Raw genomic sequence first — 144,179 nt, forward strand, 5'->3', positions numbered from 1 at the left:
TAAGGAAAAATCAAATTTTAAGAGCTGCCCTCGTCACAGACTAAAAGCACCTACAGTAAACAAAAAATTCTGGTAGTAGTGAACGAATATGTTATATTTTCATTGAAAGCTGAAATTGACCAACTGAGATCAGAAACAGCGCTTCTTTTCCCACTGGAGTAATTAACAGTTGAAACAACTTGACTAAGTAAGTATTAGTTTTCTGTGTTACTAGGTCAAAAGAAGTTTGATGTGTTTCTAAAACGATATAGTTCAACTCAATCAGAAGTTATGAACATTATTGGAAAATTACCTAGTTAAACTCTGTTGCACATCTTTGCAAAAGAGAAATCAACATCAAATTAATTGTGCTGGCATTCGGGGCTCTGAATCAGCTTCTATGTTTAAATTGACTTTTTCTGTTTGATTTAGCTCAGAATAATGTTCGCATTCCAGAAGTTGAGAATATTGCAATCTAATAAACAGATACTCGCATTTACAAGGTTTCTGCTTTATTATTTAGGAAAAAAAATCTATCCAACTAGCCAAGAACTATAACGACAAGTCTTTAGTTTAAGAGGTACAAGTACCTCTTAAATACCAGGTTGAACTTGATTCTAATTTTCCAGATCAAACTTAAACATAATTTTAAGAGGAAAAAAAAATAAAGATTAATACATGAAATTCAGCTCTGTGTTAGCAATTGAAGTTTAATATCATATGCATGAAATAAACTTTAGTTCATACCATATGGTGACATTTTTCAAGACTGAAATTGACAAAATAAGAAATCTGAGAATATTATGTCTTTAGTATTTTATATATATATATATTATTTTTTTTCATATAATTTTTATCATCTATACCATGTAATTTATCAGTGGGAGCAAGAAATTTTAAATGTGCAGTTTTATTGGCTGAAATCTAAGTTCACCTGAAAAAATACAGCAACAACCTTTGCTGTTATTTATAAACATATGAGATCTAGACATGTATTAATGAGAAGTTATTATAAAAACAATAATAATAAAAATAACTATGGAAACACCCATTATTTCTTCATAAAATCAATTGTATTCATATATTATTTTGAAAATAGCATACAGACTGTAAAATCCAGTTGTCAACTGTAAATAATCAAACTATATTATTTCTATATCACAAAGCAATTCAGTTAATGACAGTAATATAAGGTGTAACAGGAATATTATAGTTTTATTTGTACATACAGTTGTATATTTGTATATATAGTTGTATTTGCTGTGATACAATTCCAGATTGTCTAACTTCAATATTTTTAGTTTAGTTTTGTTTCTATCTGGAATTTTCACTTCAGCGCTAGGGAAACATTCTGTTAGAATTTGATTTGTTAAATTAGGTGGTGCTACTTGTACTTTTGTTTTCAATATTGTGTTAGTAATAATCCTGCTGCAATAATTTCCTTTGCTAGCTACTGACAACAATAGGTGTGTTCAACTGGATATGCACAAAACTGTTATCTCAGTGGCATCCGATTTCTGTCCTAAACGGCCAAACCAATGGCAGCCAGCAGTCCTGCATAATTTGAAGTTTTCCTATTGGCATGAGAGGAGGACCAGTCAGAGGATATTTTCTCAAAATAGGTTTGTCATTGACCACAAGTCAATGAGAAATGCAGAAAGACTGAAGAAGCAGTATGTAGCTAGTGAATACAACTGGGTCCTGTTGCTCTATGGCAGACCAGTTGAGTTTGAAGAATGGCTGTCATTAAGGAGTCTGTCTTTTGCAAAATATTTTGGTTAAAAGACAGTTGCTGTGAAAGCAGATTGAAGAAGAGGGACGCAGAAAGTAGAATTAAGGTAAGGACAAGTTGTTTTTATTTGTTTGTTTGTTTTCTAATGACTAGCTAGGCATCATCTGTGGTGCTCAAGATGCTAACTGTTTATGGTAACTTAAGTACATTCTGAAAGATTATTAAAGAACTTTTTTTTTTTTTTTTGGTGGATTAAAGATTTTCCATCCAACAAGTATTTTTTTTTTTTATTCACATCACTACATACATTCAGCACAAACCTTTGTGCTATTTTAACTTGACAGCAGTTAGAAAGACTTCTCCATAGTATATATAAAAGGACAGTGAAAAACTGAGAGTGAAAAATTCATTTTGAAAAGAAAAACAAAATAAAACAAAACAGTCCTACATAGAAATGTAGGACTGTGAATCTTCTGCCCCAAGATAATTGGAATTTTTATTTGCATAAGATATTAGGATAATTATGGAGGTTATAAAAGAAGAACACTATTGGAGAAAGGAAATGAGTCTTTTTGTTTGATTAGAGACAGAAGAAGAATGAGTGGGAGAGAGCTGATTTCTGTAATTTAAAATATAAACAAAATTTCAAGAACATCATTATGGTTAACATTGAAGGAGAAATTGCTAGAGGCTTAAACAGACTGTTTTTATTAAATTACAGTAGGCAGGAACTGGCCTACATTGTAGAAAATAATGTCGAAAATAATTAGCAATTACACTGTGACTTTATAAAATTATTTTCCTACTCGTGAAAAACAAATTTAGCTGAAGGTGAAAGACTTTCTCTGCCATTTGTTCTTATGGTTATACCTTACTGATGATTTTGTAAAAGTAAGGTTATGGTTAGACAAATAATTACATGACATATATGTATACATCTATATTGCTTTTGATTAATTTTACATAATGAAAAAAACTTTTTATTTAATGTTCATCAAATTAATGTCTAGAAAATGTTAAAACAGGCAGCTCTGACTTTTAATGTTCATGGTGTAGTATACTGTAGAGTCACCAAAGTTTCCTTTTTCGTATATACTGAGGCATGCCTCTGTTCAGCACAGTAGGGGCAAAGACTATGCCATTGCAGTTCTTGGTATTCCCAGAATATGTGCAGAATAAGTGTATAAAAACCTGTGTAAATGCTAATGTAGCAGCTTTCTTGTGGAACTCTGTTGTAAGGAAACTCAATAACTGACATATTTTCTGCTCTATTATTTATTTATTTATTTATTTATTTATTATTTCACTTGTGCATCATTGTTTAAGCTAGTGCAACAGTAAAAGACTGAGGCTGTTCCCAAATATCATAATGTAGCCAGTTTCTAGAAATCCAGATGCTGAGAATTTGCTCTGCCATGCAACTGCTTAAGAGAAATAGCTACAAAGCTCAGCTAAAATGAAAAATAAAGCAAGAATGACCATGTCATTCATTTTGACTTTCTACAAGTTATTGTTATTCTATGCAGTAGGGGACTGCCTTTCTGATGTCAGTTCCTTCTGACTTCATAAGTAAAAAACAATGGTTTGAAGCACAATAGGATTTTCTGTTTTAGACAATGACTGTCAGTCTCATTAGTATCCTGCTGATATGCTCAGGAGAAGGCAGAACCAAAAATACAAAAGAGAAGTCAGAGAATTCTTCAGGAAGATGGTCTATTCTCCCACGTGCCTGATGACAGGATGAGGGGGAATGGGCTCAAGTTGCGCCAGGGGAGGTTTAGGTTGGATATTAGGAAAAACTTCTTTACTGAAAGGGTTGTTAGGCATTGGAATGTGCTGCCCAGGGAAGTGGTTGAGTCACCATCCCTGGAGGTCTTTAAAAGACATTTAGATGTAGAGCTTAGTGATATGGTTTAGTGGAGGACTTGTTAGTGTTAGGCCAGAGGTTGGACTAGGTGATCTTGGAGGTCTCTTCCAACCTAGACGATTCTGTGATTCTGTGATTCTGTAATATTCCCAAGATTATACATTAAAAACAAAATGTTTTTTTTTTAATTTTTATTTATTTATTTATTTAATTATGTGGCAAAAGTTGTTAATATGCAAAGACTGCTGAAATGAAGTAAGTGATCTTAATCTACTGATTCATTCACCTGGATTGAACACCACAGACAGTGGTTTCAGAATAGAGTTCTTCCTAGCAGCCTAGTCACATGATGTAGTTTAGAAAACTATTTTTTTCTTTGAAACGATCCCTGTTAGATGATAGATTCATTACTATTCTCACTTACTTTTTCCAACATTTCATTGACCTCCTTGCCAAGAATCACTCCTTTACTAAAAGCTGAAAATTCTTGTACTTCCACTATGCTAACTGCCAAGCAGTTTTTTTTTTGTTGTTTTTTTTTTTTTTTAAATCTAACATTCAGCAGAGCTAAAGAATCTCCCCTTTGAAGTGCTTTGTCTTTAAATATGTATAGGAAACAATGAAATCTCCCTTCTGTCTTCTGCTTTGAGTAAGCTGAGATCTGTAGTGCGTGTTTCCAATCTGTGGATTAGTTTTATGTATGTCCTTTGAACTCTCTCTACTTCTAAATATGTTTTTGATAACTTAAATATTGAAATAGTAAAAAAATAAAATAAATGTATAGTTGCTAACTGAAATAAGACTGCCTCTTATGAAGTGATGTTTTCCTTTTAACTGAGTTTTTTGGTAGATCTTCAACTACCACTTTTTAAAGCAACAACCAATTCTTCAGGAAAATAAAATTGTATCTTTATTCTTTCATTTTGTTTATTTCCTGTGAGTCTTTTTTTTTCTTTTTTTTTTTTTTTTTTTTGTGTGTGTCTACTTCATCATTTAGAGATTTCTTAACAAAGTATTGTGTTGTCTCAAAAGCAAGATCATTTTTGCCTTTCTTAAAAGCTTTTTTTCTCCAAAGAAATCTACTTTCCATATGTGAATATTGATATGAAAAGTTTTTTTTTTTTTCAGAAGTTTTAAGCAGTACCAAGATCTTACATTGTATTCAATTTTATACATTTAATCTTCAATTCTCTTCTTCCTCACAAAACTTTTACTATATGTTGTTAAATGCAATTGAATTTTAAAAACACAACAAATCACCCAGCTACTGAAACTCATTTGTGGCTCTGTATCCTTAAACAGTATGTCTGAAAGCCCATCATTATGCTTTTGTATATTTTTCAGACTATTTAATACTTTTTGTATATGTGTGAGTTACTTGCTACAAGCTGCTCAATGTTTTGATAGGCATGATGATCTTAGGTGATTTAAACAAGCCAGCAAAGGGAAGCCAGACAAATGTTTGTTTCTGTTACAAAGGAATTTATTATTTCTTAAAATTGGACCTGAAATTATACAACCTTATTTTGAATGTTTTAAAAGGAAGTGAGCTATTTTCAAAGAAAATTTTATTTTATATATATAGCAATGGTATATATATATATATATATATATATATATATCATATATATGTGTTCTTTGGCCATGTTCTTGCAGTCCTTGGACATAAAGCATTTTTTTGCTTTATGATTCCAATAACTATTTTTTTTTTTTTTTGAGATTTTGAATTTATTTGTTTACTTTTGGGAGAACCAACACAATGTTCCCAGCCTTAACTTTACTTATGAGCTATCTTCGTTAGAGGAAAATATATTATGCAGGATGAAACAGCACAAGAGATGAGGGGCTGTTGCTACTCCACATCCCCGGGTCCATTAGCAAGGCAGAAGATGTATTTTCAGAAGATGCATGCTCACAGAGCACATGTATATGCTACTTATATACATATATGGCTGGCCTCAGAAATGGCAGACAGACACTCAGAGAACTCACTTGAACACAGAATGAATGGCCTCATCCAGCTACACTCTCTGGCTGAGTAGGATGGAAGTCCACCAGCATGACACGTGCATTTGTACATACGTGCAAAGTGCATCCCTCCAGGAGCTGGGCTTAGACACTCAATCTGCCCAGTAGCTGGCCCTGGATCCCAGTCTCCACAGTTGCTGGCACAAGGACATACAAACTTCTGAGACCATGGGCCCACTCTGATTGCTTGTACTGACCATCACACACACACAGGATGGGCCAAGACTTTCCTGTTCCCAGCAGCTGACACCCTATCCCTTTAGGGACACTAGCATTCTCACACCCAGAGTTCACTGAGACTCCCCCTGGTCCCTTAGCCAACTCCACTATACTTTTTAGCCCTAAGAGATACACAGACACTCTCACAACCGTTGGTGGCCCTTACAGATACATTCACCCTCTTGCTCTGAAGCTACCTAATTTCTGGCTAATCAGGCTTGATCATTGCTATTGACCACCAACTCACTCCTGCACTTGCTTGAGTTGCTAGCACTCAAGGACTCAAGGGTCCTCCAACGTGTGGTGTAACTCCAGTTGCTGCACTCACACCACCACACATACATGTGCACACAAAATAGAGAGCCCCTCACTCAGGAAGGATTTAGAAAGAAATTTAACAAGAAGACAGGACAGGTTGCGCTGATCAGACACAGGACATGGCCAGACAAGTGTACTGACCAGACCACTATTTACATATGAACAGCCCTTTTAATTTTCTTACCCTTCTATTTTCCCACTCTTGTGCTTCTCCTAAATCATCTAAACCCCTCCCCTTTCCCACCTTTTGTTCCTCCCCTAAACACCCCAGAATAAGTCCTGCTTTCTTGAACTGCTTTACTTCTGCACCCTATAGTATGTCCCACCCCAATGCATCAACCCCTTTAGTCCAAAAGGTGATCTAGAGAGTTGCTCTGGATGACTCATCATGATGGGTATAATCCATGAACATTGGGGCAGGGGTCTGCTGGGGCAGCCCTGGGAAGGACCCAGATAAGGTCTTCCTTCTTCAGGAGTTCTTCACTTGTGTTTCTGCCTAACGTTGTGCGTCCCTCTACTCCTCTGGGCTTGTGCAGATGAGTCCTTCTGGAAATTGCATTGAATAATCCTACTGTTAAAAGAAATCTACCCAGACTGGATTTGCACTCCTGACCTGTTAAGAACATAAATAACTAACTGGCATCATGAGATGGAACACATGAGAGTTATGTAGCAAAACAGCGTTGACTTCTTGTTCCATTTTTATTCTTAGCTTTTATACCTTTGGACAACATTCAAATCAGTTTCTTAAACATTTCCATAGCCCCCTTCTGAAAATGACCCCAAACCTTTCTTCATGTGGCCTTCCAGTTTTAGGAATAATAAACGATATAACCTATTTGCTATAGTAATGAAATTCAATTAGTCTTCCAGTACTGACTTCAGTCTACCTTACCTGTCCGATTTTTCATCAGTTGCTTTGTCTTTCCTTAGATTGATTTCTAGTCCTTGTTCTTTCTTTCTGAGATTAGGGCTGTCATTTTTAAGAATATATAATATAATATAATATAATATAATATAATGAGAAGAGAAGAGAAGAGAAGAGAAGAGAAGAGAAGAGAAGAGAAGAGAAGAGAAGAGAAGAGAAGAGAAAAGAGAAGAGAAGAGAAGAGAAGAGAAGAGAAGAAGAGAAGAGAAGGGAAGAGAAGAGAAAAGAGAAGAGAAGAGAAGAGAAGAGAAGAGAAGAAGAGAAGAGAAGAGAAGAGAAGAGAAGAGAAGAGAAGAGAAGAGTTGGAAGGGACCTAGAATGATCATCAAGTCCAGCTGTCTGGTCACCTCAGGACTAAGCAAAAGTTAAAAGATATGATTAAGGGCATTATCCAAATGCCTCTTGAACGCTGACAAGCAAGTGGGATCAACCACCTCAGCTGGTGGTTGATCTCACCTCACCTGTTCCAGTGTTTGACCACGTGATAAATTTTTTTCTTGATATCTAGTCTGAACATCCCCTGGTGCAGCTTTGTGCTGTTCCCACAGGTTCTATCATTACCAGAGAGAAGAGGTTGGCACCTCCCTCTCCATTTCCCTTCCTCAGGAAGTTATAGAGAGCCAAGAGGTCGTATCTTAGCTTTCTTTTCTCCAAACTAGACAGACCAATTGTGCCCAGCCTCTCCTTATGCCTTCCAGCCCTTTTACCAGCTCTGCTGCCCTCCTCTGGACGCTTTCAAGTATCCTTTTTATACTGTGGAGCCAATAACTGTATATAATATTTAAGGTGAGGCAGTACTAATACTAAATGTAGTGGGAGAATCACCTCTTTCGACTGTCTGGCTATGCTGTTTTTAAGGTCCTGATATAAAATGCTTTCTTCTATGCTGACCTTCAACTGTTGTATTCACTATGAGAGATTCAGGGGAAATAACATTACTACTAGGTTAAATTTACTTGAACACTATTTTTGTCGATCTATTCAATAAACCACACAAAGGCTTCCAGTAATTGTGTGAATTTAGTCTTATACTATGCAACCTAATGTATGAGCAGTGAAGGTTGAATTTGGTCATCTCTCTTGATTAACCATTTAGTGTTTAATCTCCATCATTGTTAACAACTGTATCTTATTTCATGGATTATCTTGACTCCTTATGTGTTTGATAAATTTTGCTTACTCAGAGGAAAAGACTTAGTATTATACAAAATGGTCTTTGGATTTTCATGGGGAGTATCTGCACAGATGGACTGAGTTCTTTGTTGGAAATGCCGTGACACACTTACATACTTTTAAATCAGTTACAAATCACAGAATTGTAGGGGTTGGAAAGGTCCTCAAGAGATCATCGGGTCCAAACCCCCGCCAAAGCAGGTTCCCTAGAGCAGATTGCCCAGGTAGGTGTCCAGATGGGCCTTGCATATCTTCAGAGAAGGAGACTCCAAAACCTCCCTGGGCAGCCTGTTCCAGTGCTCCGTCACCCTCACCGTGAAGAAGTTCTTTTGCATGTTGGTGCAGAACTTCCTGTGCTGCATTTTGTGGCCATTGCCCCTTGTCCTATCCCCACAAACCACTGAAAAGAGGTTGGCCAAATCCCACTGTCTCCGACACTGAAGATATTTGTAAACATTAATAAGATCCCCTCTCAGTCTTCTTTTCTCAAGGCTGAAGAGACCCAGGTCTCTTAGCCTTTCCTCATAGGGAAGATGCACCAGGCCCCGTATCATCTTTGTTGCCCTCCACTAGACCCTTTCCAGAAGATCCCTGTCTTTTTTGTACCGGGGAGCCCAGAACTTGGACACAGTACTCCAGGACAGCCTCGGACACCCTGACAGAAGGGGGCCTCAGCGGCACTTCTGGGCGGGTGGCGGGGGAACGATGGTGGTGGTGGTGGAGGTGGCGTCGTCGTCATCGCTGTAGTCCTAGAGCAGCGCGGGACAGAGCGGAGCGGGGCGGGTGCCAGCTCTGGCTGCGGGCCGGCACCATGAGCACCTTGGCCACTGGAATTCTCTCTCTTCTGGATGAAGGAGGAGTTTGCTCTTCACAAGCTGAATGTTGTTGTCTGGGCTTGACTTCTGGGCAGAAATCTCCGAGTCAGTGGATAAAATTGAGGTCTCTATGAAGATGAGGGCTTCCAGAGCTGGCAGTGTGCTGCTTTAGAATCACAGAATCACAGAATCGTCTAGGTTGGAAGAGATCTCCAAGATCACCTAGTCCAACCTCTGGCCTAACACTAACAAGTCCTCCACTAAACCATATCACTAAGCTCTACATCTAAATGTCTTTTAAAGACCTCCAGGGATGGTGACTCAACCACTTCCCTGGGCAGCCCATTCCAATGCCTAACAACCCTTTCAGTAAAGAAGCTTTTCCTAATATCCAACCTAAACCTCCCCTGGCGCAACTTTAGTTGCTTCCAAATAGTTTTACCATCTGTGAGCTTTTGAAGAATCACTGAACTATGCCCTGGGAGCAGGTGACCTCTTCAATGTCAATGACATCTCGGAATATGTGGAGATATCATTGCAAAATGTATCTACCACTATACAAAAAAGTGTGTAGAGAACGCGGAGCTGCTGGAAGGGGAGAAGAAACCTGTTGATGAAAGGCTAGAAGGGATAGTGAACAAAATGTTCCAGCGATGCTTGGATGACCACACGTACAAGCAGGTTATTGGCATTGCACTAGAGACACCCAGGCTGGACATCTCTGAGAAAACAATTGAATGATGTTCCTGGGAGGCTAGCCTACAGCTTGAAGCTCTGCAAATATAACAGTGAATCCACTGAATGGTTTAATATAACACCAGCTGTTTCTCTTATCTATTAGACAGAACTACTTAATGGAGCAACATCTGAAAATGACAAAATCAATCACAGAATCATAGAATCATCTGTTAGGAAAAAACTTTAAAGATCATGAAGTCCAACCATCAACCTGAGCCTCATCAATAACGTCCCATCAACACCGTTTTCATCATAAATCCAAAAGACAGCACCATACTAGCTAAAATGAAAAACAAAACAAAACAAAACAAACAAACATACAAACAATAAAACATATCCCAGTGAAAACCAGGACAGTATCCACCCCTTATTCCATACCATGTATGTAATACCCAGGTCCCACACTATCCAATATATCCTCATTAACCACCAGCCATTTATTAATACATAGTTATCATCCCTGTATGCTATGGACCACCCCTGAGAAATGTCCATAAAATGCCCAATGAGTTCATTTAGTCCATGACTTAGGTTCTATTATGATGGTCATTCAGGACAGGAGAAGCAGTGTATTACACGGAGTTATATGTCAAAGCCAGCTCAGGTAGGGTCACTGCTGCACTTGCACTTCTTGTTATGAGGCTCATCCTCCATTGGTTTGACTGGTTCTTGCTATAGGCCTTCCTAACACATGCAACTGAGATCACGTTACAACAATTTAAAGGTATATTCACCACAGTCTCCACCCCTACCCCCATTGAAGCAGGCTATAGGATTTAACACTGCCATGAACACCTCCCCTTACCCTTGGACCAGATAATGGCAAGGGGTTCCTGTCATAGTGCTCCCTATAACATGCAACTCAAATTATGGGTTACAACAATTTAAAGGTATATCCATTACAATCTCCAACTGTTGTCTTTCTATGACCAGACCATTGGGTTTAGCATTGCAATGAAGTTCTGTCCTCGCCCCCGCTCCTACCTGGGCTTCTCCATTGGCCACAATCCCTTTAAGGTGTACCTACTCCAGTATGGCTTTATTCATGGGCCACAGTCCTTTGAGAGGTCTACCTACTGTGTCATGGATTTATCCATGGCCACAGAGGGTTTGAGGTGTAACTTCTCTAGAGTGGACTTATTCATGGGACACAGTCTCTTCAGACATCTCTGTGGGGGCCCAGAGAGAGCCATCCTGGACGACCCACTCAGAGGCCTCTGATATTCAAAGTATCTTTGGGCTAAATTAAGGAGACATAACACCAAACGCTGGGTTGAAAAGTTTATTGACAGCAGAAGCTATTCTGGCAGAAACTGATTAAATCTTGTTGTTTACCACAGGAGCTATTTAACTTGTTATTCCAAAAGGGGTTAATGGGAGCTATTTAAGCCCCATTGTTTTACAAAGCGCTGAACAGCCTGTAACATACAATGAAAGAAAGAGAGGGATGGAAAGTTAGAAAGGCAAGGCAAGAGGAAAGGGGTTTCTGCTATAGTGCTTCCTATATCATGCAGCTCAAATCATGGGTTACAACAGTTTAAAGGCATATCCATTACAATCTCTACCCATATCCTTTTAAACCCAGGCCATAATTTTTAGCACTGCAATGAACTCCTCCCCTTGCCCTTGCTCCAGCATGGGCTTGTCCAATGACCACAGCATGTACACTGGCATGGCTTTATCCATGAACTACAGTTCCTTCAGTGGTCTATCTACTGTGTCATGCATTTATCCATGGCACCAGAAGCTTCAAGGTGTACCTGCTCTGGTGTGAGCTTATTCATGGGCCACAGTCTCTTCAGAGGAGTACCTGCTCATGCAAGGCCTTTTCCATTGGTCACAGTCCCTTCAGAGGAACTTCAAACAGCTGCTGTGTTATGGTCTTATCCATGGCCACAAATGCTTCAAGGTATTCTGGCAGGGCCTTATCCACTGTCACTGCAAAGTGTGTCTGCTGCAGCACAGACTTCTCCATGGCCATGGACACTTTGGGGTGTACATGCTCTCTGTCGTGCCTTAGCCCTGGCAAGCAGCTAAATGCCACAAAGCCACTTGCTCATTCTCCCAGGTGGGATGGGGGAGAGAATCAGAAAGGTAAAAATGCAAGAACTCATGGGTTGAGATAAAGAAGGTTTGCTAGGTAAAGCAAAAGCTGTGTGTCCAAGCAAATCAGAACAAGAAATTAAATCACTACTTCCCATTGGCAGACAGGTGTTCAGTGACTTCCAGGAAAACATCAACGCATCATACATAATGTTTTCTTGGGAAGAGAAATACCATCACTCTGAATATCTCCTCTCCCCTCCCCCTCCCACCCCCGCCTCCTTCTTTACCCCAGCTTTTATTGCCAAGAATGATATCATATAGTATGGAATATGGAATATCCCTTTGCTCAGTTTGGGTTAGCTGTCCTGGCTGTGTCTCCAAGCTACTTGTGCACCCCCAGCCTCCTCACTGGCAGGGTAGCATAAGAAATGGAAAAAATCTTGATTCTGGGTAAACACTGCTCTGCAACAACTGAAAATATCAGTGTGTTATCACCACTATTTTCATCAAAAATCCAAAACACACCATTGTGTGAGCCTCTACAAACAAATACATAAATAATAATAATAATAAAAACATTAACTCTGTTCCAGCCAAAACCAGGAAACTCTCACGTGGACTTGTGTAAGAGGCATGACCAGCAGGTCGAGGGAGGTGATTGTCCCTCTCTACTCTGCCCTTGTGAGGCCCCACCTGGAGTACTGCATCCAGGTCTGAGACCCCCAGCACAAGAAAGATGTGGACCTGTTGGAACAAGTCCAGAGGAGGGCTACAAAGATGATCAGAGGGCTGGAGAACCTCTCCTATGAAGAAAGGCTGAGAGAGCTGGGGCTGTTCAGCCTACAGAAGAGAAGTCTCTGGGGAGACCTCATTGAGGCCTTTCAATACTTAAAGGGGTCTTATAAAAAGGATTGAGAAGGACTCTTTACTCAGGTAGATAATGATAGGACAAGGGAGATTGGTCCTAAACTAAAAGAGGATAGATGTAGATTAGACATTAGGAAGAAATTCTTCACTGTAAGGGTAGAGAGGCACTAGAACAGGTTGCCAGGAAAAGTTGTGGCTGCCCCATCCCCGGAGGCATTCAAGGCCAGGTTGGATGGGGCCTTGGACAACCTGATTTGGTGGGTGGCATCCCTGCCTGTGGCAGGGGGGTTGGAGTTAGATGATCTTTAAGGTCCCTTCCAACCCAAAACATTCTATGATTCTATGACTTATCCACGGGTCTTCTGACTCAAGTTCTTCTGACTCAACTTCTGACTTATCACGGATCTTCTGACTCAAGTTCAGATCAGACTTCCAGCTTGTCCAGTACAGCAGCACTGGAATAGCATCTGATCTGCATCATCTTTTATCATGGATTGCGCCTAAATACCACAGTCAAGTCGCCCGATCACTGACAATTAAAGAAAAATAACCACAAATTCCAGTAGGGAAAGGCCATGATAATGATGCAGAAAGGATTTTTCTGGATTGGTAAGAAGACTATTGGCAAGTTTGTCATGACATGTCCTTAAAAAGACCATGACCAACTCTCCGTAGGGGATGATTCTCCTGTGAAGAGAGTACTCATCAGATATTGTGAGTTGTTGTTGAGAGAGATTGATTCTGTCTGGTAAAATATCTTAGTGCCATGCTTTATACCTGGTGGCACTTGAAATAATGAAACATCTGTCAGTGTTCTGGGGTGCAAAGTGATGAATGCCAAGTGATGTGCAGAAAATCCCAGTGATGGCTAGAGCTTTGCAAGACCCTGTGAGACAACAGACTAATTGTAAATTCTACAACATTCTGATATTTAAAGAAATTATTCCTCAGACAACAAAACCTGAATATTCTGTATATTTTATTTTTTTTTAGTAGCAGCAAGTATTCCTGGAAAAAAATATTTGTATGTTTCTATAGAATTTTCATTCACTTCTCCTGAAATCTGTTGAAAAAAAATAAGACTTTGTTGTAAAACTACATCTGCATAATAGCTACTGCAGCACAGGTTCTCTGGGAATGGACTAACTCTGACAAAAAGAAGACTCACACACCTCGACAGTACAGGTCAAACCATCCAATCTGAGAAAAGGAAAAGCATTTACATATAACATGGCTCTCATAGCAAGTCTAACATTTCTGCTTGGAAATATATATATTTTTTAATGTAATGAAATTATTAGGACTGCCCATCTTCATAGAGAATTACTAATTAGAAGGAAGGACAGATGCTATACAATTAAGTCACTATGGAGGAATGGCTTCTATAAGTAGACTGAGTAAAATTGAACAGTACCTGAGTTTGAGTTTCTAGGTTGTGAGTTCTGGAATACTGTGCTGAGGTATCTTCCTCAATGAAAGATAAGAAGAAAAAATGATGTTATTTCTACTTGTTTTCAATTGAGATTTCCATTTTACAGTACAATCTAGATTATTTTTGAGGTTAAAATCAACCAACCAACTGCTTCAATTTAGTTTTAATGGCACAAGTCCCTGACTGTTGAACTGAGTTATAACTAAAACCACCGTACACCTAACTTTGAATTTCTTAGATCTGAAGGAGTGATGTAAGTTTCTAGTAGCTTCTGACATGTTTAGTGTAAAATCAGTTTTAAGTAGCCAGAGTTGAAGTTATCATTTCAAAGAATGATACAAACAAGTTTATGAGTCATGTATATGTTAATAAAAATAGACATTCTTTAAAATTTATCCTATTATATTAGGAAGTAACTGTTAAAAATATCTTTTTTTTTTTTTTTCTCCCCTCCACAGATGACAAAATTAAAGTAAAATATACACATATTAATGAATTATGCATACCTCACTGTTCTTGTTTTTCCTGGACTTAATAGGAGTAAGCAGCTTACTTTTCTGAGACCTTGAAAATAGTTTTTAAGCGTTTCATCTGCTTAAGGATTAAGACGTCACTCAACACTCCCTGCCTCCCCCCCGCCGCCCCCCCCCCCCCCCCCCCAAGATTTATCTAGCCTTAGGTATTTTTCCTTTTAATTTACCATTTTGTTACATTGCCTCTTGACACTTCAGTGTCTGACAGTGCTTATTTTTTTCTTAAAGGAAAAGTTTCCACATTCTTTTCATTTTTTTGGCATCTGTTAATACCAGTAGGGAAGTCAGAAATATTGGTGATTTTCCAAGCATGTTGAGTGGAAATACCTTTCCTTTCCCTCTTGTCTGCAAAATTATATTAACTCCTAATGTCTGGACATTGATGTGTCTGTTGAAAGGGAAAAAAATAGTTGACTACAGAACAAATCTATGTATTTAATCCAATGAATTGCCTGACATGAAATCAATGGCAATGGCAGTATTTTCAGACAGTTTGGAAATTTTTACTTAGTTTTACATGGAATGAGTACAAGAAACTAATATGGATCTTCCTGGTGTTTTAAAAATGAATAACATCCATTGCATACATGTTTGATCAGGCTGAAATTGATCTTTTTTTTCCTGCTAGGTACATTCTTCTTTATGATTAGATGACAGCAGAGGCCAAAGATAAAATGAAGTTCATTGGTGTGGGTCAAACACATTTCATTTTCCATTTGATTATAAATTGACTTTTTAAAGTTGGATTTCATAATAAATCTTATGATTCCTGTCACTAGCAAGAGATAGAAAATAGGCTATTGAGTTTGAATTGTGTTTAAAAAAAGTTTATTTTATTTTTTTTTTTCCCACTTCTCCTTCATTGTGAGATTATTCCTTCCTCCTTTTTCCCTCTTCTTTCTTTGACTTTACTTAAGGAAAATATTGAATGTGACACCAGTGAGGTAAAGCCTAAAATTGTCAGCAGAATATCATGTGTAATCTTTGCAACAGCATAAGATTTACTGGGATTTTAAACTGTTATCCAAATCTGGGCCTCTGTATTTTTTACATTCAATGCTATTTTTTATTACTATTATTATTCGTTTTAAACCTAGGATATTCAAGCTGTTGTGTTGAAAGAAATAGAAAACGGGATGGTGAGAAACAAATTTTCACATATCATAGTTTTACAGTTTAAATGTAATAATATACTTGTACAAAAAGAGTTAACGGTTGTTTTCATCTTTATATGGATTTTATAAGTGGATGTGTTGTCTGACAACTTTGCCAGCAGATCTTGAACAGCATTTTAAAGAAGACAGATTTACATATACTGGATTTCCAAGATTTGTCTTTTAATATAAATATTTTTTCTATTTGCATACTTAAAGCTATTGAAGAACTAGAACTCTCAATGTATTGTACAACTAGTTGATGAAGTGATTTACAAGAAGTGCTGTCATTTTAAAAATACCTGTAGGTTAGGTTACATTACTACCTTAGGTGGAACAGTATAGCCAGTGTCTGCAGATTATGTATGGAGGAAACATTTTAAAATCTTGAATTTTTCATTTGAGCATTCTAATTAGCTATTAAATCCCACTTACTTTCTTTTTCTTTCTGATGTGATGACTGTGTTTTTAATTAAATACTCTGCACTTGGAAGACTGCCAGTTAATCATCAAGCAAAGTATTCTTGAGACTTTTGTTTTTTGATTTTCTTGATTCTTTTGCAGCTCCAAACTCTGCTATAAACCAGATGGAAAACATGAATAGTTAGCTTGAGTTTCCATTAACAAAGAATGTTCCCTTTAATCTCTCCTGTTGCTAGTTTTTGATTAATATTTTTGTTCCTCAAAAAAAAATAAAAAATCAGACATGGTGTTAACAGCTCTATATTACCCACATTTTTTTTTTCTAATGATAATCACGACATTTATTTCTTCTAGCTTAGACAGGGCCTCCTTTTTATTATATTTAAGTAGGATCAACAACATAAATAAGTTTCATGACTCTTTCTGTAACCTATTAACATAAAGACTTCATCGAAAATATTATCTCCTTTACCTCTTGCTGTGTAACAGGTTGGCTGTCTATCGTGTGGTTTCTGCAGTGGCTATGCGTACATTACCTTGTCTATCTCCATACTCATAGCTGTTACCTTCACCCTCTCTGTTAAGTCTCCAAGTTTAATGTTCTACCACACTCTCTAGATCACTTTCTGCTGTTAGCTTTAGCTTATCCACTTGTGAAGTGTGTTTTGCATATTATTTTTTGTCTTTCTGTTTATATTTGATCTCCCTGTCAATGCTTTACATGTTTCTTTAGTGTTGCTGATTATAGGCGGAATATGCAAAAGATGTGTCTTGCTCCTATGAGACCCTGCAGCTCCTGACAGGACCTCTTATTCACAGGCATTCTAGTGAATGTTAGTAAAACGTAACCACTCCAATCCAGTGTACCTCGAATAATATATGCAAAGGAGGCAACAGGAGTCTTTATCAATAACACTGAGAGGCTATAGTAGTACTAGGCTATAGAAGAACATTACTGGGGCATGTAAAATTTATATTTAGAGCAAAAGAAAAGTCTTTCTGTCAGGAGACACAGACATCACAGTTAAACAAGAGGTTAATTTTTGGAAGGATTGGAAGGATTTTTGTTTTGACAGTACAGAGAATATAAAGTGTTTTTTTTTTTTTTTTTTTTTTTTTTTTTCCCAAAGGATTTTATGAAGTTATGAGCAGAAGACTAAATCCTTATAAATATCAAGCAAAAATGGTTTGAGGGCAAGTGACAATTGCAGACTTCCTCTGTACAAAGTAAAGGAATTTGTTCTATTCTTGCTGTTGCTGCAAACATTTATCATGTATTTCAATTACTTTCAGAGGACTTCAAGAAGTTTGGCACTGTATCAAATATAATCACAATTTAACCACTTACAAGGCACTTTGGTTACAGATAATGAGTCCAGAAGTCAATTCGGGACTGGAAAATGATCACTTCCTTGCAAAATATATTCTAATGAATGCGATGAACATGGAATATTTTTAAAAAGAAGCTATGGACAAATTGTGTGCTGGGTTAAATTTTTTTCCATCTTGGCTTCCATCTGTGATAAGGAGGGAAATATTGAAGATCTTAAAGTTTCTTATTTTTGTGGATGTCACATTAAATGGGACTAATCAGAGTCCAATGTTTGCCTATATCAGAGCCCTGTTAAGGGTCTTTTCTAAGACAGTTTCACAACGTTGAACAAGTTTAATAAGGCAACAGATAGATTCATAATTGCCATTGATAAATACACTTTCTGCAATGGTGTTAATCTGTGATAATACTGCTAGCAAAATGCTATCCATGGCATTCCTCACCAAAAGGTGAAGGCACAGATTTTACCAAGAAGGTGGCCCTGTCTTGGTGGAGGAGGACTGCCTTTTCTAGGTTTCCAGTTTCTTCTTTCTCTCTGCCCTCCCCACTCGTCTTTTTTCCTCAATCTAACATTTTTTTAGTTATTTTTATTTTTTTTCCTAACAATAACTTTCTTCTTTTACACCATCTTAATACTCTTCTATATCCTAACCTTATCTGTTCCCTCCATGGGGTGACATTTAGTATGACTGGATGAAGAGTTTAGTATTATTGTCATATATGTTTAGCATGTACTTCATTAAGCTCATTATTATATTCAGGGGTGTATTTAATATTCAGTTAATATTCATCGGTATTTAATATTCTTTTTACAAATAATAAAGCAAAAGGTTTCACTCTGGGCACTGTAGCCTTCAAGATTCTGTTCTGCTGCCAAAACAGGGCTGCCCCACCAACACAAGACTCCCTCCTTCAACAACCTCTCATACCAAGCCTGCAGACATCCATCCACAAAATTTGTAAATGAGATAAACAAGAACAAGCTGCTCAACTCCCCTTTGCCCAAGACTGGTGTTTATCAGTGTCACTAACAAGTCTAACCGAGTACTTGTGAAATAATCAATCTGATGGTGTATTTCTTATCTGTATATAATAAGAATGCATACAATAAATGAATACCTAAACCAGACAAAATCTTGTATATATACTTCCATTCTGAGACCAAAGTGGTGTTTAAGAACAAGGTCACCTCTGCCATGAGCCTCACTGAAAAAACAGACCCAATAACTGCCATAAATCTGCTAGTACAACTACCAAAATAATCTATCAGGAAGCCAAGTAACACTATACAGAAATACTGTACAGAGATTGGCATTCATAAATTCTTATTTTTCTGACAAATATCCAAGAGAATGCAGAAGAGTAAAAGGTTATCTTCCCTTCCCAGTGGTGTTGTGGATTGTTAAATGAGTAATGAGTCATAAATGAGTACACTGCCATATACCACAATCTACATAACAATTTTTGAAACGAGTTCTGAGGACTAAGCTAGTTCTTTCTTAAGAAAATAGCATATTTTAACTGCAGTTCACAGCCAAGCTATTTTCTTAGAGACTATTTTTCTCATACCTCCTCCAGATAATTTTTTCTTTTGTCTAACCAAATTTTCCTCCAGGTTTTGGTCATGTCCCTCCAAGTTCAGTGAAGAAAGTCTCCATGGACTCATTTGCCACCACTGGCATAGAAATAAACTCCATAGTTTTATATTTTGAGATTTTTTTTTTTTTTAAGAGATGAGTAATAGTAATAAAACCGATCAACAGTCTTCATGGAGGAAAGTCTGGCCATGATAGTTGTAGGTACTGAAAATCAGGTGACATTTATTCACTTCTATATTGTATAGTGGACCATGACTGGTATTAATAACACTCAGTAGGGCCAGAATATGGTATGCCATAATTTATTGTCCTTTATCAATTTTTAATTGGCTGTTTTAATTGGCTTTAGATTCATGGGGGTAGATATTATGACACCAAAATCTGACATTTCTGGTTTTGCTCTAAGGACCAAACTGCTGGAGGAGTTCTACTGGAGAACTTTTTCTTTAGGGCTTCATGCTGAAAGGTACTGAATGCAAGTCAGATTTGCCTCTGCTAGTTGAAGAGGTAATAAATGCTACCTGGAGCAGGCACAGCTTAAACACTGGTGTCTTAGAGAGAACAGGTAGAGAGGAGGAGTGGGCCATAACATTTGTTGTGTTATCAAGAAAGGGCAGTGACTTAAAAAACAGCTAATTCTTTTTAATTTAATTTTTATTTTATTTTATTTTATTTTATTTTATTTTATTTTATTTTATTTTATTTTATTATTTTATTTACTTTGTAATTTTTTTCAGTCATTCACTTTATTGGCAAATTGTTAAGCAGCATCTTTTGGTATCCAGGCTTTTCTGTCTTCCAGACAGGCTGTTGAAAGTTGATTTTATTTATCTCAGCAGCCACGCGATGGCAGCAAAGTATGAAGGAACCCCACTTTCCTCCTCTATCATCAAGTGCTACAGCTTGCCATTTCAAGATTTTAGACTAACCAGAGGAGATCTACATATAAACTGCATCAAATCTGAGAACAATGATGTTAAGAACTGTATACTCAAAGAACAAAATCATGAGCTCTGTATATGTTTATCTGTGAATATTTCCTTGCCAACTTATCTATGAAACACATACTTGCTGTGTTTGACATCAGCTTGTTTTAGAAATGTCATATCAATGTAGAAAAGAAATGTAATATTTCTTTTATAGACTCAGATTTAGTTGTGGTTTACATAATCATCACTGTGAAATAATGATTAAATTCATATAATAAATAATAAATAATAAATAATGATTAAATTCAGTACTACTATCCATGTTAATCTTGATAAAATCCACAGTGTCATAAATTATCATTAATAATTATTATTAAAACATTATTTTATAAACATTAAAAATTGTCATTAATAATGATAATTTATTATCATTAATAATGCCAGCTGAGTAAAATGAGAAAAAAAACACTTTTTTGCAATTTAGTATGCAAAATCTGTTGAACAACATTTACATGTAAAATTTACATTTACATTTACATGTAAACTTTATCTTTAGACAAATTGCATATTTATGACCAATGAGGTATGGGAAAATAATTGTTTCTTATTGTATATTTGCACAATACTTACCCAACAGTGTTTTCCAGCCATGTATTTCCACTGAGTTGAAGGCCTTTTCTGTATCCTCACATTTGTAGACATTAGAGAAAAAATAAAAATAATAAAAAAAAAATGCTGGAACATCATAAGAAGTGTTTTATTTTCAGTATTTTGAACTTCATGAAGAAGCTTTTAGAAATCACAGAATCATAGAATCATTAAGGTTGGGAAAGACCTCAAAGATCATCTGGTCCAACCATCCCCCTAAGACCAATATCACCCACTAGACCATGTCTTATAGTAGTTACATTCCAAAACAATGAGCTTAATGTGAATTTGTGTGTCTGTCTTAAAAATTGAGGAAAATAAATTAAATGTTTATTTAAGTGAGTAGATGTTACCAAATGCTGTTATTTCTTATGTTTGAAACCAAACATAACACAATATTTTTACAAATATTGTAGGCAATATGCTTCTACAGTTTATATTTATAGGATTTTTCTGATTTTGATATTTTTGTAACATTTCCTAATATTCAAACCTATGCTTAATTCACAGCATAGAGTTTTAATTTTGCTGTCTGCAAAAATCCAAATTTTAAAAGTCTGTCTGTTAAATGGCACATTATTTTAGAGCTGGCTGATTTCCTTACTTTTATTTTGGGTAACAGTTATATTTTGGAAAAGTTTCAGTAAAATCAAAATTGGAAGAAAAGGTTTTCAGAAATATCTAAATGGAGTTGCATTATGGTTCATCTTCAAATTATGCAGAAAATTATGTCTAAGGAGACATAAGTTGTTTTACAAATTAATGCAAGGAGAATTTTGAATATGGAATTCTATTCAGAATTATTCATCTATCTTGTAAAAACAAACTGCAAAATATTCTCTTAATATTCTCTTGGAGAAAATTACAGAAAACATTCTTATTATTTCTAATTTCAATCTATTTTTAGTGCGAAAGGAACTGGAATAAATTTCAAGACATTTCAAATGATCTAAGGGATTTCTAAAGTTACTTACTTGTGAGACTGAGTATTAACTTGCTGTGAATTACAACAGGTTACACTGCCTTAATGGTTCTCAGAGATTAAACCACTGGTTCTCTGAGTAATTTTGACTCTTCTGTAATTTATTTGTTCAGCTAAGAGTAGTTTCTGGATATTGTGGAAAAATTTGGTCACATTTCTGGTTAATTGCTCTTGGAAAATGCTAAGTTAAATAATCAGCAGCAATCTGATAGGCTTGGTGATTGTAGTATTGTTTAGGGGTTTACTCATCAAGTATGCTACATGTATGAGAGAGTTACAAAGAGTCCCAGCTAAAGGTGATTAGTGGCATGACATTTCTGTAAAGGAGAAAAATGCATTTCCTTTCCCTGCTATGGCAACAGCGATTCAATCTCTGCAAGAGCAGAGTGTTTTATTTTATTTATTATTTTATTTTATTTTATTTTATTTTATTTTAATTTTATTTTATTATTTTATTTTATTTTATTTTACTTTATTTTATTTTATTATTTTATTTTATTTTATTTTAATTTTATTTTATTTATTTTTAATAAGAGATTTGGATCAGTGGACAAAATGTAAGGGTTGTGAAGTTTCTCTGAACAGATTAATACTTGTGAGAGAAGCCATCATCAGCACACTGGCTGTGAGAAAGCTTTTTGTATGAGTCCTTCTTCTGTTACTTCTTTTGGCTACATATTATTGGAAATGACTTAAAGGAAAAAGCTTATTTAGACATGGAATGGTGGTCACCCCATTTACTTATTGCCTCTTCTAAAGACTGTGCACATATAAACAGAGGTGTTGAGAGCAAATTTTCAGTAGCTTCAGGGAAAATTAGCCTTATAAGTGGAAAGTATTTTTCTAAACAGCAAAGTACCTTCAGTACTTCAGTGTCTTAAGCTCTAAGAGATATAAATCATGACAAAATGGAATTTTACCATATTCCTTCTAGTGAACAGAACAGCCCTATAGAAAGACCTGATAATTGCTGTATTCAAAAATGGATATTAATATACAAAGCAATCTGTGTAAAAATATTATTTGTGAATAATGTTTTGCCTGAATGAAGGGCAGAAGTTGCATTTAAGCTGATCACTTCAAAAGTAATTAGAGAAGTATAAAACCAGTACTTGCACTGTAGATCGGGAAAGAGAGAAATAATATCACCCAGGAACTATACCAAAATTTGTCTAACTTCAGTAGGATGCAATTTCAAAACAATTATGAAAGTAAGTTACTAAAGACATAAAAGAAACATGGGAAAAAAGGAAAAAAAATCAGCACAACTTTACTAGTTGCAAACTACTATATATGTGGTGAATAAATTTATTTCAGTTAAAATGTCTGATCATGTAGACAAACACCTGCTAAAAAAAGTTAAAATTAGACTTCTGTTTGGTGTTTCTTAATGTGTCCAGCATTCAGTGCCACATAAAAATAATTATTGAGGATGGGAAGTAATAAAATGGTAAGAAATGAACTATGTTGGCAGAAGTTAACAAGTGTTGGAAGTTGGCTTGGACACAGTCTGGGATGAGTTTACAGATAATGAACCTGAAGGAAGAGTTTTGCAAACAGCCTTGTTTAATTGTTTTGTTAACTCATCCTGATTAAACTGGCTACAGTAAATGGAGATAATTTGAATGACTTTGAGGATTGTTATAACAGAAATAGGTTAAAACAGGATAGCACAAATCCATATTCTTAGAGACTAGCAGTAAGGATATCTACTGTAAGCTTAGAGTCACAAGCAACTAATAAGAAAATAATCTGTGTGTTCAATGCAGATTATGGGTGAGACATACAGAGAAAAAAGCCAAGAAAAAGTGATTTAGGATAAGATAATTCTAACAGAAATTAGAAAGACTGTAATGCTACTATTCAAGGCTGCGCAAAAGCTGTAGGAAATACATGCCAGATGAAAGAGTGAAACGTCTATACTTATTAGAATGTTTAACAGCATGGAAAGATGATTGTAAAAGACTAGAGCAGACATTGTTGGTTTGTTTGGTCTGGCAAAACTGAGTTAGAAAGGGGGATATACTTGAGAGGATTAGGAAAAAACCTTTGTGGGACATACAACATAAAAGAAAGAGATTTAAGCTAAAGGATAGTGTTAACACAAGAAGAAATAGCAAACTGGCTACTAATACATTTATCTAACAAATATTTAAAAAAATTTGAATGCAAAGAAGTTGTAACCTCACTGTAAAGCAATTAGGCTAATTCCTCATTGGAGTGTCTGCTTTCAAGACGGAACTCGGTAAATTTATGAAGGGAATTCTATAGGGCAACAATTCCAAAGAATATTGGGCTATAAGAACTAGAAAGTTTTTTTTCTAGTATATGCTTAAAAGTCTGTCCAGGGAAAATGTAACACTTTCATCAGCATCTTATGTAATATATTTTCAGGTTCCAGGCTAATTCAGGTTAGTGACACATGAAGAAAATTGGCTGATTAAGATGCACACCCTAAGAATGTGTTATTGAAGTTTATGGATGTTTTCATTTTTACTTTTACTTTTCTACTTTACCCATCTTTATGTATACTTTTTCTGTTGGAACTGTAATGATTTTTGATATAAAACTGCCTTGTTTTCATATTAAGTTGATCACTTTTGTTAACTTCAGGAAACAACATGTATTTTTGTTGCCTCATAAGCTATATACAAGACTGTGTCAAAATAACATAGAGAAATAAATCATACCTTTAGTTACTTTGGTTCTTGACAAGTTGTAATTCAGACAAGCCATATTGTACAGAATGTCCTTGTTTGGTACTTTGATCAGCAGCCATTGTAAATGGAAAAGATAGCAATATCAAACAGTTTTGAAACAATTCATTTGGTATCCCATATATCATAACCAGATAGAAGAAAAAAAAATCTGGACTTTTTAGAAAGTTTCTCAAGGAAACTAAAATATTTAGTCTGTACTTGGGAAAGTAACTTTTTATTTTTAATATATGTAATTTTTGAATTATATGTGTGAAACCAATTAAATAACTGTAATTGTAATTTGCATAAGGTAATCTATATACCGGATTCAGCTTCATATATGTTGATGAAATAGAAGTTCATAGATTGATTAACACAGTAAACTTAGTACTCTCTTCAAGTTCTTCATGAGTTCTGCTTCACTGAAGGTATAATAATGACTTAAAATTTAGTTACTCTCCAATTTCCTGGAATAATTTTAGAGAAAACTGAGCTGCTTGCTATATTAATGGCTTCATAGAAATGTTGTAAATAGCAAAATCACAGAATGGTTGAAAATGGAAGAGACCCCTGGAGGTCATCTGCGCCTGGAAATGTTTTCCAGAATTACCTGCTCTACCACCTTCCCAAGGACAGAGGTGAGGTTGGCTCATCTGTAATTCCATGTGTAGTGGTTTTACCCAGCTAGGCGTCTGAGCTCCACCAAAACTGCTCTCTCACTTGCCCTCCTCAAAGGGAAAGAGGGAGAAAATATGTTGAAAAGGGCTCAAGGGTTGAGATAAGGACAGGAAGATCACTCAACAATAATCATCACGGGCAAAACAGACTCAGTATAGGGAGATTGATAAAATTTATTGCTTATTATTAAAAATCTAGAGCAGTGACAAACAAACAAAAACAAACAAACTAAAAAAAACCTTCCCCCATCCAACTTCTTCCACCTCCTCCCCCCTGAGTGGCACAGGGGAAAAAGGGAATGGGTGTTGTGGCCAGTCTGTAACACTATGATTCTATGATTCTATGATTTTGTCTCCACCACTCCTTCACAGTCGTTCTCTTCCCCTCCTCCAATGTTGGATCCCTCCCACAGGATACAGTCCTTCCTGAACTGATCCTTGCAGGGGCTTCCTACATGCAGCACCTCTTCAAGAACTGCTCCAAATATGGGTTCGTACCACTGGGTCCATCCATCAGGAGCACACTGCTCCAACCTGGGTCCCCCATGGGTGGCAGCTCCTGCCAGGTCACCTGCTCCTGCGTGGGCTCCTCTCCATGGGCTACAGGTCTGGCCTGGAATTTGCTCCGGCGGGGGTCCTCCATAGGCCGCAGGTCAGCGCAGGTCTACCTGCTCCACTGTGGTCTCCTCCACGGGCTGCAGCGTGGAACCCTGCTCCACCATGGTACATGGTGGGCTGCAGGGGGACAACCTGCTTCACCATAGTCCTCACCACAGGCTGCAGGGGACCTTCTGCTCTGGCACCTGGAGCTCCCCATCCTTCTTCACCGACCTTGGCGTCTGCAAGGCTGTTTCGCACTCCTTTCTATCTCCCAGCTGCTGTGTAGAAGCAGGTTTTTTTTTTTCTTTTCTTTCTTTCTTAAATATGCTCTCAGAGAGGTGTGAACAACTGGCCAGTAGCAGGTCCCTTTGGAGCCGGCTGAAACTTGCCCTCATCTAACATGGGGCAACTTCTGAATTCTTCTCATAGAAGCCACCCCTGAAGCCCCTTGATATCAAAACCTTGCCACATAAACCTGATACACCATGGGTCCTCTTTCTTGCCTTTCTTGATCGTAGGAGCAAAAGTGACTAGAAACAGTGGACATTGTAGGAAGTGTTGTCCCTTTCCAGTGCTGCTTTTAATGTAGAAATGAATTTCTAATTAAAAAAGACCTGATTCTAACAGACCATATTTACAAAAGTAGTTTAAATAATGATGTTAGGTAAAATTGTTATCACAGAATAATAGAATTGTTTGTGTTGGAAGGGAAGATGGACTAATTCCAACCCTCAAGATATAATCAGGGACACCTGCCACTAGACCACATTGCTCGTAGCCCCATCCAACCTGGCTAAGGAAAGTAAATGTCACTACTATCTTCAAGAAGGGCAAAATGAGAACTCAGGGAACTACAGACCAGCCAACCTCACCTCGGTTTCTGGGAAGGTGGTAGAGCAGGTAATCCTGGAAACTATTTCCAGGCACATGAAGGACAAGAAAATTGTCAGGAATAGTCACCATAGATTCACCAAGTCATGCTTGACCAACCTGATAAAATTCTAGGATGAAATGACTGACCTGGCAGTTGAAGGGAGAGCAGTGGATATTGTCTTACTGGACTTCAGAAAGGTCTTTGACACTGTCCCCCATATGGTCCTCAGAGAAAAGCTATTGAACTAAGGGCTGGGTGAGTAGATGGTGTGGTGGATTGAAAACTGGCTGAACGGTTGAACCCAGAAGGTAGTGATAAATGGTGTAAATTCTAGTTGGAGACCATTAAAAGACTATCACGAGGGTCAATCCTGGGTCCTGTCCTGTTTAACATCTTCATTAATGATCTGGACAATGGGCTAGTGCGTACCCTCAGTAAATTTACGGATGACACAATACTGGGGGGAAATAGCTGACATACCCAGAGGCTCATGCTGCCATCCAGAGGGACTGTGACAGGCTGGGGAAATGGGCTGACAGGAACCTTATGAACTTCAACAAGGGGAAGTGCAAAATCCTGCATCTGTGGAGGGTCAATCCCATTCACCAATATATGCTAGGGGTCACCTTTTCTGAAAAGGACCTGGGGATCCTGGTGGACACCAGGTTGAAAGTGAGCCAGAAATGTGCCTTTGTTGCAGAGAAGGCTAATGGTATCCTGGGCTGCATTATGCAAGGCATTGCTATCAGGTTGAGGGGGGTGGTCTTTCTCCTCCGCTCAGCCTTTGTGAGGCCACTCCTGGAGTACTGTTTCCAGTTCTGGGTTCCCCAGTACAAGAGACATATGGACATTCTGGACAGAGTTCAACTAAGAAAGATGATGAAGAGACTGGAGCATCTCTCCTATGACAAAAGGCTGAGAGAGATGGGACCATTCAGTCTCCAGAAGAAAAAACTTGGGGGGATTTTGTCAATGTATATACATACCTGAACTGAGGGTGCAAAGAAGACAGAAGAGGCTCTTTTGAGTGGTGCCCAGCAAGAGGACAAGAGGCAGTGGGCACAAAATGAAACACAGGAGGTTCCCCCTGAACATCTGGAAACATTTTTTCACTGTGAGAGTGATAGAGCACTGACATATGTGTCCAAAGATGTTGCTGAATCTCCCTCCCTGGAGATACAGTGAAACACTCTCTGGATATGGTCATGTGCAATTGACTCTAGGCAGAACTGCTTGAGCAGGGGGGCTGGACCAGATTACCTCCAGAGGTGTGGCGTAATGACAACACGGAGGCCAGGGTTCTTTAAGGATCCATAACTTCTACTTTACTGATGACAATAACTTCAACTCTCTTTTATTGAGGACAGGTTCCCTTCTTATACCATTAGCTCTACAGCAGTACTTTTCCACTAACTATTCATTGGTTAACAACTTTGCCCGGCAACAGCAAACACCCAGCTACTTCCATGTCTTAACGGCTTTAGAACAAGCAGTCCAAGACAGCAATTTGTCTCCTGAATCAGCCTTCTTTCTTCCTTCTAAACTCTTCACACTCCTCATGGTCTCATCGTGGAGTCTGATGTTATCACCAGCCATGGAGCTTGTTGAGTCCCATGGCCACACTCCCACACAGAAGTCCCTTCCAACCTCAACCATTCTGTGATTTTCTGATTCACGTTATTTATTTATTTATTTATTTATTTATTATTATTTTTAATTTTATTGGCAATAATTTTCTCTCGTGACTCACACTGATTTTCATCTGCTCTGTTTGCTTAATTGACAGAATTCCTTAAGATGATTTTCTTTTCTTTTTCACAGAATCATAGAACCATATAATCATATGGCTTGGGCTGGAAGGGACCAGAAGACCAACTGCATTCTGGGCTGCTTCAAAAGATGAGTGATCATCAGGTTGAGGGAGGTGACTGTCCCCCCTCTATTCTGCCCTTGTGAGGCCCTACTTGTGAGTACTGCATCCTGGTCTGGGGTCTCCAGAACATGAAGGATGTGGACCTGTTACAGTGGGTGCAGAGGAGGGCCATGAAGTTGATCAGAGGGCTGGAGCACCTTTGCTATGAAGAGAAGCTGAGAGAGCTGGTGCTGTTCAGCCTGAAAAAGAGAAAGCTTGGGGGTGACCTCATTGCAGCTTTTCAGTACTTGAAGGGGGTTTATAATAAAGATGGATATTTTTTTTTTTTTTTGTCTCCTCAGGCAGATAATGATAGGACAAGGGGTAATGGTTTTAAAATTTGTGGTGGTTTTAACTTGCTAAGCAGCTGAACTCCACCACAACTGCTGTCTCACTCAGGAGGGTGACACTGGAACAGGTTGTCCAGAGAAGCTCCAATCCCTGGAGGTGTTCAAGGCCAGGTTGGATGAGGTCCAGGGCAAGGTGATCTAGTGGGTGGTGTCCCAGACCATGGTAGAGGGTTTGGAACTAGATAATCTTTAAGGTCCCTTCCAAACCAAGCCTTTCTATGATTTTATGATTCTGTGCTCTATGTACAAGGTTCTTTATGTATGGGTGATTTCTATTTTGATAACAACATCTAGTTCTGTGTCCTATTTTTGCCCCCTCATTTTTGGCCAGTGTGTTTGTATTTAATATGTTTTTTTCTCTGCACCAAAGAGACCGATTTATGTCATCTTACTTGTTCCCCCACCAATCATGTCTAAGACCTCCATTTTATCTAGTTCTCAAAAGCTTTTATTGTTTTCAACAGTATATTTCATTTTATTTATTTATTTATTTATTTTTCAATCCAGGTGCTTCCAATTAAAAGGTGCTTTCAGATAACTTTCAGTTATCAGCTTTTACAGCGTTCACATTTTCCCTGCTGAAGACTTAATTATTTGGTCCTTAAATGAAACCTCCTTTCAATTGGTTGTTTAATCCTTGGCTCAAGTATTTTGTCCATAGAATTACATTTTCAATATGTTTTTTTCTCACTTGCTCACCTTCAGTTCCTTAACATTTAGCTGGCATTCTGTATCTGGCACTATATATACAATTCCTTTCCCTACATGCTATTTATGCATAGTTTCCAAGGCATACAGTTCTGCATCCATTCTTTTTCCTCCTGTGTTGCAAGCTCTTTTTCCCATCTCCAATTCCTTGCTTTTAATTGATAGGATAAAAGTAATTCCTTGGGTGTGTCTCTTTGTTCACATGTGGAATGGATGATACAGTCAGAGGCAATGACACACCAACTACGTTTGAGGGAAATGATAAATACATTGCTCTTAATCGTTTTAAAAATGGGGAGCTTTCTATGCAAGTGGAACATTAAAAAAAAAAAAAGCAACTATGTGACAGACAAAGCCCAGCTTTTCTGATCTAATTTTCTTCTTCCCAGTTCCATCCATGAAGTGTAAACGGTAAATAAATTATTCAACAGTATTCTATAGTAGAGTCCATATTTTACACCAAAAGCTTTTTTGAATGCTTACAGCATTTCACAAATCACATATTAATCCCATTATTTATAGGCTAAGCAATTCCACAGACCTGTGACAATCCTGATAAACTCTAACTCCCCATTCCTTCTGTTTAACCTTGAATGTTGTAAACATTTGATGATGTATTCAGTGATGTGACAGAATTGGACTGAGTCTTAGAGAGTGATCATAAAGCCCTTCCTGTAATAACTTTGGATCTTTCTCCTTTACTGGAATAGGGAACCTGAAAGGAGCTCAGAAATACTCAGTTCATATATATTAAACTGTAAGGATTCCCTCTGTTGATAACCTCACTGATTAATTTGAAATAAAGCTTTAGGCACAAAATGTCAATGTTATTTATTTATTTTTTCCAAGTGAAGGGGATGTTTTATGCACAAGCTCAAAAGCCAGTTCAGAAAAAGTGAAGTGCTTTTAACATTATTATGTATTCTTCATGTTAGTTCTTCTTATCTGTTCCAGCAAGCTATGCATTATAGGCTGTTATTTATAACCAAATCTTGCTGCATCCTGCTTTTAAATATGCTGACTGAGGGGTGGCCTTTATGCACTGTTGTCAGAGTTCTAATACACCAGGTTTTTATACCTCACCCTACCTTAAAACATCAAAGCATGACAGCTTGATGTGACATTTCTATAACTTCCCATGCTTGCAATACCCATTTCTTACTCAGGAGATAAAACGTAGAAAAAAAGACATAGGATATTGTTTTGTTCTTTTGTAGCTATTCACCTCATCCGTAAATTTTGAAACTACTGGCCACTGGGCTCAAATATAGAGGAGCTTATAGACACTGCAGCTGGTAAAGGAGAGACTTTCTTAAGAACCCTCACAAAAATGCAAGTCAATCCTAGACTTTATCATTGCAAGAAGCACTGTTGGCTCAGAGGTATTAGCTGACAAATCAAACAAAATGTGCGCTGCCTATTGTCCTGTCAAAAAGATTGATATTTTGGAGACCTGCAAGTACTTTAGAAGTGGAAAGGTAAGAAAGCATGAAGGAAGATGTGAGGTACTGATGAATACTGTAGTAGCTAAGACATAGGGGAAAGCTAAATCCTGTGTTTGAGATGTGTATTTTAAACGAGCTGGAATTAGTCACAACAAGTTGTGCAAGACATCCGTCTGTCAGTTTCTCCAGCAGTTTAAACTAATCCTCTCTCCTCTCCTCTCCTCTCCTCTCCTCTCCTCTCCTCTCCTCTCCTCTCCTCTCCTCTCCTCTCCTCTCCTCTCCTCTCCTCTCCTCTGCTCTCCTCTGTCAACATTCTTATAGCTTACTATACCCACATTAAACCCACAGTTACCTCCATCATATAAAATTTGATAACTATCCAAATCCAGTTGATTTTTGCCTATGTGTATGTGGTAAAAAATATAATGGTTTAAGGGAACTATATTTCCCTTAAGAATCAGAGAATCAGATCTTTGTGGACTCCCTCTCTCTCTCTCTCCTCCCCTCAAGAGAGCGAGCTGGTGGAACTGTGGAAAAAAATCCATATCTGATCACACCTTTTGGTGTTACAAAATCATCTTGCTAGCCATTGATTCTGTTTCAACATTTCTGTATCACTTTTGAGAAGGTCACAAACTTCCAAGTGAGACACTGTAATTGCATACACAAATCTTAATGCAGGATTTATATTTCAAAATACTTTGATTGGGGCTTTGGTTAAATTTATAACTTAGAAGTTTCTGAACAAACAGAAAGAAAAAGAATATGTTTAATTCGCTTGATTTCATAGCCATAGGTCCTTGCAAAATCTAAACCATCAAATTTCACATAACCCTTCAGTTAATCCCTACACTAAATAACCGTAACTGTCAAGTACATGCCAGTATCTTGAGTGGAATGCTCTCTTTCAGGTCTGTCTAGAATCATATATTTTTTTCTGTAATGATAAAGTAGTAATTACTTACTTGCATTTCCAAAACCTGCACAGAAGTATCGTATTTGACTGAATGAGCTGCACTTTTTTCCTTCTCATTTATCAAGCAGTAAAATCAAAGCTTTTTTTTTTTTTTTTTCCTCCTGTGGGTGTTTGTGTTATTATCCTGATTTCAAAATAGAACAAGCATATGGACTTGTTAATGTTAGTATGGTATTACTAAATTATAATCTGTTTGTGTTTAAAGGAGTCCTTCTCTATGGATTAGATACTTGCTAACCATGTATGTTGTATGAAGGCAGTGGTCAGAAAAATAATTTCAAAAAATGCTGTCAGCTTTTCAAACCACTTTATTTTGAGTTGGCTTTAGCTAAATTAAGTTTGTTATTTCTGTATCTTTCCTACTCCCTGCTTCTCCTAGGGAGAAAAGAGCAAATTTTCCAGTGAGCACATATAGCCAAGAACTGTAATTCCTCCCCCCCCCCCACCCCCCCCCCCCCCCACCCTTCGCCATTCCAAAGAAGATTTATTACAAAATTAATATACATTGAATTTTGGATATTATGGTGTATGGGCTTATTATTGAATATTTGTGATGTGTGGGCTTATCACTGATACACTAGGTACAAGAACGCAAGCCTGGAACAGGAGCCTAGTTCAATCCAAAGGATAAATCCATGCATCAGCATTGGTCATATCTTTCCTGAAGTATTTCACCAACTTTGTCTTACATTACATTCTGTTATATTTAACTAGCATGACAAAATCAAATGATTTACAATAATGAAGTTAATGAACCGGAACAGGTAGCAACAGGCAGCTTACAGGCTTCATGTTAAATCAGATCAAGCATAGACAAAAGAATGGATAGGTTCACCATCATGTGATTCCAAAATTATTTTGCCAGCATAAAAAAAATTTCATTAACTAAAAGGACTTTTTTTTTTTTTTTTTCCTACAAGATTAATTTGAGCTGGAAAAATCATAGGTTTGTTTTTCCTGTGCGCCTGAAAGATAGTGTATAATATGATCACAAACATACTTTTTTTCCCCATTTGTCTCAAAGCTAGTTACAAATGTTCTATACTTGAAAGTAAAATAGCAAAAGAGACAATAGTAGAAGCCATTGTTTATGAAGTGCAGGACTTGTTTTATTTAGAATACTGTTAAGAAGTATTTTCCCTCATGCAACATTCCTTAATTTTTACATATTTAAATTGTTTTGTCTATCCTAGAAAGAAACATACAATCTTAGAAACTGAAATAGATGTGAGGAACAGAGTTTGTCAAAAAAAAAAAAAAAAAGAAACAAAGAAGAAGCCAATGTGAATGAAATTTAAATTTAAATAATACTTTACAGATATTTGTATTAATATTAATCTTTATGAAAAATGTAAATTGACAGAATTTTGTAAGATAATGTATCAAATTTAGAGCTATGTCAGAAGGCAGGACTTTATCAGAAAATGGAGTATACAAATCTTCATACAATATACTGTACGAAGTATATTTTTAAACTGATATAGCTATTCTCATGATGATTACACTCGAGACCTTAAGCAATTATTAGTCTGCGGTACAATGAAATATTGTCATTTTGAGGTAAGAAAACCATTTTTAATAGCTAACTGCAGAGTGAAGCCCTACCATATTTTGGACTTGTGTTAGATACTGATTTGGAGCAAATGCCAAAAATGAGGCAATGGAAGGAACAGTAAGGATAGAGGATTCTATACTGAAGCTGGACACAGATAACATAACAGATTTTGTGAAATGCTATTGGAAGGGGATGCTTTGTGGAAAGAGGAATTTTTAGTTATCAGACTGTGGATCATGGAGAATAACAGACAACACTAATCGAACAGAGAATATGGCTTGAGAAAATAGTAATGCAGTTTCTTTGAGCATCCAAAAGACATTTGTACCAGAGAGCCTATAGGAAGAGGTAATAGAGAATCAAGAAAAGGCAGAAACTCTGTGAACTTCTTTTCCCTCCGTAAGAAATGAATAGTAATAGTGATGATAATAATAAAAAAATAAATAGTGCTGGAAAGAATCCCATATCTAACCATAAAAATATATAAAAATCTATAGAATGATCTGGTTAGCACAGGCTACACAAATGGGATTTTGAAATTCATCCAACTCTGTAATACTTGTTGGTGTGATAGGATACTTAGGATACTTGTTGGTGCTATAGGATACCTGACCATAGTCCTGTCCTGTCTGTAGTAAATGCATCTTTTGCTTTCAAATGCTGAAAATGGCCAGTATTCTAAACAGGTATTCATGTACTTAACTGTGATGTTAACTTTCTGTTGTGTTTATGGAGCACCAAGTCCACAGGAACATTACTTTTTGGGCACTTTATTGTAAATCTTTAACAATCTTAAAATATGTAAGAAAAATAAATCATCTATTGTATAGTAGGGTGTTGAAAAATTGAGTCACCAGTGAAGCAAGGGAAAACTGTTTTAATTAGTTATAAGTATAGATAATTTTAAGACCCCCACCGAGGATTGTGCATATGCTTCCTTATTATTGGGAAACTTATCATATTGTATACTGCTAACACCACATCAAACAAAAAAAGATTTAAAAATTAGTAATCAAGTAAGATTTTTCATTAAAGTCAAGCTTACTTCCTAATCAATTATTCCTAGCTCATAAAAATGTGCTGACAGTGGCTGAGTAAGCCTGTAAGCCTGCCAAAAGCCACATAGCAAGCACAGGGAAGGAAGATATAAAATGAAACTGTGTACACTAACTCCAAAATGTAATTAGATAATTATCCATAACATTCCCCAATTAGCTGGTGGAAGTTGCGCAATTGCCAGCACTTGTTCTCATGGGGGACTTCAACTTCCCAGACATATGCTAGAAATAAAATACATCCCTGAGAAAGCAGTCTAGGAGGTTCCTGGAGTCTGTGGAAGATAGCTTCCTGACTCAGCTGGTTAGTGAGCCTACCGTGGGGGTGCCCCAATAGACTCGATGTTCGCAAACGGGGAAGAACTGGTGGGAGATGTGGTGGTCAGGAGCTGTCTTGGGCAGAGTGACCACAAAATGGTAGAGTTCTTTATTCTTCATGAAGTCGGGGTAGGGGGGTGGGGTGTCAGTAAAACTGCTACCATGGGTTTCCAAAAGGCAGACTTTGAACAATGATATGATTGTATTTACAAATACAAATATGATACATCCATCTTCAACACTTTGGAGTCATATTCTTCTTATGTCATTTAACATAATTTCTAGGCTTAACACATGTTGTGAAACAGTATATTTTCTTCTCAAGTATTCTTAGCCTTCTTCACATATATCTGTAAAGAAAAGCCTGCTTGCTAAGCCTTCTCAAAGAGAATTTCACACAAGCCTCACAGCAAATAAGCCTAACAGAGACTTTGTTGTTAGTGATGGATCTTTATGTCTGAGTCTGGTATCTACTAAAATATATTTATGGAGGCTTTCACTGTTGATTCTTTCATGGATCATGGAATTGTATTTTATATCTTTGAAACTAAATTTAAAAGGGCCATACAAGAGTTTGTTTACATGTTTCTTTAGAGCCAGACTTTATGTTGAGCTCAAATAGTCATTATTGACAATTCTGTCTGGCTGATAAAGGGGAAAGAGAATACAGTGAGTTTTGTTGTTGTTGTTGTTTTTGTTGTTGTTGTTGTTGCTTTCTTCAGTAAATTAGTCACACAGGTGAGAAATCCTAATGTTCCAAAAATCAGTTTGAGTTAAATTGTTTGAAGATGAAAAAAAAAAAAAAAAAGAAACAAAAATCCCTTTCCATGTATAGAAAAAAACCACAACATTCTGCTTCAGTGTTGTCATCTTGCTTCGGTTTTGAATGTTTTTGCATAAAAAAACAAGGGAAGAATTGTGTAAAATTCACAAAATGGTCAGAAGATACCATGGATGTGCTAGCATCAGGACATCTTCCATGTATCTGTCCAGTTATAGGGGCTGTCCTGTTTATCCCAGACATGAAACCATGATTCAAATATTTTTTTTTTCAGCCTGAAGAAATGCCAGCATACATTTCTTATCTTAGAAAATGCTCTACATGCTGTTCTATAAGACACATAGCCTTATAGAACAAATGCTGTCAAAACTTCTCCTTTAATATTGCTTCATTCCTATGTTTAAATGCTCATTTACCTATCAGCTCTATATTCTTATTGGCATTAGTATTGAAAGATAATAGCTATAGTTTGTTTTTAGGTCAGATTCAGGTTTCTTCTTTGAATCCATTTACTTTGAGTGTCCTAATCATGATGACTAAGTTACCATTCCCCTTGCTTGTTTGCTTGATTGCTTCAGTTAATTTACTTAGACTATTAGCAATAATGTCAAGAAAAAAGAAATCTACCAAATATCAGAGAAATTTAAAATAATTAATCTAGTTTTCTCTTTGGGGGTGGGGGGTATACTCTTTCAATAAATTGGAATTTACTTAGAGATTAGTATAATTTTTAGAAAACTAAAAGACTAAAATTTGGGAGAAAGGTTATAATCAAGATAAGGACCAAAGATAACAAATGTTAATTCTCATAGTTCCAGTTTTCAGACCGACTTGTTACCCTTTTCTGACATTTCTAGGGAAGATACTTCTGTTTCACTAGCTGAATCTTCAGTATAAGTAAAACCCTTCCTTCTTTCTCTTCAATTATATCACTTTTTTAATTTCTTCATATACTGTTTGTTTAGATTTAGTTTTAAATTCCATAGTGTATCACCAGGTTATCAGCTCAACTGAAAAAAATAAGAAGAGATGTAATAAGCAACAGACATCTGAAAAGAATTTAGGGGAAGAAACGTTCAAAAATAATCACTTATAACTTTACTTGTTTCTTATGACTTGTTTCGTTTCCTAATTCTATAAATGAGAAAAATCATTAAAAAATTATTTAAACTAAATTTAAACTAATACTTACAAACTAAGTGTCTGTTGTTATTCAGACATACACTTATACAGTGCCATGTAGGAAGTGAGTATTGCATGCTCCTACTAAAGTTGGCATAAGCTTCATAACATTTATTAAATGGAAAAGCTTTTTGCTGGATAACAATGTAGTTTCAAGCAAGTCCGTTTTTTAGAACACAGAAGGCTAAAACCTCTTCTATGGAAACATTATCTACTTAAATATAATGTTGCAAACATTTTTTATAATGTTTAGTTCCTCCCACTGCCTTTTTATCTAATGGATTTAGTCTTGTACAGAAATCTAGGTAATACCTTACTTGACAATAGTACTATTGAAATGAATAGAGTCAAGTGTATTATAAACTGAGTATTTTAAAGGGAATAATGTTTCAGATTCTGACCAAAGAGGCCAACCTTTCTATGGCCAAGTATTGTAAAATTCTACATGTAAGCAAATACTAGGCCTGTACAATGAGGTGTGAATGCTTAATTTCAGAAAATATAATTCATTCTATAACATTAGCTATAACTATACAGTATAATTATATAATATAAATATAATATTACTTATATAATATTAAATATAATTTTAATAGCTGTTTTCAAACAAAATAAATAGATGAGTTTAGGTAACATTTCATGCTTCAGCTTCCTCACTGGAAACAAGAAATAACCATTACTTTTATGTTAGAAAGTATTTTATGGTGTTGATTTTTTTAAGTCCTCATTTATCCATGAGGAAAAGATACTAAGGAACAGTAACAAACACAAGAAGTAATTCTATTTGAAAATACATTTTTTCTTGAAAATAGATTGAGATACTGTATATAGGGCGTATATACGTATTTACTGTGTATGTACTTGTAATAGGGTGTTTCTTTATATTTTTGTGGTTTTGTGAGTACTACTACTGTATATATCTCCCACAAGGCTGTTAGGCAAGGAGTAGGTATGATTTTTGTAGGGAATTTCAATGTTTGATACTTTCTCTATTTTATTTATTTTATTTTATTTTATTTTATTTTATTTTATTTTAATTTTATTTTATTTTATTTTATTTTATTTTATTTTATTTTATTTTATTTTATTTATTTTTAATAAGGAAAATACCTTTTTTATTCACATTTTTGTCCATAAAATTCCTCAGGCCAACAATGATGGGATTGTCATTTTTAGACATTTTTTAAAAGCAAAGAGGAAGGAGAGACTAAGATAACCAACCATTGTATGTTATCTGTCATCCTAGAACTGAGAAACCTATTTTCTTGTCTCTGATTTGAATAAGGCAGAACAGGGCTTTTAAATTATTTTTTCAGAGTTATAAGTACTTCAGATCTCCCCTGTCTGGCCTTCTGAGACCTACTCTTGTTGCAGATGAAATTTTTACAAAGGTCTGATGTATCAGAAATTTAAGATTCATTAATTCCTTTATGGTAAATGACAAATTAGATTATATGGTTTTACTTTTGGCAGCAGTTAATCATATCCTACTTAATGATTCAATTGTGTTTGCTACAATCAAGACAGCAACTTAGTTAAAGATTTGTAAACGGCAAGGTTCACACACAAGGTTTATGGCAAGGTATTAGTGATTTCTATACAACAGAGAATTGGGGATTTATGTACAAGAAAGTATTGGGGATCTCTAAACTCAGTTGCACACTCAAGAACTTTTCCTCTTATGGTGAATTACTTATGCTCCTCTGCATTGGTGTATTCAGCAGACAATCATTGAATCTCAAGGTCAGGCCTCTAGTGACTTATTCACTTTCCACTGCATCAGTTTGAGAAGTCTTGCCCTCTCCCACCTCAGGGGGAGATCCTAGGTCATAGCCTGCTATGGTCCTAGAGAGTTCAAAGGGGCTGTTTACTTAGGACCAATATTTATAAGACTGAAAGATGATTGGCTTTAGTCAGCATTTTTCCATCCTGGCCACAATTCAGGTTGGGTAATTCTGATGTTATTTACCAATCATATAATTCTAGTACCCTACTAATTGTACAGTTCTGGTGCATTCTGGGTTGAGCTACAATTTGGGTAGCAGGAATTCCAGGTACAGTTAAGGAGTGCCTAATTGTCCCAACTCACTACACTTGTACCAATGGCAAAAACTAGTTAGTTTATTCTAAGACTGCAGTGTGACCTGGGTAGGGGTGGGGTGGGGTGTGGGTCTGCACCACCAGAACTCAAAATGATGTTGGTCTTGTTCTGATCCTGAGGTGGAATAATGTTGAAATGTTCCTTTTTTAATTCTTTCTTTGTTTGTTTGTTTGTTTGTAGACTCATAAAACCATTTCCTGCCCAGTTCTAGCCTCTAACTTTGTTCATTGAAGCTGGTGCTCCACATGTTCTCTTTGAGGAATTGTCATTGGTGTACTAAGAACAGTCTGGTGAGAACAATATATCCCTTTAACCAGTGGCATATGCAGCCTGTTGTTTTACAGTGTAAGGATTTTAAGCCTTAAAAGTCAGTGAGTCATTCCTGGAGTGGTTGCAGATATTTCCTTGATAGGTTCTCTTAGGCTTCAGCCCCAATTTAAGCCCCCCAAAAGCAGTGTGCCTTATCATATCTGTGCCACCAGAAAATCAAAATTTAAATAAGAGGAAAGATATGGTAGGTAAACTAAGCAGTACATATCCCATGGCATGCTTTTCAGGCTGATATTCTACACATACTTGAAAGGTCTAAACCAGATATCTCAGTGAATATTCTTGTCTTGGTTTTGCCATGATGGAATGTTTTAATGTCCAAGTCTGGATTTTTGAAATATGACCAGAAGAAAAACAAACAAAAATAAAGAGGAAGAAAAGAAGAAACTATTGAGTTTCTTCACTCATTTCTTCTGCTGCTTTGGATTCTGCATTGTTGCAGGTTCAGCTCCTGAGCATTTCTTAAACAAATATCATTTTACAGTACTGTTATGTTCTTTTTTCCTTTTTTAAAAAAAAAAATAAAATAGGATTTGCCCTGATCACAATCAGGCAGATAAAATTTAAGCATTAATACGGAGAACACATCATCTGAAAGGTGCTTTTAAAAATAAAAGCTAATGGACTTTAGGCTCACAATTTTGACTTTCCATTACTCTTATTTTATAAGAATCTATCCTTCTGGGCATACGTTCTCCTACCCTGTATGAACAGTGATTCACCGTTCACAAATCATAGAGTCCTTTGGATTTTTTTCCCTAACTGCTTATTTTATGATGTTTTCTTAAAGCAGGATTACTAATTTTACAGACTCTTGTACAAATTAATTTTATGAGGAGTAGGCAACTCAACTTCATAGAGATATAAACTTCACAGCATCCAAACAGTGTAAATTTAAACCCTTCCTCTTGTCACAGAGGAGGAGAGAGAAACATTAGAAGAATAAATAGTTTGTCTATGCTTTGTACATCTGTGCTTGCAGCTTGGGACCAGTAATTTCACATCAGACTCCCTGCTGCCCCTTCCCCTTCCAAATCTGTGCATACTCTCTTAATGATGTGGCTGTGTGCTGTGTTTACACCATAGTATATCTGTAATAATGATACCGTTGTCTGTTAGAAACATTTAAATATCACATGATGCTCACTTTGTACAGCACTTCACTCTTCCCATGTAGGTTTGATATTTATTTATTTATTGGTGTCAAACAAGGAGCATTTTTTCATCAAGTGATGATTTTGAGTTTTGGTATAATAGACTACTGCTAATATCCGTGCCTCGAGTAATTATCAAGATTTCCAATAACACTTTGAATCTAATCCAGGACTGCTATTTCATGAATTTGCCATCACATTTTAGGAGTGCAGAATTAACAATCATATCTGTTCTATCATCACTGTCACTTTCATTACATACTAAAGAAAACGTGTGTCCATTACTTCTTCTTTTCCTCAATTTTGTTGGTCACAGCTTCTTAGTGTTTGTTTTGATTTAGATTTTTTTTCCACTCTTTGTTCTTGTCTCTCCTCCTTCCAGACTAATTTTTACCACATTTCTGGGAACTGAAATGATTCAATTATTCTAGTGACATAGGACTTGAAAAAAACATGCAGCTGGAGCCTATTTGCATGATGACTAATTTCCAGTCTTTGTTTTAAGTTGTGGGAGCTGAAACATGCTTTATACTTACACTTGCACAGAAGAGAAGAACCTTTCCTTTTCAATGGTTGCTTACAGGAAATATATCCTGAATATCTTGACCTGCTGAGAATAGGAAACAGATATAGGGACTGATTAGCTTTGGTAGAAGCTTACTGTGGGAATCATGAATCATCCCCATTTGGAGTACTACATTCAGCTCTGGGGCCCCCAACACAAGAAGGACATACAAGTATTAGAATGAGTACAGAGGAAAACCATAAAGATGATCAAGGGGCTGGAGCACCTCTCCCATGAAGCCAGACTGTGGGAGTTAGGGTTGTTCGACCTGGAGAAGAGAAGATGCTGGGAAACCTTTATAATGGTCTTCCAATACCTAAAGGGGGCCTACAGAAAAGCTGGGAGGGACTCTTTATCAGGGAGTGTAGCAATAGGACAAGGGGTAAAGGCTTTAAACTAAAAGAGCGTAGTTTTAGATTAGATGTTAGGAAGAAATTTTTTACTCAGAAGGTGGTGAGGTACTGGAACAGGTTGTCCAAAATTGTGGATGTCCCATCCCTGGAGGTGTTCAAGACCAAACTGGATTAGGCCCTGGTCAACCTGATCTAGTGAGTGGCTTCCCTGCCAATGGCAGGCGGGTTGGAAATAGATGATCTTTAAGGGCCTTTCTAACCCAAACCATTCTATGATTCTCATTACACATATAGCGTGAAATGTGACTGTGAAATGTCCTACAGTCAAGGGGAGTGATTTCGGTTTAGAAACTGGACTGACAAACATCAGCAAGAATCAGTTTTGTGGAGAGAATGCAAAGTCTTTCAAGCACTGTGCTGCTTGTAGTGATTTTTTTTTTCCCATCAGATAGAGAAAGGAAACCTGTGTAAATACTGTTCACTAAATAATCAGTCTTACTGTTTTCAATGGTTAGTTATATTTTAACGTTATGAAAATATATAGCAAAATTCACATTCAGTTCTGTGATTATACTCTAAATACCAAGTGTCATATTCTGTTTGTTGAAATGCATGAATACACTTACTATTTCTATCACACTTTGATCAATTTCATAGCTTTCATTTCACAGTTTTACCAGTAGAAATTAAGAGCTATATTGTGTGTGTGCACATTTCTTGATGTAGGTATAAATGTATGGGTGGAATTTCTTATTAGAGTTTATTTGCACTTAAAAAATCCTGTATCCTAGAAACTAGAACTTATCACCTCTAGTAAAAGCTTATATATAAAGCAGAGTGTATGTGAGGCAGAGTGCAGGCAGGCAGGTGGGGGAGAGAGTTCTCATTTGCAGACAGGAGTATCCAATCCAGGATCTCTCTCTCTCTCTGCTGACTTTGCATTCAGTGTCAGGATCTGAGGCATCTTGGAAAGATGACTGCAGTCTGACAGATCTGACAATTAAATACACACATAGGTATGTATACATATATAGCATGAAGCTTTACACAGCCATGTGTAAAACAAAAACATACATGAATTTTCTTAAGTAAAATGGAAAACTACACAAGTTAATATTTACTTTGACAGACAGTTACATTTCAAACACTTTGACAGATATTTGGTAATAATAGTAATACATCTGTTTAGGTGAAAATGTACATATATTGTATTAATTTCATGGTCACATTGTGTCTATAGCCTACAAAATGTATGTTACTTGTCATGAGTTACATAATGGCTACTTTACTATGTATAATAGTTAAAATACTTCATACTTGTTTTGTGTGGTATTTCCCACCCATGGCATGAAGATATAGGAGTTTTAGCTGGGTAAACCTGTAGAAATGAAATGTGCCTTCTGTAACTATGGGATGAACTACGTGATATAAGCACACCCCTTTTTGCAAGTCATAGCAACTAAGATTCTCTTACTAGAATTTCAGGTTGTGTTTTTCATTGAAAAGTCTACTATTTATCTTGTCTTCTGAAGGCTTCCATGTTTTGACACAACACATTTTGACTTATTCTTCTGACTTTTTTTGACTTTGACTCACTGGCTGAGTGAGGACTCAGAAGTTAACATCTTCAGTTGTGACCTCTCCCTACCCCCCAGTAATCTGTTTAGGAGCACTCCTCTGTGTTAAGGACCAGAATGAAATGGGAAAGTAAATAAGATTTTTTCCCCCAAGTACTCTTCCAAACTCTGACTCTCTCCATTTCTGGGGATTTCCTAACCTTGTTTTAGTTTGGTAGTTCTCACTAAGTTCTTGTCTTATCCCTTCTACTACCCATGAAAACTTTTTCAAACCCATGGTATTAAGGGGCAAAAAGTTCTGCAAGTCTGTTGCCAGTTGCATGAAGAAAAAACTAATTTTTATTTTATTTATTTTTTTTATTTTATTTTATTTTATTTTTTTTATTTTTTATTTCTTTTTCTGCTGTTCTTATCTGATTTTAATCCAGATATGTCAATAATCCCATTTAAAGGCTGGGAGAAGGAGAAGAACATGTACAGACATAACCATTTAGGCCATCATTTAAGCTAGGCCATCATTTAAGCCTTTGCTGCCCAATAGGATGTGACATGGAATTAGGCTTTTTGGATCAAACATTAAATACTCTGAACAGCATCCAAAATCAGAAGCTTGATGTATGCAGGATGCTTACTTCTTAAGTAAAGGGAAAATCATGAATATTTCCCATTCAAACTTCTGATTTGGAGCCTCTTGTCTTTATTTTAGTAGATAGATACTGAAGCGGGGACTAAAGTTTTGTCAAAAACAAATCAAATTAAAATCAGAATGGAAGCACAGATATATATTGGATGTGAGCTTTGTCTGTTTCAAAGGGAAGAAATAGTGCGAGAGAGACAGAGACAAAAGTATTGATCCACTATCTCTCTAGTGGAGATAGTATTTTTGGAGAGAAAAATGAGACTTGGGGCTCAGAAATATTCATGTTTTTTGATTTTTTTTTTCTCCCCATGAAGTCATTCATTATACAGGATGTTTCTAAAAAAAATAAAATAAAATAAAATTGTTTATTTTCAAAATTCCATGACCACATATACAACCAGTAACGAGGCTGAGCATGTATTCCCTTTAGGCACACACGCACAGACAAATATATACACTACATGTATACATGGCTAACTGCACAGATTAATATGGACAATCACACATAGCACCCACAGATACCCAGATAGTACGAATGGCCTTATCCTACTGAGTAACTTCCCCCGGATCCATCTCCCCAGTTACTGGCACGTAGACATGCGAGCTTCTGAGTTCGGAGGACACAACCACACTCCAGATGCTGGTATAGATTGTACATGCATGGAGCATATGCCCCCGTAGCCAATCCCCCTCCCTGTGGTCTCAGGTTAGAGACACACACTATGGTCTCTCCATACCCAGTATCTGTTAGGACTCTTCCCAGTCCCTCTGGTAGCCAGCTCCTCCTGTGGTCTTATCCCCAGAGACACACTTTCTTATGGGCCTCTGACACTTGGTCCCATCCCAGAAGCTGACACTTATTTTTATTTCTCCAGTTGCTGACACCCTGGCACACGGGTTCTTCTGCCCCTGGTTGCAGCACAGTGGCTAGCATTCAGACCATAGCTTGCTTCAGTCTCCCTTATGACCCAAGGTCCAAAAGATATTCCAGGGTTGACTCATCATGGTAGGTTTCATACTTAGACACTGGAACAGAGACTCTACTGGGACAGCCCTGGGGAGGACCAGCCAGGGTGGCCCTTTCTCTGAGGCTGCAGGTTGTATTACTATATTGCTCTTGTGCTCCTCTGACCTTGTTGAGATAGGCCTTTGATGGGCTGATAACTCTTGTGATGGGCCTGAAAACAGGCAAGGCAGGGAATTATTTGGACTCCCTCTGCCCCTACCGTTACCTCTCTCGGTGCTCCTTTGTGTGTGTGTAGACAAGCTTTTATCACTTAAGCTCACATTATTTGACAGGGTCTAATATGCTTGTCAGAAACTGGAATAAAACGAATGGATAGTATTGTCTCTTTCAGAAAGACTGAAAGACTGGTTGCTCAAAACAATGTGGTGTTTGGTATATATTCATTTATGCTTCATTGCACTCATATATAAAACCCTCATCCAAGAAAGTTTTACCTTGCTTGCCAATTTAATGATTTTAACCTATCCCTTAATTTGCTAGTAAACTGAAGAACAATCCTAATGTTTTAATTTCAGACTTTACAACTTCAGATTTCTCAACCTTGCTATGTAAAATGTCAGTGTGAAAACAAGAGCTCTTCCGATATTCAAGTAGGCAGTCGAGTCATTTTAGAACTTTTAGAATTTTTAGTCATTTTCTCTGCCTCTCCTAAGTAAGATGTCAGAAGATGAAATTTAGCAGTTCTTTTAGTTTGTTACTGGAAATGTAGAGTAAATGAAACAGCTAATGCAGAGAGGAACATTTTCCAAGACATGAGTGCATAAAGAAGGCCCTCTGTTAGTGATGAAAATCTGCTGTAGATGCCCTTTCTGTATCCAAGACCTTTCTAAGATTATCAGCAGTCTATCAGCAGATTTGATTGGCAATGATGAAAGATTTAAAATGCTCGTATCTGTGCATAAGTTAATTTTATGTGCATGTTCTTTAGTTATAAAAGATAGTTTAAAATTCCATGGTACTGCTTTAAGCATGATGCTGAGACTACAGAAAATGAAACCATTTTCCACGGTATAAAACCTGTCTGGGTGGAAATAATCTGATGAATTTGTATTTGTATGTCCATGTTTTTTTGTTTTTGTTTTGTTTTGTTTTGTTTTGTTTTGTTTCTTTTTAAATCGGGATAGACTTGAGCTTTAGAATTCAAAAATATAATATGTACCATATAAAAAAGGAGGGAAAATGTCTGCTTTCCACTCTTATCTGTATAAAACTGATTTATGTTTATTATTACTCTTTTAATGTAAAAATATTTATTTTTCAAGGTGATGTAGTCTAACAATAAATTTTAACTTAATGCATTCTTAAAGGACTCTAGTGTTGAAAAACATAAATATTCAAGGCAATATGCTCCAGTGTTTCACCCTTTTTTCTCCTAATGTTTAACATAGAACTTTCTTTCAGCAAATTAAATCCGTTACTGTTTACCCTTTCTACAATAGAAATTAAAAAGATAGTATTTCTTACTTTTTGGAGTAGCTTTTTCTAGATTTGAAAATTATTGTCTTACTTCTACTCAGTCTTCTCTAAACTTCTTTCAGACTTTTCCTGTGGGTCATATTTTTTTAACAATCTCACCTTTCCTTGTTGTTTATTTTTGGACTCTTGATATCATCTGCATTTTCTTTAAGCACATTGCACAAAATTAGACATGCTGATAAAAGTGAGGCCTTTGTATCCACGCATATATCTGAGATTATGCTTCTTGTACTCTCATTTTGCCCATGATCATTATAAAACCAGCCCTTTATACCTTACAGTTGTTCTTTTCCCTCAATATTTCTTATTTCTGTATTATGATAGTGCCTTGTATCTGTCTCCTCTGAATTGTATTATACTCTTTTTCAGACCATTTCTTAAGTTAGCCCAAGTCATTTTGAATTCTATTCTATTCTGCAGTTCACATGCTTTCTCCCATCCTGAGGTTAATAATATTAAGCACATAATCAGCATTTTATTATTCAAACCATTAATGATAATAGTAAGGTACTTAATTTAAACCCTGAAGTATGGATTTTCTGTCTTTTGGGACAAGGACTACCTTTATTGAATTCTTTGTTCTCGAAGGAATGCTGTCTTGCTGTGGGAGGTGTCTCATTCAGTTATCTTGCTCAAGATCACCCATCGGTTGGCCGTGTCACAAAATGCATTAGTATTGTGTGTTTCTGCTCCCTGCCTTTCTGGTGTTGAATATAAAACAGAGTTTCAGTGCTCTACAGCCCAAATGGGCAGGTAGTTATGTATTTAAGTACCTGCAATATATTAATTTTCATTTTTACTAGTTACTTTTCAAATAAATGGCAATCTTGGAAACACCAGAAATTGGAGATGGCTTTGAAATATGGAGCACATAAACACAGGTGCATCAAAAATTATTTTTAGAAAGAAAAAGGTGGAGGTGGGTTGCTTTTTAGAAATTAGAACTTAGAATAGTTCAGTTGGAAAGGACCTTTGAAGATCAAGTCCAACTGCCTGACCACTTCAGAGCTAAGCAAAAGTTAGAGTATATTATTAAGGGCACTATCCAAATGTCTCTTGAACACTGATAAGCATGGGATATCAACCACCTTTCCAGGATTCCTGTTCTAGTGTTTGCCCAGCCTCATGATAAAGATTTTTTTTTTTTCCTAATAGACAGTCTGAACCTCCTCTGGAAGAAGCTTTGTGCCATTCCCACCAGTTCTATCATTGGTTACCAGGGAGAAGAGACTGGCACATCCCTCTCCATTTCCCCTCTTCAGAAAGTTGCCTCTTAACCTCTTTTTCTCTAAACTAGACAAATCAAGTGTCCCCAGCTACTCCTTATAACACATGCCTTACTTCTCTTTTATCAGCTTTGTTGCCCTCCTCTGGATGCTTTCAAGAACCTTAATATTCTTTTTATATTTTGGAGCCCAGAACTGTACAGAGTATTCAAAGTGAGCCTGCACCAATGCTAAACAAAGTGGGAGAATCACCTCTTTTGACCAGCTGGCTATGCTGTGTTTAATGCTCCCCCAAATCCAAAATATGGTTTGCCCTCTTGACTTCCAGGGCATACCCTAGCTCATGATGAGTCTACTAGCAACCAACATCCCCAGGTCCCTTTCTGCTCAAGCCACTCATCTCCCATTCTGCACCTGTGATTGACATTACACTATCCCAGGTGTAGAATCCAGCATTTACCACTGTTGATTTTCATGCCATTGATGATTACCCAATGCTCCAATGTATCCAGATCCCTCTGCAAGGGATGTCATCTCTCAAAAGGGTCAACAGCACCTCCCAGTTTAGTATCATCAGCAAACTTGCTAAGGATGCTTTGAACTCCTGCATGTGGATCACTGATAAAAATGTTGAACAGAACTGGACATAGAATTGAGCCCCAGAGGAACACCACTAGTGAACTGTGGTGGTTTCACCTTGATGGATGGCTAAACTCCCCTACAATCATCTCTCATTCCACCTCCTCAAAAGAAAAGGAGAAAATATAGAAAGGGGCTCAAGGGCTGAGTTAAGGATAGGGACTTCACTCACCAATTACTGTCATGGGCAAAACAGACTCAATGCAGGGAAATTAATATAATTTATTGCTTATTACTAACAGACTAGAGCAGTGAGAAACTAAAAGCAAACTAACCCCCAACCTCACTCCCCTTCATCCTCTTCTACCTCTTCCCCAAGCAGTGCAGGGGGATGAGCACTGGGGGTTGTAGACAGTCCATAACATTTTGCCTCTGTCACTTTCTCCTCGTGCTCTTCCTCTGCTCCATTGTGGGGTCCCTTCCACAGGACGCAGTCCTTCACAAACTGATCTTACACGGGCATCCCACAGACTGCACTTCTTCAAGAACTGTATCAATATAGATCCGTACCACAGGATCCGTCCTTCAGGAACAAACTGCTTCAACATGAGTCCCCCATGGGCAGCAGCTCCTGCCAGGTCACCTGCTCCACTGTGGGCTCCTCTCCACGGGCTGCAATTCTGGTCTGGAGTCCACTCCTGTGTCATCTCTCCATGAACTGTAGCCTCCTTCAAGTCAGATCCACCTGCCCCACTATGGGCTTCTCCACAGGCTGCAGTGTGGAGACCTGCTCTGCTGTGGTACACCACAGGCTGTAGGGGAAAACCTGCTCCACCATGGTCCTCTCCATGGGCTGAAGGTGATCTTCTGCTCTGGCACCTGGAGTACTTCCTTCCTCTCCTTCTTCACTGAGTTTGGTGACTGTGAGTATGTTTCTCCATATATTTTCTCACTCCTCTCTCCCAGCTGCTTTTGTACAGCAATTTTTTCCTTTCTTAAATAAGCACTCAAAGAGGCACAACCAGCAACACTCATTGGCTCAGCTTTGGCCAGTGGCAGATCCCTTTTAGAGCTGGCTGGAACTGGTTCTTATCTAAAATGGGGTGGCTTCTGGACTCTTCTCACAGAGGCCACCCCCACAGCCCTCTGCCACCAAAACCTCGCCATATAAACCTGAATATGTGAACGATCACCAGCTAGACCCCACTTGCTACAATCCTTTGAGCCCTACCTTTCAGCCAGTTCATCGCACAGTGTAGTGTGTACCTGTTTATCTCACAGGTGGACAACTTGTCCAGAAGGATACTTTGAGGGACAGTATGAAAGGCCTTACTAACATCCAGAAAGATTACATCCACCGCCTTCCCATCATCCACTGTGCAGGTTAGACTAATAGGTCTGTGGTTTCCTGGATTTTCTCTCATACCCTTCACTATAATGCTGGCTAGCTTCCAAGCAGAGGGAACCTCCCCAGACCCCCAAGACATTCAGATATTTGTTGAGAGGAGTCCAGCTATATCTACCACCTTCCTTAATGCTCTGGAATGAATCCTGTCAGGCACAATAGACTTATGAACATTCAATTGATAGAGCTGGCCCAAGTTTTGGTCACCACAAATGGAAAGTCACTACTCCAATTTTTTTTTTTTTTTCTCCCCAGAATTGTGACCTACAGCTCTGTAATCTCCCTGTGAAGCCTGACCTTGCTTAGAGACATAGTACACTTTATTTTCTGCTTGAGTTCCAAGAGGAGTTCCCTGTTCAGACAGGATAGTCTTCTGCCCTGCTTGCTTGACTTGCAACTCAAGAGGATTGCCTGCTCCTGTGCTTTTAACAGATAGTTCTTAAAAAATGACCAGTTCTCAAAGACCCCTAAAGCCCCTAAAGAAGATTCCCAGAGGACACAGCTAACCAGCTCCCTGAGTAGCTTAAAGTTTGCTCTCTTTAAATCCAGGGAGGCAACTCTGCTGACCTTTTTTCTCATTATACCAAAAATTTTGAACTAACTATTTCATGATCACTGTGGCCAAGATTACCACATATTATTACATCTCCCTCAAAGCCTTCTCTATTCTCAAACAACAGATCTAGGAGAGCACATTTCCTAGTTAGCACACTGAGTGCTTGTGACAGGAAATTATCTTCAACATACTTTAAGAATTTCCCAGATTTGTTTGCTGCAGCAAAATAATATTTCCAGTTGATGTTAGAGAAGTTAAAATCTTCCATAAGAATGCAGGAAACTGATCCAGTTTACTCCTAACTGCCTATAGCCTGATACATGCTATCATCAACAATTATAGCCACTCACAATGACATCTGCTATGTTATCCATCCCCTTAACACTCACCCAGAGGCTCTCTACTTCATCATTCCTAATTTGAAGAGCTGTACAATCTAATCTCTCCCTTATATACTGTGCCAACACCTCCACCTCACTTGCCCTGTCTGTCACTCCTGAACAGTCCTCCACCCCAGCACTCCAGTTTTGGGACTCATTCTATCAAATTTCACTAAAATCAATGATATTATGTCTATGGGAAAGGACCAAAGCTTTCATTTCATCCTGGTTGTTCCTCATATTGCATACAAGCATTTCAGATGAGCTTCTAAACCCCCAGTGCCTCCTGGAGTGGCATAGATGCCCCCATTAGCCTTGCCACTCTGACAGTTCTATATCTTCCCTTGGCTTAACCGCATTGTTCCTAATGGTATCCCCTTCCCACAACAATCCTAGTTTAAAGCTGTCTCATTCAATCTTGCCAGGTTACTAGCCAAGAAATATTTCCCCCTTTAAGAGAGGTGGGTCCTGTCAGACCTCAGCAGACCTTGTGTCTCAAAGGCTGTGCCATGATCATAAAACCGCAAATTCTGGCAGAAGCAAGCTGTCATGTCCCTGGCTGTGGCACTCCTGGTCACTGGTGCTCCCTACAGGGTGAGTTCTGTGAAGCTCTGGGGCAGATGCGTTCTGCAGAGGAGTGGGGAATTGCAGCATGCAGGCGGTTTCCTGCATCAAAGCTACTTGAGGCAGCCGAAGGAGCTGCCAGGACTCAGCAACCCTAGTGAGAGCAGCTGATGAGGCTTACATGGAGCCAGGATCGCCCCTCCTCTGTCATACAAAGGCGCACAAGTGACCCAGAGCAGGCAAACAGGGAGTGGCATGTCAGTCAGGCGTGGCGCAGCAGTTTGCACAGCAGTTCACACAGGCAGGGCAAGCAGGAAGGGTGGGATGTAGACCAATCTCTACCCTCTATTCTGGGAGCAGCATGAAGCAGCTTTCCAGTAAGGCAAAAATGGTGTCCATTTGTCGCACCTGCTGGGCTGAGACTGAAACTCAGATAGAGGGGCCATGACCTCTGCGTCAGACACCTCTACCCTGACAGACCTCCCAAGGACTGAAAGAGCTGCCCAGACCCTCAGTTGCAGAGAGCTCCAGAATCTGGAGGTCCCCTTAGGGCCTGAAGGCAGAGTTGGTGTCGTGGGTGCAAGTGTGACCAGATAGATGAATTCTCTGAGCAAGTTGCCAGGTTTCAAGGGGAGCTCAGCAGACTGTGATGCATCCAGGAATGTGAGCAAGAGATTGATGCATGGTATCATGCGCTGGTGTGAGCTGTGCAACAGCCTTGCCTTAAGTCTTCGCAAGGGGGTAGTAAAATGACTTCCAACCTGCAACTGGCAGAATCAAAGGACTCGCAAGACAAGGGAGGCTGGACCATTGTCTCTGCTTGGAGCAGAGTGAGGAATCTTCCTCTTGCCCCTGAAGCACCCCTATGCAACAGATATGATGCTCTGGGGCTCAGAAAAAGAGACGGTGTCAACAACAACAATGATAATGGTCAAGACCCGAGGGCAACTGCAAAAAGATAGACCAGCAAACCACTTGTATAAGAACCATTGCCACAAAATAAGCCCGGAGAGGGTTGGTAACTGGAGCCTCCCCTCTGAGAGGCACTGAGGCGTCCATTTGCCACACAGACAATCTCTTGAGAGAGGTTTGCTGCCTACCTAGGGCCCATATTTGTGACATCAAAAAGAGGCTACCAAGCTCGGTTAAGCCAGAGAACTATCACCCATTCTGCTCTTTCATGTAGAGACAACTTCATGTCCCTTGGAAAGATGCTAAAGAGATCGGGAGCACAAGTAGTGTTCTCCTCAGTCCTCCTAGTTGGAGACTGGGACCCAAGGAGGAGGCAGCATACAAATGAGGTGGATGACTGCGTAGCTGGTGCCATGTTCATATTTTCAGGTTTTATGATCTTTGGTGTGATTATGAGAGACCAAGGCATGCTAACATGGGATGGGGTGCACCTGACCAAGTGTGGCAAGAGCGTTTTGGGCAGCAAGCTGTCCGGACTCATTAACAGGGCTTGAAACCAGATTCAGCGGGGGAAGGGGATGGATCTGTAAGTGATACAAAATAATTACTGAATGCCAACAGAAAACAGCAGCGAAACACCTGTGAACTGTCCCAGTAATAGGAATTAGGAAGGACTCCACTAAAAAAGCGATGCAGCCCATAGCCCAGCTGAAGTGCCTCTACACCAATGCACGCAGCACGGGAAAGAAACAGAAGGAGTTGTAAGCCATGGTGCAATTAGAAAGCTATGATCTCATTGGTATCACAGAAATGTGGTGGGATGAATCACACAGCTGGAACTTTGGAATGGAGGGCTACAAGCTTTGCAGGAGAGAGAGGCAGGGAAGGAAGGGTGGGGGCATTGTTAAGATGTGGATAGATTGTGAAGAGTTGCCTCTGAGAAACAGCCAAGAGCAGGTTGAGAGCCTGTGGTTAAAAATTAAGGGCAAGACCAACAAAGGACAGCTTGTGGTTGGGGGTCTACTACAGGCCACCCAACCAAGGGGAGCCTGGGGATGACACCTTCTTGCTCCAACTACAAGAAGTATAGTTCACAGGCTTTTATCCTCCTGGGGGATTTCAACCACCCGGATGTTTGCTGGGAAAGCCGCTTGGCAGGCAGAAAGCAATCCAGGAGACTTCTGGAGTGCATTGAGGACGATTTCCTTGTCCGGGTATTAGACAAACCAACCAGAGAAGAAGCATTACTGGACCTGATTCTCACCCATGCAGAGGAGCTCATTAAAGAGGTTAAGATTGGAGGAAGCCTGAGTTGCAGTGATCACGCCCTGGTTGAGTTTGTGATCTCAAAGTATATGGGCCTGGCTAAGAGCAAAGTCAGGACCCTGAACTTTAGAAGAGCTAACTTCCAGCTGTTCAAAGAATTAGTGGGTGAGATCCCATGGGACAGGGTCCTTATGGATCTGATCAGAGCTGTCAGCTTGTTAAGGATATTTTCCTATGATGTGAACTGGCTGCATGTTCAAACACCAGTAACCAATCTGTCCCTCTCATGAGACCAGTTACTAGCTATCTGGCACCTCCACACACATATTAGAAGGAGCCTGAGAGTGTTGTTGCCCAAAAACCACCTAAAACACTTCCTGGGATCTGGCAAGCCTTGAACTTTTCTTGGAATGCAGCAGCTGTTGCTGTTGCTGTTGCTGACATTGTCGCTGTTACTAGTCTTAGGGGGTGTTTGTTTCCATATGACAGATGCTTGATTTCTTTGGTAAAGCTCTCATCAAGGAAAAAAAAAAAAAAATATATATATATCTATATAGCAAAGAAAGGAATTGTGTTCGAGATCTTTTTATATAAAGGAAGTATTTTACTTTTAATGTCAAAATTCATAATTGCAGACCAAAATTTTAAATAAATGATGAGGAGAGTTGCAAATAAAACTGTACTGAAGATTTAGATAAAGCCCATGTAACCCTACAGGCTTGGGGCAGAGTGTCTGGAAAGCTGTGCAGAAGAAAAGGATCTGGGGGTGTTGGTTGATGCTCACCTGAACATGAGCTGTCAGTTTGCCCAGGTGGCCAAGAAAGCCAATGACATCCTGGCTTGTATGAGGAAAAATGTAGCCAGAAGCACCAGGGAGGTGACCACCCCCCTCTACTCTGTTCTGGTGAGGCTGCACCTTGAGTACTGTATTTAGTTTTGGGCTCCTCACTACAAGGAAGACATCGAGGCCTTGGAGCATGTCCAGAGAAGGGCTACAAAGCTGGTAAAGGGTCTGGAACACAAGTCCTGTGAGGAGCGGCTGAGGGAACTGGGGTTGTTTAGTCTGGAGAAGAGGCTCAGAGGAGACCTTATGGTCTACATTCTGGTCTACAACTACATGAAAGGAAGTTGTGGTGAGCTGAAAGTTGGCCGCTTCTCACAGGTAACTAGTGATAGGACAAGAGGGAATGGTCTCTAGTTGCACCAGGGGAAGTTTAGGGTGGAAATTAGGAGAAATTTCTTCTCAGAAAGAGTAGTCAGGCATTGGAACGGGTTACCCAAGGAGGTGGTAGAGTCACCGTCCTTGGGGGTGTTTAGGGAAATGTTGGACATGGTGGTTAGGGACATGGTTTATTGGGTGATATTGGTGATAGGGGGGTGGTTGGACCAGATGATCTTTGAGGTCTTTTCCAACCTTAATGATTCTATGATTCTATGCTTCTATATCATATCCTGCTGAAAGGTTTTTGCTATGGCTCTCATGCCATTTTCATGAATGATATAAGTTTCTCAAACTGTTACACTTGGAAATGTACAGACTTGACCTATGAACCTGAGTCAATGACGTACCAAATGATGTTCTGCAGCATACAGTAGTCATTCTAGCAATCCCAAACTGGAAAATGCATCTCTTCTTAAGACAACAAGAGTAGCAATCATGCTTTCTTTTTTGTCTATTAAAAAGGAGGATGTAACATTTATTTTGATCTGGAAATATGTTTAATTATTTCTTCAAATGAAAATTATAGTTCTACACAAATTGTAACAAAATGTACTTTTTATTATCAATTCATTTTTATATTGCATGCCTTAATTAACAAGGTTAAATTCAACAAGCAAAAAGGAACAGAAAGTACCATTCATGCCAGCTACAGCAGCAGCTTTCAGTTAGAGATAAAATTTTCATTGAGCTACATCAAAATCTTCATCAGCAGTGAAGGTCTTGATCTGAATCTGAACTTTTGGCTTTGGGCCTGTTGCTATCTCCTCTGAACTTTTTTTTTGTTTTATTTTATTTTATTTTATTTTTTTTAAAGTTTTTTTAAAGTTAGCTACGGAAACCTAAAATGAAAGCAAAAATGCACAATAAACATTCAGACAAACATTTTAAAATGAATTAGTCTTTTGAATGAATGAGTCTTAGTCTTTTGAATGAATTAGTCTTAGAACAAGGAAGCAAAAGTACCCCATAATATTCCCAGCAGGAATAACCCTTCCTCCACTGTCTATGCATCTGGTTTTGACACTGAAAAGTTATTTTTTTTTTTTAAATAACCTTCTTAAACAACAGAATTGCTTTAAAAAATGTTTGTCATATTTAAATAAGATGAAGTTTTAATTTGATATTCCTTTCATCATAGAAAATCCTGGTAGTGTTTATTTTTCTATTTTATGTTACAAATGTGACAGACGGTCAGATAGTCATAGTGACAGATATGATCTTTAGAATTTTAACAAAATCCAACTTTTTTTTTTTTTTCATGATGAATATAAGTGAAATGGAAAATAACGTCCTTCTTGAGACTTAGTTTGATCATATATTATATTAAGTTAAATTTTAAGCTTTGAAAAAAAAAAAGTGTATTTCTTTTTCTCGGAGAAGATGTATTTTTTAAGCAATTGTTGGGAGTCATTCACCATGCTTCTGTTTTTTCATTTTTCTTCATTTTGCCTGAGCTTTTCTGCATGTTCCATTATTTCTCTTCATTCTTAGCATATCTGCTCAGTTCTCTCTCTCCCCCCCACTTTTTTTTTTTTCCACATCCAATAGTTGAACTTTCCTTCATGCATCATTGTGCTCCATCACATATCTTCATTCATTTCTGTTCACAGCATGTCTGCCTATAATCATGTTTCTTTCTCTACCTTCATTCTGCATGCTCACTTAGTGTTCATCTTTTCTCCATTCATTCCCATGTACGGTATGTGAGCTAAGCATACTTAAGTTTATTGTCTATGTCCTCTTGAGTTCATAGTCATTACCCACAGTCTCCTTCCTTCTTCTATTCCTAATGACTAAAATCACTTGGTTTAACATGTCCACTACTTGCTCGCAATAAGTTGCAAAGCAAGAAGACTGAGCACATTCCTTTTATAATTTAAGTCTGGTTCAGAGTCCAGATTTGGTGAAGAATTTATCTTCCATTCAAACCACATCACCTAGAAGATGAAACTGTAGGATTAGACAAAAAGTCTCATTGTCTGCCTGTCTCACTGTCATTTGCAGGTAGTTCCAATTACAAACAAGGTTTCACAGACAGGAGTAACTCCCTCCCTGCTGTCCTGAGCTAGCTGTCTAGAGGATCCTGGGCTCCATGGTATAAAAACATCAAATGGTGGATTGCTCCTTTCAGCTCCTAAATAGAGGGAAAAGGAAGGCTACATTGGCCCCAGTATTACTTCAGAGGCAATTTCTGAGAGTCAGTAGGAATTCTGGGCAGACTCTGGACTTAATTTACAGCAAGTACTTACAGTGGTATTTGAAGCACAGTTTACTAACAGCCAGCCAGGTCAAATAGGGTTCAGAAAGCTACCCATTGTTCCTTCAGAAGATGTTAAAATGCAAATCATTGGATCATGTAAATTGGACCAGCACTCTTACTAAGATGTGTGTATTATATTAATATATCAGACTGAACTGTAGTTCATTGTGATAGGTGCTACATAAGCACACGTGAAAGCATGATCAATGTACTGAAGATTAAATTGGAAAGGATTGGTTTGCAAGCTTATGCAGGAAACATTGGTAAAGCATAGCAATCCTTTCAACAGATAACATAATTAATTAACTGTTTTATGCCTTTATAACTCAAACATGTAATTTGACTTCTGATGGTGTATGTAAATCATGAAGAGAATTGATTTCTTCTTGGTTATTTGCTAAGTATTGAGATCTTGGAAAAATAATGCTGTCTCGCCCAAATTGGTTTCTAAGTAAAACTTTAAGTCATTGGTAATAGCTATTTCTGAAATCATCTGGCTTTACGACTTCAGTTCAAGAAATCATACTGTTTTTGAGGGGGATAGTATTGGGTCTTTTACCAATGAACATCAGCACCTAGCAATAACATTGCTGTTTCTGGCAAGTTTTAATACATTTAGACTTGCAGAGCAGTGAACTATATTGTCTCTTAAAATAATTTCTCAGGGATAATCTTTTTTATTTTTCTTGAGATGAAACTTGTATAAAGTGTATAATTCATGATGTAGGTGAAATCAGCAGAGGATATTCTTGAGTTCTGAGATTCATTCAAATCAAAAGTCATATGAGTTTATATAAACAACATATCAAAACAGAAAAAAAAATAAACCCATGGGAAGTAAAAATCCTGTGGTTTGCACAGCTGTTAGCTGGGATGCAACTGAGGTTGAATGGCCTAAAGCCATTCCCCAGCTGCTACTTACTGTTCTCTCAGAATACTTTGGTTCTGTGAGGAGTTCATCTTTTCATTATCTACCATTAGACCATATTTTATATGACACAGTTCTAATGCCATCTTATATGCATATAGAATACCTTCTGCTTCAGAGGTCTGGATTTTTTTCCTTATAGGAGAAAATAGTTTGCTTTGCTTTGCAAGATGACACTTAAGACAGTCAAAACCAATTTCATTTGAGTATTGTTATTTTTCTTTCTGAAACTCTAAAACAACATATAAGCTTCTCCCTGTTTCTTCCATTCTGAATATGGATAGAGAATAATTTTAAAACAAAAAGAAGTGACTTGATTTCTCTTATGTAGTATAAATGAAACAGAAATGTAATGAAATGAGCCACAAAACAGACCAATTTACAACAGGCCACCATGCATCCCAAAGAAATGTTCCTTAAAAACACTGGACTGACTCTTAAAAGATTAAGTACTGCCAATAAAAGTGTGGCAACTCAAAGACTTAATCAGAGATCTACATCAGGACACTAGCTGAAAAACTCAGTGCAGCTTTTCTGCCACGGTATCAGTATAATATGCAAAAGATAATCTATTAACAAATAAGGATTTTTTCCTCAGGGAACTCTATTTCCTGTACTGCTGTTTCAGAAAGTCCTGCTGGATTAAAGAAAACTGAAAACAAAATAACATTAAAAAAATGAAAACTCAATCCTATGTGCTACTGATAATTTTTTACACTCACTGAAAGAACCAGTTAGGAACACTGAGTCTGTTAAAGACTATTTTTGTTAAATGACTGCTCACTGAAATAAATGTAAATAGTTGCAATATATTCTTAACATGGTAAACATGAAGGAATTAAACTTTACATTTTGATGTATGTTTGATTAAAAAAAAGTTTGAGAGCTTTAGTTACCTGCTGACATATGAGTACATTGTTGGAAATAGTAGATTATGAATTCCAAAGTGAAGCAAGGAAAGGAACAGTTCTCATAACACTGGTGGATCATGATTATCTGGAATAAATAATTCCAAATTCCTTTTGTTGTTCTTCTAAATATTAATCACCAAACCGTGAAATCCAGATTATTTATCAGAGAATTACAAAATGAAAGGCCTATAAACACAATACGCCGTAGTTTCCTCTCTGCTTGCCATATTCTAATTCCAACACTTCAAGACTGCAAGAGTAAAATTTTTATGACAAGTAGTAGAGGACTTGGTGGTACTAAACAACTGCTGCAAGAACTACTGTTCAATGTGCACAGAGGTTAAGCCACAAAACACACAGAGAAAGAGGGAAAATACCATAGACATTATTTCTTATGCTCTAGTCAGCGTCTGCTACAGGAAGCTAAAAGTCACTACAGTAGAGGTAGTGATGAAAATTTATTTCTTTTACCACCCAAAGCCCCAAGGGGATCTTTGCATCCTACCAGAGAGGTGTTTCTACAGATCTGTATGAGATGTCATAGTAAATCTTTTACCACATGGTGAAACACTCAGCATCAGTCTCTTTCTTAGCATCTGCCATGCAGCTGTTTGGGAAGGCCTCTTCATATGCATCAGTGTTGCCAACAGCACAATTAATCTGCTTGGGCAAGAATTACATCTGTTATCAATTCTTTGCCTGTCTATCCTCTTAATCCAATCTTGTATGTGAGAGTTAAAATAATAATAATAATAATAATGTTTATTGTGAATAGTAATATAAGAGAGTGTAACTGCTTTTTGCACAGTTCTGTAAAAAAAAAGTAAAGAACAAGAGTAGACAATGCTGAATGAGAAAAGTAAGAAGGATGTGATTACCTTGTGACAGAGTATCAGAAAAGCATGAGACTAAAGTGAGTGTCTTGTCTTTTGGGAATAACTGAACTGAAGAATTCTTTATTTGCAGAGAGATGATTTTTTTGTTGTTGTTGTTCAACAGTGGCTGTTGAATAAGTAATACAATTCTTGGCTTGCCTATGCTTTGGAACTTGAAGCATCACAGCCTTTGTTTATGTTTACTTACAATCCGCAATGAAGTAAGCCAGGAAGTGAACCTCTCTCAGAAACTCTTTTTTTCAAAGCCCAATCCATAATCCTTGGCCTGAGGCAAAACCACTTCAGGCAACTCAATAAGTTAGGACTGGTCCCAGAGATCAGATTTCCAGAGCAGACTGTCTGCATATGAAATAATCGCTTAAGTTGTGTACTGATTTTATTTGTTTTTCTTAAGACTTCATCTCTTATTTCTGTTGCCTCACAAAAAGGTGGTTGTATTTCATATTTTTTTACAGTTTTTAGCTCCTTGTGAAATTGATACTAAGATTCAAAAATGTCATGGGTGAGTTTGCGATTCTATAAAGAGCATCAAGCCTCTTTGGTCCGAAATGTTTTGGTCCGAATTTTTGGGCTGCCTAGGGAAGTGGTTTAGTCACCGTCTCTGGAGGTCTTTAAAAGATGTTTAGACGTAGAACTTAGTGATATGGTTTAGTGGAGGACCTGTACTGTTAGGTCAGAGGTTGGACTAGGTGATCTTGGAGGTCTCTTCCAACCTAGATGATTCTGTGACTCTGTGGTTCTATGAAATTGTACCTTTTTATTTACTTATAGCAATTAATGTGATGTTTGTGGATGGAATAAAAAATGTGGACACCACCAACCTGACTTCTTCCTATTCTATTTTTTTTTTTTTTATGACAGAAACATATGCCATTTTTTTCTTAACTGCTAGATGCTGTACCAAGATGTTGACCTGCCTACGTAACAGATCACAACATTCTTTTATGCGCATTAAGTTCTTTTCTTTGTCAGGAGGAAGAAGACATTCAATGACAATAGTGCTAAGTTTCTTTGGCCAGCAGTAGGGAGCAGTGCAGATCAATGTACAATTAATTAGATTAGTTCACAGGCAAAAATTTGATTTTCTGCATTGTAAATGTGACTTAAAGAGATAGTCTTGGGTTAACTGAGTTGTCCAAAGTGGTACACCTTCAGGCCTAGGATTATGGTTTTGGTTGTGAGAAACTGTGTATGGATTTTGGTTGCTGTATTCAGATAACATAGACCTATAAATGACTGATAGTGTTGAGTGGAAAAGGGAGGTCTGTTCAGAGTAAGCCAGTATATTCAGTTGTGTACGTGGGATAATGTTTGACTGTAATTTGTAGGACAGTTTAGTCATTAAATTGTGAAACCATGGAACAATTGTGAAACTTGTGGGGGAAAAAATGTTTCAGCTTTACAAGACTTCTGTGCATGCAGTAAGAAATGTTATTTATTTATTTATTTATTTATTTATTTTATTTATTTATTTATTTCAGTCCAGATACTGTAAAATAGCCTACAGAAGTTTCTACATTGTCATGGAAGTCTTATTTGTTTCCTACAGAGTAGTTATGTGATGAATTGTGGTCCCCAAAGCCTATGAACTGTAGACAAATAGATTTTGTAATATGTCTGGGCAGACATCCTACCGGATGGATGGAAGTGGTATATATATATATATATATATATATATATGCGTGCAGATAGAATCAAAAGTTTTTTTTTCATTATCAACAGAGAGGCCAAACTAAGAAGCTCTAAATATTCTTATTGACTTTATGTAAACTACTTGTTTCGCAATTTTTCTGCAGTGAAAGACAGCCTCACTTGTACAATGAAGAGAGAAAGCAAGTACAGGGAAATCAAATTAAATTTGAGAGGGAAGGGTTATAATTTTTATTCAAGATCATTAATTTCTACTCAGTCACTTTTTATTTCTTGTGGTACAGTTTACTGAGCAAGAAAGCAATAAAATTAATCATGGTATAACACTAAAATACAGTATGTGACAAAGTGGAGGTTACTTGAGTCTCAGTGTAGAAAAACCTATGTCCATTTTAGAGTCTTTGATAACCATAACCTTTTAATCATAGTCCCAGTAAGTCTGCTTTACATCCAATTTGTTACTGCCCTTGAAACTGGAAAACAATTCCCTTCAAGAAAGAAAAATAATTACTAGAAGAAGATCTCTGCCATTTTGTCTAGTTGGTTGAACTATTATATTTTGCTTTGTAGTGGTAGCTACAAAATATTTGGATTAAATTGGATTGCAGAGTTTGACATTCCTGCTAAAGAATAAATGTGATTTTAAGGAATGTTAGCGTGAGGCTCTGTATCACATAGAAAGTCAATGACAGAACTGTGTTAGAATATGTTTCTTTGGTCTCAGCATATTAACATATCAGTAAAAATTTCCTCATAAATGAAAGATAAGATATACCACAGCTGGAAAATGAAGAGAGAACATTGACTGAAAGAGCAAACCAACAAAATAATTTTGTGAAACTATTGAGGTTCAACAAGTCCAAGTGCAAGGTGTTGCATCTGGGTCAGGGCAATCCCAGACATGAGTAGAAGAACATATTGAGAGCAGTCCTGCAGAGAAAGAATGGGGTGTTTTAGTGGACAAAATGCTTGACATGAGCCAACACTGTGTGCTTGCAGCTCAGATAGGCAACTGCATTCTGGCCTGCATCAAAAGAGGAGTGTCCATTTAGGTTGAGGGAGGTGATTGTCTCCCTCTACTCTGCCCTTGTGAGGCCTCATTTGGAGTATTGCACCCAGGTCTGGGGCCCCCAGCACAAAAAAAAGATGTTGATCTGTTACAGTGGGTGCAAAGGAGAGCCATGAAGTTGATCAGAGGGCTGGAGCACCTCTCCTATGAAGAAAAACTGAGAGAACTGAGGATGTTCAGCCTAAAGAGAAGGCTCTAGGGACACCTCACTGCAACTTTTCAATACTTAAAGGGGGTTTATAATAAAGATGGATTTTTTTTTTTTTTTTTTTCCTCAGGCAGATAATGACAGGACAAGGGAAATGGTTTTAAACTAAAAGGGGAGTTTTAGATTGGAGGTTAGCAGGAAATTCTTCACTGAGCGGGTAGTGAGGCACTGGAACTGGTTGCTCAGAGAAGTTGTGGATGCCTCATCCTGGAGGTATTCAAGACCAGGTTGGATGAGGCCCTGGGCAACATGATCTAGTGTGTGCCATCCATCCATGTCCATGGCAGGGGGGATTGGATCTGGATGATCTTTAATATCCCTTCCAACCTAAGCTTTTTTTTTTTTTTTTTAAAGGGAACGAGGTTTCTTTTATTAATTCATCTACATAAGCAGAATGCTTACTCATCTATACATGTGATAAAGTAGCATTCTTTGTTTAGAATGATGTATGTGATGTTGCTGACATATTTATTATGTTAAGAATGTTTTTGCCTAGGTCACAGTAGTGAACTGGCCCAAGGGAATGCAGACAGTCATTTTGCCTAAAAAAATGAATGAGTTTGGTCAATTATTTGGTTTTGGTACATGAAATGGGTATCCATTGTGATACAGTTGAGTATTTGCAAAGAATTATCATGTGTATAAATGGTATATGTGGCAACTTTGCTGTTGTAAATTACATCCTTTTCTAGATATGAGCTGCACTTTTTCACTCATAGGTAATAAAGCTGAACACATGTATGAATCTATGTGCTGCATCATAAGCAAAGGATAAAAGCAAATGATTAAAAAAAACACTTTTTTTTTTTTTTATATTAACAAAATTTCTATTGATTTACTGGGGAACTGGAACCCATAACTTAAAATCATCTAACTTTGGTGGATATAGCATGAAAATGGAGTTATGTATAAGAAATCACAATGTTGTACTATTGCTCTGAACACAAGCATGTAATTTTGTTATAGAGCTCATAGAGAAAACTTAAAACATTTTAAAGTGGAAGTTTCTTGACAGGTCTACTTTTCTATCTTTTTTTTTTTTTTGTCTTTGTGTTTATAGTTCTTTTATTATTATTATTATTATTTTAACAAATAAAGGAATTCTCAGCTCTGTTAGGAATCAGATGGTCTAATAGTATCACATTTACTAACTATAGTACAATTTTCCACTGCTAATATATCTGAGGTAGTAGTGTCTTTTGTACTTGAAAATGTATCTGGAGCTGAGTTTAAGCACACAGGTCTGGTCCAGTGCCACCTAACTCTTGGGGAGTCTAATCTCCATTAAGGCCTCAGTTTTTGGTTTGTTTTCCTACAGAAACAAAGTGTACTTGATATATCATTTTCTTGGTCTTTTCTTCCTATACCATCCTGTCTGCATGCTCAAATTCAGGATGTTTGTGAAAGTAGGAGGCAATTCATCATCTGAAAAAAAGGCACCCATAGAAGCTCTCCGCTTACTAGACATGGAAGAATTCACATGGGACAGCTTTTCATGTGGGTGGTACATTGCATAATTTCTTCCCCACATGGACTTTTTGATCTATAATGAAGGGTGAGATCACAGAGCACAGTGCTGTTAAAAAGTCATTCAACAAATTCATTGAAAGTCAGCCTTCATTTTTTTCTGATGTTCACACAACTATCATTTACCTCTGAGCTCCTCAGGCACACAAGACTGTGCTAGATTTTTTTTTAATTATTTTTTTATTTTTCTTGGCATTGCTAACCAGCATTGTGTTTGTTTTGAATGTCCACTTAGAGAGGCTTGGTATTGTGGTCATCTTTAGACCCATGATCAGGTGTCATGCAAATAAGGTGGCAGCTCACATGCTTCAGTCCAAAAATTTGGAGTTTCCCACAACAAACTGGCTGCAAGAGTGGTTGCCTGGACCAGGGGCATTACAAGTTGGCCTTGCTGCTTGAAGGCACTCTCAAATGTAATTTGTAATAATATGTAAGCTGTTTGTCAGAGCAGATGGAGGTTAGAAATCTGGATTTGATAAGCTGTAACTGTTACATTCTGGTCTGGCCTACTTTGCAGTTCCTGACTAAACCAAATTCCTGAATGTCATCACACCTGAGTTATGAGGAAAAACTTTCGCTGATCTGAATGTTATCATTAGCTCCAGGACAAGCCAAAACCAAAGTCATGCATCTAATTCCTCCCCGTTCCCTGAGGAAAATTTATATTCAGATGATGTGGCCCAGGCTTGCATCTAATTGCAGCCTTTCAAATTATTTACATTTCCAGCATTTACAAATGCAAAAGTTGTAGGAGTCCTTCTTTATAGGATGGAAAATGAAAGGACCAAAGCTCATCAAAGCTCATGTCAGGAGGTTGATGCTTTGCAAAATGTGTTGGGTTAGCAGTGGTATGGCACATACTGCTGAAATATTTTGGAATAAGCAAATCTGTAAGTGAGCAACTACGTTTCTGAAGTTAGTATTGTTTTTTTTTTTTTTTTTTTTTTTTTAAATGAAACAGCTGTTCTAGTTAGGTAATGCTTCCAAAGCTATGCATCTGTTGCCTTTTCCTTAAAACTGCAGCTGCAGATGACGAAGTTATATGCAAAGAAATTGCAGGAAACATTGTTCTTTTTCTTAGAAGCTCCTCCATAAAAAGGAAAAGAATACAACAAACAAAATATCACAAGTATGTAATTGTCATACATTCATGTTTCTTTTGCCTTTTAACACTATATTTAGAATGCTTGTTTGATATGACCATATGTCTCTCTTTAAAACAACGTCTGTATCCGCTAGGAGGAAAGGCCTTCTTTTGTGGGAGATGTTCTGTGGAAACAGATTTTTTATGTCACTTTATTTCCTTCTAAATTAATATTTTTACTGTAGACTTAATTTTATTTATTTATTTATTTTTATTTTATTTTATTTTTTTTTTCATCTGAGGTCAATTAAAGATCAGTCACAGCCTTAAATGAAAATAGGAATGAGATTCTGATAATAAGCCTTTAAAATAATCTGAACTGAAGGTACTATAAAGACTACAAGAGGTACATTATTAACAGTCCCCTTGTCTTTTTCAACCTTTTCGGATCTTGAATTGTATGATGAGCAAATTCCAACTATTTAATTTTTTTTCTAACAACTTCTTTCAAATATTTCTTTTTAAGAGTGTTAGAGCAATATGTTGCATAAATTAAATTTAGAACTAAATTTAGTATTTAGTTAGAGAAGTCAAAAATCTTCACAGATGGTGGCACATCTTCTGTAGCAGTATAACTGATACAAAATGTTTTATTATAGCAAAACTCTTGTGAAAAGGATAAATATATTTAGGGGGTAGGGGGTAGGTCATGTGAACAGACAGCACACCAATAAATGCAACCAAACCAACCAGATTTTCTTTTCTGTCACATAAACAAGTTGCTCAGATACATACACCTGTATGTGCAATCATCCTCTTTGCTTTCACAGCCAACTCGGGGCTACGACAAGGCGTTATTTGTGCTTTAAAACTAATCTTTTAGTATAATTCATTATCCATATAATGAGATCTCAGTACATTTGCCATAATCATAACTCAATAACTTATCCATCAAAATGTTGATCATCTTCGTAGCCCCCCTCTGAACTCACTCCAACAGCTCAATGTCTTTCTTGTGTTGGGGGCCCCAGAGCTGAATGCAGTACTCCATCTGGGATCTCTCAAGAACAGAGTAGAGGGGGAGATTCACATCTTTCAACCTACTGGTCATGCTTCTTCATGCATCCCAGGGTACAGTTGGCTTTCTGGGTTGCAAGTGCACATTGTCAGGTCATATTCAGTTTCTCACCCACCAATACTCCCAAGTCCTTCTCTGCAGGGCTCATCTTGATCCACTCATTGCCCAGCCTGTATTTCTGCTTGGGATTTCCCTAACCCAGGTGCAGGACCTTGCACTCAGCCTTGTTGAATTTCATGAGGTTCGCATGGGCCCACTTCTCGTGCATGTCAAGGTCCCTGTAGAAGGAATCCCCACCAGCATGTCAACTGCACCACTCTGCTTGGGAACATTGGCAAACTTGCTGAGGGTGCACTCTATCCTATTGCCTATGTCACCAACAAATATGTTAAATAGGGCCAGTCCCAATACTAACCGCTGAGGAACACCACTCATCACTGGTATCTAGCTGGACATTGAACCATTAACTCTGTGATTGTGATGATCCAGCCAATTCCTTATCCAACGAGTGGTCCATCTGTCAAATCTATGGCTCTCCAATTTAGAGACAAGGATGTCAGTATCAAATTCTTTGCAAAAGCCCAGGTAGATGATGTCAATTGCTCTTCCCTTATCCACCAAGTCTGCAACCCCATTCATTGTAGAAGGCCACCAAATTTGTCAGGCACAATTTGCCCTTTCATGAAGCCATTAGTTGTATTTATTTGAATAAATACAACTTTTTCCAAAGTTTAGATTTTAAATTAATGTAATCTATGATCAAACTAAGTCTCAAGGAGAATCTTATTTTCCATTTCACTTATATTCAACATGGAAAAAAAAAGGTGGATTTTGTTAAAATTCTAAAGACCGCATCTGTCACTATGACTAGCTGACCATCTGTCACATTTGTAATACAAAATAGAAAAATAAACTCTACCAGGTTTTTCTATGATAAAAAGAACACTAAATTTAAAATTTCATTTTATTTAACTATAAGACAAACTTTTTTTTTCAAAGAAATTCTGTAGTTTAAGAAAGTTATTTTAATCAAAAATGATTTCTCAGTGGCAAAAATATAAATGCGTAGGCAGTATGTAGGATAAATGTAAGAGACTAGCATCTCTGACATACTATATTCAGTTTTGAATATACTGTTGTGGTTTAACCCAGCAGGCAGCTAAGCACCACGTGCCCATTTGCTTGCCCCTCCACTGTTGGATGGGGAAGAGAATTGTGAGGAAAAAAAAGTAAAATCTCATGGGTTGAGATAAAGACAGTTTAATATGGGACAGAAAAGAAAACAAAAGAGAAATAATAATAATAATGATAATAGTAATAATAATAATAATAGAATGTACAAAGCAAGTGATGCAAAATGCAATTGCTCACCACCTGCTCACTGATGCCCAGCCTGTCCCCGAGAATTGGTGTCCTCTCCTCCCCCTCCCCCATTCACTTCATATTAATTTTTCAGCATGATGTCATATGTTATGGAATATCCCTTTGTCCAGTTTGGGTCAGCTGCCCTAGTTCTGTCCCCTCCCAGCTTCTTGTGCACCCTTAGCCTCCTTGCTGGCAGGGTGGTATGAGCAGCTAAAAAGAGCAGCTAAAAAGTCCTTGACTTAGTGTAAGCACTTCTCTGCAATGACTAAAACATCAACATGTTATCAACGTTATTTTCATCCTAAATCCAAAACACAGCATCATACCAGCTAGTAGGAGGAAAATTAACTCTATCCTAGATGAAACCATGACATATGTTTAGCCTGAGCAAGCTACTGTGAATGTTATATTACACAGGAAATGTCATATAACATTCAGTGGAGGTTGCTAGTGTTGAATTTTTATATAAATGGACACATAAAAACATCCCTCATATGATCTGAGTACACTGCTCCAAGAACTGAGGTTCTTTAAACTTGCTCCTGGGTATAACAATTTGTAAGAGACTTTATTTTGAAAGGTCTGTGTCTCAGGTAATTACTAAAGGAAGTGGTATGTATTAGGTCAGGGAAAATAAAACCTTCTTTCCTCTTTAAAATAAAAATGTGACACTTGCAGTCTTTTATTTTCCTATTCTCTCTAAAATCTACTTCCTCTCTTCCTACCCATAGCATAATTCCTATGATGACTTACCCAAATATAAAGCTTGAGTTACTTTCTAGACAATCGGTGGGTGCTGTAGCCATCAAAAAAAAATACAAAAGCAAGGAAAAATGATCTGCAAAAAGCCTGTGGTGGATTGTGGTGATGAGGGTCATAAAGAAAAGATAACATTTAAAGTTCTCCACTGAGATTCTTTTAAATCAGTGGTCTGCAGTAGCTGTAAATGTAGGCTGAATTTGTTTGTAAAATAAAAATACAGTTTTAAGAAACATGAATTTTCATTTTAAATTATAAAATTGTTCAGTCCTGACTGAAAAGAAGGTTGCTTTCTTTGCTAACTTGTAAAAACCTGAATATGATTTGGGACAGAATGAATGACTCCTAGAATCTGAAGACATGGTGTACAGTGGACTGCAGTTGGCTATACTGAAGGAAGAATCAGGGTAAGGATGGAGGATCAGTGGTGGAGGCTGGAGTTCTGCCAAGGGCAAAGCAGCACATCAAAACTGAGCTAGTCATGATGTCCTCAGAGAGGAGAAAAATTAACATGGAAGTTCAAGACAAATAAAGTGAACAAGGTTACCTGTGATGAGAGACTGTAAATATGCTATTGCCTGCAAGTCACATGCTTCTGCAGGTAGTATTTAAAAAAAAAATGCTGATGACTGACATCTGGAAATGATTTCATAGCAGAAGGTGCTGGGAGAGAAGTGCTTGAACAGAATGATAATACATTTCATATGTGTAAATTAATAAGTGACTAATTCTTTTCCAGGGTGGTACTGGATGATCACTGACATGCTAGTTGGGATTTTTTTTTTGTTTTGTTTTGTTTGGGATGAAATTTGATCTTTGAGGGTACTCAAACAGCTTTGGTATTCTGAAAGCAATTAACTCATAGAAATTTTGGAAACAAAAAAACTGGAGGTCAAGGTTATCTTTGCTTATGAGTCCAGATGCAGAATATCACAGCAGAATGAAAATGACAGGTTATGCAATAAAAAAAATGTACACCCACAATGTAGCACAGAGAGGCAATGGCAGGTGGGAGAAACCCAAATAATACCCTGCCCTGCCTGTTCGCAGGCACATCACAGGAGCCATCAGCCCACCAAAGGTATATCTCTATAAGGCCATAGGAAAAAAATAACATGTATTTATTTATTTATTTTTCTTAGAGAGAGAAGAGGAGGAGTACAGTCTGGAAATAACAGAAACGCAGAATAAAATAAATAGTCTGCTAAGGAGAAAAAGGAGGTGTAGCTACCAGCCTCAGATAGAGAAAGAAAATAGTAACTGGGTAATAAGAAGGATTTGCTTCTCGGGATTTGCTTCCCAGAATTTGCTTCTTAGAGTTTCAGAGCTGTAGAAGGAACTTGACCGTAATGTAAAACTAAGATATAATTTAATGTTGGTTGTTTAGTGTTGTATTTAAACCATCTGCAGAACACTTTGATGTCCATAGCTTTTTCTGTGAAAGTGCTAGGTGGGCCTACAACCCAGTAGGAGCACTTTCATTTTGTTTAAGACCCTGGTGAAGCCATACTGCAATTCATATTGCAACTGTGCTTGCAGTTTCTGAAGTCATATTAACCATGGGATCAGCATAAAACATGACAGTTGTATTCACTATAATTTAAAAACACAGTTGCAGGAAGTGGGTGCTTCATGCATTTTTGATATGATTAGTTTGATTAAACACATCATGGAAAAAAAAAAAAAGGCAATTCTGTGCAGAACAGTAGTGTCAAGCAACAGCTTGACATTCCTTTAAATGAAAGTGATACCATAAAGCTAAGAGCTTGTATTTCTGTAATAAGAGGATTTATTAACGAGGTTATATTCTGGAGCCTAATAGTTATATCATTCAGCTGGTATGGCTAGTTGATTCCGGTCCATGTTTCCAAGTAGTTTATACAGTTTGTGTTATGTGGTAAGAGGGAGGAATTATAAGAGGGAGAGACTGAGAGTGAGTGAGTGAGTGAGTGAGTGAGTGAGATCGAATTAGGCATCCTATTTTACCACTACCACTCCTTTATAAGATTGGATGTGGACAAATGTCTCATAGTTTTAAGCAACAGACTCCGGGAGATACGGTGAGGGTTTAACTTGACCTCGACACAGAAGAACTTTAGGAGTTAAGGCCTACATTGTGCTTCCATATTTTATATTGACAACTGAGTATACTGATTGTAACAAATCTTACTCTAGGAACATTCTGTTCTTCCCCATATATTGCATAAGGTCTTGGGAGACTCATCCTGGCAACACTTAAGTCTAATTCTTGATTTGGACAATTAGCCGCAAGTAGCTTTCCCTCCCTCTTCCCTAAATCATGAAAAAAATGTTACATTAGATTCGTTCTTTGTTTTTAATAAACTGCATTCAGTAGTACTTTTGAGAAGTTAGCAATTTATATTTCTTTTATAGTTTGTACTTAAGCTTTAAGTCTCCTATATGCTAAATTATCAGTGAAAATCTAATCTGTAAAAAGAACTTCAGATTCTGACTCTTAACTGAATAAAGACGACAGATGAGCAAGTGAAGTTTTGTATTATCTTGAATAAATGAATCACATATTGATACAATTCAATTTGAACAGTTTTTGGTATTTTTTTGGCTTTGAATTTGCTGAGTTGTTGAAATTAAATTCAGACAAATTGAATAATTAAAGTGAGAGGAAGCAATTATGTTGACATACTATTTTTCTGATGAAATCAGTTTCAAAAACATATTTCTAAGAAACATTTAAGAGTAATAATAACAGTTTTCAGAATATTGTACGAAATGTTCTAGGTAGTGTTCTGATAATATGGCTGAAGAAAAAAACTTGAAAAATATTAAACTAGGTGTAAAAAAAAATGCTTCCTTTCTGATGTTGTTCTTGGAGGATATCTATTTAGCTAGTGACTGAGTGGGAAAAGAAAGAACATTTATGCACATCTTCAGAGTTCTCTGGTATTGTATATAACTTTATACCAGGTATTATACTGAAATTGGGACTCCATCCTCCTTATTCTATTGTTGATCCTTGATCCACACCACTTAGTGCAGTCTGACTTCTCTAACTGGTTCTGACCAGAATTCAGAGTTTGAAAACACCAGTACCTGAGGAAAACTTGGACAGTGAATAAAGAATTACATATTTTTTCTCGCTTTTAAAAAAGAAGGTAGTTTTTTTCCTCTTCTTGCCATAAGTATCTATGGACACGGATCCTTGGTCTGATTTTTCTGTTATCCAACTTTGGATAAAATTATTTCTTGCAATTCATAATCATTTGATAAAAGGTTATATTCTTATCTTTTAAATATTTTTAAGAAATTATTATTTCTATTTGTAAATCGGTGCTTCTTTGAAATTTTGTAAGAAAGGAGAAAGTATTCTTTATTTAGGTCCATCAACCGAATTTATGTAAATCCAGACTTTCCAACACAGAGGTTTTTGTATTCATGTACCAGATCCTGACAGCTGAGTTCTGTTGTTGAAGGGATGCAGTTAGGAACATTTGCACATTTTATTTTCAACAGGTCTCTACTTAATCTGTAAATCCAATGTTCACAGTCAGTTTGACTAGTGATTCAACCATTGGCTGTGGTGAATTCAAGTGCCAATGACTTTTGGTATTTAAATTACAAGAATATGGATAAGACTAGATTATAACTTCAAGTACTTAAGTCTTTACCAAAGAGACCATTTCTGTTTCTGGAAAATTAATTTTATTACTTGGCCTATTTGCCTGCCAAGCAGCCTGATATTTTATAAAGCCCTATCTTCAACGCTTTTGTCGTGATAGTTACCAGTCAGCTCAGTAGGTCCTAGATGCATTAAGTTCACTTAACAATTTGAAATACAAGGAAAACAAGTCAACTGTTAAAATGAAAAGTCTTCCAAATATACGTCTTAAAGATTTTGTTCTGGGTAGAAAATTCTCCTAACATATGAACAAGGAAAAAATTGAAAATGCAATAAAAACACTACGAACTATCTCAAATTACTCAAAGTACAGAGAATAGAAAATAATTTGTTTGTTTTACTGTTAGGGTAATCTTGCAGTACAACTTCATAGTCTTCATAAACACGGATAGATCGACTTTTCATTCCGTTTTTCTAAGAAGCCTTACAGAATTGTGTCAATATCAATACTAACACAAGACAATTCATGCATTAAGCAGTGTGGCTAAGCCTAGAATTTTTCAAGATAGCTTTTACATAGCTCTCTTTATAGCGAATAAAATTATAGTTTAAGATGGTATTTGTTGAATTTGTTTGTTGATTTATGAGCTCAGCTAGGAATAATACAGAGTCTTCTGAGGGTTTATAATGAATGATTGACTCAATTTTAAAAGACATCGTACCTATTTATTTATTTATTTATTTATTTTAAGCATTGTAAAATTATGAAACCCTATATTCTCCTTCTTGTGTGGTCTAAACTGTTCAGAACAATCTGTCCCCTCCCCCTTGTACCCATCCCATTTTAGAACTATCATTTTTCAGTCCTCTCACTTGGAACTACACCATATGTTGAATTGTCTCTTGTGGCAGTTTTCCCAGGGTAGGCTTGAAGTTTTGTTTTATTTTGTTTTATTTTTCTTATTGTGCCCCAGTCATCTAGCCACAACCTTAATTATTCCTGTTTGAGCTTTATAATCCCTAACAGTTGCCTGGCAGATAGAAAATGTTGTTGCCTCGACAGGGGGCCAGTAATTCCTCCTATAAAGGAGAGAGTGATCAGAGTTAGTTATTACATCTCTTCTAAGATACTGATCAGTCCTCGGGGTTGTTTCTTCTTCTGTTATCTGTTTTTAGTATTTCTTCAGCCTCTCGCTTTTTTTTTTTTTTTTTTTTTTTTTTTTTTTTTTTTCTTTCTGTGAATGTGCTATGTAAATTTCTTCTTGTAAAGTAAGGAAACAGTAAATTGTTTCCATAGGTGAGATGTTTATATCAGGACCCTTGTCAACATGTAGGAGCATTGAAAATGTTCATAATGTGAGAAAGAGCCTTGTAGCTGAAATTGTGTCCTCAGAGATAGCAGAAATGGAATTGAGTTGTGTTTGTAAGGCAATAAATACAGATCTAACAGCGAAAGATCAGAGTGACAACATGACTAGCCTTGGAAACACTTCACTGACTTTAGCTCAAAACCTGAACCATCTTCAGACTGGAATTTCTTGTGTAGGCTGAACCACTCTCATCTTCTTGAGTAAGCATCCTATAAAGTAAATGTCTTCATAATCTGATGTGTGGACATTATTAATTTGTGTTGGCTGACTACAGTTTTAATAATGAAGAGAATTAATTGGTTGAAGATGATAAAACATTCCTACACCATAAAATAAGGAGTACATCTTTGCCTAGTGTTGATGTCAAAGAAAGCATCTCCCAGTAAAATTAGTTTAGTGTATTGGGTTTACGTGGTGAAATTTTGCTAGCACAGGAGGGTGCTGCAGGGGTAGCCTCTGTGTTTATCTAAAGGGTAAAATTTCACAGAACTGTTTTATTCTGAGGAAAGAGAGTAAAAGATAAAGCCAAGACAAACTGTTCAACTGGCAAGGTGTTGGACTATCCACTTCATAGGAACTCAGGGATTTGTTTGACATAATGATGGATGCTTGATTCACAGGTTATATGGTTTGTTCATTAAATATGGGATTTTGTCATTCCTACACTAACTGGATTATCCTTAAAACAGCATTGCAAGATGAATCTCCAGTCATTGCAAAGGAGTTTACTTCCAATCAATTAAGTTCTTAAGAGACAGTGCAACAAATCAATTTTGTTCCTCAAGGAACAATCATCACAGGCACAATTCAGGGACATCCTCACTCTTGGTAATGTCATATTTTAATTTGCTAGAGAATACTTTGGAACTGGCCAACACATGGCTTCTCATCCAAAACAGGAACTGGGAGGACTGAACACTTTTTTTCTACTAACTTTTTTTTACACTAACACTGACAGCAACAAAAGAATGCATTGAGATCCCCTGCATTTAGTCAGAATTCTCCAAATAATAAAAAATCTTGCATGTTACTAAATGTTACTAAATGTTACTGCAATTATTGGGACTTCCTATTAATTAATTAATTAATAATGGGTATACAAATAACATGAGTCTTCAAGAACCATCCTTCCAGACTTTGAAAAAAAAAAGTTGTTTTTAACAGCTACCATTGTTAACAATTAAATCAACTTGTAAAATGGATTTTTTTTTAACACTCATGTTATCACAGAATCACAGAATGGTTGAGGTCGGAAGGGACCTCTGAAGATTCTCTAGTCCACGCCCCCTGCCAAGCAGGGTCACCTAGTTTACCATGTCGCACAGGATTGCATCCAGGTGGGTTTTGAATATCTCTGGAGAAGGAGACTCCAGAGTCTCTCTGAGCAACCTTTTCCAGTGCTCTGTCACCCTCACAGTAAAAAGTGTTTTCTCATATTCAGACAGAACTTCCTGTGTTTCAGTTTGTGCCTGTTGCCTCTTGTCCTGTCACTAGGCACCACTGCAATGAATCTGGACCCATCCTCTTGACACCCTCCCTTCAGATATTTATATACATTGATATGATCCATTCTCAGTCTGCTCTTCTCAAAGCTAAACAGGCCTAGCTCTCTCAGACTCTCTTTGTATGTTATTGACAAAAAAGAGGCCACAGATGCTTTGAGTTGTACCTGCTCTAGAGTGGACTTATTCAAGGGCCACAGTCTCTTCAGACATCCCTGTGGGGGCCCAGAGAGAGCCATCCTGGATGACCCACTTAGAGGCCTCCAACGTTCAAAGTGCCCTTGGACTAAATTAAGGTGACATAACACTTAATGATTGATTGATAAGTTTTATTGAAGGCAGAAGCTATTCTGGCAGAAACTAATTAAATCTTGTTGTTTCTAACAGGAGTTATTCAAACTTTTTTTTTTTTTTTTTTTTTTTTTTTTTTTTCAGGGGGGGCTGAATGGCCTGTAACATACGATGAAAGAAAGTAAGAGAGAAAGTAAGACAGAGAGTAAGTGAGAAAGGTTGAAGGAAAGGAAAGGTCTGGATCACCATCCCAGGTTCCAGAGACATCTCTGGTCCAGTTCTTGTCATGTCTGCCATGGTGGTGGGTACACACGTGGCCCCTATGTGTTTTGCTATTTATGAATCCGTCCCTACCCAAGCTCTCATTTTGTATGCTAATTATTCCAAGCCCATGTCCCAAGACCTTCTTAAAAAGGAGTTGGTGGGGGGTTGCTAATGCCTTTCCTCCCTCAACTACCAGAAACACTGGTGTCAATATTTCTCAGGTTGTTACCCAAGATAAGGAAATAGGCCCCCAAAAATGCTATCCCGCCTCTGCAGGATCCTCTTTTCTGACCGCAGCTTATCTCGTTAGTGTGATAACACTTTTTCTCCGCTGAATCATTTTTTTTTTCTTCAGATTCTTACAATCCCTTCAGACAACTGCTATGTTGTGGACTCATCCATGACCACAGACACTTTGAGGTGTTCCAGCATGGCCTAATCTGCAGACACAACATTGCAAGATATACTTCCTCTAGCACACTTATCCATGGCCACAGATGCTTCAAAGTGTAGTGTACATGCTCTGGAGTGGATTTATCTGCGTCCACAGATGCAGGTTGTAAATGCTCCCATGTAGATGTATCCAAAGATCACAGTCTCTCTGACTCAAGTTCACTCCAGAGTTCCAGCCTGTGCTGTACAGCAGCACAGAAACACCAATGACTTGGCTGTCTGCCAGCTCAGGTGCATGGCAATAGCTGTTACCAAGGCATTCCTAGGCACAGCAAAATAAGATTATAAGGAGTACAGCAAACAGCAGAAGCAAAATCAGCCCCTAAAAAGCACTAGACTCTTATAGATATACATTAAGGCAAGCAAGCCCTTTGGCAACCATCAGAGCATGTAAGTTAACATCAAAACATAATAAAATCAAAACACCATAACCTCTATAAATTTGGTCTAGCACACCCCACACTCCAAATCTACCATCAACTTGAATCCTTCAAACCTCACATTGGGTGCCAAAAAAAGGGTGGTTGGGGTTTAAATCCAGGAAGCATTTAAGCATCACAGTCACTCATTCACTCCTGCCATGGTGGGATGAGGACATTTGTGGGTTGAGATAAAGACAAACCAACTCAGCAAAAGCTGGGTGTACAAGCAAAGCACAACAATGAATTAATTCACTGCTTCTGTATGGGGTCTTGCTGGGATCGAGTTAACTTTTCCCACAGCAGCCCATAAAGTACTGTGCTCTGCATGAGTAGCTAGAGCAGTGTTGATATCACTCTAATGTTTTGTCTATTGCTGAGAAGTTCTGGCACAGCATCAAGACTGTGTCTCTCCAACACTCAAAAAAAAAAAAAAAAAGCCTGTAGACTGGGGGAGGGGAAAAGGTGGTGAGTAGATGCAACAAGGACAGCTGACCTAAAATGACCTTCCATACCATATGACATCATGCTCAGCAATAAAAGCTGAGGAAGGAGGGGCTCTGTTTATGAAAATGTCTGTTTTCCTGAGCAACCACTACACATATTGGTGCTATGCTTCCCAGGATATAGCCAAACATTACTAGCTGATGGGAAGTAGAGAATAATTGTTTTGTTTTCTGCTGTTGCTTCTGCATGTGACTGGGAGAAGTGCCCAAAGACTGGAGGAAAGCAAATGCCACTCTTATCTTCAAGAAGAGTAAGAAGGAGGGCCCAGGGTATTACAGGCCAGTCAACTTCATCTTGATCCCTGGGAAGGAACAGATAATCGTGGTAACCATTTCCAGGCACGTGAAGGACAAGAAAATCATCAGGGGTAGTCATCATGGATTTGCCAGGGAGAAGTACTGCTTGACCAACTTGATACAATGAAAAGACTGGCCTGGCAGTAGAGGAGTAGTGCAGTAGGAGAGCAGTGGATATTGTCTTTCTGTACTTCAGTAAGGCCTTTAAAATGTTCTTCCATGAGACTGTTGTAGATAAGCTGCTGATGTATACCCAGCTGTTGATGGCTGGGTAGGCAGACAGTGATATCAGTTGAAAACTGGCAGAATGGCTGAGCCCAGATTGGTATGATCAGTGATGCAAGTCGAGTTGGAGGTCAGTGACTAGCAGTGTACCCCAGGGTACAATACTGGCTTCAGTCCTGTTTAATATTTTCATTAATGACTTGGATGATTGGGTAGTGTATAGCCCAGCAAGTCTGCAGATGACACAAAACTGGAGGAAGCAGCTGATATATCAGAGGGTCATGCTACCATCCAGAGGGATCTTGGTGGGATGAGGGGAACCTTGTGTAGTTCAGCAAGGGGAACTGTGAAGTCCTGCACCTAGCGAGTAACAACCCCATGCTCCAATGTGGTCTACCCAACTGAAAAGAACCTTGGCAGAAAAAGACCTGGGGGCCATGGTGGGCACCAAGCTGAACATAAGCCAGATACTAACCCTTGCAGTAAAGAAGTCTAATGGTATCCTGGACTGCATTATGCAAAATATTGCCAGTAGGTTGAGGAAGGTGGTTCGTCCCCTCGACTCAGTCCCAGTGAGGCCACACCTGGAGTACTGTGTCCAGTTGTGGGTTTCCCAGTACAAGAGAGACATGGACATTCTGGAGAGACTCCAACAAAGAGTCACAAAGGTAATGAAGAAACTGGAGCATCTCTCCTGTGAGGAAAGGCTGAGAGAACTGGGACTGTTCAGCCTCGAGAAGAGAAGGTTCAGGAACAACCTTATCAATGTACATACATACCTGAAGTATGGGTGCAAAGAAGGAGGCTATTTTCAGTGGTGCCTCATAATAGGACAATAGGCAATGGGCACAAAGTGAAACACAGGAGGTTCCCTCTGAGCATCATGAAACTATTCTTTATTGTGCGGATGACGGAGCACTGGCACAGGTTGCCCATAGAGGTTGTGGAGATATTCCTCTTTGGAGGTATTCAAAAGCTCTCTGGACATGGTCCTGGACAATTGACGCTTGGTGACTCTACTTGAGCAGGGGTGTTGGACCAGAGACTCTCCAGAGGTTCCTTCCAAGCTCAGCCATTTACTGATGTTGTGATTGAAGTTGCAAAAGCAATAAAGAATTAAAACAAACTGAGAATTGTAATGAAAGACGACAGGACAACACCTGTTTTCTTAGGTATCTCCACCATTCTAGATTTTTTATTATATGCCAAAATGATATGTAGTAGCTCTCTCTGGTGTCAGTTGTAATTTCTCTGCCAATTGCACAGGTGTTACTCTAGCAATTGCTGCTTATATGTATTATAGTTTTCCTACTTGTTCATTTTTTCTTATTTTAAATGTTTTTCTTCAGAAATGGAAGGGACAAATCAAATGTGTGTTGAAACTGGGTCCATACCGAAGCTTAACCTCAACCTTGCAAAGCCTAGCACATAGAAACCATCAAAATAACATGCCAAGTTTTCCTACACAGAACCTGGGGAAAGGGAAACACTTTCAATTTCCTCCGCCGGGAGTCACTTACACCATCTATATGGAACTGTTGGGGAGCAGGGTGACAGTTCAACAACTTCCTTAGGATTAAGAGCTATGAGCTAGTTCCAGGAAGGAGCCCTAAAGGTAGTCCAGATTTCTCTTACAAGAATCAAAGATTTAGAAATTAGATCTCTTTGTTAGCACAGGGCAAAGGTCTTCAGACCATGGTGGAAAACTCACTTCTTTTCCCTATCTACAGGATATAGAGAAGCAAGCCTCAAATAGCAAAGCTATTTGCTGAAAACTATTGTTGGCTGCCTTGGAAGATGTGATTATAAGAATCACTAGTTTCATGATCACCAGGAAGTAATCAGAGAAAAGGATTGCACTTCCTTCTATTCTGTGGATAAAAGTCAAAATAAATAAACAGCAATAACATTGTGCTGCAAGGCTACTGTGTCTTGATATTCTTTTCCTTGTTTTGTGGTTAATGTTAAAGTTAACAGAAGCTGATGACACATGAGCACATAATTTAATTATTAATGCAAATATTTTCTTTGCATGTTTAGGGCATATTTTGGACAAAAGCTTGCCATACTCAATGGCAACTACTTCTATTGTAGATCTCTGGGCCAATTTTAAAGATTTTAGAATTACATCTTGTGATTTGGACACCTAGTTATTGAAACAGATGAATAAAGTAATCTCTTAGTAATTTCAAGTTTTAGAAGTAATTATGCTCCTAAATTAAGGTATGAATGAATGTTGCTTACAAATTGTACATAGTGAAAATTACCATAACCATACATAAGAAGTGTTTACCTGTTTGTTGCACCTTAGTAAGTCATACATTTATATTCACATGGTATTTCTTAAATAAAGCAGATTTTTCTTATAGTATGGTAATACTTTTCATGTTTGAATTTATGCTTATAATATTCTTATTAGGGTTATATCTATGACAGAGATGGATGGCAAAAAGTCCTTCAGAATCAGATGTAAATTAGGCCCAATTGCTAGCATAATATGAACAAAAGTCTGAGAAATACAAAAAAAAAAAAAAGTTTTGAACAAGCCATACAATAAATCTGTAAAACAGTTTTTACCAAGTTTAAAAAACATGAAGGTTTTTATGAAATATTTGTTTTTTCAAAACCTTCTGAAAAATTTGAGGGGATATTTTTCCCCTAATTTTACTGGGGACATTTTCTGTAAGGCTTGCTGTTTAAAAAGACTTTTTTTTTTTTTTTTTTTTTTTTTTCATTTCTTTAAAGGGTACAGTGCTTTGCAGAGACATCTGATCTGTATGTGAATCAGATAGTATTACACAAAAACAGAAGCCTCAAACAGTCAGTCTGGAAATCTGCCTTCCCAGGAGAGATGACTTCTAGACAGAGCATTGTGTTAAGTGATGTACTAACCTCCATTTTTGGTATTTAGGCTGACTTGTTCAAAGTGTCTTAGTCTCTTACAGTTTCTCTCCTCATGCACCATGTGGACATTTCCAAAATTACATCAGGGTACATTTTAACAATGTAGGTTTATTTTGGAGGTTGTATACCCTGCTACCCTCCACCCCCCCACCCCCTAAAAAAAAAAAAAAAAAAAAAAAGCTTTATTAAAATTATTGTCTCAACAGATGCTTCATATTTGCTAAGATATGGCTGTATTTACCTATTTATTTTCATTTGACTTGTGTCCATTCCAGAAGACTTGAGGTTGTGGGCAGGAGGCAGGATAGACTAAGCAAGAAGACTGGCCTTTAAGAGTGAGATCGTGGTAGTATTAACCACATGAGTGTTTTTCTAACAGTTTACATATGAAGGTAGCTTTTAATGTGAGACTCCAGTTTACGAGCAGCAAGAGTAATCCTCCCTCACTAAGATAAGAACAAGAGACTATTAGTCTGTAGATCCACAGATATTCTTCTGTGGCCTTATCATTAGAGGGGAACCTGTATACGCAATGAGCCTGGTTTAGTACCTATAAGCACATTATCATTAACATTTGTGGGTACAGGACAAAATGATATTTAACTAGTGATTACACTACAATTTTTCAATATCTGAGTTTTTTCCTGGTGTAATAAATTAGCACTGGATTTTAGCAAGACTTTAGTCAGGCTCTTCTGCATGTTTGCACTGAAAAGAAATTTGTATTCCAGAAACAGTGCAGAGGTCTAACTGAAACAAGAAGGTGAAAGTACACCATTTTTTTCCATTTGTATATTCCAGGTATCTAGGATATGATACATAAATTCAGGTATTAGTGCTACAATGTATAAAGAGATTAGGGTTTCAGAGGTTGGTTACCCAAGTTTTTGGTAAATTCTGGATTCTTTGGAGAGGGAAATAAAATAGTCCTTTATTTTTTATACTCACTGATTTTATAGCCAAAGCAAACTATAAATATCGAGAATTTTACCTTCAGAATGTTGGAAAAAAATCCTAAAAAAATTAAAATTGATGTTTCAATATAGCAATAAACATGAGGCTCTAAGGGCTGGAAGTGGGTTTCATTCCTTTAATTGAAGGAAATTGTAGGAGACTGTTAGTATTGCTAATAAATAGGAAACACGTTGATTGATAAACTATTTTTTTTTCCCTTTTACAGGTTGTTATAGGCAGGTTAGCCTCACTGTAAATAGAGCCATCAGGCTTGTTAGCTTACAAGTGTCCCCCATTGCTTGGAAATGTGATGTAATTTCCAGATATGTGTAACACGGACCGTCTGGATTTGTCAAGTCTTCCTTCTAATGCTAATATGTTTTAGCCTGGCTTTGCATCTGAAATAGTGTTATATCCTATTATACTGCAAAATGTGCTCATGAACCACAGGATGGCAACAGAGGATTTCTATTTTTTTATTTATTTTTTCTTCTGTAGCACAGAATAACCTAATTTTTCATGTTTGTTATAAACTTCCATATAGATCAGATTTATGGATTGTATTGAATAATAATAATTAAAAGAAGTTTATCCACATGGGTTCTAATTTATACAGGTATTCAACTATGATCTCAAAGAAATTATGAAAATCAATCATGCATTTGAAATGCTTTGAAGAATGAAAGCATTAAGTCTCAATGAAAAGCAATAAGTCAATTTCCCCCTGTACTCAGCTCTGGTGAGGCTGCCCCTTGAGTACTGTGTTTAGTTTTGGGCCCCTTACTACAAGAAGGACATCGAGGCCCTGGAGTGTGTCCAGAGAAGGGCTACGAAGCTGGTGAAGGGCCTGGAACACAAGTCCTGTGAGGAGCAGCTGAGGTAACTGGGGTTGTTTAGTCCGTAGAAGAGGAGGCTCGGGGAGACCTTATGGCTCTCTGCAACTACCTGAAAGGAAGTTGTGGGGAGCTGGGGGTTGGCCTCTTCTTGCAGATAACTAGTGATAGGACCAGAGGGAATGGCCTTAAGTTGCACCAGGGAAGGTTCAGGTTAGAAATTAGGAGATATTTCTTCTCAGAAACAGCAGTCGGGTATAGGAATGGGTTGCTCAAGGAGGTGTTAGAGTCTCTGTCCCTGAGGTATTTAAGGAAAAGTTGGACATGATGCTCTTAGGGACAAGGTTTAGTGGTTAATACTGGTGGTAGGGGGATGGTTGGACCAGATGATCTTTGAGGTCTTTTCCAACATTGATTCATTAATTAATTAAGAAATTTCTTTTTCTGACCTTCTTTTCTGTAATACAGGTATCACAAAGTTTATTCTCCTTTTTCCTCACTGTGTATAGGCAAGTTTTTACACCTTTCTTAAAAATATTCTGTATATGGTATATTTTTATCCTTAATTTTAAAATTAGAAAGGAAAAGAAAATCTTTTCAATATTTATGATTTTAGAAGATTGATTAACAAACGTTTTATGTATTCATTTGCTACCTCTGTTCACTTCCCATAGTGTGTCCATCACTCTGAAGGTGCTAGCAAGTCATAGCTTTAAATTACTGTAAAAGTGTAATTTGCTAGTTTTGACATGCACTCAGGTGGATTTTGGGACTTCCATGAAGTGCTTAGACATTACCCAACATATACTGGACTAACACGTCTACTATACTAACAGTGTCAAATCTTTATTATACTCTCCTGACAGCATTATTATTTTACAGACAGATAGGTTCTCAATGATACTGGAAAAAAAGACTTGTAGCAGTGCTTTTGGGGGGAGGTGGGGGTGGGGAATGATAGTTATGAGATTTAGAAAACTCTTGTTTGTTTGTCAGTCTTGGATGTCAAAATATATCTTGTTCTAATGAATAAAAAAAACATGTTCTGGTTTTGGCTGGGATAGAGTAATCTATCATGTTTGTCACCTCTGGTGGTTGTGGACTTCACCCCTGGAAAAGTCTGGAACCCTAAATACCTGACAGTACGTTTAAAAACAGTATGCCCTGACCCTGACAATGCCAGAGACCCATCAAACAATAGTCAACCCTATTCAGCACCCTCAGGAGGTATAAAATGCCTCTGAATCTTATTCAACTCTGGTGACAGACACTGTAGGTAACCCAGCTCCCACAACGGATACTGTGGCTTATCTTACTCCAGCCACAGACACTCTGCATGAACCAGAGAATCAACCTGTGCTGCTATCATTCACCCCTATATTCAAGAAGAAACAATGGAAGTGGAAGCCACTTTGTTCAGAAAGTGAAGGAACTTCTAGTAGAAGGGGAAAGGTGGAAGAAGCTGAGGAGGACAGCTACTTTGAAGTAGGGCCATCACAAGAATAGGAGGAGAAAGAAGACGACATAAATGAAACAGTAGCCACCTGATCCCTATCCCTGAATGAGCAGTGATGTATGTGAAAAGATTTCAGCCTACACCCAGGCAAGCACATTGTCACCTGGACTGTCTAGCAAGCTATTTTTCTTAGCAATTACAAGCATTTACTAGCAGGTAGCCCAGAAAAAAACATACTGTGTTTCTGCAACCAGCTCTTGAAAATCTTCCAGTGTATGTGACAGCATTTTCACAGGTTAAAATGAATGAGATTACATTTGCTTAGAATAATAGAACAACAAAGCTGAAAGGAATGAAGGTTTTATTCTGTGGCCATATACTGGATATCAGCTATTTTCCCGTTCTTACTGGGATGAAATATAGAATTGTCACATTTTCAGAGATTAATGTTAATAGGGAAAAATAGCTTTCAGGGTAAGACAACATTTCATTATGATAATTTAAAAATATTCACTTTGAATTCATATTCAATAAAATGAGCTTTGCTTCTTCTAAATGTCTTAAACTAACAAAAGGTTAATACATTTTCTTAATATTAAAACTTGTTTAAAATTATATTTTTTTGATTGCATAGGGTATGCTTTTTCAAAATTTTTAAGACAAGAGCTGCATTGAAACTTGCTCGTTATTTATCATACAGCTACTAAACTTTTCCTAAACAACATTGTGTCAAAAAACAACAAATCAGCAAAAAGACCAAGCCCAATGAAGTTCAGTGCAAAATGTGATGAAAGCCAGGAAGAAAAGGCTATTCATGAGTTCTTTTCTTCTGCAAAAGGCTGTTTTTTTGTTTATTTGTTTGTTTTGCTTTGTATTTTTGTTTGTTTGTTTACACCTTTTATAAACTCTAGGTGATGGTTCTATGGCAATTCCAGAAGAGGTATAGACCAAAATTCTTCATCAATCTGCTATGGTTTCCAGTTATATTCCATGCACACTGAATAAATTCTTACTTATACTTTTAAACATTTAGTAATACAAAAAATATGGATGGATGATACTGGCATTTGGAAAAAAAATCAGGGAGAATTAAATGTAGATTTTTAAAAAGAAAAATAGGCTGATGGATAACAGCATTACAACAAAGTAGAAAGGAAAGTGCAGTGTTGTTGTGTCCTCCCTGTGTGTCACAGAATTGGGTATGAACGTTGTGGACAATCCATAACATTTTGACAATGAAAAAGCAGCAGAGAGACTCTCTTTCCCTACTCCAGCATGGGGTCCCTTCTATGGGATGCAGTCCTTCACAAACTGATCCTATGTGGATTTCCCACAAACTGTAGTCTTCAAGAACTGCTCTAATATGGGTCCATACCATGGGGTTAGGTCCTTCAGGAAGACTGCTCCAGCACGGTTCCCCCGTGGCCTGCAGAACCTGCTGGGTCATCTGCTTGTGTGTAGGCTCCTCTGCATGGGCTGCAGTTCTGGCCTGGTGTCTGCCCCCGTGTGGGCTCTGCGTGGACTTTAGGCAACCTCAGGCTATATCCATCTGCTCTTTTGTGGGCTCCTCCACAGATTGCAATGTAGTTATCTGCTCTGGCATGGCATACCACAAACTGCAGGAGGACAGCCTACTCTGCTGTGGCCCTCTCCACAGGCTGCAGGGGATATTCTGCTCTGGCACCTGGAGTACTTATGGGTGACCCGTTCGGTGATAAACTGGAGCTGATTGATATGGCAGTGCACTAAGGGTTAAGAAGAAGTTGCTAGGCTCGGATGGGCCTATAGAGGGCTACACATGATCAAAAGGAATGCACGAATCGGAAGTCTGTAGCTATGTTTGCCAGCCGCATGGAGCATGTGTAGTGGGCTCAGAAAAGCTATATAATGTCTGGCATTGGAACAATAAAGGGTCTCCATTTCTTGACTATCTTGGAGTCCGTGTCCTCTTTCCCTTCAAGTACCTCCTCCCCCTCATTCTTCACTGACCTTGGTGTCTGAAGGGTTGTTTCTCTGAACATTTTATCACTGCTCATTCCCAGATGCTGCAGCAGATTTTTCCTTTCTTAAATATGCTCACACAGAAGTGCAGCCAATGTCGCCCACTGGCTAAGCTTTGGCCAGCAGCATGTCCCTTCTGGAGCTAACTGGAACTGTCTTTTATCCAACATGGGGAAGCTTTTGGACTCTTCTCACAGAAGCCACCCCTGCAGCCACCCCACCTCCCCCACTACCAAAATCTTGCCACATAAGCCCAATATGTACAGTTTTGGTTTATTGTGTGTACAGAACAGCTTATTTTTAAATAACAGAATACACAAAAACATTGAAGAGAGCTTTTATCCTGCTACTACAATGCAATTCCTGAACAAAACCACACACACACACGCAAAATTTTGCTCTCTTATTTCTGAAGTGTCTGAACAATTTCCAGAAATGCAAAAGGGATGGGTGGTTTTCCATAATAAATAAATAAAATTAAAAAATATTGTGGTTATTTCATGTTCTTCAAAATATTTCTGACCTGTAAGGCCAGCCATTGAAATGTTCTTATTTTGAGTCTGTCAGCCTGTAGGATCTCTTCTGAGGGACACTAATTTTGGTTGTTTGAGTTCATCTTTTTGCTCATCTGTTTCAAAAGAATAGTATTCACAGGCAGATGTAGTGAAGTGTGCACTCAAGAAAACAGCAAATGGAGCCTAAACCCCAAAGAAAAGAATATCTGTCATACCTAGTGAATGAGTACATATTGATTCATGCTTGTGCATGACATGACAATTTTTATAGTGTTAGGCTACTCTTGCCTTGTGAAATCCTGATGACTTTTTCCTTTTTGCCAGATGTAGAAGACAAGTTAACAAGTTAGGGCAGCTACCTATTTGGCTGCCAAACCAATGCAAAATCATTTGGGTTTTATTACTGCCTTTAAAACACCTCTAAAACCATACAGTGTTTTGTTTGAAAGACAGACCTTAAAATCCTGAATGCTATCATCACGGCTCTTTCTGGGTTTCATAATATCAGATTTTTAAAACAGACACAGACTAATATTATGGCTAAACAATCAAAACATAAGAGTTATAGACATTACTTAAGTCATGCTTGTGTGAAAATAGAAAAACAGTTTTTCTCATGTAATGGAGCTCCTTACAAAAATTAAAAATCTGGGGTAAGAAAGCTTGTATTTCTTTATGTGTCACATGTGAGGAATTAAAAAAATAAATAAATCTATCCTAATCGATGTTTTGCTGAATCTAAATCCTTGTACCTGCAACAGGCAGGACAAACAAACAAGCAATACGTTCTCTTAAAAAATGTTAGGAGGAGAAAACATGTTGGAAGTTTGACAAGACCTAATGAACAACAAAGGAAGAAAAAAAAATGTTTTACATCCATGTTCATTACAAATAAACTTGGAAGATTCCACCATTGGATCTATTTTTAATAAGGAATATGTTGGAGATCAATTTCAAAACCATAATAGAGTTTACAGAAGAAAATGAGAAATTAACAAGAGACTCGAGTTCTAAGAGAAACTAGGCAAATGAGCTGAAATAAAAATTCCTCAGTGCTGGAATATAATTGTGGTTTCTAAAAGGTGGTGAAGGAAAGTGTTGCAAATTATAAATCTATGTCTGATGTCCAAGCAACTATAGAAACACTTCCAAAATATTCTGAAGTTTATAATACTATGTGATTTACCATTAATTATAAAAATCATTAGTATTGTATAACGGGGAAGAATCATAGAGTCATAGAATCATAGAATATCCCGAGTTGGAAGGGACCGATAAGGATCATCAAGTCCAAATCCTGGCACTGTACAGGTCTACCCAAAATTTTAGACCATGTGACTAAGTGCACAGTCCAATCGCTTCTTAAATTCAGACAAGCTTGGTGCAGTGACTACTTCACTGGGGAGCCTGTTCCAGTGTGCAACCACCCTCTCGGTGAAGAACCTCTTCCTGATGTCCAGTCTGAACCTCCCCTGCCTCAGCTTAACACCATTCCTGCGGGTCCTGTCACTGGTGATTACGGAGAATAAGTCAGCGCCTGCCTCTCCACTCCCCCTCACGAGGAATTTGTAGACTGCGATGAGGTCTCCCCTCAGCCTCCTCTTCCCCAGGCTGAATAGGCCAAGTGACCTCAGCTGCTCCTCATATGTCTTCCCATCTAGGCCCTTCACCATCTTTGTCACCCTCCTCTGGACACTCTCCAACAGTTTTACATCCTTTTTGTACTGTGGTGCCCAGAACTGCACACAGTACTCGAGGTGAGGCCACACCAATGCAGAGTGGAGTGGGACAATCACTTCACTCGACCGACTAGAAATGCCGTGCTTGATGCACCCCAGGATACAGTTGGCCCTCCTGGCTGCCAGGGCACACTGCTGGCTCATATTCAACTTGCTGTCAACCACAACCCCCAGATCCCGCTCTGCGAGGCTGCTCTCCAGCATCTCATTGCCCAGTCTGTACATATAGCCATGAAGAATCAGCAATGGAAGCACTGTATCACAAATAATTATTTGAAAGCTGTCTGTATACGTATGGACAGAGGACATCCTATTGAGAGTCCAACTGGTATTCCAAAAGGCATTTGACAATCATATAATAAGCAGTATTATTGTGCATGGGAATTTAAAATGTCGTCCTCCTCTTTTTAACAACGGGGAAACAAACTGAACGGAGCTGGCAGATGGCAACATTTACAAGTCTGATACTAAGTTAGTTAGACAACGAAAAAGCTATGATGGGTGTAGAACTTCCTAACCTCATTTAGAATAAACTTGTTCCTTATTCCCTTTGTCTTTCACATCTATACACACTTCCCTGAACCCTATTTGAAACCTTAGTCATATTATTTCATATCAATCTATATGATCTGTATGAGCTTAAACTTCAGGCTCCTTATGTTAACAAATCAACCTAGCTACTTAAGAGCAATTTTTGCTTAAATAGCTCTTGAAAAAAAGTCCACAGAAAAACATACAAACGAAAAAACCCACTAAATAATGGAAAAACAGTTCTCTGTCTTCTAGATTTTCTCTAAGCAAAGATGACTTAGAGCAATGCCTAAAATGGAAAGGCATTAAAACATAGTTCAGAACAGTGGAATTCCTTTATAATGTACATAGGTAGTACTTACTACACGTATTAAAGTGGTTTGTAGTGCCTGTTCTAACTTTTGCATAGATTTATATTTTTATGAAAACATTAACTGTGAATAGTGACTACAGTTTGAGAATCACATCATTGTAGATATGGCAGGTAACACATCACAGAAATCACTGTCAAGACCTAGGTGATATATGCTGTTATTTTTGACTCCTAATTATTAAATTATTGTTCAACTTACAAGTGTCCAATAATTTAGTGGTTTTAAATGCAAGGAACAAAAAGAAACAAATCTTTCTGCTACTGAGACTACGATCTTACAATAGGGATAATCTTGCCTTCTCCCAAGCTGAGTGTACTACTTTGCTTTTTAATTTGTTGACATGAAAGTATATAAGAACTGAAAAATCATAGAATCATTAAGGTTGGAAAAGACCCTCAGGATCATCTGGTCCAACCATCGCCCTACTACCAATGTCACTCACTAAACCATGTCCCTAAGCACCAGGTCCAACCTTTTTTTTGAACACCCTCAGGGACGGTGATGCCACCACTTCCCTGGGTAACCCGTTCCAATGCCGGACTACTCTTTCTGAGAAGAAATGTCTCCTAATTTCCAACCTAAACCTCCCCTTCTGCATCGTGAGGCCATTCCCCCTAGTCCTATCACTAGTTACCTGTGAGAAGAGGCCGATACCCAGATCCCCACAACTCCCTTTCAGGTAGCTGTAGAGAGCCATAAGGTCTCCTCTGAGCCTCCTCTTCCCCAGACTAAACAACCCCAGTTCCCTCAACCGCTCCTCACAGGACTTGTGTTCCAGACCCTTTACCAGCTTTGTAGCCCTTCTCTGGACACATTCCAGGGTCTCGATGTCTTTCTTGTAGTGAGAGGCCCAAAACTGAACACAGTACTCGAGGTGCGGCCTCACCAGAGCTGAGTACAGGGGAACGATCACCTCCCTGGTCCTTCTGGCTACACTATTCCTGATACAAGCCAGGATGCTGTTGGCCTTCTTGGCCACCTGGGCACACAGCTAGATCACGTTCAGGCAAGCATCAGTAAGCCACTGTCCCCTAAGCCTGTAGCGCTGCATGGGGTTGTTGTGGCCAAAGTGCAGGACCTAGCATTTAGCCATGTTGAACCTCAATCCATTGGCCTTTGCCCATCAACCCACCCTGTCCAGGTCCCTCTGCAGGGCCTTCCTACCCTCTGGCAGATTGACACTTCCCTTCAGCTTGGTGTCATCTGCAAACTTACTGAGGGTGCACTCAATTCCCTCATCCAAATCATCAATAAATATATTAAAGAGGATGGGCCCCAACACCAACCCCTGAAGAACACTACTCATGGCCAGCTGGATTTCACTCCATTCACCACCACTTGCTGGGCCTGGCCGTCAAGGTGTTTTTTAACCCAGCAAAGAGTGTACCTGTCTAAATGACGGGTGGCCAGCTTCTCCAAAAGAATACTATGGGAGACTGTGTCAAAGGCCTTGCTGAAGTCTAGGTAGACTACATCAACAGGCTTTCACTTGTCCACTAGGGAGGTCACCTGGTCATAGAAGGAGATGAGGTTGGTCAGGCAGGACTTGCTTTTCATGAATCCATGCTTACTGAGCCTGATCCCCCTGTGGTCCCGCATATGCTGCGTGATTGCATTCAAGGTGACCTTTTCCATCACCTTTTCTGGCACTGAGGTCAGTCTGACAGTTCCCTGGGTCCTCCTTATGACCCTTCTTATAGATGGGCATCACATTAGCAAGTCTCCAGTCATCTGGGATCTCTCCGGATGGCCAAAACTGCTGATAGATAATGGAAAGTGGCCCAGCAATTACATCTGCCAACTCCCTCAGCACCCTCGGGTGGATCCCATCTGGCCCCATGGACTTGTGATAGTCCAGGTGGAGCAGCAGGTCTGTGACTGTTTCCACCTGAACTGTTGGGGGGTTCTTCTGCTCCTTGTCCCAGACCTCCAGGTCGGGAGGCTGAGTACCCAGAGTATAAGTGGTTTGGCTAGTAGAGACAGATGCATTGACGGCATTAATAACCTCAGCCTTTTTCTTATCCTCTGTAGTCGTATCCCCTGCATCCAGTAAAGAATAGAGATTCTCTTTGGCCCTCCTCAGATTCTCTTTGGCCCTCTGGTCTGATTTCTAAACTGCACTTCTCTTCATTACTGCTAAATGAAAACACTGTCTAGGCATCAGCAAATTATTTTGGAAAAAATTATAGCTCTGAGTTTACTCTGAGTCTGATACCTTACAGTATCATTTGTAAGGTTTTTTTGCATTGTGATGACATCTTGCAGCATAAAATATTATCTTGTAATGCATTTCTGTCTTAATTTCTGTGAACAGTGAACACACTAAGCTGACTAATATATAGTGCATTAATGAAATTATCAAGTTTTTTCTGTTAGGTTGATGACCCTCTCCAAACATCTGAAGGTTTGTGGGGTAGTTAACTGATGCGAAACGCTGATAATTCTGAACAACTATTACTTGCATTTGGAATGACATTTTTATCTTTTGCAAGTATACACAGTTTTCATTATGGCTTCCATATTTTGCCTGCCAAAAGCAGTTTTATATTTTCAAGGAGTTAGCAGAAACTCTGTCACTAGCTTAGTATAAGATGCAGATGCTTTCTGTTCAAAAATGTGTTTACCAACCAGGATGAAAATCATCATCTTGAATGGGACCCACAAAGGCTCTCTCTTGTCCTAAACCACAAAGTCTTAAATAGTGCTTCAGATGGTGGATGTATCCTTGTGTCTGTGTGCTGGAATGAATTTCACCAGCATGAATAACAAGGCACAGCATGGTAACACTAACAGCAATAACTGCTGCCTGCGGTACAAATGAGTACATGGAAAAGCCCATGAACAAAATTGATTAACTCTTTCTCTTTTGAGTGCAGTTGTGCTCTGAAAGCTGACTCTTAAAATATATCAGTTTTGAACTTCTGTCACTAACAATTAGGTGTTCAGTTTATAAGATATGTTTAACTCAAAATACCTACATCTTCCCCGTGAAACTTGAAAGACACTTTTTTTTTTCTATTTTTTTCTTTCTTTTTTTTTTTTTTTTTCCCCGCAGATCAGGTAGTTATTTTGGGCCTAGATCGTATTGCTTCTTGTAATGAAGTACTGAGAGGTGTTCTAATCTTCTCACCTACAGATTTGGTGACTCGAGAAACAAGTCCAAGTGTTATTTGAGATGTTCCTTTCACTTTTTGATTTAAAAAAAATCCTTTGTTTCTTTTTTCATTTTCCAGAAATAATAACTTATATTAATGTTTAAATCTATACCTGGATACCTGTTAAAGGTTGTTTTTCCCTCCCTCCCTCCCTCCCTCCCTCCCTTCCTTCCTTCCTTCCTTCCTTCCTTCCTTCCTTCCTCCCTCCCTCCCCTCCCTCCCTCCCTTCCTCCCTCCTTTCTTCCCTCCCTCCCTCCCTTCCTTCCTCCTTTCTTCCCTCCCTCCCTCCCTCCTTTCCCTTCTTCCCTCCTTCCTTCCCTCCTTCCTTCCTTCCCTCCTTCCCTCTTTTCTTCCTTTCTTTCCATGTGAGTTGTTTTTGGTCAATACCTACAAATGATGTAAGTTATGAAACAAAACAAAATCCACACACTCCTTTAAATGTATGCAAATATTCAGTTAATCTTTTTGCCTGTCTATAGTGTCTATGATCTGAAATAAAGAGCTTTAGGGAATGCCACTCTCACCTAAATGACTTTTCTCACCTAAATGACCAAACTGATTTCCAAATTCAGAATACAGTTTAGCTGTTATGGCTAAAGAATTACTCAGGATTTAGAGGATCTGTATGTATACAGCAGAATTCTTACTGAAGCAAAATCTTCATACACTTGTTTCATTTCATATTGAAATAATTATGGAATACTTTATACAAGGAATGTTCCTAAATAAGCTTTTGGTGCTTAATTGCTATCTAAAATAAAAAATATCATTCTAGTGGATGCGCTCTAGTAAGTGAGACACTAAGGATCTATGAATTCTTAGACAATACAGTTTAATGATGAAAGATAACAAGGACTACCTAATTTCATTAACTGCTTTATCACAACAAACATTACATAAAACATGTTTGCCATATTTTACAAAATAATCACTGTTTACTTAATTGTCAACTTTATTATTTATGAAATAAATTTATTAATTTATTATCTATTACTAACAAGCTAGAGCAGTGAGAAACTCAAAAAAAAACCTGAAAACACCCTCCTCCCATTCACCCTCTTCTAAGTCCTCCCTCCAAGTAGCACAGGGGAATGGGGAACAGGGGTTGCAGTCAGTCCATTACACTTCATCTCTGCCACTCCTTCACAGTCACTCTCTGCCCCTGTTCCACGTGGGGTCCCTCTCACAGGCTGCTGTCCTTCCTGAACTGATCCCACATGGACTTCTCACAGACTGCAGCTCTTCAAGAACTGCTCCAATATGGGTCTGTAACATGGGGTTCAACAGTTATGAGCCAACTGCTCCAACACAGGTGCCCAATGGGCAGTAGCTTCCCCCAGATCACCGGCTTCTTCATGGGCTCCTCTTCACTGGCTGCAGGGGAACTTCTGCTCTGGAGCCTGGAACACCTTCTTCCCCTCAGAGTCTGCTCCTGCAGAGGATCTTCATAGGCCACAACCTCCTTCAGGTCAGATCCACCTGCTCCACCATGGTCTCCTCCATGGGCTGCAGTATGGAAATCTGCTCCACCGTGGTACCCTATGGGCTTCAGGGGGACAGCCTACTTCACCATGGGCCTCTCCACAGGCTGCAGGGGAGCTTTTGCTCTGGCACCTGGAGCACCTCCTCCCCCTCCTTCTTCACTGACCTTGGTGTCTGCAGGGCTGTTTCTCACTCCTCACTCTCCCGGTTGCTGTGGTGCAGCAGTTTGTCCCTTTCTTAGATATGCTTTCACAGAGGTGCAACCAATGTGGCTTATTGGCTTGACTCTGGGTAGCAGCAGGTCCCTTTTGGAGCTGGCTGAAACTGGCTTTTACCTAACATGGGACACCTTCTGGAATCTACTCACAAAGGCCACCGCTGCAGTCCCCCGCTACCAAAACTTTGCCATGTAAACCCAGTACAGGAACTGACTAAGAAATGGTTGAAAATCAGTATTTTTTATACATTTTTTACTATTATTTGCAATATACATTTGATTGCAAAAGACAAATGATGTCTATTAAAAAAAAAAAAAGAAAACAAGTTCAATCCTTGTCATCTGTGATGACATAATTACCTAATGATGAGATAAATGAAATAATATAAATGTGTAAATGTGTGTATATCCTAGAATCACAGAATATCATGAGTTGCAAGGGACAGACAAGGATCATCAAGACCAACCCCTGGCTCCACACAGGATCACCAAAAATCAAACCATACGTTTGAGAATGTTGTCCAAACACTTCTTGAACTTCAGCAGGCTTGCTGCTGTTACCATTTGCCTGTTTCAGTGCCCCTTGAACCCTCTCAGTAAAGAACCTTTTCCTAATATCCAATCTGAACCTCCCCTGATGTAGCTTCATGTCATTCCCTTGTCATTTCCATGTCATTCACTAGCAATATTATTTATATTTACATTGTGATTCCTGAATAAAATGTTGACTTGTATTTTCTACTAAATCCCACTAAAAATGTAACATTTGCTCTTCATTTGACTTTGCTGTTTACTTTTTGGGTTCTGTTGAGATTTATTCAGCTACTTAAGATATCTTTAATTATTATTTGTTTAATTGTTTCTGTGGTGACAATTTTTAATTCACATGCCATATGGCATAAAGTCAAAGACCATTACAATATCAAAGCGAAGAATCATTATAGAACGGACCTTTACAAAATCAAAGTATGTCACATTTTCTTTATTTCTTCATCTTTATTGACAACTTATAATCCTATTAGAATATGAAAACAAGTCTTCTTGGAAAGACTTACTTTATAGAAACTTGTTGGCTAATATTTAAGAATGTATCTGTCTTTTACCTGTCTATTTATTGAACTGCGCACCAAATTTATTTTTCCTCATAAAATATCAGATAAGATGACTAAGGTGGTATTCAGACCACATAATGACCTTGTTTTTTCTTGACTATAGATATGTACAAGGACTATACCTTTAATCTATCTGCAGTTTAACAGTACTCAGTGGCAAAGCTTCAGATATAATAACATGTAAATTGTATTTCCATTTACAAGTTATCTGTATCATCTTGCCTTCTCTGAAAGGAAAAGCTAGGTAAACATAGCTGTCAGGCTAAGCCCAAACAAAAATAAAATAGCATCAAAGTATTAAGAACTAGGATAATAGGCATCCTTAAAAAAAAAAAAAAAAAAAAAAAAAAAAAAAGTACTGACTGAACTCTTGAGTTCTTCCAAGGAACTTGTTTTTTAAGCAGGGACTGAGATCAAAGTGAATGCTAAACTATTAACATTTCTGTTTTTTTTTTTTTTTTTTTTTTTTAATCTTTCCCCAAACCATTCCATAGAGGAAAATATATGCAAAAATGCAGATTCAGAAAAACAAATAGTTCTGCATTTTGGGAAACCAAGAGGAGCTGTGTTTTTAGTGTGACTTACAGAATTTAAAAATTCTGTAAACATTGACATTCAACCTCTAATCAGACTGATGTCAATAGGACTACATTTTGTCTGCCACCCAATCCATTGAGTCATTACCTGGCCCATGTAAACAGCACGTTTTTTTTTTGGTAGAATACATTTTAGCCTTCCCCCTTGGGTGTAGCCTTCTTTTGCTGGAAATGGTCTTTGTTACAAAAGTACTTTCTTTTCAGTTTTATCAACTTAATTTGAGAAGAAACACCTGATACTACTTGTGATATAGTCATTGAATTATAGTACAGTAATATTTTTTAAAAAAAATCATCTTAAAATATAAAATATAGTCATATTTTTTCTGACCCTTGACCAAGAGACTGTTGCGGCATTTCTCTGACAAGCTTTATGTATGTCAGTGCCTGCATGTCAGAATGGAACAGAATCATCTACGTTGGAAGAGACCTCCAAGATCACCTAGTCCAACCTCTGACCTAACACTAACAAGTCCTCCACTAAACCATATCACTAAGTGCTACATCTAAACATCTTTTAAAGACCTCCAGGGATGGTGACTCAACCACTTCCCTAGGCAGCCTATTCCAATGCCTAACAACCCTTTCAGTAAAGAAGTTCTTCCTAATATCCAACCTAAACCTCCCCTGGCGCAACTTTAGCCCATTCCCCCTTGTCCTGTCACCAGGCACGTGGGAGAATAGACCAACCCCCACCCCGCTACAGCCTCCTTTAAGGTACCTGTAGAGTGCGATAAGGTCACCCCTGAGCCTCCTCTTTTCCAGGCTGAACAACCCCAGCTCCCTCAGCCGCTCCTCATAAGACTTGTTCTCCAGACCCCTCAACAGCTTCGTTGCCCTTCTCTGGACTCGCTCGAGCACCTCAATGTCCTTCTTGTAGCGAGGGGCCCCAAAACTGAACACAGTACTCGAGGTGCAGCCTCACCAGACCTGATTACAGGCGGACAATCTCTTCCCTAGTCCTGCTGGCCACACTGTTTCTTATGCAAGCCAGGATGCTGTTGGCCTTCTTGGCCACCTGAGCACACTGCTGGCTCATATTCAGCCGACTATCAACCAATACTCCCAGGTCCTTCTCTGCCAGGCAGCTTTCTAACCACTCATCTCCCAGCCTGTAGTGCTGCTTGGGGTTGTTGTGCCCCAGGTGCAGGACCCGGCACTTGGCCTTGTTGAAGTTCATACAGTTGGCCTCAGCCCATCGGTCCAGCCTATCCAGATCCTCCTGCAGAGCCTTCCTGCCCTCAAGCAGATCGACACACGCACCTAACTTGGTGTCGTCTGCAAACTTACTGAGGGTGCACTCGTTCCCCTCATCCAGATCATCAATAAAGATATTAAAGAGAAACTATGAAGCTTGGTAGTGCTAGTAACTGACTAGCTAAGTAACAGCTCTGCTGGAAATGACCTATTTTCCACCAATAGACTGCTATTTATAAAGTCAGCTAAACCTGACAGTAGGCTAAACCTGACTCATCAGTGCATTTTGCCAGCAAAGAAAGCTAACAGCTTTCTGCATTTTATTGACAGCAGTATCTTCCCATGGATCAACAAAAGTGATTGTTACTCTTATTCAGCGTTCATTAGATGACATCTGGAATAACTTGTATTTGGAACCCATTTATTTCCTACACAAGCACATAATAACATAAAAGCTGAATGAGATTCAAATAGCCTTGTATTAAGCAGGCAGCCAGAAATGCAATCAAGACCTACTGGTCACGGAAAGGCGCTATGGTAAATGAACAAATTCAGCAAACCCTGAAGAACATTCTATTCTGATATTATGATATGTGAGCATGACGGACTGACAGAAAGACATGCAAAGTTCTTGGTGTTGTGCCAGTGTACCAAGAGGTCACAGACAGGGGACATTGTTTGCGTATAAAGACAAGAGAGGGAAGTAATATGAGTGTTTTATATTTTGGCTATTTTTTGTATTAGTCAGCATAGGAATAGACTGTGCAGACAGTCCTTGTGTCCAGTTTTATTTCACGGTATGCCCTTTTTCTGCTTCTTCGATAACAAAAATAGTATTTCACAATATGTAAATAGAAAAATTCTAAATAGATATCCTGCGGGCTGTATGAAGTGGCATCAGATGGAGATGATATGGTGTATGAATAACATGCAAAGTTGAACAGTAACTTCCAAAATTTTGTGTGATCTAATAATCAAACACTTTTCTTGTTAAAAATACAACTACAACTAATTTGTGTTCAATAAGGGTTTTGTTGTTGTTGTTTTTTCTTTTGCAATTTTCTGTAGTTCTCTGTAGCCACAATTATATATTTGCTATAGAAATGGATGAAAAGTCAAAATAATTTTTTTCCCCCAAGAAAAGTGGCTTGCTTTTTCTTTTATGAGTAATAACTTTTTTAAAAAAATTGTGAATTAATAAATAATACATTATTTTTATTTCCAGTAATTTTATCTGATGTGTGTGACAATGTTCAATATCACATTAGATCACAAATTATTATTATCTTTAAGTGTATTAGGGAAATTTGTTGTACATTTGCGACAGGCTCAGATCCCTTTACAAAAATGTAAAGACAAGTAAAGATGGCATAAAGATATGACATGTCCAAAAGCATAAGCATGTAATTGCTGGAATTGCAATGTCACATCTTTGAAAAAACAACAACAACAACAACAAAACATATGACGCCAAGTGTTCCATTAATTTTGTACATTTTCTTAGACTGGTGTACTAAATGAAACAGATAAACTGTACAGATGAATATGAGAGTAAACATTTGTCCATTAATCTTGGAAATAGTAATCTCTTGTGACAATAATAATTTTTTAAAATTTATTTGATAAGAGAGAAATAAGAGCAACAAGTGGCTTTACACATAAACATGAATGGCAGACTTTAGCATAACAACCAATATTTGTCAGTGCAAAGTAAACTCTTCAGTAAGTTTTGCTAAAAGCAGAGTACTTGTAGCAGTACCCCAAGCTGAGGGTTCTGGGAGGTGATACAATACTTCCAGTCTTCTAATGTTGCAGTATAAAGTGTACACAAATCCTGATTACTGTGGAAACTGTTTAATCTGTCTCATTATACTGCATACACTGTAGGCTGTCTTTCTCTGCAAGCCTGTGCTTGTGTCAGGAGGCCAGGACTGTGGAGGCCAGGACGCCAGGCTGCAGGTGCTAGGGCTGGAGAGGCCAGGGAAGACACAGAGGGGTGGGAGAGAGACAGGCAGGGGCTGGGAGATCATTCCAATAAGCATAACTGCCTGCCTGGGGCTTCCACTGCTGCTGGCCCCTCTTCCCCTTACCCTGCACCAGTTCCTCAGGCCTTAGCAGGTCTCAAGGAGTAGATGGGGATGAGGCAATGGCTCACCTCTGATGTGCTGGGAGTACTGAGGAGGGACACGCTGTGGGACCAGAAAGGTGGCTACCTGGAAAGGCTCCCACCCGGCAAAGAGACAAGGTTTATGCTGACCAGCCAGAGAGGTAAACCTGTGTGGAAACTTCTCAGCTGAATCTGTCTCACCTAGCAATCCTGAGTTTTCCTGGAGCAGTATTGTTCTAGTTAAGCGTTTTGGCAGCTGAAACATATCTGTAAAAAAACTAAGAGGTTTCAGTATCTTTGGCATATGGAGAAGGAAGCCAGCCCAGAGTACTGGTTGTGGTTCTGTTGCCTTGATGCACAGAGACAAACATGTATGCACCATGAGGTTTTTGCACTGTTGTACAATCTCTGTCCAAGGGTAAGAGCTGTAAAACAGATTTCCATTCTGCTCACATGCAGAGGTGGGACATTCAGGAAAGAAAGAAAAGAAAGAAAGAAAGAAAGAAAGAAAGAAAGAAAGAAAGAAAGAAAGAAAGAAAGAAAGAAAGAAAGAAAAAACCAGAAAATTTAAGATGCTAGAAAAATACTTGTTTTTAGCTCATATAATTTGTAACTCAGTTGTTTTGCTCTGTTTCTGAGACAAATAATTGTCTTATAAAGTCTGAATTGAGACATTTTGTAAAGTGAAGGTATAGTTGAGAGGTACATTAAAATAGTATTAGAATTCAGAAGGCAAATGACATCAGGATTCTGATTAGACTCTTCAAGAGAATGAAAAAGCAAATTTCCCAGTTATTTTCTGAGAGTAGAGAAGTCAGTTTAAATGTAAACATTAAGAAGGGATTAGTTAAATCTATTATTAATAGCCAACTTAAAATATTGATGTCAGTTAGGGCGTGACATGGCAGTTTGAGTGGCAGTTCACGCAGGCCGGGTGAGCCGTGAAGGTGCTACCACTGCTGTTTTCCAATGGTGGTTGTAACCTACTCACGAAGAGCCCAGCCATGGTACCCACTCGGCAGAATGACATGGCCTCTGTGCCCCTTGCGGCCACTCCAGCCATAGCTAGTGATGTGGCTACCCAGACAGAGGTCTTGGGGAAACACGCGGCCATCTAGATCTTGGGCTGCAGGATGTTCCCGAGTCTTCTGTCAGTGTCTGACAGCAGCAGTGGTGGGTATGCCTGCGGGAGGTGTGCCCAGGTTGAAGAACTGCTCAGCCTCGTGGCAGAGCATTGGGAGGAGATGAGTAGGCTGAGGATCATCAGGGAGTCAGGGAGGGAAATTGACTGGTGGAAGTGTACTCTACCATCCCTGAGACAGACTCATGAGCCAGTCACCACACAAGAAATGAAGGTTCGCCTATCCCACCAGGCAGCCAGTACGCAAAAGACAAAGGTTCCCCCACACCATCAGGCAGTAGGAAGGGACCTAGGACAAGAGGGAGAATGGAAGCATGTTTCTGTTCAGGGTGGTAGGTGAGCCCCCTCCCTGCCTACCTCACCTTCCCATCTACCCTTACACAACAGGTATGAGGTTCTAGAACTTGACAGTCAAGCAAACTTGAGGATGAGGTTCAAGACCATCTAAGAAACCTGAATGTGCACAAGTCCATGGAACCTGATGAGACGCACTCGTGGGTCCTGAGAGAATTGGCAGATGAAGTTGCAAAGCTACTATCCATCATATCTGAGAAGTTGTGGTGGTCTGGTGAAGTTGGCAGTATCTGCAAAAAGGGAAGCATAATCCTCATTTTTAAAGGAAGGCTCAGGGAACTACAGGACAGTCAGTCTCACTTTTGTGCCCATAAAGATCATGGAGCAAATCCTCCTGGAAACTATCCTAAGGCATGTGGAAAACTGTCCTGGTTTCAGCTAGGATAGAGTTAATTTTCCTCCTAGTAGCTGGTATAGTGCTGTGTTTTGGATTTAGGATGAGAAAAATGTTGATAACACTCTGATGTCTTAATTGTTGCAGAGCAGTACTCACACTAAGCCAAGGACTTTTCAGCTTCTCACGTTGTCCTGCCAGTGAGTAGGCTGGGGGTGCAGCAAGAGCTGGGAGGGGACAGAACCAGGGCAGCTGACCCAAATTTGCCAAAGGGATATTCCATACCATATGGTATGCTGAACAATTAATGGTGCCTACCATTACCAACTGATGGCTGGCCAGGGTGGGGGGACCACTGCTCAGGCATAGGCTGGACATCCGTCAGCAGGTGATGAACGACTGCACTGTGCATCACTTGTTTTGTAGACATTTTTATTAGTAGTACTATTATCATTATTATTATTATTTGCCTTTATTTTCTGTCCTAATAAACTGTCTTTATCTCAACCCACAAGCTTTCAGGTTTTTTTTTTCTTTTTTTTTTTTTTTTCTGATTCTCTCCCCCATCCCACTGGGCTGGGGGGTGGGGGGGAGAGAGTGAGTTAATGGCTGTGTGGTGCTTAGCTCCCAGACAGGTTAAACCAAAACAGTCCAACAATTACAACGAGGTAATTGTTGACAGCCAACATGGTTTTGCTAAGGGAAAATCATTCCTGGCATGTCTGGTGACATTCTATAACAGTGTTACAGCATTGGTGGATAAGGGAAGAACATGTGATGTCATCTACACCATTTTGTGCAAAGCATTTGATACTGTCCCGCACAATATCGTGTCTCCAAATTGGAGAGATGTGGGTTTGGTGGACAGACCACTTGATGGTCAAGGAACAGGCTGGATGGCCACATTCAAAGAGTTGTGGTCAATGGCTCGATGTCCAAGTGGAGACCAGTGATGAGTAGTGTCTCCTCAGGGGTGTGTATTGGGATTGGTACTATGTATCATCTTTGTTGGTGACATGGACACTAGGATTGAGTGCACTTTAGGCAAGTTTGCTGATGACACCGACCTGTGTGGTGCGGTCAACACACTGGAGGGAAGGGATGTCGTCCAGATGGACCTTGAAGGCTTGAGAAGTGGGCTCATAGGAACAAGAAGATCAAGTGCAATGTCCTGCACCTGGGCCAGGGCAATCCCAAACATGAATATAAACTGGGAGATGATTGGATTGAGAGCAACCTTGTGGAGAAGGGCTTGATTGTACTGGTGGATTAAAAGCTTGACACAAGACAGCAATGTGTACTTTCAACCCAGAAAACTAATTGTATCCTGGGCTACATCAAAAGAATTATGACCAGCATGTCGAGGCAGGTGATTCTCCCCCTCTAGTCTGCCTTCTTGAGACCCCACCTGGTTCAGCTCTGGGGTCTCCTATATAAGAAAGACATTGACCTGTTGCAGTGAGGCCAGAGGAAGGCCACAAAGATAATTAAAGGTCTGGGGCACCTGTTCTATGAAGACAGGCTGAGAAAATTGGCGTTGTTCAGTCTAGGGAAAGAAGGCTCCAGGGAGACCTTATGGCAGCCTTCCAGTACTTAAAGGGGTCTACAGGAGAGATGGGGAGGGACTCTTTAACAGGGAATGTAGCAGTAGGGCAAGGGGGAATGGTTTTAAACTAAAAGAAGGGAGATTTAGATTAGATATAAGAAAGAAATTCTTTACTAGGAGGGTGGTGAGGCAATGGAATAGGTTTGTCCTGAGACATTTTGGATGTCCCATCCCTGGAAATGTTCAAGGCCAGGTTGGGTGGGGCTTTGAGCAACCTGATCTAGTAAAAGGTATCCCTGGTTTGAAACTAGATAATTTTTAAGATCCCTTCCAACCCAAACCATACTATGATTTGTTGACTTAAAATAATAATAGTGATAATATCTCTGATGTTTTAACAGTGAATGAATACTTGTCAGTATGCATATGATGCTTACTATTATGAGTTGTTCTCAAAATACACTCAAATTGAAGAAGCAATAATCTAATTTGTGGCACATTTGGGAGTCAGTCTGTTGTTACATATGAAATTATCTGACATTAAACAGTGACTTTTTAACTTTTTCATTATAGCTAATATAAGCTAATTTAGTAAGTAAATAGAGAGCTCATCAGTTTAACAAGATTCAGTATCATGGGTGGTTGCTATGGAAACTGGCATAATTACAGATCAGATTAATATCTCCATGCAGTTTGAGTTGCAACTTTGTCATCTTTTTTTACCTGCCTGGACACAAAGTATGCAGAAGCATCTAGTGGCTGGAGAAACTGCCACTAATTAATAATATTAATTGATTTATAGGAGTACTGAAAATAAAAGATAAGAAGACATTAACTGATTAAATTTAAGTGAGCAATTTCTGTTTGTATCAGTGTAAACCAAGAGTTGTGAAGTCAGATTGCAACCATATATCCATGTAAACTTAACTGGCTTTATCTTTCAATAAAACAAAATATATACCTGGACATGAACTGAATAAACCAGCTGTGCACAAGGAATTTCAATGGAAACTCATGCAAGCTCATAACTTGAGCTCTGGCAGGTACTGCAATCCTGAGAGAGCAGACTGATTGAGGCACAGTTATGTATCTGTTAGTTAAATATCAAGTATTCCAAGGTGTTCTTTCTGATAAAGGAAAAAATGGATGGTTTTTGAATGTTGGGAATTCCAGAAAGTCTTGCCTGTCCTTTCCAAACAGCTATTCTTAGTTGACAAAGAATGAGGACAAAGGGTGGGAATCTACTCATTTTCTCTCCTGCCTTTTCTTTCGTCCCTCAAAGGCAAGCTAAGGAGGTATTCTTCTTTCAAAAGGTGTTAATTATATGTCCAGAGCTACAGTGCCAGTGGAAGATACAATTTTTAGAGAATATTATGACAGTGAATCCTTAGACAGACAATGTAATGTGGGTCTCTGTAATGCTCCAGTCTGTTCAATACAGACCAAAAGAAGTTGTCACTGAAGTGATGAGTTAAGCAGAAGAAAGATTGTAGCATACAGCTTTTATGCAAAGGACAAGAACAGTAGTTTAATGAAAGTTGGCTGGCTTATTCCTCAGCATACTTCAAATAATTTTTGCAAAGATGCCATAAAGCAGAATTTATCTTAGGTATTTTTAGAAAAACATTGAAAAATCAGTTATTTTCTGATTCAGCTAATCCATCTGTTGGCTTTTCACAATAAAGGAATATTTACATTTTTAATACATTCTAGAGATCATTAGGCTCTTAGGACATGAGATAGAATTACAGTAAGATCATGTACTACGGTTGCTTTTTTTTGTGCTAAGTACTGCTCAATGACAAATCTGTTGTTGTTGTCTTTTTGTTTGTTTGTTTTTAATCTTAAACCTAATGCTATACTGTAAGTTTAAAGTCTTACAGCAAGTTTTGATATCATATGGGCAATGGACTTGGATTTCATGCAAATATGTCTGACTGAAAAAGAATTAAGTTTTATTAGGTGCAAAAGGCTTATTTTGATTTGAAATACGGCAATATGACATTCAACAACTTTTAGAAAATATATGAGTTATTTTTAGAGAAAAAAATAGATATTTACTAATAAAAAAGAAATTAGACTGCAAGCAGTAGTTTGGGCTTGTGATTAACAAGTCACAGCAGTTGAGGCGTTTACTGTTCCTTATCAACTTAATATGTTATGGGACTGTATTTTATATATTCTATAGAAACTGGAAATAAACAAAGACTGAATTTATTCCAACTGTATTTACCACACTAGGTGTACCATCATCAGAGGATCTCTTCATATGCAACAGCAATTTGGCTCACCATCATAGTGTTATAGGAGATGGAGACTAGTGTGCCTCTAAACTGTAGCTTCAGTTAGATGCATAAATTTGAATCTGTCTTCTTGGGCCAAGTGAAGCAATTCCTAACATGGAATCTAGAATCTGGTACTCTTTGTTCCTGTAGTGTAGCTTTTGTGACCGTAGCACTATGAATCTTTCTATAACATTACTGATCTAATATGAAAACACTTGCATCCATGACATAGTGAATTTCCTAAGTATTTATTGCCATCGTTCACAACCCTGTTTTTCTCTTCGTATGCTCTTATTTTAAGAATAAATACAAGACAGCATGTGCAATTTATGAGATTCTTTTAAATTAATTCTTATCTTCTGCCTAAGGTTGGGTTTAGGAGTATAAGCTTGTATGTTGAGATGAATGAGCAGAGTTTCAAGCCTACAGGTCAGGTTTGCATTCACAACATTGACTGCATTGACAGTGTATGGAGTGGTAAAGAGGCACAGATTAGTTATGGAATATGTTTTAAATGTATGTATGATAGTTCTGATGTTATTCCTATGCATACATACATGGAAGGACACTGAATATCCAGGGTATGACGTTAGGCTTTGGTTATTATCTGTTATTTAGTGCTCATGTAAATATTTGTAGTAGTTTGTGAATTCCTTTTAGAAGTTTTGCCTTTAAAATAAAGCATTAATAATACTAATAATATAATTAAATAATACATTTTGCTATTAAAAGCATTACATTTTAAAAATACAGTATTAATATGATCTTCTGTGCTACATGAGCTTGCATTCAAGCATGAAAAGAACACAACAAAGAATTTGTATTTGTGCCTAGGAAAACATCAGTTACCAACCTTATAAATGAGAGGGATTGTTGCAATTACTGGTTGGAGCACTGCGATTCAATTTTGTGCCTGGTACTAATAGTATAAGAACCTTGGGTAGGAAATTACTTGACCTCTATTTTACTTTTCTTCCTTGTAATGTATATAGTTAGTAGTTAGTATAGTTAGTAACTTAGTTAATACTAGTTAACTGGTTAATGATTTTTAGTTAATGAGATAATATTTTTTTGACCATACTAACCTTAAGTTGATGACTTCCAACTGCTTTAGTACAGCATAATAGAGTGGCCTTCGAAGAATGCAGTGAGAAATTGAGAACACAGTTCATCTGAGTAGACATTCATATCTGAGGCTCTTTCTTACCTGTTGTATTCAGTAGAGGTAAAGTCAGTTTAGTCAGTGGGATCTAGGAAGAAATACTTTTCATCATAAAATAGTTGTCTAAGAGATACCGTATTAATCAAATTTTAAAAAACAATTTTCTTCTCTAGTGTCTATAAAAAGAACCTACAGGGACTAGCTTAGTTTACTGAACATATGTAGAATGAGATTGATGAGCTTATGAGTCTCATTCTATTGCCAGAGTTGCTTCATATACGACATCAGGATATGAAATGTATTCAAGAAAAGTATGTTGGATGACATTGTTCCATGTTGGAAAACTATGTCACAGTAAGTCTACATTGACATAAGACAGTACTTACAGAGTGGCTTGGCCAGCTACATATTTTTATTCTCAGTGTTTGCAACAGACCTTAGTACTAGAGTTTAATGACAGTCTTGAAATAGGGAAGTGTGTATACTACAAATGTTACATTTTATTTTATTTTTTTAACGTTCAGCATGACAATATCACAATCCTTTGCTATGAGATAAATGAATTAGCATATAGACAGTACCTTTTTTGTAATTTAATATGATTTTGATTTGACTTGAATTCTCAAAAGAAGAACAGATTTTTTCAGTGTTGGTTAGTTTCAGTGTAATCAGGTTAGGGGTAAGATTTTTCCACACTTTTCAGATCACTGTCCTGGACTAAACTCACGTGAAATGTCAGTGATAACTTATCCTGATCAAATACAAGCCCCAAACTAGGTTAGATTTCTAAACTTAGGTTGGAATGAAAGGTAAAATTTATCTCAACCAATTGTTTTCCTAAATCACTCATAAATATATTGCAGACTCTACAGGAGACAGAAAAGATCTTTAGAAGATTCTTTTGGATACCGAGTAAGTTACCTTGTGACGGAGTAGGAGTAAATAATTTTCTTGAAGCTAGGAGATTCCTATTTACTCTGTATATCACCAAGGTACTTTCTTTCAATTGACAAAAATCTCAATATAAAGCCGGTGAAGATTTAACTGAGTAGTAGTTTGTAATGAAAGAGACTAATATTTTAGTGAACATATATTTCTTTACTTCTTGTGGTATCAAGCTGTAAATAAAGGAAGATGGATGCACGTAGGAGTATAGTAGGAAACAGTATATAAATCATTGCATGTAACATTTTCTTTCTTTTCTTTTTTCTTTTTTTTTTTTAAAAAAAAGAAGAAAAAAAAAGAAAGAAAAAAAAAAAAGCATAAAGGAATCCCTTTCTCTCATTCCTGTATTCCTCTTAGCTTTGCTCTTGCATGTATGTTGAAAAGATAAACTAAATTCAGACCTACATTCAAAGATACATTTATATAACATTTTTTAACTCCAGTCCTCTACGTATTCTCTAAGCTTTCTGGTCAGTGAAAGTGAAACTCACAATGTTTAGAGAGAGCTGAGCTTATTAGTGGAATGACACTTTTCTATCCTGTTACTGGTTTGCACAAAACATGTGGAAACACTTAAGAGTAGCCAGCACTTAATTTTAAACAAACCTTGTAGATCATTAATAGTGACTTTATCAGGAAATACCATGTATCAGTTGCCAGAATGCTAGTAAGGAGCTATGTGAGGGATGGTGATGTTTCTCCTGTAGAAGTTGAATTGAAACAAAGCTTATTGAAAGTTGGTTGTAATTCTTCAATCTACTATCCCTGTTACTTTGGGATAACTTCAGGCATACTAAGAAAGAAAGAAGACAGAAAGAAAAAAGAAAAAAAAGAAAGAAAGAAAGAAAAAGCTCCTGTTTTGACTTGATTGTTACAGTTTCTGTTTAGTCAGAAGTATTTTCTGCATTCTGAGGGACAGTAGCGTAATTGTGGAAAATGCATAATGGGCTTTATCTCTGCCTCCTGAGCTAGCAGAAAATAAGCTTACACATGGTAGTCTGTTTTTTTCTTAATTGATTGGAGTAAATGCCAAGCTGAGAAGAGTTGTGGGCTAGATCAGCAGATGGGGAAGTTATGGTAATGAGTTGTCTTGCTGTGCGTAAACCTGCTGCAACTGGATTTTTAATTATCCTTTCAGATTTATGCAACCTGTTTTTCAAAACCTAAAGTGGAGAAGCAGGTGGACTGTGGGAGTTGTTGGTATCTGTTGTTTGGCTCTTTCCAGATTTTTGCAAGTCTCAGTTTTCCTGTTAACTCAAGTTAATATTTAAACACTGTGTCTCTTCCACAAGAATTAGGCTAATGCAGTTTATCATTTGACTGTGTTTTTCTAGGCAATCCTTTCCAGTTACAGTCTAATACATTGCAGACATTGTAAACTAAGTAATTGGTTTAACTGAGTCCATGGTATATCAGCTGTTGAAAGCTGTTCCCACTTTGAACTTTATTCTTTGTGTTTTAAAAGAAAAAACGTTAGCAGAATGCATTGTATTTAGTACATAACATTTGCACACTTTATGATGCTGCATGCTTCAATCATAAATTTTACAGCAAAAATCTTTGCATGTTGTTTCATGTTAAAGAGTGTGACTATGGTTCAACAACTGGAGCGGCTGCTAAGGCAGTGGTAACTTCGTTTCCAAGCCTATGTGTTTCTTGTATGATGTCTTAATTACTGACTTCTGGTCACAGGTCAAAAGCAGATTTTATTTGAAGAGGATCTCTGTATAAAGCAGGAATCCCCAGATTTATCACAGAATTTCTGAGGTTACACCTTTAAAAAAAAAAAAAAGAAATTATTATGGCATATCATGTTTGAGGTAGTGGGAGTGTGAAGTTTCCGTGTGATATATAAAATATTAACATTGTTTGCACCAAACATCATGATGGTATTTTTTGACCTAAAAAGGAGCAGGAGCTGCCTTAGGTTGTGGTTTTAATTTGTGGCCCTTCTTCCACAGGAAGAATTGAATATGACAACAGTAACCTTACCATCAGCAGATTTGATTTCACTACATCAAGGTCCATGTTGACCCTGGAATATTCTTAGGAGTCTGCAGTTTTAAACTATCAGGCTGTATGATATTTTAAGTTACTTTTCAGGACTATGAACACATGACTGTTGCTTTTTTGGCAATTGAATCTCTGAATCCTTGAGTCTCAGCATTAGTACTCTGTATTACTGAAATATGTTAGCTGTGACAAGAAATCTATGTATCTTCAATTAAAATTGGTAGGAATTACTTTTGATTGTATAGCAGTTAGACAGTTGCTATCACTGCTGTGTTTCAGCTCCTGGTACTGATTGACTAATTAGAAGAAAAGTAAGAGATATTTCTACTTTCTAGGAAGAATGATAACATTATAGTTCTATTGAACAGAAGAGACCTATTGAGAAACCAGAGGAACCTTGGTCTTCCTATTTTGTATATAATTAAAGAATTTACAATATATGTCAACAGTTTTGCAAGGCTCACATACGGTCATCGAATCATTTATTATAATTTTGTCACTGCTTATCATTTTTGTCATTTCTGTAGGAGAATGAGGGTACTGAAATTATACATGATTTTTAGAAACACGTATTTATTGAATTGCTCTATGTGTATGAAACAGTTAAGTGGACTGAGGAAGTGTAAATTGTTGCCAGGTTCCAGGCCAATCCATTTGTCACTGCATAGTCAAAAGCCAGAATTAGAAAACAACTAGTTAAGCTAGATTCCTTGGTGGAGTTCAAGAAGTGTTTGGATAACGCTCAGACACAAGGTCTGATTTTTTGGGTGGTCCTTTGGGGACTCAGAGTTGGACTTGTATGTCCCTTCCAACTGGGAATATTCTATGATTCTATGATCATGCTAAGCACTTGGAAAGATGAAGTCACCTTATATTCACTTATCCTTTTCAAGAAGCAGTGGCTTCTCAGTTGTGGTATTCAGCTTCATCTTAAAGTCAATTTTCTCTGCTATAAAAGTGATGAAAACATATTCTGTTAAATAAATCTTAGCAGCTGTTACCAAGGAATTGACTAATTTCTCAAATATTTTGGGGCAGTTGGTTTATAGTGAACATCCAGGCTAAAGATAGCCCTTAGGTGGGGAAAGCGTTATGTTAACATCTAAATAACTACCAGCACGGAAGAGGTCCTCTTGATTTCAGTGTCACTGATGCTTTATTCAAGGTTAAAAATATCTCTAAGGTTTTTGTGTGTCCTTGTTTTGTCTGGGATAGTTAGTTTTCTTCATAGTTGCTTTTATATTGCTATGTTTTAGATTTGTGAGGAAAAACAGTGTTGATAACACACCAATTTTTCAGTTGTTACTGAGTAGTGCTTGGAAAGAGTCACCCTTTCTCACTCTGTCATGTCAGTGAGTGGGCTGGGGGTGCACAAAAAGTTGGGAGGGGATACAGCCAGGACAGCTGACCCAAGCTGGCCAAAGAGATATTCCATACAATATGATGTCATGCTCAACAATAAAGGTAGGGTGTAAAGAAAAGGAAGAGTGGGAGGATATGGCATTTGCCTTCTCAAGTAAACATTACATGTGATGGAGCCCCACTTCCCTGGAAATAGCTAAACATCTGCCTACCGATCAGAAGTAGTGAATGAATTCCTTATTTTGCTTTGCTTCTGTATAGCTTTTGCTTTACCAATCAAATTGCCTTTATCTCAAGCCACAAGTTTCTTTGCTTTTACCCACTGATTCTCTCCCACTGGGGGTAAGTAATTGAGTGGCTGTGTGATGCTTAGCTGCCTACTGAGGATAAACCACAACATTCTGCAAGGGAGATCAATCTTCTTTGAAGATTACATTGCATGACAGCAGTTTGTCTAAATGATATACTTTTGCTTCTTTCTTATTTTCTCTAATTTCCTATTTGAAATTTTATTGCATGTGTTTTCAGTTTCCTGGTAGGATTTGTAGAGTAGGATTAAGTATTGAGTTTCCCTACATGAGACAATTTGGACTTAGAGAGTCAAATACTACAAAAGCCAGCATTTGGCCAGTCAGTAGACAATTCTGAAAAATTGGGTATACTTAAAGTATTTCCTAAGAAGTAGTTAGAAATCCAGTTCCGTGTTAAGAGATGCCTGTACAGCAGCGAGTTATGAATACTTTCCTGAAGATAAATGCCTCAGTCAAGTCAAGACAAGATGGAAAGGGAAATTCTGACTGGCTTTGAATGTGGGTGTTGTAAATCTTGATATTGTTGAGGCAAGTGAGTCAACACATGTTTTGTTGGTATGGTTAGACGAAAGAGAATCTCAATTTTATAGTCGGATACGACAGTTGGATATCATAATCCTCTTTGTAAATCTAGTCTTTTGAGAGAAGCTTATATACCAGCAAAGCTCAAACTGCAAAAATTTTGATTAAGCTTGAAGAATATAATTTTGAAAGACATTTAATTAATCTTATCAGTATTTCTAAGCAATCAGCAGTAAATTCTACATTGTGTATTTAGAATCTTACCTGGTGAGGCTGCCCATGGTGCAATTGTCACAAATAAGAAATTCACCTAAAGTAGTTGTGTCTATAGAGGATTAAGTGTATTTAATAAACCGTCTCTCTGATAATTCCATGTGGCTGCAACTTGCTCAAATTTTCTTTTTTTTTTTTTTTTTTAATGTAAAACCTTAAAAAAAGGGAAAGTTATCAACTTAGATTACTAGAAAGTTTAGCTAGAATACATAATTAGGCTCCAAATTGTTAGTAATATTACACCTGAATTACATTTGCAACGCAAAAAAAAATATGGACTTTAATGTTATGTATGAAACAGGTGTGATACTGTCCTCTCATCCAAACTTTGATATCAAGATTATGAATGGAACAGTAATTGAATAGAACTGTAATTTCAGATAGCCAAAAGAGTAATACTTTTGTTGATGAATTCCTAATTTTGCCAGAAAATGACAATTTATATTTTTTTCTTTCAATAAAAACTACATTTCTTCCTTCCCCCTTTTCTTTCCTCTTTTCCCTCACAGACTGACAGAAAGGTTGAAGTTGGAAGAAGATCCTGGAGGTCATCTTGTCCAACACCCCTGATCAAGCAGGGTCATCTACAGTCAGGACCATGCCCAAGCAACTTTTGAATATCTCCAGAAAGGGATAATCCACAACCTCTCTGGGCAACATGTGCCGGTGATCAGGTACCTGCACAGTAACGTGTTTCCTGATCATCAGACAGGACCTCCTTTGTTTCAATTTGTGCCCATTACCTTTTGTCCTGTTGCAGGGCACCACTGAAGAGAGCTTGGCTCCACCTTCTTTGCACCCTCACTTCAGGCATTTGTACACCTTGATAAGATAACCTCTGAGCCTTCTCTTCTCTAGGCTGATCATTCCCAGCTCTCTCAGCCTTTCCTCACAGGAGAGATGCTCCAGTCTCTTCATCACCTTTGTTGGACTCTAGAATGTCCATGTTTCTCTTGTACCAGGGAGCTCAGAACTGGATACAGTACTCCAGGTGTAGCCTCATCATAGTTGAGTAGAAGAGAAGGACCCCACCTCCCTCAATCTGATGGCAATACTTTGCATACTACAGCCCAGGATACCATTGGCTTTCTTTGCTACAAGGGTTTGCTGCTGACTCATGTTCACATTGATACTGATCCCCCCCCCCCCCCCTTTTTTTTTTTTTTTTTCAACCAAGATGCTTTCCAGCTTGTCAGCCCCATCATATACCAGTGCCAGGAATTGTTCCTCATTAGGTGCAGAACTTTGCATGTTCCCTTGTTGAACTGCATGAGGTTCCTGTCAGCCCATTTCCCCAGCCTGTTAAGTCCCCTTTGGATGGTAGCACGACCTATGGCATCTTGGATACTCCTGCCAGTTTTGTCATCTGCAACTTGCTGAGAGTATGCTCTGCCCCATCATCCAGATTGTTTATTTGTTGATGTTGAACAGGACTGGACCCAGTATTGAGCCTTGGGGTACAAAGCTAGTTACTGGCCTCCAACTAGACTTTGCACCACTGACTACCACCCTTTGGGACTGGCCTTTCTGTCAATTTTCAATCCGCCTCACCATCTGCTCATCTACAGCTTGTCTGTGAGGATCCTATGGGAGACAGTGTAAAAGGCCTTATGAAAGTCCATGCAGAAAATATCCACAGATCTCCCCTCACCTACCAGGCCAATCATTTCATAGTAAATTTTTATCAAGTTGGTCAAGCATGACTTTCCCTGGTGAATCCATGCTAACTACTCCTGGTTTTATTCTTGGCATTCATTCCTCTGGATTCCCTGTAAAGACAATGAGAGGTCCTGGCTGATATTTTGAATTGAATACAAAATGGAAAAGATGGCTTTATTCTATACTTTTTATGAAACATTTTAGTGAAAGTGTTAAGATTCAGTGGCCTTACTGATTTTGATTTGGCTTTTAATATTTTTGTCATTTACTTTAATAGTTATTACATGTCATAGGTTTTGAATACAAACTAAAATTATGACCAATGTCACCACTCCTAATAAGACAGGAAGAAATCATTCTAATTCTTAATTACAAATGTCCTTAATTATTCAAGTCTAGCTATTACACATTCAGTTCATGCCCTGTCTGTAATCAAGGTAATAAAAATATCAGATTGCAAACTGTTTTGGTTCAACACAGATTCTACTCAAATACAGAATTCCATCTATAAACTGTTGATAGGAATTGTTCACCTATTTTATTTGATAAATTATTTATAATGATAAGTTTTCTAGGAGCAATTTGTCCACCTATCTTCTTTGCATGCATACATGCCTTGCAAAATTGTGAAATTCTTTGACATTTTATGACTCTTGATGATCACAGTAAGGTTTGCTACTCACTTCTGAGCAGGTGACTTGGAACGACAACGTGTTATTGTTATCCCTAGGTTCATTCCCAGTGTGCCTAGCCATTAAGCACACAGAGCTGAAATCCACATGAAGATCTTTTAATCAATCAGTGAATTAATTAATTAACTCTGCAGAATCAGTTGCTTGACAATCTTTTGCAAAGCAAGTACAACTCTGACTTAAAGTTCCATTATTTGTACATAACCAGCTTGTGAAACTATCTCCCCTGCTACTTATGATTGGTTGTTCTAACTTGTCTAGCTTATCTCCTATTGGGTATGTGTGTACAGAGGACCAGGAGGGTGGGAGTGGGGGACAGGAGGAGACCAGATCCTGCATTTCCATACATCTCCATTTTGATGGGTATGTTTTTAATATGCTAATAAACCTTAATGAGCAAAAGGTTACTCTGGAGCTAAAAGTTACTTCAGCTGAGTTCTCATTTTCGCTTTCATCTCTTATCTCCTCCAGTTTGTTAGCTCAAGGCTACTGGTCTACATGTTTTCTTTAGGTCAGGGTACAACATCATGTTAAATTTGTAATTGACTTTTTAAACTTTGGAATTTCAAGATAAAAGAGGTCTAAAGAACAGGAAGCATCTTGTTTAATAGAATTCCTTGTGGATTTTGAATAGAAATGTTTTTAATGAAGTTGTGTTCATAGAATCATAGAATGGTTTTGGTTGGAAGGGGCCTTGAAGATCAGCTTAAGAGCTGGAGAGCAGCTCTGCAGAGAGAGACCTGGCAGTCCTGGTGGACAGCAGCCTGACCATGAGTCAGCAATGATGTGCCCTTGTGGCCAAGAATGCCAATGGTATCCTGGGCTGCATTCAGAAAAGAGTTGCCAGCAGGTCAAGGGGGGTGATCTTCCCCCTACTCATCCCTGGTGAGGACACATCTGGAGCCTTGTGTCCAGTTCTGGGCTCCCCAGTACAAGAGAGGCATGCAACTACTGGAGCAAGTCCAGAGGAGGGCTGCTAAGATGATTAGAGGACTGCAGCATCTGTTGTACAAGAACAGGCTGAGAGAGCTGGGCTTGTTTAGCTTGGAAAAGAGAAGACTGAGGGGAGATCTCATCAATGCATATAAATATCTGAAGGGAAGTTGTCAAGAAGATGAAACCAGACTCTTCAATTGTGTCCAGCAAGAGGATGAGAGATGATGGGCACAAACTGAAGTGCAGGAAGTTCCAGCTCAATATGAGTGGGCACTTTACTGTGAGGGTGACAGAGCACTGGAACAGGTTGCCCCGAGAGGTTGTGAAGTTTCCGTCTCTGGAGATTCGAAACCTGCCTGGATGTCATCCTGCTCAATGTGCTCTGGGTGATCCTGCTTGGCAGGGGAGTTGGACTAGACGATCTTCAGAGGTCCCTTCCAACCTCAACCATTCTGTGATCATCTAATTCCCCACCCTCACCCCCCCCTCTTCCATGGGAGGGACACCTTCCACTAGACAAGGTTGCCCAAAACCCCATCCAACCTGGCCTTGAACACTTCCAGGGATGGGGCATCTACAGCTTCTCTGAGCAACTTGTCCCAGTGCCTCACTACTCCTCAGTAAAGAATTTCTTCCTAACATCCAATCTAAATCTAACCTCTTTTTGGTTTAAAACGTATCACTGCACTTCATGACAAAGAGTCCCTCCCCATCTTTCTTGTAATATTCTATGTGGAGTTTCATGAGAGCAGAGGGAGAAAATCACCTGCTGGCCACTCTTCCTTTGATTCAGCTCAGGATATGGTTGGCTTTCTGAGCTACAAGTGCACTTTGCCAGCCCATGTCAAGCTTCTCATCAACCAACACCACCAGGTCCTCCTCCTCAGGGCTGCTCTCAGTCCTTTCTCCAGCCTGTATTTGTGCTTGTGATTGCCCCAGCCCAGATGCAGGACCTTGCACTTGGCCTTGTTGAACTTCATGAAGTTCACATGGGCCCACATCTCAAGTCTGTAAAGGTCTTTCTGGATGGCATCCTTTCCCTCCAGTGTGTTGACCACACCACACAGCTTGGTGTCATCAGCAAACTTGCCGAGAGTGCACTCAGTCTCACTGTCCATGTCACCCACAAAGATATTTAACAGCACCAGTCCCAGCACTGACCCCTGAGGAACATCACTCGTCACTGATCTACACCTGGACATTGAACCATTGACCTCAAATCTTTGAATGCAACCATCTAGCCATTTCCTTACCCACTGGCTGATCCATCCATAAAATCCATGTCTCTCCAATTTAGAGACAAGGATATCATGGGCAACAGTATCAAATGCTTTACAAGTCCTGGTAGATGATGTCAGTTTCCTTCCCCTGTCCACCATTTCTGTAACCCCATCATAGAAGGGGTCAGATTTGTCAGGCTTGATCTGCACTTATGAAGCCATGTTGGCTCTCATTTAGGTTGTCCATATTTTCCATATGCTTTAGCAGTTTCCAGGAAGTTCTGCTCCATGATCTTGTCAGGCACAGAGGTGAGACTGACTGGTTTGTTGTTCACTGGGTCTTCCTTTATTCCATTTTTAAAAAGAGGGGTTATGTCTGCCCTCTTCCAGTCGATGGGAACTTCACCAGACTGCTACAACTTCTCAGATATGGTGGACACTGGCTTAGCAACTACATCCGCCAGTTCCCTCAGGACCTGTGGATGTATCTCATCAGGTCCCATGGACTTGTGAACCTTCAGGTTCCTTAGATGGTCTTGAACCCAATCTTCTCCTACAGTCTGTGGTTTATCATTCTCCTAGTCCCTGTCTTTGCCTTCTTGTACTGGGCTATGTGGCTAGAAGTGTGTTATATTAGGCTTTCATAAAAAAATAAAAATAAAAAAAAAGGAAGTGCTGATTGATGCGCGCCTGAATATGAGCTGTCAGTTTGCCCAAGTGACCAGGAAGACCAACGGCATCCTGGCTTGTATCAGGAATAGTGTAGCCAGCAGGACCGGGGGGGCGATCATCCCCTTGTATTCTGCTCTGGTGAGGCTGCACCTCGAGTACTGTGTTCAGTTTTGGGCCCCTCACTACAAGAGGGACATCAAGGTGCTGGAGTGTGTCCAGAGAAGGGCTACGAAGCTGGTGAAGGGTCTGGAACACCAGTCCTATGAGGAGCGGCTGAGGGAACTGGGGTTGTTTAGTCTGTTGAAGAGGAGGCTCTGGGGAAATGTTGTTGCTCTCTACAGCTACCTGAAAGGAAATTGTGGGGAGCTGGGTGTTGGCCTCTTCTCGCAGATAACTAGTGATAGAACTAGAGGGAGTGGCCTCAAGTTGTGCCAAGGAGGGGGGGGGGGGGTACAGTTTAGAAATTAGGAGACATTTCTTCTCAGAAAGAGTAGTCTGGCATTGGAATGGGTTGCCCAGGGAGGTCGTAGAGTCACAGTCCCTGGGGGTGTCAAGGAAAGGTTGGACGTGGTGCTTAGGGACATGGTTTAGTGGGTGACATTGGTAACACGGTGATGGTTGGACCAGATGATCTTGGAGGTCTTTTACAATCTTGATGATTCTATGATAAGTGGTACAAGTGAAACCACCTATTTTTTTAAATTTGTTTTATGGATTAAATAACTTTTCAATAGATTCAAATACCATGTCTTCTGAGACTTGCAGTTAGAAAAGGGCTCTGAAGTAACTGGGGGCACTCTTTACTATCTTACTGCACAGGAAACCCTTTGAGATACAAATGCGTAAGAAAGTGCAAGATGAATTATCATATGTCTCTACTGAGCATACTCATTTGAAAGGTGAAGAATGAGAACTAGAGCTTCGTTAGGCCAGGAAAGAATTCATCTGAGTGCTCCAAGTGCAGATCCTGCCATGTGACTTGGGGGAGAGTAGAGGTAGCTGTTCAGAGTTCAGACCATTTCTTTTAGCTGTTGCTCAAAAGCCATGGATGACAGAACTGTTTTTATGACTTGTGAAATAGCTCATATGGCTGAATTTGGAACATGAATGGTATTTTTCTTTTTTTTTTTTTTTTTTTTCCCTTCAGAGTTCTAGAACAAATATATGAGCTTTGCTGCATACTTTCCCAAAAGAAGGATGCAAATGCCCTATCTTCATGCAGTTTCCATTCTCTGTAAATCCCAAGAAGATCTGAGTTTCTTTACTTGGGAATGAAGGGAGTATGGAAACCTCAAAACTGGCATGATTTCAGACACATCTTTGCCTTAGTTTCTCCATACTGGCCATGACTAGACTGCTGTTCATTGTGTAGTGATTTAAGGCAGATCCTTGTTCAGCATGCAGTTTTTTAAACCTGGGATACATATCTCACCTTTTATAAGAAATAGGGAATCTAGGGATCTAAATGAAGATTCTGGATTGAACTTGAAGAGATAGGTGTCTTTAAGACTTAATTTTTATCTTCAGTTTCAATGATCAGTTAGTAAAACCATTTGTATGTTTTTGTAAACTGAGTTGATATTTTGGTTTATATCCAAATGGACAGAATTTGACAACAGAAGTGCTGTCATGTATTGAACTCTTTTTTCAACTTTTCAACTAACTGAATTCCACCTTTTGTATAAAGTACTTTCTTGAAGTCAAATTTAAATCATATTGAGAAGAATTGTTGCACTTTCAATTTGCTGCTATTCAAAAGGATCAAATCATGCTACATTGAACCAACAATAGAATAGTATCACAGAATCATAGAAAGTCCCGAGCTGGAAGGGGCCCATAAGGATCATCGAGTCCAACTCCTGGCACCACACGGGTCTACACGAAAATTCAGACCATGTGACTAAGTGCACAGTCCAAACGCTTCTTAAACTCCAACAGGCTTGATGCAGTGACTACTTCCCTGGGGAGCCTGTTCCAGTGAATATACCTGTAGAAAATATGACAGTTCATGTTTGAGAAAATAATGAAAACAGTATGTGGGTTTATTATTCATACTGACACCATGTCTGTTGTACATCTTTAGCAGCATCAAGTTCCTGAACAATATGTAATGAGTACAGAAATGTTTCAAGCAAATATGTTTCCTTCTAATCTTCCTTTACACTCATATATGATGATAGAATACACTTCAGATTAAAAAAGCAGTAGTGAGCAAAAGACTTAATGTTCAATCTCAACTGGAATAAGGAAGAAATTAGAATTGAAATCACTTTTTTTTTCCTTTCTACAGATCTCAAAGAAAGTTAAAAAGTGTATTTAATTTTCAAATTTCTCTAAGTTTTGCCCATGTCTTGGGCAGATATAAAACAGTTGCTCTAATGGTTTATTGTACTTTGTTCATTACTTTTTGCCAGGGCTAAAGGTGAGGAAAAATTTTCAAAGAAAATGAAAATCTTCAAACTTCAAAGTTAAAATTTTAAAATTTCTTTAGATATGACAGCAATAAAAATGTTGCTGTATACAAGTACTTCATGCTTTTGTAATGTATATACACATTTGCTTGATCTGTAGTTCTATAGGTGACTTCAAATTGCTTGCATTGCCACCTAATTTCATTTATCATATAACTTTTTGATTAAGCCTTTTGGTGTAGCAAGCTGTATTGTTCTTCCGTCTTTCACAATCATAATTTTAAGTAGTACCCTTAGAGTAGTAGTACTCTAATAATTATTCAGTTAAATTATAATTTTTAATCTATTATGATGGATATAGCTAATAAATCATGGGATGGGCAAAAATAGTGGAATGACAATAGTTCAAACTACCAAACTAAAATCAGAGGTAGTTGGCAATTTGTATTTTTTTATTTATTAATAGAAATTTTGTTATGAATATTTTCTTTTTATTTTTTCCCCAGTATTTTTATATTGCTTTATTGTATGTTAATGTCAGCGCAGGTATAACTGGTACAAACAAAAACTGCTGTGAACATATTAATGGTTCTAAAGCTGCAGGAAAGAAGATCTAGAACATATCCTTTGATAAAGGCCAGGAAGAAAGTGCCTTTGGTGATTTTAAATAGAAAAACTGTTCTACATTTTACATCACACTATTTATTAGATCAGTTAATACAGTTGGAAAAACCAGACAGATGTTCTGGGCATAAGTCCTTTGGTAGTATTAAATCAGAAGTAGAAAACTCAACACTCAGTTAAAGTAGATAATTGTCTGGAAAAAAATAAATATATATTTTGGCATAAACAAGCTGTGAATTAAAGGAAGAAATCATCAAGTGGACATCTATCAGGGAAAGGGTAGAGAAAGAGTGTGAAGGAAATAGTCTGTTTATAACTACAGAATATGAAGAAAAAAGGAGGAAGAAGAGATTGTCAGATTTGTAAAATAATATTTCTGTTGATTCTGTAGTTATGTTATCAAGGAAAGTAACATTTTTTCTGAACATGGAAACTAAAAGGTAGTACTATGCTGACTACCAGAATAGGAAATGAATGGTGCTTGCCTTTTTTTTTTTTTTTCAGAAGAAAATAGACAGAATTTAGCTTATGACAGAACATTTTCTATGTTTATAAAAATGTTATGATAATCTATAAAATGTTCATTAACTATACATTTTACTCTTCAGTAAAACATTTATTCCAGTCAGTTTTCAAATGAATTAAGTCACGGGAAATACATATTTTTATTTTTATTTTTTTTTTAAATCATATCCCATTATATTCCTCTGCATTTTCAACTAACTCGTATTATATATAAAGAACAGGAAATGTTAAATCACAGGTCGATATTTGTAGTGCAGAGGTGTCATTTGTAGTGCAGAGGAAAACAAAACGTACAAGAAATCAGATGAGGCAGTCAGAAGTTCCTGTGAATTAACACTGTGCAAAGAAGTATGGCAAATACTTCTCTGCAGTACTAAGTATCACGCTATAATTCTGGAAGTAAAAATAATGCTAAAAAGGATCTATGGTCAAAGGGGTAGGGCTGAGACTTTGTCTTGCTCAAAGTGGGCCCATTTAGAATTTCTAAAATAGGATTATTAATGCGGTACTGAAATATAAGGCAAATTTAAATTCCACAGGCATGGATTTAACATTGTTTCCTTTCAAAGGCTTCTGCAGAAGTACAAATAAGCAGAAGAGAGAGACTGACTGCAAAACCTATGTGATCCAGCCCACTTGGCATTATTTTAGTAAGGTTGGATGGAACATATTTAGCCCTGTGGTAAAAACAGTACTAGATTTTACAAGATGTTTAAGACAAATGCCATGTCATCAGTTAACAAAGATTAAAGGAAATAAAAGATCTTAAAAAATTGAAACAATTATGGCTACCTAATATATTCTCCAATAGAAGCCATTGGTTTATAATTTTCATGAACTCTAATTACTTGAATTGAAAATTTAATTTTGTATTCATAGAATCATAAAAGTAATCTACAAGTAGCACTAAATTATCTGGAGTTTCTCTTTCTTACTAAAGAACCTTTGGTGTACATTTTACTTTTTGGCCATAATTAGGGTAATTTCTCACTCTTACAGGTTGTATATGACATCTATATGATTATTTCCATACGTGAATGCAAGCTATGTACTGAAATGCATTTCTCATAAAGGTGATATAAACTTTCTGAATGGTCCAATGTGTTTCTTCAACATTTTGTCATTAATTTATTCTCTGTCATGATGTCATGAGACTCACTGAAGTGTTTTGTGAAATATTTTGAGCGGGAAATAACTGGATCATGTTAAATTATTAATATCTTATAATGGTTTTCCATATCTGTTTGTAAAAGTTGTCCCTGGGTTTGTACTGGGTCTGACTGGGATGGAGTTAACTTTCTCTGCAGTAGCCCATACAGTGATGCGCTCTGCACATGTAGCTAGAACAGCACTGGTATCACACCAGTGTTTTGTCTACTGCTAAGCAATACTGGCACAGCATCAGCACTTCCTCTAACCCCACAAGAGCCAGCAGGGGTGAGCTAGAGTGAGAGAGCAGTTGTGGAGTTCAGCTTCCTAGCAAGGTAAAACAGCTACAGGGTTTCAAAAGTTCAAGAAAGAACACTATTTTGACTCATATTTCATCAAGATTGTGATTTCTCTTCTTTTGTATCAAGAATCCTTGGTGTCATAACTCTGATATGATGCGTTCTGCAGTGGAGCTGGGGATCATGATGTGCAAGAGGTTTCCTACATTGACATCACTCGAGGCAGACAATGGAGCTGCCAGAACTCAGCAACCCTTGTGAGAGCAGCTGATGAGGCTTGCTTGGGTGGAGCCAGGAGTCCCTCCCTCCTACCCCCCACTGCCCATCTTACAATGACAGCCCCTAGGGAGCGCAAGCCACCAGGAGTGCAGTGACCAGGGTCTGGCACATTTGTCAGGTTGTGGTGCGGCACTTCACAGGCAGGGCAAGCAGGAAGGGCGGGAGGTAGACCGATCTCTACCCTCTATTCTGGGAGCAACACAGAGAGGCTTTCTAGTGAGGCAAAAATGTTGTCCATCCACTGCACCTGCTGGACTGAGACCGAAACCCAGACGGAGGGGCCACAACCTCTGCAGCAGACACCTCTACCCTGACAGACCTCCCAAGGACTGAAAGAGCTGCCCAGACCCTCAGTTGCAGAATCTCCAGAATCTGGAGGTCCCACTAAGGCCTGAAGGCAGGGTTGGGTGTCATGGGTGCAAGTGGGACCAGATAGATGAACTCTCTGAGCAAGTTGCCAGGTTGCAAGAGGAGCTCGGCAGACTGTGATGCATCCAGGAATCCAAGCAAAAGACTGATGCATGGTATCTTGTGCTGGCATGGGCTGAGCAATAGCCTTGCCTGAAGTCCTTACAAGGGGGTAGTAAAATGGCTTCCAACCTGAAACTGGCAGAATCAACAGACTCACAAGACAAGGGAGGCTTGTCTCTGCTTGGAGCAGAGTGAGGAATCTCCCCTTGCCCCTGAAGCACCCCTGTGCAACAGATATGATGCTCTGGGGCTCAGAAAAAGAGAGGGTGTCAACAACAACAATAGTAAAGGTCAAAACCCTGGAAAGGGCAACTGCAAAAAGGTGGACCAGCAAACCACTTGTATAAGAACCACTGCCACAAAAAAAAAAAGCATGGAGGGTAATTGGAGATTCCTCTCTGAGAGGCATTAAGACACCCATTTGCCACCAGGCAATCTCTTGAGAGAGGTTTGCTGCCTGCCTGGGGCCCATATTCATGACATCACAAAGAGGCTACCACACTTGGTTAAGCCAGAGAACTTTCACCCATTCTTGCTCTTTCATGTAATGACAACTGAGGCTGCAACAAGGAGACTCCAAAACATCAAAGGAGACTTTATGGCCCTTGGAAAGATGTTGAAGGGATCAGGAGCACAAGTAGTGTTCTCCTCAGTCCTCCTAGTTGGAGACTGGGACCCAAGGAGGAGGCAGCATACAGATCAGGTGAATGATTGGCTGCATAGCTGGTGCCATGTTCAGGTTTTCAGGTTCTATGATCTTGGGCATGATTTTGGGAGACCAGACATGCTGACATGGGATGGGGTGCACCTGACCAAGTGCGGCAAGAGCGTTTTGGGCAGCAAGCTGTCCGGACTCATTAACAGGGCTTTAAACTAGGTTCAGCGGGGAAAGGGGATGGATCTATAAGTGATACAAAAGAACCACTGAATGTCAATACTTCAGAAAACAGCAGGGAAACACCTGTGAATCATCCTATAGGAATTAGAAAGGACTTCTCGAAAAATGTGAAGTGGCCCATAGCCCAGCTGAAGTGCCTCTACACTAATGCACGCAGCATGGGAAAGAAGCAGAAGGAGTTGTAAGCCATGGTGCAATTAGAAAGCTATGATCTCATTGGTATCACAGAAATGTGGTGGGACAAATCACACAGCTGGAACTTTGGAATGGAGGGCTACAAGCTTTGCAGGAGAGAGAGGCAGGGAAGGAAGGGTGGGGGCATTGTTAAGATGTGGATAGATTGTGAAGAGTTGCCTCTGAGAAACAGCCAAGAGCAGGTTGAGAGCCTGTGGTTAAAAATTAAGGGCAAGACCAACAAAGGACACCTTGTGGTTGGGGGTCTACTACAGGCCACCCAACCAAGGGGAGCCTGGGGATGACACCTTCTTGCTCCAACTACAAGAAGTATAGTTCACAGGCTTTTATCCTCCTGGGGGATTTCAACCACCCGGATGTTTGCTGGGAAAGCCGCTTGGCAGGCAGAAAGCAATCCAGGAGACTTCTGGAGTGCATTGAGGATGATTTCCTTGTCCAGGTATTAGACAAACCAACCAGAGAAGAAGCATTACTGGACCTGATTCTCACCCATGCAGAGGAGCTCATTAAAGAGGTTAAGATTGGAGGAAGCCTGAGTTGCAGTGATCACGCCCTGGTTGAGTTTGTGATCTCAAAGTATATGGGCCTGGCTAAGAGCAAAGTCAGGACCCTGAACTTTAGAAGAGCTAACTTCCAGCTGTTCAAAGAATTAGTGGACAACATCCTGTGGGACACAGTCCGTAGGGACAGAGTTTCTTATCAGAGTTGGCAACTCTTTTTCCTTAGACAGCAATAGAATCAAGCAATAAATGCAATAAATCAAGCAGGGAAGGCAGGTAAACAGTATGTCTCAACAAAGCCCTGCTTGTCAAACTTAGGCAAAAGAAGGAAATGCACAGACAATAGAAACAGGTCCATGTGCCCTGGGAAGAGTACAGAGATGCTGTTCAGATGTACACGGATGGGATCTGGAAAGCCAAGGCACTCATAGAACTAAACTTGGAGAGGGATGTAAAGAATAACAAGAAGTTCTACAGGCACATTGGCCACAAAAGACTAAGGAGATCAAACCCACTCTCACAAATGAATATGGTAACAACATATGTGGGGAAGGTTGAGGTACTTAACAACTTCTTTGCCTTGGTCTTCACTTGTGGTCAGGCTTCCTACATCTCTCAAGTCCCCAAACCTCTAGGTGGGGGCTGGGGGAGCAAAGTCCCACCCACTGTAAGTGAAGATCGAGTTTGGGACCTCCTGATTCAACTTAAGAACTACAGGTCTATGGGGCCTGATGACACGCATCCCAGGGTCCTGAGGGAATTGGCTGATGTAGTTGCCAAGCTACTCTCCATCATATTTGAAAAATCATGGCAGTCAGATGAAGTCCCCAGTGACTGGAAAATGGGAAAAATCATTCTCATTTTTAAAAAGGGTAGAAAGGAAGACCCAGGGAGCTACAGACCAGTGAGCCTCACCTCTGTTCCTGGCGAGATCATGAAACTGATCCTTCTGGAAGCAATGTTAAGGCACATGTAAGACATGGAGGTGGTCCAGGACAGTCAGCATGGCTTCACCAAGGGCAAATCGTGCCTGACTAATCTGGTGGCCTTCTATGATGGAGTGACTGCATCAGTTGACAAGGGAAGACTGACCAGTATCATCTACCTGGATTTCTGTAAGGCTTTTAATACAGTTCCACATGGCATCTTAATCTCTAAATTGGAAAGATAGGGATTTGAAGGGTAGAGCATCTGGTAGATAAGGAGTTGGCACAATGGATGCACCCAGAAAGTAGTGGTCAATGGTTCTGTGTCCAGGTGGAGGACAGTGATGAGTGGTGTTCCTTAGGGATCTGTTTTGGGACTGGTGCTTTTCAATATCTTCATCAATGACGTAGATAATGGGATCCAGTGCATCCTCAGCAAATTTGTAGATGACACCAAGCTGAGTGGTGTGGTGGATGTAGTAGAAGGAAGAGATGACATTCAAAGGGACCAGGACAGGCTGGAGAAATGGGCCCACGTGAACTGCATGAAGTTCAACAAGCCTAAGTGCAAGGTGCTGCACCTGGGTTGGGACAATCTCAGACAGGAGTACAGACAGGGAGAAGAACTCATTAAGAGCAGCCCTGTGTAGCGAGACTTGGGGATTCTAATGGATGAAAGGCTCGACGTGAGTCGTCAGTGTGCGCTTGCAGCCCAGAAGGCCAACTGTGTCCTGGGCTTCATCAAAAGAGGCATGACCAGCAGGTTGAGGGGGTGATTGTCCCCCTCTGTTCTGCCCTCGTGAGGCTCCACCTGGAGTACTGCATCCAGGTTTGGGGCCCGCAGCACAGGAAATATAAGGACCTGTTAAGGTGAGTCCAGAGGAGGGCCACAATGATGATCAGAGGGTGGGAGCCTCTCTATGAAGAAAAGCTGAGAGAGCTGGGGATGTTCAGCCTGAAGAAGAGAAGGCTCTGGGGAGACCACACTGCAGCCTTTCAATACTTAAAGGATATTTCAATATGTATAAAAAGGATGGAGAGGGACTCTTTTCTCAGGTAGATAATGATAGGATAAGGGGGAATGGTCTTAAACTAAAAGAGGATAGATTTAGATTAGACATTAGGAAGAAATTCTTCACTGTAAGAGTAGTGAGGCACTGGAACAAGTTGCCCAGAGATGTGGATGCCCCATCCCTGTAGGTGTTCAAGGACATGTTGGATGGCGCCTTGGCTACCTATGGCAGGAGGGCTGGAACTAGATGATCTTTAAGGTCCCTTCTAACCCAAGCCATTCTATGATAAATGTGCTTTAGAAAAGTTGTTATTCTTGCAATACTTGAATTTATAATGAAGATATGGATGTATTCACAGTATACTTTTTAATATCCCTTTCTAATATACAGAAAAATATAAAAATATTCTTATGGTGTGACTTTTTATCATCTCTTCAGTTACTGGACTGTGAGGAAATCAGCTGTGATTCTGTAAGGCATACATGGTAATTTTTAATAAAATCTGAATTTAACGGAGCTTCATACAACACTTGCAGCTTAATACAACTACTGTATGCAACTGTATAAAACTTAGTGAAGTAAATACATCTATGATTTATCAAAATATAGCAGTTAGACAACTGTAAAATGACAAGTAATGAATATGTCACCCAATGATTTAAGGAAAACAAATAGATGCAAGATGGGAAAATGGATTTTTTATGTATGGAAAACTGTTGAAAGGATAGAAAATGAAAGAAAGGGCTTAATGGTCACATTTCAGGGTGGAGAAGGATCAGTGGTGGTTTTTCCAGGGTGCTGTGCTGAGACCCATTCTGTTCAACATTTTCATCAGTTGGTTGTAGAAGGGAGTGCAGAGTGAAATCTGTGAGCTGCAGGAGAAGCTAAGGTATTGCAGCTGTTCAAATTTCACACTGATGGTGAGGTATGCTGGAAGAAGTTTATGAAATGAATGAACAGGTAGAAATGTGGCAGTTGAGCTTCAGTTTAGATATTTGTAGGAAGGTGCACATTGGGGAAAATAATTTAAGTACGATTACCCTATGCTGAATTTAGAAATAACAGTTACACACCAGGAATGGAAGCCTGAAGTAATCAGTGCCAGCTCTTTGAAATCATCTGTGCGACATATAGTGGCAGCCAAAAAGGCCAGTAAAATATTTAATGTCCTGAAGTATTATTGGATGTCATCCTACACTGTATGAAACAGAAACCATAATTTAAAGCCTGTATAGAGCCTTAATGAACTTTTTTTTGATACTTTTTTTGGTACTGTTTGCAGTTCAGAGAAAATACAGAGCAAGGCAAAGGAATGAGAGGATACTAAAAAGAGTGGGATTCTTTAGTGTGACGAAAAGTCCAGGGAGAGGGAGGAAAAGTTTTGTGAGGATGTGCCTGAGACTTAGAAATCATAAAGCAGTGAGTGAAGTGAATGCAAAACTGTTGTTAACCAAATCCCACAAAATTATAACAAAAGGACATAGGAGGTTGGTAGGTCAGACAGTATCATTATGTTCATGAAGTGATTTAGATGCATTGGTGGACTATAGGTCCATAATCACATACTACAGTGAAGTATGAGTGATAGACTAATGTTGGGGTCCAGGCTTAAATTTCTCTCTAAATAACATTTGATATCTCTGTCAAAGACAGAACAGTGGGATGAAGAGACTGTATGTTCTGTCTTGGAAATGATTCTTTAACAGACATTATTTAGCCTGTGAGGCAGCTGGTCTTGCCAATTCTAGATGTCTGATGACTATTGGTTTAACAAAAGAACAAACAGTACCAGGAAAAATGCTGTGTATTTTCTATGGCAATCTTTCTATTGGTATCCCCTGCATGCTCCCGTTTCCTGGGTCAAATGAAACGAAACTAACTTCCAATGCTTTTTTCATAGGTAGGCAGAAAGGTCATATTTATTATGTGATACTAAAATCGAGAAGAAATATCATAATCACTAATTATTAACTAAGAGTTTCCAAAAGGAAAAGATTATGTATTAAATGAGGTGTGAATGTACTGTAAGCTGTGGTAGTTGTAGACATGAGACATCAGTATTTCTGTAGTTCTTTCAGATGTCGTGCTAATAAAAGTGGGAAGTGAATAAATACCTTAATAATTCTAAGAAGACTGTAAGAGAGAATTTTGATGGTAAGATATTTTCCTTTTGTAATTCTAGCAGCAACAGAACAATACCTCTATAAACAATCATTCTACCTGTGGTGCTGATAAGGCAGCAAATGGTAAAAGAGAAAAGGCTGTCATGAGTGTTGTCTAGACTGAACTTGTTCTGATGCTAGTTCCAGGATCAGTCAGAGTTCAGTAAACTATAGATAACCAATTAAAGGGTGATATTTTCCAGAAGACAATCAATTCAGCCAAAAGTATAAGGTCAAAGGACTTATTCTTGAACTGTTATCCTTACTTTCAGGTAAACTGACAGAATCAGAATCAGAATGACCTTCCAATGACTTCTAGCCTGCATTTGGAAATAAACAGTTCTCTGGAGCTGACCAGTGGCACTATGGGACATCTGCTTGAAGGTCACAAACACAATTTATAGGATTTACTTGGCACAACAAAGCCTATAACATATATGTGAATGGTGCAACAACAAAATATAAAATCTTGACTCTACAAAGCTGCACAGTTATCCTGGGTTTCAAGTAACAACAGACTGGTGTAATTCTTTCTTTTGGGGAAAGGAAACATTAATTAACATAATAGATTACTTCTCCAGAATTGTCCCTACTTCAACTAGCCTCATTAATGCATGTTTATCTAGAAAATGTATATTTACAGGACAGGAATTTCTTTAAACCATTTCATCGGATAATGACATAGTATCAGATTATAAGATTATCAGAGTATAAAATTAGCCTTAGAATCATAGAGTGGTTTGGATTGGAAGGGACCTTAAAGGTCATTTAATTCCAGAGACACTAGACCAGGTTGCTCAAAGCCTCACCCAACCCGGCCTTAAACAATTCTAGGGATGAGGCTGCCACAACTTCTTGGGGAAACCCGTTCCAGTGCCTCACCACCCTCCTAGTAAAGAATTTCTTCCTAATGGCTAATCTAAATCTTCCCTCTTTTGGTTTAAAACCATTGCCCCTTGCCCTACTGCTACACTCCCTGATAAAGAGTCCCTCCCCAGCTTTTCTACAGCCTTCCTTTAAGTACTGGAAGGCTGCTCTAAGGTCTCCCCCTAAGCCTTCTCTACATTCACTGATATTGTAGGTATTTTGACTGGGTATATGAAATTAGCAAATTCAGAGCCAAATTTCATATTGTATTTGCATTCTACATTCATATTTTGCATTTCATATTTGTATTTGCATTTATCTGACATTTTAAAAGGGTTATTATTATTATTATTTTCAGGGAATGGAAAGTTTTTATTAACACTATGAGGACAACACAAAATCTTGTACCCCAAATATGAATGCATCTACTGCTTTAATGGAAGAACATAGAGGTGAAGTCCAAAAAAACAATATGCTTGTCTTTTCAGGGAACATTGTGTCAAGTTTTGAACACAAAAATAAGGGAACAGGATTGCCATTTATGTTAATGTATTTGTGTTTTCTCTCCCTCTCCCTCTCTTCTCTCTCTCTCTCTGTTCTTTTTTTTTTTTTTCAATTTCTATTTACACAGTGCTTACACTATTTAATAAGTGTAACAACTCAAAATAAAGACTGTAGAGGCAGACCTTTTCTAATGTTTGTTTTCTTCATAAAAAATGAAGGAAAATTAGAGAAAAATTTCTATACAAGCTAACTTCTCCAATTTGTTTAAGTATAATAGTCAGATGTCTCATTCTTAAAACTGAAACAAAATTGTGCCTAGGATACTCATGATATAGCTGTATAACCCATGTTTCCTAGGCTTCTGGTCCTTGCTCAAAAGCAGTCTGCTATCATCAAAATATCCTGAATAGCTGCAGTGACTTCAGGATTTATTTGCATTTGTATTTTTTTCAAGAAAATAAATATTTCTTATATTCCATGTCCAGCACAGCTGGGTCTCCAGTCTTATGTTGGATGCAGGGTAAAACATTCTTGTATATCAGTAAGTCTTTGTTATAAGAGTGCAACACAATTAAGGCAATATTTTGGTAGTATGCTAGGAAGAAATACCAACCCGAGAATTCTTTTTATGCCTCCTGTCCTCTTCTTTCTTACCCCCAATTAACGTTCCTATTAATTTCCAATATAGTCCAAATTAGAGCTTAATAGCTTGTTATACTAATATTTTATACCAGAATAAGTAACAGAAAAACATCAGTCTTAAATGAATACATTTCTGTAGAAGGGTGAGAATGCTTTTTATACAACTTGAACATTATATACTTTTCAATCAGAGCCATATTAGCATTAGGAGAATCTTTTCCAATTTTGCCATCATATTTATTATCCACCTTCCATTAATTTTAGGTTTTAAATTCTGGAAATAATATACAATCTGTTAAAGAAATAGTTTTGTGTTTATCCTATGGAACACTTCCAGAAGAGGTTTCCCAGTTCCAACAGAAATTCTAAGGCACAGGAGTATTTTCTGATCTCAGAATATGTATCCACATATGAAAATGGAAGCAGAACTTGAAGGTTTGATGTAGTTTATTTATTTATTTATTTTTTATTATTGTTTTGTTTGTTTGTTTTCCTTGTTATAAATCTATGGGGATTTTTGTCTCCTTCTGGAAGGATAATATTGAGTATATTAAAATAAGCAAGATGTTAAAGTAAACCAAGAGTTAAAATCATGGCATTTTTGTCAGGCTTTTAAACCATCTTAAATACAATCTTGCTTTGCTTAGTAGGAGACCTCAATATATCTTTATTAGAGAATCCCATATTACTTTTTCCCTAGATCCACAAAACCTTTATATTTTCTAGTTTTGGCCAACAACCAACCATTAAAATGTTGCTCTTGTGATTTTTACAGCCCGGTTGGAAACAGGAATTACCAAGAATCTAACGCAGAAGGCTTCCTAATCTTCTATCCTAATACTACAAAGCTAAAAAAATAATTAAAGTCCGGTAAACATAAGAAATGCTAAGTTCATGCAAATCTCTTCTATCTGGAGAGTCACCAAGTAGTTCTCATGTTTGTTTCATTTGTATGTTAAAAAAAAAAAGCTATGAATTTGAGTTAAAAAAAGTTCTAACTTTGAAGTAATTTATGAGTTTGGCACCAAGTTCCCATGCCAGTCTATTAAAGGCCTTATATATAAAGCAGTACTATGTGTGGCTTCTTGTGAACTATAAAAATAAACTTCTTTTAAAAAGTTGTCTTTTTCTTAGCATGACCAGTAGGTTATGATTTTTTATTTTTTTATTTTTGGCAGGGAAAAAACAGACAAACAAACAAAAAGCAACAGCTGATCTAAGAAACAGATTGACTTATGGAGTGTACATTTTATTTTAATAATTGGTATTTAGGAAATGAGACAAGAGAATCCATTCTGGGCAAGGGACAGAGAACGTGTGCACAGAGGGAAAAGGACAAAAAGGAGAGGAGTGGGAACACCATAAGGAATTATTAGAGGATAGATAGAGAGGTGCTCTTTTACCTGATGGTTAGGTGATACACATTTGTGTAAGAGAATAAGGGAAAAATCCAAGAAAGTGATAATATTACTGGAAATTGTAATATTTCTTATAAACAATAAGGGAATAATGAACTGAGGCAAACCAGTTAGGTCATTAGAGCAAACAAAGCCAGTGAAAGAAATGGAGGTCATTAGGTTACAGAAGCCAGCACAAGAGACAAAATGGAGACGTTATATAATGGGGGATTAGACAGTAAGCTAAAAGTAGATGAAAATAACTGGGAGGCAGAAATAGAGCATTACTGAACACAGAGAAAGGAAAAGAAGAAGTAGTAGGAAGGTAAATAAGATTTAAAAATCATGGCATTTCTGTCAAGCTTTTATACTGTTTTAAATACAATCTTGTTTTACTTAATAGGAAATATACCTTTCCTGCATAAAATTAAACTTTGCTTAGCTAGTATTTTTTGAAAACTCAAATAAAAATCTGCTTTAGTTTACCTATGCTGAACTTACAATACTAGTGGTCTCTTACCTTCTTAGTCTGCCTAACCATATTTCTAAGAGCTTTGAGCTAATTCAGCCGACCAAAAGAAATTTTAGGTTAAGGAAAAAATGTAAAGATCTGGTTTGTGTTAAGATTTGAATATTAATGTTTAATTGAAAATAGCAACTGTGCCAACCTATTTCAAATACTACGAATAATTTTTCTAAGTGCTGAATTCATGTTATTGCTGTTCATTGTTTACTGACAGCAAGAAAAAAGATTAACACTACTGAATGTAAAAGTGTTAAGAGGGTTGTGCACATTAATTCATTTGGAAGAACCTGCACATTAATTCATTTGGAAAAACCTCTAGTGCCATTACCTACAGAAAGTCCTTTCTGGAATGTAGCTAGACATTAACCCATTAGTGTACAGAGCAGTGTGACTGACTATTTAACTCTGGAAGAAATTGATGAGTGAGGGTTACCTAGTCACCAGTACTTTTAGGGGCAAAGGACTTTTCATAGAAACATTAAGGTTGGAAAAGACCTCCAAGATCATCTGGTCCAACCATCACTCTGCTACCAATGTCACCCACTAAACCATGTCCCAGAGCAGCACGTCCAACCTTTCCTTAAATACCCCCAGGGATGGGGACTCCACCACTTCCCTGGGTAACCCGTTCCAATGCCTGACTACTCTTTCTGAGAAGAAATGTCTCACAGTTTCCACCCTAAACCTCCCCTGGTGCAATTTGAGGCCATTCTCTATCACCAGTTATCTGCAAGAAGAGGCCGACCCTTAGCTCCCCACAACTTCCTTTCAGGTAGTTGTAGAGTGCAATAAGGCCTCCCCTGAGCCTCCTCTTCCACAGACTAAACAACCCCAGTTCCCTCAGCCACTTATCACAAGACTTGTGATCCAGACCCTTCACCAGCTTTGTAGCTCTTCTCTGGACATACTCCAGCACCTTGATGTCCCTCTTAGTGAGAGGCCCAAAACTGAACATGGTACTCGAGGTGCGGCGTCACCAGAGCAGAATACAAGGGATGATCACCCCCCTGGTCCTGCTGGCTACACTATTCCTGATACAAGCCAGGATGCCGTTGGCCTTTTTGGCCACCTGGGCAAACTGCGTGTACAGGCAAGCACCAATCAGCACCCCCAAATCCTTTTCTTCTGCACAGCTTTCAAGCCACTCTGCCCCAAGCCTGTAGCGTTGCAGAGGACCCGGCACTTAGCCATGAACCTTATCACATTGGCCTCTGCCCATTGACCCATCCTATACATGTCCCTCTGCAGGGTCTTCCTACCCTCTGGCAGGTCGACACTTCCCCCCAACTTGGTGTCATCTGCAGACTTACTGAGGGTGCACTCGATTCCCTCATCCAAATCATCAATAAAGATATTAAAGAGGATGGGCCCCAACACTGACCCCTGCAGAACACCACTCGTGACCGGTCACCAGCTGGATTTCACTCCATTCACTACTATTCTCTGGGCCCTGTCCAGACAGTTTTTTACACAGCAAAGAGTGTACCTTTGGCTGCATGTTTCTCCAGGAGAATACTATGGGCGACCGTGTCAAAGGCCTTGCTGAAATCTAGGTAGACTACATCAACAGCCTTTCCGTCATCCATCAGGCAGGTTACCTGGTCACAGAAGATGGGGTTGGTCAGGCAGGACTTGCCTTTCATGAACTCATGCTGACTGAGCCTGATCCCCTGGTGGTCCTGCATATGCTGCTTGATTGCATTTAAGATGACCTGTTCCATCACCTTTCTTGGCACCCAGGTCAGGCTGAGAGGCCCGTAGTTTCGCAGGTCCTCCTTACCACCCTTCTTATACATGGGGGTCACATTACCAAGTCTAGTCATCCGAGACCTCTCCATATGAACATGACCACTGATAGATGATGGAAAGTGGCCCAGGAATCACATCTGCCAACTCCCCCACGGCACCCTCGGGTGGATCCCATCTGGCCCCATGGACTTGTGATAGTCCAGGTGGAGTAGCAGGTCTCTAACTGTTTCCACCTGAACTGTGGGGGGGTTCTTCTACTCCGTCCCAGACTTCCAGGTCGGGAGGCTGAGTACCCCGAGGATAAGTGGTCTGGCTAGTAAAGACAGATGCATTGAAGGCATTAAGAACCTCAGCCTTTTTCCTTATTCTCAGTAGTCATTTTCCCACTCTGCATCCAGTAGAGGATGGAGATTGTCCTTGGCCCTCCTCTTGCAATTAATATATTTTTAAAAACATTTTGGTTATCCTTAACCATAGTGGCCAGGTTGAGCTCGTACTGGGCCTTAGCCTTCGTGATCTTTCCTCTGTATATGCTGGCAGCTTCATTGTACTCTCCCCGAGTTATCTGCCCCTTCTTCCACTGGACATAAACTCCCTTTTTCTTCTGGACACTCAGCAGAAGTTCCCTGTTCAGCCACGTTGGTCTTCTTCCCTGATGGCTCATCTTGTGGCACATGGGGACAGCCTGCCCCTGCACTTTAAGAATTCCTTCTTGAGGAGCGTCCAGCCTTTCTGGACCTCTCTGTCCTTCAGGACTGACTCCTGAGAGACCCTCCCTACCAGTGTCCTGAACAATTCAAAGTCTCCCATCCAGAAGTCCAAGGTTGCAGTTTTACTGACAGCCCTCCTGACTTCACCCAGGATAGAGAACTCTACCGTTTCCTGGTCTGTCTGCCCAAGACAACTCCCTGCCACCACATCTCCCCCCAGTCCTTTTGTGGTTTTGAGAGAAGCAGAAACTGTAAAGGCCCTTGGAGGGTTTGGACATCTTTAAAGCACCAGAAAGTGGTGTAGAAAAGGTGGAAGGCATAGAGTCACAACTTAAAGGAAAAATGTGTTCCTGTAGGAAAGATCTACTAAATAGAACCATAGATTCATAAAATCATTTAGGTTGGAAAAGACATCTAAGATCTTCAAGTCCAACTATTAACTTAGCACTGCCAGTCTGCCACTAAACCATATCCCTAAGCACCACAACTATACATCTTTTACTTCCAGGGATGGTGATTCAGCCACTTTCCCAGGCAGCCTGTTCCAATGCTTCACAGCCCTTTCAGTGAAGGAAGTTTTCCCGATATCAAACTTAAACCTCCTTTGGCACAACTTGAGGACATTTCCTCTTGTTGTATCATTTGTTGCTTGGAAGAAGACTAATCCCACCTTTAAGGCCCCTTCCAACTCAAACCATTCTATTATTCTATGAAAAGTCTCCTGAGCTCATGTAGACCAAGTCCTTCACTATAGTGTGATAAGAAAAGCATAGGAGGAAAATCCAAGTAAACCCTGATAAAATGCTCATCACTGTCTCCCTTGGGACAGTGCCTGTCACCATGGTAACAGACAAGACAGAGCTAAGCTACTTTATATTGAGGTCCTATGTTCATAAATAATGCTTATAAAAGCTGCTGGCTAAAGACCATGCTTCAGCTAGAAAGATTTACTCAGAGGTTATTGGAATTGTTAGATTTGAGAAAATGGACTAGTTACATAGCTCTTTTAGACTATTTAGAAATACTTGATTTCGGATGTTTTGGAACTGACTTAGAGAAATGTACAGGAAGTTAAATATTACATAACCATGGTTTTAGATACTGTTCTTAAATAATGAGCACAGGCATCACTTTTACAGTGATGGCCCTATGCATGTAATATAGAAGTTTTTTTTTAATCCACCCATAAAAGGGATTCCTGCCTTAGTAGAGATAAATAAACATTTATTTTTATACTAAAACTGTCTAACTCAAATTCATCACTATCTGTCTTGAGTTTTTTTTGGTTTCATTACAGTCTAATGTTAGTACACAGATGGAACATTCTTATGTTATTTCTGTATGTTTGGTATTAGGGGAATAGTGTTTTTTGTTTTTTGTTTTGTTATGTTTTGTTGTGTTTTCAGTTGGATAAGATGAAAGCAAAAAGCTGCACAATTACAGGCAAAATAATTGCATAAATGACTAGTCCAAGGACTAGAAAGAGGCAGATTAGCTCTTCTCAACATGAGTTAAAGCCTGTCAGCTATTAAGCAAAGAACCTAAGCAGGGCTCATTAATCCGCAAACTGTGCAGCTATTCTAACTTACAAGAGCCCTGCATTTATTTTTCTTTTTCTGAATGTTGTACAAACACACAGTAGCTCAAGCTCTCAGCATTTCTCAGCATTTCTGATCAGTCTTTGTAGAATGCTTAAATTAAGATAGGATACCAATCAAGACTGAGCTAAGAACTAATGCTGGAAACCCCACTTATGCTAATTACCTGAACTTCAAACTGAGTTAGAGCCATATCCAATATACATGTTCACACAGACATTTAAGGAGTAATAATAAAATAAAAGCAACTATATACCATTATAGTACCTGTGCCTTTGTATTTACTATAAATAAATAAATGTTTCCTTTAAAGAAAAGAAAATCAAGAAAAATCTTTTATTACAATTAACAAATCTATCCCAAACACAATTGTGCAAAACAATAACAATAAAACTAGGGGGGAATGACCAGGGGGGATCTGGCTGCGGCTTGGGGTCTGGCAGGACATCAGTCAGTAGTGTTAGGTGAAAATTTGCATAGTACATCACTTGCTTTGTATATTCCTTTATCAATAATCTTTCATTATTTTCCCTTCCTTTATTGCTTTATTAAGCTATCTTTATTTCAACCTTTTTTTTCCATTTCTCTCTCCCATCCCACTGACAGGGACTGAGTGAATGGCTGTTGGTGCTTAGCTGCCTGATGGGTTAAACCACAACAAAGAAACATCTTTTATTACAATTAGCAAATCTATCCCAAAATAAATTGTAAAAAGTGAGTGAAAAGAGTGCAGAAGTAGGTCGAGTGCTTAAAAAAATAATTTTAGAGTACACATAAATAAATCAAGAAAAAAAGTAAAAAAAAATAAATCTATGAATTCAAATTACAGTATGCATCAAGACAAAAGGCAAGTGGCTTTTATTGATCAAGTTCTGCGGGGCTTGATTTTTGTGTGAGAGAAAATGAAAAAACCCTCAGTATGATTTTTAAGATAAATGTTATTACTAATCTTTGTAAACTATTTACAAGAAGGGATTACTAGGTTTATGTTTACAATCCATACCTTGAAAATCTCATCAGTAAAATTTTGGGTTTGGCCATTAATTTTAAAAGGAAAGCTGTTGCAAATCACCCATGCTATTGTTGGGCTCATTAGACTCCCTTCACAAAACCTTTTCATTTGATTTTGGTACATTTTCTCCAAAAGTTTTATTTGTCTGTTTCTAGAAAACCCTCAAAAATGTGATGAAAATGTAACATGAAAAATACTTGACATTTATAAACCTTTGTCAATTGATGAAGATAATGGCGAAAAATTGAAAGGAGTTTTGAATCTTTAAAATGGAATATGTTAGTTATAGTAAGTAACATTACTTAGTATTTTTTCCTGATGAAGCAGCTGTGGTTGTTGTATCTGGGCAAAAAGCTCAAAGAAGTCCCTAGGGTACAAAATTCTTGGAATGCATAGTAGTAGGACTAAGTTTAAATGAGTAATGATAAGATTAAATGAACAATGAGTGACTTTATGTGTTAGCCTAAGGCAAGACTCTTTGAGAAATGAGAATTCTGTAAGACCTGACTAAGTCTCAGTTTAATTTTTCTCATCATATTTACAGTATTTCATGTCTTAGCCATTCCAAACTTCTTTTTAAATATTTTGGATTTCTTTGGTACATTGTTCAGATTTCGAGGCAGGGCTTTGAGTTTTTTGCTTTTTTTTTATTTTTTTTTCCTCCTTCTAACTATAATGAGCAAACACTTTTTCCTTATAAAGCTGTTGTAATCACAGGACTTCAGGAGACCAGCAGAAAGAGCATTAGTGTCATGAATTTTAGGGATCAAATGGTCCTCTTAAGAATCATGGCCATTTTCCTGCTCTGCAACCTCATGTGACTTTGTCTTTTTATATCTTTCTTACAAGTAAGGAAAAAAGAAACTCAGATAAAGGATGGAACAAACTTAATTCACTTTTATCTTTTATTCTTCTGTTACTGAACATTTGTTCAGTACTTTAAATTCTGGACTGTAAATGATTTTTACAGTCATATAAACATGCATTACTGTCATGTAAATGGTGCTAAAACTTCCACAACCTTCAAGGTAAGACAAACAAACTTTCCAGCTCAGACTACAGCTGACATTCACCTAGTTGTCTCTTTTGTTGATACTTTAATAAGACAGGAGGTCATTATTATAATTATAGCTGAGAAAAAATATAAACATGAGAAAGTATTTATTACATTTTGGGTTTATCTTTTGCAGACACTGTACTGATAGAATACAAATGTCACTTGCAAGACATTGAAAACAATGTATTTGCTTTGTAACCTTGCATAGCTACTTGAAGAGGAGCTGGTTGCAAAAAATGTAGTGACAAGTCTCAATAATTTTTAAAATATTACTGTAGATTTGTTGTTATTATCACAATATGTAAAAGGATATAACATTTAAGAGGTTAAAAGAAACATTTTTCATCAAATTGGCTGATATCTTTTCTACTGAATTAGCTGCAAGGAAAACGAAATTCAATGTTGTGAGTATTTAAGATGACAAAACTACTAGAATGCTTAAAATGGTAGCTGTTAATAAGGATGTCTGCTTACAGTCTTGAAACAAAGACATGACCTCTGTGAACTTTGGAATTTTCCTTTCCTCCTATTCCTACCACTTCCACAGATCACAGCTGTTGAACTAAAATGTCTTACTATTATTATTTTTTTTTTTTTCTTTTTTTTTTTTTTACTTCTAGCGAGGCCATCTGGTTCAAGAGAGTTCTTTAGGGAACATCTGATAGATAGTAGGTCTAGACACAGACAGCATTATTTTTTCGTGTTTTGTTGTTGTGCTGTTTTTTGTCAGAGAGCAGTTTAGTTATCTATAGATGATACGAAAATTACCTATTGTTTTCTTAGCTTCAATGCAAATGTTAACGTGCCTATAAACACAAACACAAAAAGTCAGTGCATTAGCGATGGCATTATCCTTTCACTCTGCTGCATATTCTGTTAACTGACCTGGCAAAAATGACAGAAATATTTTGAGATTGGCTTCTGTTCCCTTTTTATGCACAGGTGAGAGAAGTTAAGCACATTAGTTCAGAGATCTTTTCTTGAATAATTTCTGGAGTTGCATAAGGGGTTGCTTTTGATTTGATATGTATGAATAAAAAGAAAAAAAATCAACTTTTTTTTTTTTTTTTAGATCAAGTTCATTCTATTGAAACTATTATATGTTCCACACATCCACACGTGTATGTCTTTCTTCTGCTTTGTTTTTGGCTAAGTCTGAGAAAAATAACAATAATTCTGGGGTCAGAAAACTGGCTTCAGCATATGTTTAGATGCTTTACAAAGAAAAGACGGGCACCAAGGACAAAATAAATTGCCTCCACTTTATCATTGTAAAATAGATATCTGAAAAGCATCGGACTTTCCTTTTTCTAGAAACCACATGCCCCTCCTACTAGCAAATGAAGCTGGAGAACATCTAAAAACAGATGACTATCTTCCTGACAAGAGAAAATGAGACAAAGGCAAGTTGAATCAAAACAAAATGTTTCTTGGATTGCCTGAGAGAGAATCACTTCATCTTTTATTTCATTGTCATGTTATTTTTTGCCAAGCTCAAGGCAACATTCTTGTTTTAGCTACCAAGTTCATTAGTTGGATAAACATTTACTTTGTTGATACCATGTAGACTGATTGAAGATTTTCATCTCACTGTTTGACATAGTGCTGTATGTTTCACAATACAAATGGATGTATGCATGTGTTTCGTCCTTTCTATAATATGTACATTTTTTCTGCTTTTTATTCAGTGTATCCAATTCAGTGCTTGGATCTTTAATGATCAGGAAGGCCAGTGAAGAGATGTTTCTTTAATTTCTAGTACAAAATTGGAATAGTATTTGCAATTCCACCTTGAATACCAAACTGAAAGTTTGCAGTGGTAGAAAACATGGAAAGGGTAATTGAATTATTGAAAATTTTCACTGGGCAGGAGATTTTTTGTTCTTACCATTTTTTATTTTATGACAATACTTTCTCATAGCTTTATGAATATGTTAGATCTTCAGACAAACTTCTGTTCCTTTGTAATCCTAAACTTGTACTTCTTTAAAATATTTGATGTATTTATATTTTTAAGCACCAAAAGAAGTTAATGAAAGCAAACGTTACAGGCACATGTGATTCTATTTTGGGGAATAAAATAGAAAAAAAAAACCAGTGTCAGAATCATAACAATTAGAATGCCAATTTCCCAAACTACAAGGCTCTAAGCATGTTAAAAAGTGATGGAAGACTAAATGAAAAGAGATAAAGGCAAATAAGCTCCAGACGTTTCAGAGAAAGTTTTAGAACACGGAGGTGGAAGACTGCAAGCTTGTTCAGTTTTAAGACTGATATGTTTTCCTGTGAAACACACTTCAGTTTCTACATTCACACACGTGTAGCACTCTTATGCAAAGACAGGCTTTTCTATAGGAACATGAGAGTTTATCCATTTTTGCAGATTTGTTTTTTAACAATTCATGTAAAACTGAATTGTAAATGAAAATAGTTCATCCTCACAAACAATATGTAAATAAAGAGTATAGGTACACAATTCATGCCAGGGTAAACCAGACTGTAATAATTTTAAATGACGTGCTGAGGGCGGAGCCGGGGTGACAACACTGGCTTTAAAAAGCCCGCCATGATCGCCATTTCCACCATTTTAACGAGGACCTCATGCAGGTCGGATGCAGCGAGGGCTCCTGAGAATGGAGCCAACCCCTAAAATTCCCCCCAGTAACGCGGCGCAGAGCTGTTTGGTCAGAGACGCAGCCCTGGCCCCTCCCACCCCCCCGAGCAGGCAGGAGTTGTGCTTGTGCCGCCACGGGCACTGACGTGCTGAGGGCCGAACCATGGGTGGTAACAGCCAAACTCGTGATGGTATAAAAGCATTCCCTGGGAGCGCTGCAACCGAGGAGCACGCAAACAGGATGCACAAACAGGACAGACTTTGGCAGTTAGCGCAGGCAGTTTGCGCGGGGCAGTTCAGGCAGGTCAGGGAGGAGTGCGGGGAGGATCATCTCCTCCCTGTCCCACCTCCCTTTCTCTTCCTCTCTTCTCCTTGGGGAACTCTGCGTTTTAGAACGTATAATTCACCATGGTGGGCACCCGTCACAGCAGCCGGGCTGAGGTGGCAACCCAAACGGAGTGGACACGGCCTCTCTGGGCTCACGTGGGCACTTGGGTGGATCCCCTGAGGGTGAAGTGGCAGTCCAGACTGGAGACTGTGGGGTGCTCCGGAATCTGGAGGCCCCCCTGGGTCCTGAGGGAAGAGAGGGCTGTCGTGGGGGCAGGTGTGCCCTGCTCAAGGAACTGCTTGAGCAGATGGCCGGGCTGCAGCGAGAAATCAGCAGCCTGATGGGCTCATGGGAGTCTCTGAGGGAGGATAGGAAGTGTCAACCTGCCCCTACTGAAGTCCAGCAGCCCCCTCCTAAGTCCCTGGAAGAGGTAGTAGCTGATCCAGCTGCTCACCTGCAGGACAGAGTGCTTGACCGCCCACAAGAGGAAAGGGGCTGGACCATTGTCTCAGCTCAAAGCAGAAGGAGGCGTCTGCCCCCAACACCCATGGTGCTACCAACCCCCATGGTGTCCCTGGGTAATAGATTCGAGGCTCTTGGCACGAAAAGGAAAAGGATGATGGTCTGGACAGTAGTTGGAACCTGAGCCCTGAGAAGCATGTCAAGGATAAGGGAAATACCGAGCATAGGGAGCAGGGCCGGATGGGGCACTGCATCAAAACCAGTGCCACAAAATAAGGATGGAGAGTCTTAGTGATTGGAGACTCCTTGCTGGGGTGCACTGAGGCTCCCATTTGCCACCCAGATAACCTCTCCAGAGAGGTGTGTTGTCTTCCTGGAGCACGTGTCAGAGACATTAGAAAGGCTCTGCCACAGCTCATTAAACCGGAGGACTACTATCCTCTTGTTGTCATTCAGGCTGGGTCCCGGGAAGCTGCAACAAGAAAAATGAGTAATATTAAAAAGGAGTTTGCATCCCTGGGAAGGATGTTGAAGGGATCTGGGGTGCAGGTAGTATTCTCATCTGTCCTCCCGATGGGTGACCAGGACCCAGAAAGAAGGAGGAGAACGGGACAGGTAAATGACTGGCTGAGGGGGTGGTGTCTGGACCAAGGCTTTGGGTTTTATGATCTTGGGCAGGCCTTTGAGAAGCTGGGTATGTGGGCTGCTGACGGACTCTGGCTCAGCAAATGGGGCACAAGTATATTGGGGAGCAAGCTCTCTGGACTTTTTACCAGGGCTTTAAACTAAGTTTAACAGGGGAAGGAGAGGAGTTAGAAGTGACAGAGAAGGGCTGGGGGATGTTGTCACTGCTGTCACTGTTGAAGATAGTAGGGAAAAACCTTTGAGTTGTCCCATAGGATTGTCCGAAGGCTCCTCAGAGAAGGTAATATTCCCAATAACCCATCCGGAATCTTCATCATGCATCCCTCTAGGGGAAAGTGCACCTGCTGCTTCCCTAAAGTGCCTGTATCCCAATGTGCGAAGCATGGGAAATAAACAGGATGAGCTCGAGATCTGTGTATGGTGGTGGGGCCACAATCTCATTGTGATCACGGAGACGTGGTGTGACAGCTCACATGACTGGAACGGAGGGCTATGTCCTCTTTAGGAAAGACTGTCCCCTTTTAGGAAAGGGGGAGGAGTTGCCCTTTATGTGAGGAGCAATTAAAATGTACCCAGCTCCACCTGGGGAAGGGTGAAGAATGAGTGGAGAGCTTGTGGGTGAGAATTAAGGGGCGGGATGGTAAGGGGGACACTGTTGTGGGGGTGTACTACAGGTCACCAGATCAGGAGGAGGAGGTCGACGAGGCCTTCTACAAGCAGCTGGAAGTAGCCTCGTGATCCCCACTGGTTCTCATGGGGGACTTCAATTATCCAGACATCTGTTGGGAAAGCAACTCAGCCAGGCACGCGCAGTCCAAACGGTTCCTTCAATGCGTTGAAGATAATTTTCTGATGCAGGGTGGTGGAGGAGCTGACAAGGCAGAGGGTGCTTCTGGACCTTGTTCTTACCAACAGGGATGGGCTTGTTAGGGATGTGATGGTTGGGGGCAGCTTGGGATGCAGCAACCATGAGATGGTGGAGTTCAAGATGGAACTTGGTGGAAGAAGTAAGGCAAAAAGTAGGATTGCTACCCTGGATTTTTGGAGAGCTAACTTCGACCTCTTCCGGGACCTACTTGAGGGTATCTCATGGGCTAGATTGCTGGAAGGCAAGGGTGCTTGTGAGAGCCGGGCAACATTTAAACAGCACTTCTTCCAAGCTCAGGATCGGTGCATCCCTAAGAATAGGATATCAGGGAAGGGGGGCAGGAGAGCTGTGTGGATGAGCAAGGAGCTCATCAGCAAGATCAAAAAGAAGAGAAGGTCTATGAAATGTGGAAAAAGGGCCTGTCCTCTTGGGAGGAATATAGGAGTGTTGTCAGGGCCTGCAGGGATGCAACAAGGAAGGCTAAAGCCCACCTGGAGGTGGAGCTTGCAAAAGAGATAAAGGATAATATGAAGTGTTTTTTTTTTTTTTTTTTTTTTTTTAAGTATGTAAACAGTAAAAGAAAGACTAGAGATAATGTGGGTCCCCTGCTGAATGAGGGGTCCTGGTAACGGGGGACACTGAGGAGGAGGAGATACTAAATGCCGCCTTTGCTTCAAAGACTCCCCCCCTGGGACTCCTGGACCTTGGAGGGCAGAGAAAGAATCTGGGAGATTGAGATCTCCCCCCTGGTTGATGAAGGAGTGGTTCGGGAGTGTCTGAGTGGGATCAATGCACACAAATCCATGGGTCCCGATGGGATGCATCCACGTGTGCTGAGAGAGTTAGCGGAGGTGATCACCGAACCGCTCTATCATCTTTGAAAGGTCCTTTGAGAACAGGAGAGGTGCCTGAAGATTGGAGGATTGCTAATGTCATTCTGGTCTTTAAGAAGGGCAAGAAGGATGATCTGGGAAACTACAGGCCAGTCAGTCTCACCACTGACCCTGGAAATATGTTGGAACAGCTTGTTCGGGATGCCATGTCCAAGCAATTGGAAGAGAACAACCGCAGTACAGGCTGGGGATGACCTGCTGGAGAGGAGCTCTGCGGAGAAGGACCTGGGGGTCCTGGTGGATGACAGGTTGACCATGAGCCAGCAGTGTGCCCTGGTGGCCAAGAAGGCCAATGGGATCCTGGCATGCATTAAAAGGACTGTGGCCAGCAGGTCAAGGGAGGTGATCCTCCCCCTCTACTCTGCCCTGGTCAGGCCTCACCTGGAGTACTGTGTCCAGTTCTGGGCTCCCCAGTACAAAAAAACCGGATCTTCTGGAAAGAGTCCAGTGGAGGACCACAAAGATGATATGGGTCCTGGAGCATCTTCCCTATGAGGAAAGACTGAAAGACCTGGGTCTGTTCAGCCTTAAGAAAAGACTGAGTGGGGATCTTATCAATGTTTGCAAATATCTTAAGTGTCGGAGACAGTGGTATTTGGCCAACCTCTTTTCAGTGGTTTGTGGGGACAGGACAAGGGGCAATGGCCAAAAAATGGAGCACAGGAAGTTCTGCACCAACATGCGAAAGAACTTCACGGTGAGGGTGACGGAGCACTGGGACAGGCTGCTCTGGGAGGTTTTGGAGTCTCCTTCTCCGAAGATATGCAAGGCCCATCTGGACACCTACCTGGGCAACCTTCTCTAGGGAACCTGCTTTGGCAGGGGGTTTGAACCCGATGATCTCTTGAGGTCCCTTCCAACCCCTACAATTCTGTGATTCTGTCTGTGATTCTGTCAATTAAAATTGGTCCCTTCCAACACAATCCATTCCATGTTTCTATGATTCTAAATCAGTGCAATCATTTTAAATTATTTTAATACATGAACACAGCAGCAAATATGAGAATAAACAAGCCCAAACCTTTTGACATATGACCTGCTGTTATCATTGATGGAGCCAGATTTATTACTGTAAAATTTTATCGGTTTCAGTAAATATGACTTTGTCTTGATCTTGAATCCTCCATCTATAATAACCAAATGTTTATACAGTTACCAGCCTCATTTGTGCTAAATTGAATCCTGAATATTTATTAAATTATTTCATTTATTTTCTTAATTTTAGTGATCATTAAAAGAAAAAAAATCTAATTTTTTCTGTGCAAGCCACTTGATCTGTTATTTAACCACATGACTGCTACTAAGTATTAGAACAGAGAGTTGGAGGAATCTTGTTCCAGGAAAAGGCAGATGTTTGCAGATACCTTTGTATTTGTCTTGGGAACTGG

General features: G+C 38.6%; 1 long non-coding RNA gene across 7 annotated transcripts; it reads left to right on the forward strand.

Moving 5' to 3' along the window:
• The first annotated feature begins 1,531 nt into the window (after window positions 1-1,531).
• On the forward strand, window positions 1,532-78,305 carry LOC121065483. 7 transcript variants are annotated; one of them, XR_005817096.1, is made up of 7 exons: window positions 1,532-1,817; window positions 36,550-36,583; window positions 36,722-36,723; window positions 39,156-39,265; window positions 45,137-45,211; window positions 73,600-74,247; window positions 74,848-78,305. It is a non-coding gene; the product is annotated as an uncharacterized LOC121065483 (long non-coding RNA). The 7 variants fall into 7 exon arrangements; XR_005817098.1 differs by lacking the exon at window positions 39,156-39,265; XR_005817097.1 differs by lacking the exon at window positions 73,600-74,247 and having other exon boundaries at window positions 1,535-1,817.
• The last annotated feature ends 65,874 nt before the right edge of the window (window positions 78,306-144,179 follow it).

This window comes from Cygnus olor, chromosome 2 (genome assembly GCF_009769625.2).
Source record: "Cygnus olor isolate bCygOlo1 chromosome 2, bCygOlo1.pri.v2, whole genome shotgun sequence".
Lineage (NCBI taxonomy): Eukaryota > Metazoa > Chordata > Aves > Anseriformes > Anatidae > Cygnus > Cygnus olor.